The sequence below is a fragment of the Heteronotia binoei genome, chromosome 11 (assembly GCF_032191835.1).
Source record: "Heteronotia binoei isolate CCM8104 ecotype False Entrance Well chromosome 11, APGP_CSIRO_Hbin_v1, whole genome shotgun sequence".
In the NCBI taxonomy this organism is placed as follows: Eukaryota; Metazoa; Chordata; class Lepidosauria; order Squamata; family Gekkonidae; genus Heteronotia; species Heteronotia binoei.
The window spans coordinates 13,808,867-13,929,073 of NC_083233.1; the positions used below are offsets into that span (position 1 = coordinate 13,808,867).

Consider the following 120,207-nt stretch of genomic DNA (forward strand, 5'->3'; position numbering starts at 1 on the left):
GGCTGAGGGGGAGTGACTGGCGCGGGAGGGACGGACAGCCTGATTCCTGACTGACTGACTGACTGACTAACGGCGGGGCGGGCGGGCGGGCGAGCGGAGCGCCATGGTGGCCGCCGGGTCACCTGACGCCGCCGCTCCGCCGCCATTTTGTCTCGGAGTGGGAACGTGAGGAGGGCGGAGAGGAGAGGAGAGGAGAAGGCAGGCAGGCGGGCGGCCCCCGCAGAAAGCGACGCCGGGGGAGGGCAGGAAGGAGGCCGGGAAGCCGGCCGGCAGGCAGCCGAGGGAGGCGGCGGGTGTCGCGCCCGCCCTCCGGGGGGCGTCCCCTCCGCTTGGCCTCGCCTGAACCCCGCGTCGGCTGTCCCCGCGGGGCAGGGGCCGGGCCGACTGGGCCGGGCCTCGGTGGGGCGGCGACCGGCGCTCCTCCTCCTCCTGCTGCTGCTGCTGAGGCGGGTTGTGCTCCTTCGGGCGTCGGGGAATTCCTCCTCCTCTCGTCTCTCCCTCGCTCGGGGCCAAAAGGGCGACGCCACCATGATGTCGGGCCAGTCCATCACCGACCGCATCACGGCGGCGCAGCACAGTGTCACCGGCTCGGCCATCGCCAAAGCCGTCTGCAAGGCCACGACCCACGAAGTCATGGGCCCCAAGAAGAAGCACCTCGACTGTGAGTAGCCCCCGACGGGCGAGGCTGGACAGCACCGGGGGGGGGGGCGTTTTTAGCCTGGCCGGGGGTGGCTCAGGGGCAATGTGCCCTCCAGGCTGCAGAGCCTTGTGAGCAAAAATTCCACTCTGCGAGCTCCTGGCGTTCAAGGGGGGAGCTCCTGCATCAGTTAGTGTGCTCTCTGGGCTCATCCTTCCTGAGCTAAGACAAAAGCCTGTGAGCTGGAGGCTAAAAATCTGTGAGCTAGCTCACGCTCACTCAGCTTAGAGGGAACTGTGCTAGGGGCCAATGTTCCCTCTAAGCTGCAGAGTCTTGTGAGCAAAAATTCTACTTTGTGAGCTCCTGGCATTCAAAGGGTGAGCTCCTGCATCAGTTAGTGTGCTCTCTGGGCTCATCCTTCCTGAGCTAAGACAAAAACCTGTGAGCTGGAGGCTAAAAATCTGTGAGCTTGCTCACGCTCACTCAGCTTAGAGGGAACTGTCCTAGGGGCCAATGTTCCCTCTAAACTGCAGAGTCTTGTGAGCAAAAATTCTACTTTGTGAGCTCCTGGCATTCAAGGGGTGGGCTCCTGCATCAGTTAGTGTGCTCTCTGGGCTCATCCTTCCTGAGCTAAGACAAAAGCCTGTGAGCTGGAGGCTGAAAATCTGTGAGGTCGCTCACGCTCACTCAGCTTAGAGGGAACTGCGCTAGGGGCCAATGTTCCCTCTAAGCTGCAGAGTCTTGTGAGCAAAAATTCCACTTTGCGAGCTCCTGGCATTAACGTTATGAGCTGCTGCATCAGCTAGTGTGCTCTGGGCTCATTCTTCCTGAGCTAAGACAAAAAGCCTGTGAGCTGGAGGCTAAAAATCTATGAGCTTAGCTTAGAGGGAACTGTGCTAGGGGCCAATGTTCCCTCTAAACTGCCGAGTCTTGTGAGCAAAAATTCCACTTTGCGAGCTCCTGGCATTCAAGGGGGGAGCTCCTGCATCAGTTAGTGTGCGCTCTGGGCTCATCCTTCCTGAGCTAACAAAAAACCTGTGAGCTGGAGGCTAAAAATCTGTGAGCTTGCTCACGCTCACTCAGCTTAGAGGGAACTGTGCTAGGGGCCAATGTTCCCTCTAAGCTGCAGTCTTGTGAGCAAAAATTCCACTTTGTGAGCTCCTGGGGTTCAAGTGGTGAGCTCCTGCATCAATTAGTGTGCTCTGGGCTCATCCTTCCTGAGCTAAGACAAAAACCTGTGAGCTGGAGGCTAAAAATCTGTCAGCTCACTCAGCTTAGAGGGAACTGTGCTAGGGGCCAATGTTCCCTCTAAGCTGCAGAGTCTTGTGAGCAAAAATTCTACTTTGCGAGCTCCTGGCATTCAAAGGGTGAGCTCCTGCATCAGTTAGTGTGCTCTGGGCTCATCCTTCCTGAGCTAAGACAAAAACCTGTTAGCTGGAGGCTGAAAATCTGTGAGCTAGCTCACGCTCACTCAGCTTAGAGGGAACTGTGCTAGGGGCCAATGTTCCCTCTAAGCTGCAGAGTCCTGTGAGCAAAAATTCCACCTTGTGAGCTTCTGACATTCAAGGGGTGAGCTCCTGCATCAATTAGTGTGCTCTGGGCTCATCCTTCCTGAGCTAACAAAAAACCTGTGAGCTGGAAGCTAAAAATCTGTGAGCTTGCTCACGCTCACTCAGTTTAGAGGGAACTGTGCTAGGGGCCGGTGTTCCCTCTAAGCTGCAGAGTCTTGTGAGCAAAAATTCTACTTTGTGAGCTCCTGGCATTCAAGTGGTGAGCTCCTGCATCAATTAGTGTGCTCTGGGCTCATCCTTCCTGAGCTAACCAAAAACCTGTGAGCTGGAGGCTAAAAATCTGTGAGCTTGCTCACGCTCACTCAGCTTAGAGGGAACTGTGCTAGGGGCCGGTGTTCCCTCTAAGCTGTAGAGTCTTGTGAGCTTCTGGCATTCAAGTGGTGAGCTCCTGCATCAATTAGTGTGCTCTGGGCTCATCCTTCTTGAGCTAAGACAAAAACCTGTGAACTGGAGGCTAAAATTCTGTGAGCTAGCTCATGCTCACTCAGCTTAGAGGGAACAGTTTAAGGGGGTGGGTTTCCCCGCTCCTGACCTACCTGATTTGGGTGGGGAGGAAAAGGGTTAAGCCATAGGCTCTCATAGCGGGGAGGAGGAATAGCGATCCTGGGTTATTTCACGGGGTGGGGGCCCTAGGCATTCCTAGCTAAACCTGGCAGGTACAGCTGGGAGACTGGGGGAGTGTTGCTTTTTTAAAGTTGGGGGTAAGAGGTAGGGTAGTTTCAGATTTGGGGACAGAGAGGCAGGCGTGCATGCTAGCAAGCTGGGTAGTTTAATGGGGGGATAGTACAATGGTAAGACGGTTAGGGGCAGTGTTCCCTCTAAGCTGAGTTAGCGTGAGCTAGCTCACAGATTTTTAGCCTCCAGCTTACACATTTGTGTCTTTGCTCAGAAAGAATGACCCCCAGAGAGCACACTACTTTATGCAGAGCTCTCAAATATAATACCAGTAGCTCACAAAGTAGAATTTTTGCTCACAAGACTCCCCAGTTTAGAGGGATCATGGGTTAGGGGTTAAAAATGCAACTGACAGACTAGGCTGTGTGGATTCTCAGGGGTTAAAAGGCAAGGATGGACTTGTGCGTGTGTGGGGGGTGGGTGTTGAAACACCCGGGGTAACTGGGGTTCATTGTTTCTTGGCAAGCTAGCCGAGATTGAGTCATTGGTGCACCGGCAGGCTGGATAGTTTTTATTTGGGGGCTGAAAACGTGCACATTGGCTAGCTGGCAGGGTCATTTCAGTTTGAGGTTAAGCATTTACCAGCAAACCAGGTAAGGATAGATTCGGTCCCGGCTGAAACAGATGCTTGCAACGAAGGAAGTGGGGAGACCTTCTGTTCTGCTATTGCAGGTCAATCACACCTATGGGCACATCAGCCCTTCTCCATGGTGTCCCTGGAGCGGATGCAGGCTTGTCATCTTTGCTGCTTTCTTTCATTTTTTTATATTAGTAGATAGCTCATTGTGGCTTTGCTTCTTCCCTGTATAAGAAATGTTTCCAGCAGGAGTGGGATTCTGATGGCATTGCAACAGTTGTCAGAAATTGTATGTATGTGTGTGTGTTTTTTTTGCGGGGGGGAGACTGACAGCTGCCAGTCTTACCTGACTTGCTACCCATCTTTAATCCTGTTCTGAGACATGGGACCCAATTTATATTCTTTGCTCATATTCCCACCTTTTGCCTGTTCCCTCCAGGATAGCCAGAGGCAGGGCTCCTGTAGTTTTGTTGCAGAAGATGGTGTTTCAGGGAGTGGAGGTTGTCATGGTGGGCAGATGCACCTGCTGAAACCTCTGCTGCAAAACTGAGGCAACACTGGAGCCGTGACTTTTCTTTGTATCTGGCAATTAAAAAAAACAACATCAAGGTATGATCTGCATGTAGGTGAAACTGAAGCCCAATATTCTGGAGGGGAATAAAGGAAAGATGCAAGGGAGCTTAATTCCACCCCCACCCCCTGTCATGTAAGAGCTGTCCATGGAATGGGATTTGTCCCTGCTGTGTTTAGCCCTGGGAGCTGCCTTATTCATTACTAAAAACACAGTATGTAAAGGAGTCTCATGGTGGTTCTTCTTTTGCTGCTAAACCAATGAGTAAAACATCAACAACCTTTTCCTCCCACTTTTTCACGGCAAAAAAATTACACTGTCTCTTCCCAAATGACTGAATTTAAAAAGTGTGTCTGGTCTTAAAAGGTCAGCGACTGAGCACTCAGTCAAATGACTCTCATCCTAATGGAATTTGCCTCCAAATAAAGAGCATTCTTGACCTGATGCCTCTGAGGTCTGAAGCCTTTCTGTTAACACGTTGACCAGATAAGATACTGTGGGTCCTGTTGCTTCTGGTTTAGCAGCTAAAATAATCTCTGACACTCAGCCTTGTTTCATACATATGGGTAAAAACTGCTATCTTGGAAGAAGAAAGTTTTCATGCCAAACCTGGTATAGAACACGAGCCAGGAATCTTCCAGTTAAAATTTCTCCTTAGCTATAAGTGCCCAAGGTGGCTTTTGGCAAGCCGCTCAGTAATACGAGGCTAATACCAGCCTGACTTTAGGATTGTTGCAGGGTTTATGATGCTAATGTATGTGAAGCACTTAGCATTTCTGTAGCGCTTCAGGGTGTCTTGAATGCAACTACTGCTGTTTCATTAGTACATCTTCTTTTTTATTTCATTAGACAAGATGCATTGCAATAGGCCGACTCCTCTGGAGACTGCTGGTTGCCTCTTGCCATAGAGGAACCATGCTAATGTGAAATGGAGTTGCCCTTGTGTGTATTGTAAAACATTTCTTGGACCTTCTGCTCTCTCCCAGTATACTTCTATTACTGTCAAGGCAGACTCCTCTCAACTAGGATCTCGCCCCTGTGACTTTCTGGGGATACTCCTTCCTACAACCGGAATGAAGCAGCCTTGTGCCATTTATATGGATTTTTTTTTTATTATGTGGTGAAATAATTCTGTGTGGATTGCCTCCTTTGCTTTATCTGCTTTGACTCTTGAAAGCTTATACTTCCCCAAAACTTGTTGGTCACGAAGGTGCTCCTGGGCTCAAACATAGCTGTTCTGCTGTATGCTAATGTGGCTACCCTCTGAAACGTCTTCACTTATGCATTCCTGGAACCTGTTTCTGTAAACAGATAAAAGTCAATTGATGGCTGTAGTCAGAGAACTTCAGAAGCCTGGCCTCCTCTGGTATATTCTAGCACTCTTCCCTGTGTTTTCAGCTTTCATTTAAAAACAAACAGATGAAAACATGAAAGCAGGCTTGGCGGTATTCAAGCCAGCTGCTCATTGAGCGCTAATACCAGCTTCCAATGTTCTGGCCGCTGAATGTAAGGGCACTGTGTTGAATATCAAGCACTTGAGCAGTCATTAATTTTACCAACATTTCATTTTATTAACATGCTAATTTTAATAACCTATTTAACCAAATGTGTTATTTAGGATTTTCAGGATTTTGTGTTGACTTAAGATGCTCCCCACAATGTAACCCCCCCCCCCCAACTTCAGTAATTTCTGGCTACCTGCCTGTAGTTTGTAGTTCCATCCCATAACCTAGTCCGTATGCGTTTTGCCTCTTCTCCAAGGAACTCATGGTTCTTCCTTCCCCCTTTTATCATCACCCTGTGTGTGAGTTTAGGAGAGTGGCCCAAGGTCATTGAGAAAGTTTCATGGCGAACTGACGCCTTAGACCTAAGCTTCCCGGATTCTAATACAGTAGTCTGACCACCACACTACACTTTTTACATTAGGTTTGAAGACAAAGGTTCAAAAGCTAGGTCTTTTAAAGATGAGCAGGTTATGAAGCTTGAAGAACCGTGCAACTGCTACGGTTGTCAGTGGTCTAACCAGTGTTGGTGTGAGGTTGCTCTTTGAATCCTTTGTGTACTGCTTTGTGTTATGTGGACGACCCACCTCTCTGGAGCTCTTGAAAGTGCTCATTTATTCTCATTTAGATCAAAAGTTAGCTGGTCTGCTTGCTTTTGAAGAATGGTGTTCAGGATAGCTTGAAGCATGAAAAGGCATGAACATTGACTGGAACATCAAAATGGCTTGTTTCCAGAAGAATATCTGTGTTTAGTCTGACAGCTAGAGCATTAGAGATCTTGGTGACACCTGATGGGCTAACAAGTATATTGTTTCTTGAGTTTTGGGGAGCTCTGTGTCTCATTTTCAGTGATCATAGCCTCGAAATATTTTCCGTCTGTGATGTGATCAGAAGCTATTCTCCCTGCTCCCAGTCCTGGCTTCTGCTGCTACCTGTGATAGACTAAAGTTCAGATGTGAGCTTAAGATCAGGAAGCTAAAATGTACCAGGAAACAGGAAAGCAATGGCACTACAGGATTACTCAGTAGTTTTGGAAGTATCAGTTATCAAAACCAAATTAGTCTACTATATGCTCACTTGCTAACATTTGGTCTGTGACGTAATCTCATGACACTGCAAGAAGCAAACCGGATTCCTTTCTACAGTTACAAGTGGGCATCTTTGTGTCCCGGGGCAATTTGTAACAGACTTGTTATGTTTCAGGGAAGAAGTCTCAAAGGTACTCCAGCATGAAACTATCACACTTTGGGTCCATGGAGACTGGTAATAGGTTCATTCTTAGTTAGGTTTATATACTGTGCACAATTCAGTTTCCTTTGCCAGTTTTTGCTAGTTGGCAGCGATTTGCACCCATTCTGATAGAAATGTTTATACTCTTTCAGTTGGGTGTTCATATGTGTTCTTTATATGCCTATCTTTTGATAATTTGATCTTCTGGCCTTTTTTTATAACCCCCCCTCTCTTTGTACCCATTTGTGTGTGTGTATGTGTGTGTGTATATTTATATATATATATAAACTTCAGTTAACACTTCATAATATAATGATATTAGCTTTCAATCACAAAAACTTGTGCTACAGTAAATACGTTAGATCGTTATTCTGCAACAGATTAATATGGATACCCCCTACAACTATAGTGAAGCTCAGTAGGAGCTGTTAGGCGTTAGTAATAATTTCTTACATATTGTGCAAGGGTTTCAGGGTAGAAGAAAATACAATGCATTTAATGTTCTCTGTTTTCTTTGTTTATTTATTTCCTCATATTTATTTCCACATATTTATATCCTGCCCTCCCCGCAAGCGAGCTCAGGGCGGCTAACAAGCCGAAATGTTGTTTAAAAGCACAACAAGTTGTAAACATTCAAGCATTAAGCATTAAACATTAAAACACAATGGTGCTATAAATCTAATGGAACAGTAAAATATGGAGAAGCATTAAATAAACTCCATTTATTTGAGGACGACTGTGTAAGGACTGCCGATGCTCGTGTCTGAAGTTGATTGATATCAATTGGAAATCTTTTGCAAAGAGGTTACTGAACAGTTCTGTGCTTTCCCCCTTTAGAACCTGTATAGTTGTTTTCAGACTTTTTGGTATGGTGCTAACACGGTTTAAAAAAAAAAAGCCTTACAGCTGATACATGCCTTGTGGATAAAAGTTCTATATCTATACAAAGATTTCCCCTGTGTTTGCTTCTAGCCCAGAGCAGGGACTAAGATATATCATCTTTTTCACTTCTTGAATCATCTGAAGCAGGAGTATGCTAATTACGTATCCTTGTGGTAAAAAGAAAAGTCTTGGACTAGCAAAGGCTATTCTGATTTGAATGCGGAAGAGAGGGCTTGATCAGAAAACCCAGCTATGAGAAGTATTTCACAATTCGCGAAGTGCTTTGGTTGAAGCTTCCTAGAAGCTCATCATGAAATCTGTGCCTACTGTTTGTAATAAATGGTACCTGGATACAGCAAAGGTTTTTTGGGTGTTAGTCTTGTTAACCAGTGGTCCCCAACCTTTTTGGCACCAGGGACCGGTTTTGTGGAAGACAATTTTTCCACGGACCAGTGGGGGTGCTGGGGTTTTTACTGCTCCAGGCTGCCTCTCCCACCCACGCCCCATCCCTGCCCCCCCATGGAGGTCTTTAAATTATGGGTAGGTGAAGGGCACTGCTGCGCTGATCCTTCTGCCCACCCAGGACCTGGGCGGATTAAAGGGGTGGTGCTTTGGAGCAATGCCGCACTGCCTCTTTTGCCCACCCATATCCTGGGTGGGTGGAAGGAGTGGTGGGACTGCTCTGCCTCGCTCCAAGGGGAGGCAGCCTCAGAGCGAGGACACACTGCCTCTTTCATTCACCCAGGTCCTGCGGCTGGGTCCTCACTCCGTGGCCTGGTTGCTGGGTCCTCACTGGTCCGCGGCCTGGGGGTTGGGGACTCCTATTGTTAAGGATTACTCTGTATATGTCTGTACACAGAAAGAATCAGTTGGTCGACGGCCTCCTAGGTTGAGAACTAAATCTGTTGTCAATCTTGAATGCTTTGAAGAATGACCTTTTCCCCTGTGTATCCACAGAGAAGCTTTTCAGTGTCAATTGCTGCTATTTTTTCAGCATGTATCTTAAATGTAGAACATTGGGTGTAGGCTGGCCTTTTCCCAACCTTTATCTTTTGAGAACAAAACTGCAGGCATCATAGTGCTGTATATAAATTCATGCTGCATTTTGAATACTGTGTACTGTTCTGGTTGCTCCACCCCAAAGAGGAGATTATAGTACAGTTAGGAAAGGGAAGCCAAAAAAAGATTAAGGAATTGGAGTATCCACCCTACCAGGAAAGGCTAGAGTTAAGAGTTTTAGTTTAAGAAAAAAACCGCCCTAAGGGAGATTGCAATACAGAATTATGCATGGATAGTTGAAAAGGTGGATAGTCTTACCCATTCTCCCACAATACCAGAACCTAGGGCATCAAGTATAATAAATTAGTAGTAGATTCAGAATAAATACAGTATGTCACAGAAGTCAGTACACCCCCTCACATTTTGTAAATATTTACGTATATCTTTTCATGTGTCAACACTGAAGAAATAACACTTGGCTACAATGTAAAGTAGTGAGTCTGCAGCTTGTATAACAGTGCAAATGTGCTATCCCCTCAAAATTACTCAACACATAGTCATTAATGTCTAAACTGCTGGCAACAAAAGTGAGTACACCCCTTTTCCCTCCCTGGTGTCATGTGACTTGTTAGCGGTACAAGGTATCAGGTGTGAAGGGGGAGCAGGTTATCGCTTTCACTCCCTCCTACTGGTCACTGGAAGTTCCACATGGCACCTCATGGCAATGAACTCTCTGAGGATCTGGAAAAATGAATTGTTGCTCTACATAAAGATGGCCTAGGCTATAAGAAGACTGCCAAGACCCTGAAACTGAGCTGCAGCACGGTGGCCAAGACCATACAGCGGTTTAACAGGACAGGTTCCACTCAGAACAGGCCTCGCCATGGTCGACCAAAGAAGTTGAGTGCCCGTGCTCAGCGTCATATCCAGAGGTTGGCTTTGGGAAATAGATGTATGAGTGCTGCCAGCATTGCTACAGAGGCTGAAGGGGTGAGGGGTCGGCCTGTCAGTGCTCAGACCATATGCCGCACGCTGCAGGGTCTGCAGGGCTGTCGTCCCAAAAGGAAGCCTCTTCTAAAGATGATGCACAAGAAAGCCTGCAAATGGTTTGCTGCAGCCAAGCAGACTAAGGACATGGATTTCTGGAACCATGTCCTGTGGTCCGATGAGACCAAGATAAACTTATTTGGTTAAGATAGTGTCAAGTTTGTGTGGCGGCAAGCAGGTGAGGAGTATAAAGACAAGTGTGTCTTGTCTACAATCAAACATGGTGGTGGAAATGTCATGGTGTGGGGCTGCATGAGTGCTGCCGGCACTGGGAAGCTACAGTTCATTGAGGGAACCATGAATGCCAACATGTACTGTGACATACTGAAGCAGAGCATGATCCCCTCCCTTTGGAGACTGGGCCGCAGGGCAGTATTCCAACATGATAACGACCCCAAACACACCTCCAAAACGACCACTGCCTTGTTAAAGAAGCTGAGGGTAAAGGTGATGGACTGGCCAAGCATGTCTCCAGACCTAAACCCTATTGAGCATCTGTGGGGCATCCTGAAACGGAAGGTGGAGGTGTGCAAGGTCTCTAACATCCACCAGCTATGTGACGTCGTCATGGAGGAGTGGAAGAGGACTCCAGTGGCAACCTGTGAAGCTCTGGTGAACTCTGTGCCCAGGAGGGTTAAGGCAGTGCTGGAAAATAATGGTGGCCATACAAAATATTGACGCTTTGGGCCCCATTTGGACATTATCACTTAAAGGTGTACTCACTTTTGTTGCCAGCAGTTTAGACATTAATGGCTGTGTGTTGCGTAATTTTGAGGGGACAGCACATTTACACTGTTATACAAGCTGTAGACTCAGTACTTTACATTGTAGCCAAGTGTCATTTCTTCAGTGTTGTCACATGAGAAGATATACTTAAATATTTACAAAATGTGAGGGGGTGTACTCACTTCTGTGACATACTGTAAAAGAATGGACTTCTTCACCCAATGTGGACTTAATTGAAGGAATTTGCTGCTACAGTATGTAGTGATGGCTGTTGTCTTAGGTGGCTTTAATGGGATTAGACAATTTATGGGAGGATAAGTCTATCAGTGGCTATTAGCCATCCATGATGGCTAAAGTATCCTGCATGTTTTCATGGCCCATTCAGCCTTGTGATTCTCCACGAAGCAGAAGGCAATTAAAGGGGAGTGACAATGAGCGTCTGTGAATTGGGCCAAGATTTTTTGAGAAGTGAGGCTAACCACAAGTCCGTTTGACTCTTGTACTACGTGACAGATGTCTGAATAAGGGTGGAGTTGGTACTAGATCTACTTATAAAGGCTGTCGTGTGACTTTGGTACAAACTAGCATTCTTGATGCCTCCAATTTTAACAACTGTTGGCTAGTTCATTTTTGGGCAAGGTGATTTGACTCTGTTTCAGCTTCTTGACTGCAGCATTTCTTGGATGAAGACCCTTCTTTAGTACGGTTTCAGACTTGTTTTTTGCCATTGAAACAGAGTACTGTTCACCAACTGTGGCCCTTCCTAAAAAGTATACCCTAGCCACACTTACCCGTGCCTTAGTTATCTCTAGAATGGACAGTTGAAATATGCTATGTATGGAACTGCCTTTGAAAAATTCTTGTGAACCTCAATCTTATGAACCTCAGTTGGATCAAAATAAGGCTAGTTGCTAGGAAAATCTTATGCCAGACTTAATGAAACTGGGAGCAGAAAGAGGGGAAGAAAAACAAGCAAATTGAATTAGTGACTTCCAGTTTGTTTATGAGCCCAATTCCAAGTGCTCTTTTCGAGCTTTGAAGGACCAAGAGGGCTTGGGATTGGGGTACTTAATGACCATCTTTTCCTGCATGAACCTATATACTTGGGTCAGTTGGAGAGACCATTGCTTTGCATTTCACATCAGAGGTTCAAAATATAGGCTCTTCTGACAGGCCTTCCTTCTCCTGGCTTATGTGCTTTATCCTTTCCCAGTTGAACTTAGAATGCAGGTAAAGCCATTTCTTTTTTTGTGCAACGTTTGGGCTGAATTGATGGAGTAGGGATTACCTTTTCACCTGTGTTTTTCTTGTCTTGGCTGTATCTGGTGCTTGCAGATGAAAACGAATATCCATTTTAAAAATGTGGCTGTCGCCTTTTATATCTTGTCATTCTTAGGTTTGCTTGTTTGCCAGTTAGTTGCATAAAAGTGTTCTGTAAGCAGCCATGAAGGTGTACAATGCATAAATGCCTAGGGGCAACATGGCACTACTGGGCAATAGCGCAGAAGAGCTGTTCCTTCTTGCCCTGCAGGGACACTTTCAGTGGCAGATGATGGTCCATAGTAGAGGAAAAAGGATGTGGACTCTGGTGTCATACAACACAGCTCTTCTTTTATGCTCTGGAGTTATAATTTTATTCAAGGTTTATGTATTTGAACAGATCAGCTTCTCTTTTATAAATAATATCAAGATCTTAGAATAACACAGTGTTTTAATTCTTCTTTAACACACAGCGTTGCTTAATTTACCGTGTTTCCTTGAACTAACTGATGGAAGGGGTGTTCTGGTTTGGAATCTTTCAAAATGCCTGAAATAGCCACTCCGCCTTGTCCATCAAAAGCTGGGCTTCAACAAACATCTAGGTGTGTTAATGATCAACTTGGCAGCATGAAAAACTTCACCACTTAACAAACTGGGAGATTTAATTCACGCCGGTGCTCTCTAGGTATTCACGTAATCTTGCTCAGCTCAAAATCTTGGCAGTGCTGATTCTTTCACAGATGTAGTAGAATCTTGAGGTTCCTGCTTTTGCATGAGCCATTGTAATGCCGGGGACGGAGTATTAAACCTGAATCAGAAGAGCTCTTCAGACCTTCAGCAAGCCAGTGTGCTAGAGCAGAAGAGAATCACCTGAAGCATTCTGTCCTGAGCTCTTCAGGAAAAAACATGTGATGCAAATGTGTTAAAATGGGTTTTCCACCTATCTCCAAATATTGGGTACTTCAGTTGAGGTGGAAGTGTTACTGGCTTAAATGCAGAAGTACATCTTTTGAGGCCCAAAGATAGATAGCAAATTATAAGGAAGACTGTTGTATCAGATTGGTGAGCTGCATCAGGTCAGAATCCCACTTCACCCAGTGGCAAACTAGTTGTCCTAGAGCAGCGGTCCCCAACCTTTTTGGCAGCAGGGACCGGTTTTGTGGAAGACAATTTTTTCACTGGGGGGGGGGGATGGTTTCGGGATGATACAATTATTTCTATTAGTTTGGTGTAGTGGTTAAGTGTGCAGGCTCTTATCTAGGAGAACGGGATTTGATTTCCTCACTCCTCCACTTGCAGCTGCTGGAATGGCCTTGAGTCAGCCATAGCTCTTGTAGGAGTTGTCTTTGAAAGGGCAGCTTCTGGGAGAGCTCTCTCAGCCCCACCTACCTCGCAGGGGGTCTGTTGTGGGAGAGGAAGGTAAAGGAGATTGTGAGCTACTTTGAGACTCTGAAATTTGGAGTGGAGGGCAGGCTATAAATCCAATGTCTTCTTTTTATTATTATTATTACTACTGCATTGTAATATATAATGAAATAATTATAGAACTCATGGCCCAGTTGCTAACAGGCCACGGCCCGGTACCGGTCCACGGCTCTTGGGGGTTGGACCTACAAACAGGGCATAGAGACCAAAACTCTGATGCTGCTTTTGAGCACTGGTAGCACAAGATCTTGATAAAGGATTTGAAAAGCCCTGTGTTTGTGGAATACCTTTTGGGACTATGTTAGGTCATTGTTTTGTGGGCATCAGCACTGCTAGGCCTATTTAAAAATCTTCTCAATATGTGTACTTTAATGTCTGTTTCCAGAATCCTAGAATAATGAAGGACAAGAGACAGCTTCAAAATACTCAATGTATCTTGAAGTATCCCATATCTTTCAGATTATTAATTGAAATGGTGTAAAACTCATTTAGAGATAGCTGTGTGAATTACAGGAGCCCCGTGGCGCGGAGTGATAAGCTACAGTACTGCAGTCCAAGCTCTTCTGACTACCTGAGTTCGATCCCGGCGGAAGCTGGACTCAGGTAGCTGGCTCGAGGTTGACTCAGCCTTCCATCCTTCCGGGGTGGGTAAAATGAGTACCCAGCTTGCTGGGGGGAAAGTGTAGATGACTGGGGAAGGCAATGGCAAACCACCCCGTAAAAAGTCTGCCAAGAAAACATCCTGTTGTGACGTCGCCCATGAGTCGGTAATGACCCAGTGCAGGACTACTTTTACCTTTACTTTATGTGAATTATACTGTTAGCGCATTTGTTTTCATATTCGCTGATGCTAACTCTGTACACAATATGGGAGGAATTCTAAGGGCCTGTTTTATAGTTATCATTTGAGAAGGATAAAGGTCAGGGACCCCCAGCGTCGTGCCCATCGGCACCCTAGTGCCTGCTAACGCCATTCCTGGTGCCTGCCAGGCGCTTTTAGAAAATAGATGGGGCCAACAGAGCTTCTGATTGGCCACTGAAAACATGGCCATTACTGCCAAATAAGTGTTTCTTATCTCAATACGTATACTTCTCTGTATGCATGAAAATGTTTTAAACAATATGTTCATCCTGTTAAACAGAATTTCAGCCTGAAATGCTGAAGAGCTACAATCGTTGTTAAGCATAACCTCACTCCCTGACATTTTGCGGTTGTCTTCTGCAACAGCCATGGCAATGCTCTAGCATTTTGGCTTACCATAGAGTTTTGACCAAAATACTAGAGTATTGCTGTGTGACGTGCCTGGTGCGATGACATCACTTCTGCATGACAGTATTGCATGCAGCAATGTCACCCTGCTGTCCCCACTCCTAGAAAGTCCTCTCCCACCTCCTGCCTGCTGGGTAGGTAGACCTGGCAACCGTATTATTTTGGGTGCTCTCCAGATTTTATTGGAATGAAAAATAAAGGTGCTGTTGTCACTTGCGTGTTAAAGGATTTGGCAGCCAGTGCTTTACTTACTTCGTTGTGCGGAAGAAAGTTGCTATATACTGAAGTATCGGTATTCATAGTACATATGAAGATTCATATGCTTATCTCAAGTCCTTAATGTCATTAGAGTGGTGGTTTTAAGCCTCTTGGCTTTTATGAATTTTATATTTAGATAATGAGAATCTAAAGGGAAAATGTCATACTTCAAAAGGGGAAAGGCAAGGAAGAATGTGGACCACAAATGCAAGAGTGAAAGTAGAGCCTGAGCTTATTTTTGAACTTCGCTTGAGTTTTGTTCCAGCAAAAAGGCAATACTTTCTAAACTAGGGGTGACCAAACTTGCTTAATGTAAGATCCACATAGAATAAATGTCAGATGTCTGAGACCTGCAGGACATGAACATCAGATGTTTGAGAGCTGCAAGAAATTAAGACAGATGGGGAAGGAGAGGTGGAAAGCAAATGCATTCTCCAAATGCATTTCAAATGCATTCTCCAAATCAGGCAGTGGGGGCTTCAAGAGCCACATAATGTGTGAAAGGGCCATGTGTGGCTCCTGAGCTAGTTTGGCCACCCCTGTCTCCTTTGGAGGATGAACTCTGTGGCATTGTACTCTGCTGAAGTCCTTTCCCACCCTACACTGTGGCCTCCCCAGGGTTCGCCCCCAAAGTCTCCAGGAATTTCCCAACCCAGAGCTGGCAACCCTGTCAGTTGGTATTCTGCATCCGAGCCCTAGAGGCCCTCGTCCATAAGCATAATCTGGTGGTTCCGTTTTCTAAGCTGGCACACACAGTGTACAATAAATAGACCTCGCAGAGTGAACTGAGGCAGAGGTCTCTTGGAGATGCCCGCCTTGTGCAGAGAGGAATGTCTGCCAAAGCAGAACTGGGGCAGAAGCCTTTCTCCTCCTGCTTTTGGCCAGGAGAGAAACTTGTTTCACTTTTGCTTTCTGCCACCCTCGCAGAAACCTTCGAAGCTTCCCTGTCATTTTGTGCAGGATCCGATAGCATAGACATGGCATGTCTCCTTTGTGCTTATGATGAAGCAGATGTTTGCTGAAATTCTTGTTAGTCTCCAAAGTGCAACTGGACTCCTGTTGACTTCCTTTGGGGGGCGGGGGAGACTAACACAGCTACCCTTCTAGAAGAAGCATGGTGGCAGGTGGTCTTCTCTGCATAGAATGAGGGGCTTCAGCTATATATAAAGAATGTCGCATGTAATCAAATTATTTGAAATTGTAATAAAAGAAGCTTCTGTTTATATGCCCTGTCTGAACAGCCTGTAAGCCACCAAGCTGAAAAATGCCTTCTGCTGTGTTCTTACCTGACCTGCCAGATGCTTCAATAACTTTCTGCTTGTGTGGTTTCACTCTGGCCCCAAAACAAAGGGATTCTTTTTAACCCTTGTGGACTCTGTGATGGGTTGGTTGGTGGTGCGCAAGTTATACAAGTCCATTGCATGCTGTTATAGTGTGGAGCAGTGAGGTGAGGAGCCAGATGGGGGGTTGTCCTATGTTAACCTTGTTTAAATATTTGCAGAGGTGGAACTTAGACCCTGGAAATAGCCTGAAGATAATTCAGTTTCCTGAATGGGATTGGCTCGTAGTCGGTCCAGGTTAGAAACAAAGTGTTCATGTCCAGCTGTTTGGAAAGTCTTGGAGTTCAGTCCAGCCAGTTTGGGTTAGAACCAGTTGTGTCTCCTGCTCACAATGACGTTTCTTTGTCACTGGGGGGCTTGCCCTATCTTTGGGTCCAGTCCCTGTTTTTTAGGTAAATGCAGAGGTCCATCAGTTGGAACTCTCTGTCTGGGGCAATGATGCTCTGTATTCAGGTGCTTGGGAGGGGCACAATGGAAGGGCTTCTAGCCCCACTGGTGGATCTCTAGATGGCACTTGGGGTTATTTTTTGCCACAGAGTGTTGGACTGGATGGGCCATTGGCCTGATCCAGCATGGCTTCTCTTATGTTCTTAAGGCGATCCTGTGGAGTTTCCAAGGCAAGATAACATTCAGAAGTGGTTTGATATTTCCTGTCTTTGTGTCATGACCCTGGTATTCCTTGGAGATCTCCCATCCACATATTAGCCAGGAAACTTCTGAGATCTGATGAATATTCATGACTATAGTTGATTCTTATACCCACGGAGGATTCATTCTTAGTTCTTATTAGGAGCTTATTTGACCAGTGTGTTTAATTGGTTAGTTCTTTATAACAGCACATATATTGGTTAGTTCTTTGTAACAAAATTTGTACAGTACTTTTATTTGGATCAACCAATGGTTATAGCGCACTGCGTAGGTATTTGAGTCACACAAAACTTTTTCTTAGACTGGATTTTCAAGAATCATTTTGAATGGATGGAAATGGACGTTTTTCTTCATGGAGACAGTGTGAAAATGGCAAACGTTTCCCCATGTGTTGACACTGCCCTCTTATTGTGTACCCGTATTGGCAGCCAAGTCTTCACATGCTTAGGTGAACTGGGAGACTACCCAACACAGCTGATGTGAAACAGCTACGCTGTAGCTCAGGGGTGGCCAAACTGTGGCTCAGGAGCCACGTGCGGCTCTTTCACACATACTGTGTGGCTCTCGAAGCCCCGACTGGCCCATTGGCCGGCTTGGGGAAGGCATTTGTCTCTTTAAATCACTTCTCCAAGCCAAGCCAGCTGGCGGCTTGGAGATTGCATTTAAAGTTTCTTTCTTTCCACCTCCCTCTCCTCATCTATTTCCTCCTTCCTTCCTTCCTTCCTTCCTTCCTTCCTTCCTTCCTTCCTTCCTTCCTTCCTTCCTTCCTTCCTTCCTTCCTTCCTTCCTTCCTTCCTTCCTTCCTTCCTTCCTTCCTTCCTTCCTTCCTTCCTTGTGGCTCTTACGTTAAGCAAGTTTGACCACCCCTGCTGTAGCTTGTAGGCATAGTTCCAACATTTTTTACCTAGGGTGTAGGGTACAACAGGCTTGTGGCTTCTCTGTGGAGGCTGTTATGTTTGTCACAATAACATATAATTGCTGGGGTTTGCGTATTTGAGTCACCATGAGGCTCCAGATATGTAAATGGGCTTTAGTGGAGAAAATAGAGTTCATTGAAGCCTAAGGTTGCATAGATACATGTTGGACGCCGCTGAAGTGCTCTTTTTGGAAATATGAAAAACAGTCAGAAGTGAAAGGTTTTTCTAAGCACTGATTGGAGCAGTCTGGTCCCCTGTAAGACAGGGTGATGTAGGATAATAATAAACAGCATTCCTTATATTAGCAAAGCTGGAGACTAATTATAGAAAGCACACCAAGTGCAAAGGAAATAGAAGCCAAATTGGGTGAAGTTACTTAGTGTTTTTTGATTGTTAGATGTTAGGTCCCCATTGTTCTATCTCTGTTGGAGTTGGAAGGTCTGCATGCAGTTCTTTGATTATATTTTAGATTTTTGTCAAGATTTTTTTTCTTGCTCTAGCAGATGATTCTGTCCATTGTCCCCTTGCTGCTTTCTTAGGTGTAGGAGTCCCTTCCAGAGGTGTATGGAGTGCCTGTTTCAGATTTCTTCCTTAAAACCCACCTTTTCTCTCTCTTAACCTCTTGACTCTTTTCCTGCACTGAAATATAGCTGAAGCCTGTGTAACTGTAGTAGCTAAAATTCATTCCGTATTTTCAGTATCTCTCCCTTTCCTTCAGTTGGTCTCCTCTCATGTTGAAATTTAGATTGGATGTTTCTTAGGGCAGTAGGGTTGCTATGTCCCTCCTGGCAACTGGTGAGGGATAGGGGGACTTACCAGTAGAAAGAATGCCCAGTCCACATTGCTGCTGTTGCACAAGAAGTGACATCATCATGCCAGTGACTTCTGGGTGATGTTCTGGCATTTAGGCAAAAACTCTATGGTAAAACTATTGCCCCTGGGGGTCTGGCAGGAGTATGTGCTTTTTGTCTTGTCAGTAGACATGGGCGTGGACTGATCCATAAATCGCAATTCATGCACAAATCAGGCCAGTTTGTGGTTCGTTCTGAACCAGTTTGGCTCTTGGTGATTCGTTTGTTTTGTTTTTGCATTTTGTTTTCTCAGACAGCCTTGTGCTGGTTCAATCAATTCCTAGGCAACTCTGGGGGTGGACTTCTGGGAGCCCTAGAAACACCCATAGCAGTTGTCCATAGCTTGATTGGCAGCTCCAGGAGCCAATTATGGAGCTCCCATCCTGCAGCATGAAGAGAGAAGAGTTGTTGTGAGAGCTGAAGCTGAGCTTTCCTGGGGGCACCTGCTTTGGGGGTTGTAACTCGGACATTGCAATATCTAATCTTTGCCAGATTTGGAGGGCGGCTGGAGGGGAGCCTGCTGAAGACTCCTGGTAAGTTTTATACCTTCCGGACCAACGGACCATGAATTGGTTCAGGCAGTCATATGAATCACAAAATGAACCACCATTTCCCTGGTTTGTGCCCATCCCTCCTTGTCACTTTGATGTGTGCCGTTCATATTAACTATGCTGTAATAATGATAGGAATTCTTTTTGGTATTTTCAAAGTATGACTCATTTCACCAACACTTAGTTACTGCATCCGCTGCTGGACATTATGGAAGAGGCTGTGCTACCTGTGCACCATCCCTTAAACCATTGCCTCCCATTTCCTGATTGTGTTGCCAAAAGTGTGTTCCTCTTTAAAAAAAAAAAAACAAGCAAGAGTGTGTTTATTTTATTACACTTTATCCCACCATTTTTCCATCATGGAACTCAAGTATTCAGTGTCCTGGAGCTGATAAAATTCATTTTCATAGCTGGTTCAGGAACATACGAACAGAAGAGAAGCCATGTTGGATCAGGCCAATGGCCCATCCAGTCCAACACTCTGTGTCACACAGTGGCCAAAAAAATTTTATACACACACACACACTGTGGCTAATAGCCACTGATGGACCTCTGCTCCATATTTTTATCTAACCCCCTCTTGAAGCTGGCTATGCTTGTAGCCGCCACCAACTCTTGTGGTGCAAACATCTTCTGATGTTCACATCTAACCAAGAGTCTGGTTCAGGTATATTACTTGGTACTTTTATGTGTGTGAGTGTTCTTGAGCCCACTTTTGCATGTTATCACTGGGGGAAACATAATGTGTGATCCATTGTGCTCTTCAGCATGCAATCCTGAAAGTTATTTGTAGGTGGAGCTACCATATCAGCCGCCCAAATGCTTGTGTGTACCAGTGCAAGTTCTCAATGAAGATTGCAAGGTACAAAGCATCTCCTCTGGAGATTTCTTGAATTGCTTTGCCCAATAATAGAACTCTTTGCTTTTCTTGTCAGAGGAATGAAATGGAAAAACACACCTTAGATCTCATTTGTTTGTTTCTACCTAGCAATCACATTCACAGATCAAGGAGGCCAAAGGCTTATTCTTTAGAAAGCATGGGCTGATTTATCTTATCTTTTAGCTAGTGGAAGAATTTGCTTAACTGCTTTGGATTAGACCTGAGTTGAACTGTAGTCCAAAGTGTCAGTTCTTACAATCATGAGCCTCCTCAAGTCTTTGAGACAGTCAATTGATATCGTGTGAGAAACACCTAGGAGAATACAAGAAGGTGATCAAGTTACTCCAATAAAGGTAAAGGTAGTCCCCCTGTGCAAGCACTGAGTCATTACCGACCCATGGTGTGACATCACATCGTGACATATTCTTGGCAGCTTTTTTTACAGGGTGGTTTGCCATTGCCTTCTACGGTCATCTACACTTTACCCCCAGCAAGCTGGGTACTTATTTTACTCATTTTGATCCCCACCAAAGACTTCTTTGTGATGAATCTTTTTCTGCCATAGACAAAGAACTTGGTTGAGAAATAAATCAAGAAAATCCCGGTTTGTAATAGGATGTGATTGTAGTATGATGGTATCTCTGAAAATCGATTAATATGATTTATTTCCTGATTGTTATCTTTTGGAGGAAACAAAGGAATGCGGTCATAAATCGAAAAAGTGTTTCCAGATTGCTTTACTGTTGTTTCATGGCATCATACTCTAGCTTGGTTAAACAAATCAGAATTTTTCAAATAATAATAATAAAATTTTATTTATATCCCGCCCTCCCCGCCTAGGCAGGCTCAGGGCGGCTAACAACATCCATATAATAGTTATACAGCACAATAGTTATACAAAGCTTTAAAATCAACATTATCTTAAAACCATACTAATTCACATTTAACATAGATTAACAATAACAGTGATGTTCCTGGCGCTATTCTGTCAGTTTGTGTGATGGCGAAGATCACTGAGGCAAGATCACTTTGGCGGATCCATTAATCAGCGATCCTTGATCAGCAGTCTGCAAAGGCCAACCTAAAAAGGATGGTCTTGCAGGCCCTGTGGAATTGGTCAAGGCTCCGCAGGGCCCGCACCTCTTCCGGGAGCTGATTCCATAGGCATAAATGATGGTTGTGTGTGTGTGAGAGAGAGAGGTTTCAGGGGAGGACTGGGTCTTGAGAAAGAAAGTGCCTTCTTCAAAAACCTCCCCCCCCCCCGCCCCCAAGGTGGGACCTCAGTAGACTAAATGATTGCCTAGCAGAGGACTGTATTGGATTTGTCACAGTGTGGTCTGCATCTGTATTATCCAATCTGGAAAGCTGGGGGATTGGAAAAAGCTGCTACTTTATGCTTTCTTTGTTTTCCTGATGTGATGTTAAGAGGGAGTTGAATGTCTAATTGGTTAGTGTCCAAGTCATCCATGGGATACTAATGCACAGTTATATGTGAGGGATGCTGTACATTCCTCTGTGGAACAGACACTTGCCCTAGAGTGAAGAGTAAATAGAAGCTGGTATAAGTTTAAGAGGTTTCAGGGCAAAGAGTTTTCAGGAAATTCTTCTGTTTTTGGCCTTGGCAATGGAATATAACAGTCAATCACCACTGTTCAGAATTCACTGTCCCTGGTAAATTGATTATCTTTTGCCCTGCCAGGCTATGGTCCTCCAAGATAGTTTGTTACTGGGGTAGTGGTGCCTTGGGCTGCAGTGGGGACTTTGATCTTTTGTTCAAAATCTGAAAAGACAAGACTGTTGCTGTTGTAAAAGGTTTTAACCCAGCTGCCCACTGGGAGGTTACTAGTCTTTCATAACTTCTAGGCTTAGGCAGGAGTTATTTTTGAAGGGCATCTTTCAGGTTAATCTATAACTAGGCAGTTAGTACCACATATTTGGAAATCAAGAACTCTAGGTAATTCATGTGAACTGCAACACAGATACAGTTTGGGTAAAGAGGGCTTTAATGCAAGTTAGTTGGTTAAGGATTGGCTTGGAAAATGGGTGCCTTGTATTGATCGAACTTGTAGGAGCAGTCTTAGTTGGGATCGTGAAGTCTGTCTGGTTTAGATTAGTATTTTAAAAAGAGCAAAATAGTGTTGAAAAGTAATGCACCAGATGGTTTTTATAAAGAGTCTGTGTTCTTTAACTGGGTTAGACAGCATGAAGGATTTTCTGTTCCTGTAGTCGGTAGTCCCCTGTCTTCCCTAGGCAACTGTTCAGTAGAGTTTGCCAGTGGGCAACAATGCCCTTCTTTTATCAACTGATGAAGAGGGTGGTTCAGCTTTTTCATCGTCTGCCGTTTGTGAGATGAATTTCTGTATTCTCTCCCTCTTCTGCTTGGTATAAAAATGGGGGGGGGGGATGAAAACAAGCTCATAGTTCATGGTTTGGGTTTGGCATTATCCTATGACGTTATGGGGAGAACTTGAAACCTACATCCTTTCCCTTAAAAGCAATGGAATAGTAAATTCCTTAACATTCAGACTGAAACAAGGTGAGATGGGAGGGAGGTGCCGTGGAGATGTGTCACACATACTTTGTTACTTAGACATTGCTGGGAGTGGAGGAGAGGATGATATAGAGCTGTTTTGAGAAGCATCCTTGCATCTATCATAATATGTAGTTCCGGTCTCTGAAGTCTGCAGTTTTGGTGATATCTTTCCTGCCATGCAATGGCTTTGTCCTAGAGGCACGACCTACCAAATATCCTCTCACATTTTAGCTGTCATCACTTGAGTACTACATTTCTCATGCTTTCTGTGGTAGATTCTCTGCTTTGCATGGCTCCGTGTTAGATTCTCTGCTTTGCATGGCTCAGTGTTAGATTCTCTGCTTTGCATGCCGAAGGTCCAAGGTCCCGTGCGTTTCCAGTTAAAACACCAGGCAATTGGTGATATGAAAGACTTCAGCCTGAGACATGGGAGAGCTACTGCTAGTCTGATTAGATAAAATGGTCTTGCTGGACTGATGGTCTGATGGTCTGATTCAGTATGAGGCAGCTGCATGTGTTCATATGCGCTCACTGGGTATTTCCGATGCAGGGTTACCTGTAAATAATTCTAGCTTATCTCCAAGTGTGGCACTTGCATTTCTCTGCCCACTATGGGAAGCTCTGTCTACTCTTGTTGGCTTTTCTAGCTTCATTCTTCCCCAAACCTGTCCTGAACAGAATTCTCTGCTCTGGCCAATTGGGCTGCAACTTTGTGTTACCATTTAGCTGAGTTTTATTGGTTTTGCTCTATTAGCTGTCAAGTTGCAGCTGAAAGACACTTCTAGCTCTCCCTCACCCTGGATATTTGACCCTGCTTCTACATTCTGCCTTCTGTACAAGGACTGATACCATTTCCCTTCTTTGGCTGTGATGAAACCTTGAATAATTCCAGGGTAAATGGCTTAATTGCAGAAGAGACGATTCCCCCCTTCCTAGCTCAAATTGCCTTTATACAAATTGATAAAAGGTTCAGTGCTGCTTGACATCCTATCATGGAGGCTTTAGATAATTTCACTTCTTTTTACAAGTCCTTTTAGCATGCACAAATGTTTCTTTCTGGAGTCCCCTGCCTTTATGTGGTATACTGTGGTGGCCAGGAGCCTGGGTCATGAATTGGGAAGTCCCTGGTTTGAGTCTTGTTTCTGCTGCAAATCCATTAAGTGGCCTCAAGCAAACATCTTGCCTTTGAACAGTTAAGACTTGAGTCCAGTGGCACCTTAGGGGGCCACAAGCGTTTCAGGGTATAACCTTTTAAGAATCAAAAGCTCCCTTTGTCAGATCTAATTGTCCTTCTGCATACCGACATGGCTGTCCTCTGATACTTTTGCTTAGCCTTAGATTTCCATGTGTGATATGGGATAAGGATGCTGACCTACCTGACAAGATCATAGCAATATAATGTGCGAGAAGCAGTGCTTTTTTTTTTTTTTTTAAACAGGCTTGGTGTCAGGGGTGTGTGGCCTAATATGCAAATGAGTTCCTGCTGGGCTTCTTCTACAGAAAAGCTCTGTGTAAAGCAATGGTGATGTCAGGGGGTGAGGCCTAATGCACAAATGAGACTGGGCTTTTTCTACAAAGAAAGCCCTGGCGAGAAGTGTTCTAGAGTTTATATTACTGTACAGTTACTCTGTATTATTCAGCTTTTGCAAGTCCTAAAGTTCTTCAGAAAGCCATGGGAAGCAGCAAACATATTTCTTACATGGCTGCTTTTTATAATATCCTGCGAATGGTGCTAGCATATCATATCTTTCAGTTTAGTTTGGGGTGGGCGGGATGACACATGTTTCTCTTGATATATACTAGAATACAGTCCCTGTTATAGACTTACATAGGAATTTCATGCCTAATAGCATTTTCTACCCGTGTGATACAGAGGATATGATTCAGTAGTACAGGAACTTGAGTAGACATTCTAAGCAGGTTGACAAGTGAGTAGATGCCATTTTCCAAAATGGCTGCCCTCGACTTCCCTTAGCATCCGTCTTATGAATTTCATCCACAAAATGTATATTCACTGATATCACTTGATCAGTAACAAAGCTAATTGTGATAACCTCAAAGGTGTGTCAGTAATCCTTTTGAAGTTACCCAGCAAGATACCAAAATAAATGGGAATCATGGGTATCTTGGTCTGATCGCCTAGCGTCTTCACAAATAGTTTTTAACTTTGCCTCACACTTAATGAAGTTTCAAAAATATATGTCTAAAACAACTGTCTGATAAGAAATTGTGCAATAGATACTACCTTTTATTTTCTAGGGTGAAACTCTAGTAAGTGCACTTCCTGTTGGATCATCATTGAGTAATCCTTTTTGTGCCTAAGGAGTCACTGAGGTAAAGGTGAAAAGGTTCAGAAGGAATTGTCAGAGAAAGTTTTAGCCTTGAGGCAGTCTCCTTCCTGAGCAGTTCTACAGTCACAGAATGACAAAGACTGAGGCCTACACCTATATTCCAGCCCTTTTGTTGTTCAGTCGCACAGTCAAGTCCGACTCTTTGCGATCCCATGGACAAAGTCACGCCAGGCCCTCCTGTCTTCCACCATCCTCCGAAGTCTGCCCAAATTCATGTTTGTTACATCAGTAACACTGTCCAGCCATCTCATCTTTTGCCGTCCCCTTCTTCTTTTGCCTTCTGTCTTTCCCAGCATCAGGGTCTTCTCCAGGGAGTGCTCCCTTCTCATTGGGTGGCCAAAGTATTTGAGCTTCAGCTTCAGCATCTGACCTTTCAGTGAACAGTCTGGATTGATTTCCCTTAGGACTGACTGATTGGATCTTCTTCCAGCCTAGGGCACTGGATTCTTTAGCGGAAATCTGTTATGAGAAGCTCTACTCTTCAGGGGCTGTGTCTTCACAGTTTGTGCTGCCTCATTCAAGAATGCAGGTTGTATAATTCCCCCCCACATCAAGAAGGCATTGCATTGATGAGACCCTTTGCCATCAACTCAGTTGCAAAGGAACTTGAGGGGTTAGGGCAGAGATTCTTGATAGCAGCAATAAAATTGAAAAGTGAACTGCTAGAGTGCGTGGGTGACTTGGAATATGAACTTTATGTTTTTGGAGCTGATTTTGTTGATCACAAGTCCTCTGGAAATATATCCTCCCCCCCTCCAGTCATCTAAATGGAAGAAATAAAACCCAGCCTTAACAATTACTGTTGTATATTTATGACATAAATTAGGGGTGGCCAAAGTTGCTTAACGTAAGAGCCACATGGAATAAACATCAGATGTTTGAGAGCCGCAAGACACGAACATCAGATGTTTGAGTGCATGAAGGAAAATAGACGGGGGAGGGAGAGGTGGAAAGAAAGCAACTTTAAATTCCTTCTCCAGGCTGGCTGATAGGGAATTGGGGGCTTCAAGAGCCAACCAGGCATTTGGTTGAGGCAGCAGGCATCTATCCCATTGTCTGACTCTATGCTGTGTTACCAGCTCTGCTGAAGTACTGATTTTATACTATCTGATGTTCATTTTATTATGACGTGCCCAACCAAGTCACCAAATTGTGTTTACTTTGATTGGTTGTAATTGCTGTTTTACTGTGTTAAAATGTTATCTGCCCTGAGCCTATCTGGGAAAGGGCGGAATATAAATTATCTAAATAAAATAAATTAAAATAAATGTGTAAAGGAGCCTCATGTGGCTCCTGAGCCACAGTGTCACCATTCTAATGCAGTGGGAGATAATGCAGTGTCAAATGAAAAGATCAAGTTGGTGACTTCTTGAATCCTTTACGGATGCAGCTGTAGATCAAGGCAAAATTGTTATGGTACCTTTGTGCACTCCATTGAGGCAGTGAAGAGTGCTGCTGACACAGTTTAGTGACCTCTTACAGACTTTGTCTTTGGTTTGGGTGAGAAGTTGTGATGCGCAGGAATTAGGAGGTTTGTGGAAAAATTAAATTATTCCATGTATGTTATTGGAGGCTGGAGAAATGCTCTCTGTGGATCTAATGGGGCCACATTGACAGAGTACCCCTTAGGTACCTTTCTTACCAGATAGTTTTTTAGAATTACATATATGAGATTTCATAGCCTGTACCACAAAGTTGAAAGCCATCTGATTGAATAATACAATTGAAATACCTGTATTTCATGTGTATTTTGATACCTTGTTAACGTCAAAGGTTCAACTTTAGTACAGCTTTGGAGATTTACCATTCGCTTTAACATAAATTTCATAACTGGAGGTGCCGTGGTTCCAAGACATAGATGTCTGCACTGGAGGATAAGTGGTGGCCATTTTGGAAAATGTAACCCACAGACTTAACGACAACCTGCTCATGATGTCTGCCTAAGTTTTTCTTGTTCCCAACTGAACCTTCTACTTCATACAGGTGAAAATCATTGTCAGGCATGGAATTGTCTAATAATCCCTTTACTAATCCCCATTGATAACTGTCAGTCAATAGTGGAATTTTTTTTTTGCTATGGCTATATGACCTATTTTTAACCCAAAATTCAAAGCTTTGAAAAAAGGATGCCAGAGAAGTAAAGGACTGAAGAACTACAAATCAGAGAAGAGGGATTATGGCTATCTGAGAAAGTATTTCTCATTAGGTGTCTCAGGGTACTTCTGACAGAATATGGTTTGAGTGCAAAGGTGCATTTGTGCACATGGAAGATATCTCTTATTTATGGATGGGCTGCTTTCTGCCTTGCCCTGGAGCGTTGTGTGAGCAGAATGAAATTAAGTCTAAGGATGTTATTTGGCTTGTGCAAGTGGTAGTGCAGCTTCCTGTAGGATGAGCACCGCTGCAGAGCCTGCCTATAGTACTATGTGAATTAGTAGCATCTGCGCACTGAGATTGTCCTAGGAGTCATTTTTCTTTGGCTTACAGCTACTTGCATTCAGTCCATTTCAAAGTAAAATTGATGAAGGCAGACAAAAGTTTGGATCCTGTGAATGTGTTCCATGCGGGCTGGACATCTTTCACTGCAAAACATGCTTCCTTTGCCTCTGGCAGTTCCAATCGTGCAAGAGCAGTCTTTCTCAGTAATTTCTTAAGGGAGTGGACGTGCTAGCAGCAGAGGAAGTGTCGCTAAGGCAGTCCATCACGTGTGGAACGCAGTCAGTGGATCTGAGCCAAAGGAGATCTACCTGCATATGAGACGTGGTGCATCGTAATGGCTAAGATCCCGAGGAGTGAGGTACTGAGCAGTAAGCCAAGCAGTACCTCCCTATGCCCTGTTTAAATCATGCCTCTGATAAATGCTGTGAGCATATTAGGCCAGACACTAGTGGCAGAAGAACTACCCATAACTTGAATGATAAGTGGGTGGCCACTTATGAGCAGCATCTGTGAACACTGCCAAAATAAAAGCACTTGGAGAGCCAGTGTGGTTTAGTTCAGGGTTTCACATTAGGGATTCAGAGACCCAGTTTCACTGGTGTTCATTGGATGACTTTCAGCTAGTAGCTGTCTGGTAGCATAACCGGGGGGTCATTTTGTAGAAAAATAGATGGTGGAGCTCATCCAGGGATTGTTATGCAGCTGCACCTACTATTCAGTGGAGAAGGTAGGTAGGTGGGGAAGAAGAGGGGGAACCCTCAGAAAGGCTTAGGAGCTGTGCTCCTGTGAGCTCCTGCTGAATTCGAGGCCTGAGCATAACCCACGTCATGGGGCTGTTGTGAAGCTAAGACATGTGGTGGGGGAGAGAGACAATGTATGTCAGTCTCATCTCTTGGAAGAAGGGTGGGATAAACTTCTAATAGATGCCTAATGAGAGGTTTCAGAAGCACATTTCCTATTCGTCTGTAATGCCTACAAAGCACTTACTGAATTATATACTCAGTCTGTTATTTTTTTTTTACTCTTTCTGCATTTGTCTTCACTGAGCCCTCTCACTGCTTACTTTTTTAGATCTAATTCAGTGCACAAACGAGATGAACGTGAATATTCCGCAGCTGGCAGACACCCTTTTCGAGAGGACGGCGAACAGTAGCTGGGTTGTAGTGTTCAAAGCTCTAATTACAACGCACCACCTCATGATGTACGGAAATGAGGTAAGGCTGCTGTCATTTGTCACAGAAGAGCGTGCCCAGTGGCCAGAAGAGAGTCTTAGCAAGGTGGTGGTAGTACTGATTGTATGATAGAACAAGGAAAAAGCACCACTACGACTTGCATATCCAGCCCATATTCTATTAGAAAGTAAGTAGTCAGAAGTTGAGTATATATGTGTTTTCTTTCAAAGCCCTAAGTTAGTGAGTTATGTGGCTTATTTACAGAACACACAATTAATGTGTAACCCTTACGGCCGCAAGATGTGGTGATGGTCACTTAGATGGGTTTTGTAGGGAAATAAATGCATTTATGGAAGATTTGGATTTACTGACAGATGAAGAAGATGAAGATGAAGATATTGGATTTATATCCCGCCCTCCACTCCGAAGAGTCTCAGAGTGGCTCACAATCTCCTTTCCCTTCCTCCCCCACAACAGACACCCTGTGAGGTGGGTGGGGCTGGAGAGGGTTCTCACAGCAGCTGCCCTTTCAAGGACAACCTCTGCCAGAGCTATAGCTGACCCAAGGCCATTCCAGCAGGTGCAAGTGGAGGAGTGGGGAATCAAACCCGGTTCTCCCAGATAAGAGTCCGCACACTTAACCACTACACCAAACTGGCTCTCCTTAAGATGCTAACCATGATGACTAAATGGAACCTGCAGGTTCAGAAGCTGTAAGCCAGCTCCTCAGTTAGTGGGCACCATCAACAGGGGGCTTTCTGGAAAAATCTCTTTGCCACTGTAAGAAATCGGGTCCTTGACTAGAAGGCCCTCTCGTCTCATCCAGCAGTTTTGTTTTTATTTTATGGTGAGCAGGGGATGAATTCCTGACTTTACTGCGGGTAGAATCCCAAAGGCTGGGTGAATAGTCCCCTAGGCCTATCACTTTGCAGCAGATACGATTATTGGAGGTAGCATTGGTGGGTAAAGTATGTATGGATCTGTCATTGGTGCTGTAAACTTAACAATAGTATCTTTTTTTGTGTCTGTATCCCATATAGGCTTAGATTTGGTTTTGCGACCGAGAATAGTTCTGTGTGTGCATTTTTTCCAATGCTATTGTGGGATGGCAACCACACAATCTGAATTCTTTACAATCAGTTCCGTTGCTTATAGCACCCAAGAGTTTGTATGGCATGGTGGTTGCAGATGTTGTAACATACTGGGATATGTCGCAGCTCTTGTCCTTTCCTGTAGCAATTACAGAATCTGTAGCTTTTACTGTATCTCATTTGCTTTCTTTAGTAGTGGGTATAATTTGATTAGTTGTCAGATGTCACCATTAAAATAGATTAGAAATCAGCTTCTCTGTATGATTAAATCTATGGAAAGAAAATAATTGGAATCTTAACTCTTTCACCAACAGCGCTTTATCCAGTACTTAGCATCTCGAAATACACTGTTTAATCTAAACAACTATTTGGATAAAAGTGCCATGCAGGGTAAGGATTTTTCTTCTTCTTCTTCTTTAGAGAGGCAATTTGCAATATGTGGTCTCAGGCTATGCCAATCATCTGCATTACGGTCTTTTTGATTTAATCTATATGTATTATATTTATGAGATAGCTTAATTTGATATGCCTCATATATTGTTATTGTAATGGTTTTTAATGTTGCAAGCCTCCCTGAGCCCGCTTTGCGGGATAGGGCGGGGTATAAATCGTAAATTAAATTAAAAATAAATATGTATTATAATTGTATAGACTGAAGAAATGCTGTGAATTTAGCCATATTAAATTGATCTGCTAAGCCGCTCCCTATTGTATTTTAGCCTTGCTCCTTAATTTGCCTATCTTGTAGTTTTATGCATATGACTTTAAATATTTGTTCGACAGAATTCACTCCAAAGAAAGAATGGCAAAGATGGTGGCCTTTAGGCTTCCTTCAGGAATGTGAAAGAGTCCTGTTGCTATAGCGATTAAAACATGTTGGCTTCCAGCTAAATAGAACCTTTATGCCATGTAGAAGCATGCCAACCTACAAGCAAATAGGGATTGTCATTGGATATGTAATTGTTTGGCTCTCTTTGTGCTCATGTAAGGATGCTAAGCAGCATCACTTACCTAAAAGCTGGATTTGCTGTCCTGTGCATGCTTACTTTGGTGGTAAAGCCTGTTTAACACATGGGATGTCCTTCCAAGGAATCATATATAAATAGTCCACAGTAATAAATATGTATATGTTATGATTGTGTCACTTATAACCTCAAAAGTCAGACTTTTATACCCATCATTCTTTCTCCTTCTTTGAAAAGCAGCATTAAACTCTGTTGCTGCATTCTGGTATTGCAATAGACTTTGGTTTTTACAGCAAATTCTGGTTAGTCTTTTGGGTTGGGTGCAAGTGACAAGTCTTGGCTTGTGTGCAACCCCTGGTTTGTGTGCTTCTTGCCTCTTTTATACTTCCAACAAAGAAGACATCTACCTTGTACTGTCTTTGCTACAGCCAAGAGGCTGAAACAGGCAGCACGACTCAACAGGCTGTGGTCTGTGAGTTCAGACAATGTCCACATTGCAACAAACCACAGTCAGTACAAATCATGAGCAGCAATCTAGTTGTATACTTCAATTTGAAATCCCAGTTTGAAACTAGTCAAGAAACCCTGGTTTTATTGGACTATCTGTATTAGGACTTCAGAACACGGCTGGTGCTTCATCAAAACTGTTTGCAACGTTTTGCTTTTTCCAGAAACCCCTTATATGCAACACCTGTAATGGCACCTCTCTGTAGTGTTCTGAGATGAGGCGTGTGTTATAATGCCTCATTGCCTTTCTTAGGGTTTCCTACTTATTTTCATTGCCACCAAAAGTTCTCACCTTAGATTTCTTAGTTGGCCCCAAAGAACAGGAAAGCTAGTCATATATGCTAGATCGATAGAATGGGCGGCGCGTGGAGGTGGCTCTGAAGTAAAAGGGGACTCTTTAGTTTAAATAAAACTGCTATTTTCGCTTATTGAGTTTATTTAGAAGTATAATGGCTTAAAGGTTTCATTACGGTTCATAAGCATAATGGTTTTAGATAGGTATAGCTCTTCTTTTGTTATAGTTCCTTAAATAGGCCTAGCCCCAAAGCTTCATTGGCCTCACTTGCTGCTTAGGCTGTTGACTTCCGCAGAGAACACAGATTTCTCTCATAATCCGCAGCACCTCAGTCTGTTAGTCCCGTGAACTCTCCATTCTCACACCCCAACCCTCTCTATAGACTAGTCAATTCCACCCCTTCAGGTATAGCTACCAGCCAATCATTTAACACACTTTAATCACCCATCTAATTTCCTTCTTACACGACAGGCCTGCATTCTAAAGTACGGCAACATATATATAAAAGCCCACGTTAAAACACAGAAATAGAATACGTAAAATATTCACATAGCAAAACGTCACACCGTTGTTTATTGCCATGTCTGAATCTAGCCAGTGGGTCAGCTCCATCTGGATATGGTGCTAAAAATGGTTGAGGAGACTTGATACGTTGACTGACTTGACAAACTTGTTATTGACTAGCAAACTGGAAACCATAGTTTGGATTAATTATGGCCTGGCTAATATCTGAATTGACAAACCATAGTTATAGAACAAAGTTTTTGAGTCCAGGGGCACTTTTATGATCAGCAAAGTTTAATTCTAGGCAGGGCTTTTTTTTTTGGTAGAAAAAGCCCAGCAGAACTCATTTGCATGTTAGGCCACACCCCCTAAGAACATAAGAGAAGCCATGTTAGATCAGGCCAATGGCCCATCCAGTCCAACATTCTGTGTCACACAGCGGCCAAATACACACACACACACACACGCACTGTGGCTAATAGCCACTGATGGACCTCTGCTCCATATTTTTATCTAACCCCCTCTTCAAGGTGGCTATGCTTGTGGCCGCCACCACCTCCTGTGGCAGTGAATTCCACACGTTAATCACCCTTTGGGTGAAGAAGTACTTCCTTTTATCCGTTTATTGCCATGTCTGAATCTAGCCAGTGGGTCAGCTCCATCTGGATATTGTGCTAAAAATTGTGCTCTAGTCAGCCGGAACTGCGTTCCTGCTCAAAAAAAAAAAGCCCTGATTCTAGGTATACGTTTTCATAGGCATGCACACAAAAACCTATATCCAGAATTAAACTTTGTTGATCTTAAAGGTTCCACTGGACTCATACTTTGTTCTGTTGCTGCAGACCAACAAGGCTACCCATCCGAATCTAAACCACAGTCAGAGTCCGTTCTCTGCCTACCGATCAAACTGCACCGGGGGGATGACAGTGAACATAAAAAGCTCAGTGATAAGAGGACTGAAAATGGAGTAGATAAGTCAGCTATGAACCATGGTTTGGATTCCGTGCTTGGATTAGAGCAAGCCGTGGCTCGTTGCGATGTCTGACCTGAACCAATCTGTTCACTTCCATGAAGAGACCACTTGTGGGGGAGGGTGGGGTAGAAATAAATAAGAGCAACACTGAAATCCTGAGCAGAGTTACTCCAGGCTAAGCCCAATGATCTCAGTGGTTCGACTAAGGTAACTGTATACTTAATGCACTTCCAATGCATTAATGCACTTTCATCACTGAAATCCTGGACTAAAGTAACTCTATACTTAATTCCACCTTACAGCTTGTAGATTTTAATGTGTTAGCTTATTAACAGGATCTCATTTTTTTTTTAAGTCAGGTTTTTAAACACAAATACTATAGTTGAAGTAAATAAACAATGTAAAATGTTGTGTATAAACAGTGGCTGCAATCACACACACTAAATGCACTTCCAGGGCACTTTCCAACCAGATTTTACTGCGTGAGCTGGCAAAATCCAGCTGGCAAGTGCATTAATAGTGGATGGCAAGTGCATTAATAGTGGATGGCAAGTGCCTTATTTAGTGTGTGTGATGGAAGCCAATGTGTGCGTGAGAGAGAGAGAAATAATGAAAATTTATCCTCCTGGCTCATGATAAGCATTAGTTGTTAAGTGATCAGTTTATTGGTGATCTTGCTAAATATATTGGCTTAAAAACAAGGTGACAGTAAATCATATCAAGTTGGGTTTAATTACAAGTTGGGTTGCAGTTTGTTTTAACTAACTGGTTTTATTGATTTTATATGTCTTTGTTGCTGTTGTGCATTGCCTAGAGCCTGGCGTCGGGCAGGATGAGGCGATTCATAAGTTCAATTAATAAATAAGCTGTAATACTTTTGCAGGTTCTATGTATGTTAATCTAAGATAGAATCCCCATTCAAAGAAATCTCACCTGGCTGCCAATTCCTGGAAGCTTCAGATTTGTATAACTATAATTTAGGTGAAAATCTAGCACTCTGGAAGTAATAATGAAGTTTGTGATTCGCACTGAATAAAATGTGACAGTTAGAAAAATATCCGGACTCTAATCGGAATAATGTTCTCTTTCCAGGCTATGATATGTCTACCTTCATCAGACGATACAGCAGATACTTGAATGAAAAAGCACTTTCTTACAGACTTGTAGCAGTTGACTTCACCAAAATGAAAAGAGGGTGAGGATTTCCTTTATGGTGCTTTGTTGCTGTTCTGTTCTTTCAAGGGGGGGGGCTGCATAGAAGGCAGAAGGTTAAATTATTTTGTTATATCCCTCTCCAGGATCCTCTAAGCCAGGGGTGTCAAACATGCAGTTTGGGGGCCAAATTGGGCCCCTGAAGGGCTCCTATCAGGCCCCCGAGCAACTGGCTGTCATCTGCTTCCTTCTCCCTCTCTCTTGCTTCCTTCTGCATAACAGCTTGCTTTGCCAGGCTTGCTCAGTTGCACAGGAGCTACAGAGCAAAGCCTCTGTTTTCTCTACTGGCTGAGGCTCCTCCCTTGGGGAGGAAGGGGGGGAGGAATAGCTTGTTTTGCCAGGCTTTCTCAGTTGCACAGCAGAGCGACTGAGCCAAGCCTCTCTTCCTTCTATTGGCTGAGGCTCCCCCCCCCCAGTCCCCTGGGGAAGGAAGGAAAGAGCCAAAGCTTCCTTTGCCCAGTCCCCTGTATCCCATGAGAAAAATACAAAGAAAGCATCTTTAAGATCAATGAGTACTAACGTTTTAAGCACATTTTAAGTTTTTTAAAAATATATATTTTTGTTCGTCTGTGTTCTTTATAAAATTTATATCTCTGCTACCTAAATAAGTTCACACATGGCCTGGCCCGCCATGGTTCAGCCCAACACCACATGGCCCGGCCCAACAAGGTCTCATTTATGTCAGATCTGGCCGTCATAACAAAATGAGTTCGACACCCCTGCTCTAAGCCTTTAGGCCAGTTTTCCCTCTCCTCTCTACCATTCTGTCTACCCCCCCCCCCATTAAAACTGACCCCTTGCAGCATTCCATGCCTCCAGGAACACGTTCAGTCTTCACAAAGTCATTTTTTATTTGCTTTTCTTTGTCTGTTGGTTAATTTATGATGTCTCCTCCCTTCCCCTGCATACCCAGGTTGTCCCTCAAGTCCATAGAAGTAATCCTGGCCTTGTCTCTGGGAAACTGGCCTGAGCCACCCCGTTGACTAATAATATTTTGCGATCATGGCTTGGTTCTCGTGGAAATGTCTGACTGAACAGATTGCCGAACCAGAGTTTTGATCTTAAGAAAATTTGCACCCGACAATATAAATCCTAACAAGGAACTTTAAAAGTTTGCAAGGTTGAACAGAATTCTGTTCAGAGGGAAATAGTGCTTGTGTGTGTGTGGTTTTGTGAACTTGGTGTTATGTGATGTAGCTCGTATCATTGCTCCTATTGTAGCAGACTGCAAATAATCTTGATAGAATCTTGGAGGGAATTCAAATATTTGTCAAAGCAAATATATGGGATTTTATGTGCAGCTTGGGAAAAAAAATGCTAGTCTTGATGCAGCTAAATTCCCCAGCATGTTCATTCAAAAGGAAGTTCCAGTGACTGCCCTGAGGCTTTCTGCGTAGCCTTTGCTGCTTTTGCTTGTGGGTGTTTGTGGCAGTGTGATCTCTTGGATTGGTGCCCTCCATATGTATTCTTCCAATTATTCTTCCAATTGAATTCTTTGAAGGATTGATGGTGTAATGAGAACAATGAATACCGAAAAACTTCTGAAAACCCTTCCAATTATTCAGAATCAACTTGATGCACTTCTGGATTTTGATGTAAGTGCCTGGAGGTCTTTTATTGCTCTAGTCCACCCGCCATGGGTCAGGGCTCTAGAAAAGAAATCGCCTTTTTATGGCTTCTCAAAGCCATTCCTGTGCTCTGCGAGTTATGAGAAAGCCAAGGTTAGGGGCTAAAGGGAGGGTTTCAGACACTGCAAGGCCATATGATTCAAATATAGTTGGGAGAGGGAGTGTCCTTTTAGAGCTTATTATTAGGGTAACCCCTACGTCTTACTTCTCCCTCATCAAACCAAAAGTATAGGAGAACGTTAACGTTAATGCACTGTGACATACTCCCCTCAGTTGTCCTCGAAGGAAAGTACAAAAAAAATTACTTATGAAGAAAGGATCTGCCCATGTTGCAGGGAAGGTATAGAATCATTAGAACACGTTTTTGCCTGCAAGGGGTATGCCGCCCTCTGTGTATCCCTTTCTTTCTCTACAAACATTACCCCCACCTGCCGACAAAGATCGTGCTCTCAAGAAGCCTCCTTTCAGATAGGCATCCTGGTGTCACTCGCCAGCAGTGTTCCCTTTAATCTGAGTTAGTGTGAGCTAGCTCACAGTTTTTTAGCCCCTGGCTCACACATTTTTGTCTTAGCTCAGGAAAAATAGCCTCAGAGCAAACTAATTTATGTGGCAGCCAGGACCGGATCTACATGTTTTTTTGAGGGGGGGGGGCAAAATTAAAAAATGGTGCCCCCTTATGGGCCATTCTGTCTTATGGTCCCATGGAATACAAGGGACTCCATACCCAATTTGGCGCGCCCCCCCCCCTCTGTTGGCGCCCGGGGCAAGGACCCCCTCTGCCCACCACCCAGATCCAGTAGCTCACAAAGTAGAATTTTTGCTCGCAAGACTCCATAGCTTAGAAAGAGTATAGCTCGCCAGGTAGCTAGATTTGGATGGCTTGCTGCAGGGATTAGAAAAAAGTTTTACAGCTCAGATAGTGGAAGTTTAAGGTTTTATTTGCTTAATATGTATTATAAAATGTAATTTACTGTATCCTGATTGATTTTACTGTCATATTGTTCTATGTGGCATTGTGTCTAATTTCTGTTCTTTGACTGTGAATAAAACTGAACTTTGGTATAATCCAGTATTATTTGTTAAAAAGGGGAGGAGAATGTGTTGTAATTTTGTTCCCTGTTGCTTTTTAAAAAAGTTTTTAAAAAAATATTTCTGCTTTCCACACAGGCAAACCCAAATGAACTAACAAATGGTGTAATAAATGCTGCCTTCATGCTCCTCTTTAAGGATTCCATTAGGCTGTTCGCTGCCTATAATGAGGGGATTATTAACCTGTTAGGTATGTGGAACCCTAAATAAAAATTCTTTAAACATTTGCAAGTGGAGACTCATGTAAATATGCAGATGTTTTTGTTTTTTGCATCCATTCTCCCTTCACTCCCTCACACACTCCCCCATTCAGGTATTCATAATGCTCACATACACCACTGCTCTCTCTATTCCCCCACCCCCAGCAATTAAACCAGTGTCTAGGGAGGACTCATTTCACTTGAAGCCAAAGCTGTTTCCGGCAAAAGCTGCAGAGGTTTCAAAAATGGCAGACCAGATCGGTCAACGATTCCAATGAAGCTATTTGGCTCTCTGTATGAAGTGGTACCCTGACCTTAAGGGCCTTTATGCTGAAATCAGGGAGCAGTGCTCAGAATATTTATATTGCAAGTGTTGTCTGATGTGCATGTTTACCTGGCCGTTGAGCTTGATCCATGAAAACCCCCACAGCTTGTGCCCATGTGGCTACTCATTCAGATCCAGAGGCAGATTGCTGTTAATGAAGGACAGTGGAGGCTTATAGCAGTCCACCCCTCAATCTGCACTGGCTCTTAGAGTGGTTGTGCAGGATCGAACTCCAAATTATGTGTGCAGAGGGCTGATCACTGAATTGGCTCTCTTAGCCCCGTCTGTAATCACGGGATAGCGATGGCTTTGAATAAGGCACCATGTTGTCATTTGCATAGAAAAGGTTAATATGAGGTAGTAATTTAGCATTTTTTAAAGTTTGGAAAACAGTGGCATCTTGCCCAAATGCATTTGGGTGCTGAAAATAATTCTAATGGCCCAATTAGGTTTTTAAAACAAAATTCGGGCTGAAAAGCATCCATCGTTACTTAATTATCTTACACAGCAGGAAAATGTATTGGGTGTGTCATGAAGTGATAAAAAAGTATCTGTTAAGTAGTTTGTCTTTCTAAGAGTCCTGTTTTGAATATTATCTTACGCACACTTTTTTCCTTTGAATTTCATGCTTCAGAAAAGTATTTTGATATGAAGAAGAACCAGTGCAAAGAAGGTCTGGATATTTACAAAAAATTCTTAGCCAGAATGACCAAATTGTCAGAATTCCTCAAAGTGGCAGAGGTAAATAAATCCAGCGGCATCAGTAGAATTTCATTTAGCTCTCTGTACTGGTACAGTAATAAATGCATATAATTACAATTCTTACTTCATAATTTCCTGTAAATAGCATAATATACGATGGTTGTTGACTATCATTATTATAGGCATATTTAAAAATGAGTGTGATGAAAGCCTAGTTCTATTCACTTTTCTTAACAAATATAGGTGACAACATAGTTCCCTGACCAAGACTTTTAAGCATTTAAAATATTTTATGAAAATAATTTATCAAAATAGTACCCAAGTCCTCTTCTTAGGGCTGCTTCTAGTACATGAAAGAGATTAAGAGGTTAAGACAGACCTTGCAAGATCTGCATGTGAAATTCTGCATACGGTGTCATTACAAATGGCATTTAGAATTGTACCAGTTCAGAAAGCTCTCCATGTCCTCCCTGGTACTTTAGCTTCTATGTAGACATTCAGATCCACAGTTCTTTCTTTTCATTGTCACTGCATGTAGTAATGTACATTTTTTTCCCTTTTTTGTGAACCCAGCAAGTTGGAATTGATCAGGGTGACATTCCAGATCTTACTCAGGTCAGTGTACATTTCATATTAATTTAACCCAAGTCCTTTGTGATTTTTAACAGTTAGTGTTCCATTATATACATCACAAGATTTCATTTTCTTCCATATATGTTATATATGGAAATACGTGTCATTTTTCTCCTGTGAATTGTGTTGTTCGCATAGTAGTGCTTCTATTCAGTAACCCTTTCAGTTATTTTTGTCTGGTCTGGTTCAAGACAATATTCTTACTAAACATTTGGGGAGTGTTATTTGAAAAAAGAAGGGGAAAATGGAACCTTCTCCAGAAATCATAGGAGAGCTTGCTATGATGTGCTGAAATAGCTGTTGATTTGCTGAAATAGGCAGTATTTCCCCCAATTTGATTGGGCACAATACAAAGATGTATAGCACCACTTCAACATGTCCAAGCAGGGCTTTGGACTTTTACCCTCAGACGTCCACCCACCCACCCCTTAAGAATTTCAGAGTTATTTGCCTCATGATAAGGACAGGGGTGGGTGGGCTGCTTTTCAGAAAGCCATAAATCCCACCTGGTGCATCTAAAATAGCTCTTTGGATCCTGGATTAAGTGTGAATCATTGGTTTATGAAAACTATTTTGTTTGTTATGTGTTTCTTGTGCTGATACTCAAGGCTCATAATGGAAAAATTAAAGGCTTGGTATAGAAGTGAGTCAGCCATAAGATGAAAGAGCCTGATGGATCTTCAGGTTTTCTATTGCACCTGGGAAACCAATTATGAGAGTTCTAGGTTCACAGCAAACCATAATTTCTGTCCAAATCCAAGATTCCAAGTGAAAGGAACTGTGGTTTGTATCCTAGCTTACAAATAGAAGCCAACTGTGGATGGGAACTCAGAAATCTCTGATTAGCAAGCCTGTTGACACACAAGAGGAGAAGACAGAAGATGTTAACCCCAGCTCCTTCACCAAATGGCAGACAGTGGTTTGCTGTTGCCTAAGGAGTCGGGCACACAGGTTGTTTGCCCTCACTTGGGTGCTCTTGGGAAGAGGACTTCCCCCCTTGCTTCCTCATAGCGTAATGATGGTTTTGTGCACTTCCCAGGTTTTCTCCAGAATTTTTTCCCTCTAAAACCAGTTTTACTTCGATCCTTTTGCAAAAATTGCAGCAGAAGTGGAACGGGGGGGGGGGGGGGGGGGGCTGCTGTGTAGATGGGAAAGTGTGGAACTTTCCCTGTCCTGTCCACACTAGCACCACTTTCCCTTCTCCACCTCCCTTCATCCCTCCAGCTGCCATTTCCCCAGAGAGTTTTTTTTAAAAAAAAATGTACTGGCAAGATCACTATAGCATTATAACGAGCTATTAAAGCAGTGAAATAATTCCACAGTTTTAAAAAAAACCAAAACAACTTGCTCATTTCAATTCAGAGTTAAAAAGGGATAGATGTTTCTCACTTTCCCCTTTATAGTTCAGCAACAAAAAGTGCTGCAGACATTTTTTTACATGAAAAGTGGGAGTTAGTATATTGCCGCAATAGATCTCTCGACGTTATAGTGCTCTAGCTTACACCTGTTTGTTTCTTAAAGCCATCCAGAGCGGTGGGGAAAAGGTTGGCTGTGGGAGGGCCACGGCAGGGGAAAATGTGGATTAACCCACAGCAGTTTGCTGCTGTGCTGAATCATCAGCCGCGGCAACAGCAGACAAACCACAGGAAATCACCTCTGCGTGGAAACCCCCGAAGTCACAGCAGCTATAATAATAATAATAATAATAATAATTTTATTCTTATACCCCGCCCTCCCCCACCAAAGGCGGGCTCAGGGCGGCTCACAGACATGGAATCCCATGATTCAGTAAAACAATACAAACAATCTCAGTACAATCAATGACAAATAAATTATATAAAATAGATAAAATATATCAAATAGGTGCTAAAATACTGAAGTCGTAATATCCACAAGATGGCTAGGTGGCCGCATGTCAAGTTAATCAGGTTCTGTTTCAAAGGCAAGATGGAAAAGAAATGTTTTGCAAGCCCTGCGGAATTGATTCAGGTCCCGCAGGGCTCGTATCATCTCTGGAAGGTGGTTCCACCAACGCGGGGCCATTATAGAGAAGGCTTGCTCCCTAGTAGCCTTCAACCTAGCTTCTCTTGGCCCAGGGACTGTTAGAAGGTTCTGAGAGCTAGATCTCAGTGCTCTCTGGGGAACATATGCGGAGAGGCGGGGAGATGTAAAGGCCGATACATCTAAGAATGCCCTGTAGACAGAATGGAGGATCTTTTTACACGCCAGCTCATAACAGTTTGATAGTCTGCATTTTCCAAATGATAAGACATCCTACCAGATGCTGATGATTTCTGTTGCCCTGTCCACATGCCGGTGCTATGCCAGCTGCTACTGCTTTCCCTGCTGCCTCTTGTATGCCTCGCTTTCTTGCGTCCAGGCCATGCTGCATGCACGTCACCCTCTCGGATGGATCGTCTCGCTGTTGCTCCCAGCCTCTGCAGCTGTGTAGCTCCTTTAGTTCTTTGCCCGAAGCCATCCCTTCCGACCAGTCTAGATACCCGCTACCATCTGCAGCTTGGGCGACACAGGTGGCCGTGTCACCGATCCGGGCTTCTTGCCTGTGCTATGGACTGGGATGTGGTGCCTGAGATCCTGTGACTGCATGGCATGACTGATTTGCTTTGAATTTCTTTTTGCCTGGACGCTTTTTGTCTTAAGTGACTAAACATGGCGATTGCAAGAGTCACCACGAGTCCAGGGAATATGCTCTGTAAGGTTTCTGCATTTGTTTCATACACGGGGAATAATTGAGTTACTGTGGGATTGCTCATTCACGTCGAGTTCAATTGGAAAAAGATCGAGATAGGAAGGAAGAAAACCTCCTGTTTATTGGGAGAGTAATGAATCAGATAAATCAACCTGTTAACGTTCCGGCGGCTTCGCTGTCTAACGGAATCCAGTTAGGTGCTGGGTTGTTTTGTAGACTTCTTTCCTACCCAACAGCGGCATGGCGCCCCTTGTGAAACAAAGCTCAAATTGTGCGCACAACAAGAATCTGTATTATTAGAGAATGTCCACGGGAACAGGTTTTTCAAGGAAGAGCTTTTATAAGATAAGCAAACATCTTAATAGCTCACCAAAAAACACATCCTCCTTTGAGTTCCTGATGTAAAAATGCCTTTCCTGTTATCTTTGTTGTCGCTTAATTTTTTTTTCATGAGTGTTTTCCCTCTTCCCTGGGAGGCATAACTGGGGTCCGAGACAAATTCCCTTCTGCAGGGTACATTAGAAGCTAGGGTGCATCCCTCACCTGTTTCCTGGCTGTTGGTTTTGCTGACTGTATCGTATGCCTTGCAAAGCTCTCGTCCTTTCCTTTTTCATAACTAGTACAGCTCCCGGATTGCTACTCTCTACACAGAAAGATGTTTCCTGTAAGGTCTCAGCTGATAACAACACTTTGTTCCTTAATTCTTTTTGCTGTTCCCCCCCCCCAAGCTCAGCTAATTCTTTTTATTGTTGTTGTTCTTTAACTTAATGAGCTTTGGGTTAGTTCTTCGAAGGGATCAGCGCAGGGAGTGTATCAATAGACAATCTTTTTGTGATCGGATCAGCTTTCTCATTTGAGCATTTCATTTAACTTCATCACTTTGTTTGGGGAGGGGAGGGGAGGAGGTCAGGGCTGAAAAGCCAGCTTCATTCTGCTTGGGCCTGAACTAGACGGGAAGGCAGGAGGCCTTTTTACCATTCCTGGTCTTTCGGAATGTAAAATATCAGTAGTAGGGGAAGGGGAGGGGCGACTGCAGTGGGGCAGCAGAGGCCAGAGGTGAAGGTGTTTAGCCCTTTCCCTCCCCTCTCATGCTGCTTTCCTAATTTAAATTATTTCCCCTCCCCACCGGATGTGTAAGGTGAGTGTTTTATTTCATCTGTTCTGGGTGTCTATTTAAACTGACATAACAGACAATCATAAGGCATTTTTGGCTAAATTTAAGTTTTTGATGCCATTAGCAAATTTATCGTAAGCTACCCCGTGGCAAAGAGTGGTAAAGCTGCAGTACTGCAGTCGGAGCCCTCTGCTTATGACCTGAGTTAGATCTCAGCGGAAGCTGGTTCAAATAGCCGGCTCCAGGTTGACTCAGCCTTCCATCCTTCCGAGGTCGGTAAAATGAGTCCCCAGCTTGCTGGGGGAAAGTGTAGATGACTGGGGAAGGCAATGGCAAACCACCTCGTAAAAAAGTCTGCTGTGAAAACGTTGTGAGGCAACGTCACCCCAGAGGCAAAAACGACTGGTGCTTGCACAGGGGACTACCTTTACAATTTTTTTTAACCTTGGGACCTCCAGAGGAAAGGCTGGATTTAAAGGAATAAACCTTGGCCCCAGGCGGGAGAAACTTTTAGGTACCTGTATGATACAGGTACCCCACAGAAGAAATAACAGCTTCTTGAATGGAGGGGATGTAAAAGCTGTACAGAGGAAAGGATTAACCCCCCACCCACACAGACCCAGTACTGCAATCCCAGTCTGATCACCTCGCCCGCGCAGTTTATAACTATTCTAGAAGCCAGAGGATGTCTTGTCAAGTATCAGTTGACCCTTTTTAGAAGAAGACTATTTCAGCCACTCTGATGTATGTCCAGTAGAAAAACATGCAGGTGTGTTTTGTCAAAAAAAACCCCTCTGATTTCCTTTCTCCCTGCTTCCCTTATTGCTTTATTTTATTTATTTGTAAGGTTTTTAATCCCTCACTTCTGCTGTAAATACGAAATAGCAAAGCTAAAGCAAGAAAAAATTGAAATGAGTAGTAGCAGTGAAACCACAACTGAGATTAGCATACCAGTAAAGCTGCGGTACTAAACATGCTAGCAGAAAGTCCCATTGAACTTAGTGGGATTTACTTCTGAATCTACGTAATTAGGATTGCACAGAAAAGAAGCAATGAAAATAAAGATGACAGCACACTTACAGTAATAAAAAAGGTGAAGTCCATTGTCAGGGAATCAGGTCACTTCTTCCTGCATCTGTGAATACCCTCTGGAGTAAAACAGTCTGGTGTAGTGGATGAGGGTTTTGGGCTAGGGTCCAGGGAACCCAGCTGCTACCCTCTGCCTTTCCATAAAGCTTGCCATGTAACCTTGGGCCAGTTATTCTCTCTTAGCCTGAACTACTTCCCAGGGTTGTTGTGAGGATCAAATGGTAGGAGGAAAGTGATGGTGCTCTTCTCAAGCTCCTTGAAAGAAGGGCAGGCTAAAAATGTGTTAAATGGAATAAATAACTCTGGAGGAGAGAGAGAGGTTTCCCTGGTATCTAGGGCCCACAGCTGAAAAGACTCAGCTCTGAGTGTCAGCTGTTTGCTTCTTACTTAGTAGGAGTAAACCTGTGCTTTGTGTTACCTCTGAATCTCTAATAAAGCTTGCAGGCTGTAGCTTTTTCTTCTCAATTTAGGGAAGTTTAGTTTCAGATCTCTTGCTTGAAGTTTTGTAGGCTTTAGGAGAACAGACCAGTCAGAGGTGTCGGATATCTGTGAGAATATCCACATTTGCCACGCGTTTGGTGAAAGGTCAGCCGTCCCATATAGCTGTATGTGGGAGAGAGCGAGCAGGTGTCCACTAAGAAGTGAGAGGGTGTAGAAATTGCCCGGAGGCTGAAAATTTAGCACCTTTTCTTTCTCGTCATTCTTCGTTTACAAATAGAAGGGTATGTTTCATTGAAGAGTAGAGCCCCAAACCCCAGTGTCGCCAACTGGAAGGTTTAATGCGGGGTTGCGTGGCCAGTAACAATGGCTTTCGGAAGTTTAGCCTGCAGACAAGAATTGTTGTGTTTGAGACACATGTGCCACAGAATGCTTCTGAGTTCTAGTGGATCACACGCTCCCCATCCAGCGCTGGCTGGGTCTCTTGGGCCCATGTGAACTGAGAGTGCGTCTTATAACCAGCGGCAGCCACATCTGAAATACTTCCTGAATCCATGCAGGAAGTGGTAGAAGAAGCAGTTGCTAGACTGTGATGGGGAAGTCACGTGGGTTTCTGGTGTGCTGATTGCAGATCTTTTCTCTTCCCCCCACCGTCATCTTGTCGTGATACTTTTGGCAATCATATAATATATATATATATATAAAAACTATATAAAAATGTAGTTGAAGTTTTCCTGTTGTGACCCTGCATTTGACGAGAACTTTAACTTTAGGCTCCCAGTAGTCTGCTTGAAGCGTTGGAGCAGCATCTGGCTTCCCTGGAGGGAAAGAAGACAAAGGAGGTTTCAGCCGCCAGCAGGTAAAGCACAAGCTGGTCGCAATGTGGCCGTTGATTCTTGTCGAACGAAGAACATCTGTGTAATCAGGCTGTTCTCCGTGACGTGGCAAGATTTCCTTGTTCTCGGGAACAACGGGGACATAACTCTAATTCCGCCCCATCTCTACGTGGCAGGCAGAAAACAGAACCGCCACATAGGGGACGCATGGCTTCAGGTATGAGGCACAGTGATGATTTCTTGACTCAAGAGATATCTAGTCTCGACGCACCTGTTGCCACCTGTCACTAGGGAAGGGGGAAGGAGACAGGAAGGAGCCGGGAATGTGGCGGAAGAGGGAATGTCCTACCTCTTCTTTCCCTTCCTTGGAAAATAACTTCCAGGTTCCGACTTGTACATCTTGTTGGTATCACCTACCCTCTAAGTGGGATGACTGTGCACATGTCTAGAGGAGGCAGGAGGGGGGCAGGAGCAGTGTGCTCTGTTGTCCTCCTCCTCCAATCTCTGCTCAAGCCTGACTCTGGGTAACTAGACAAGCTGGATCAAGCATTTGTATTGCAGAGCAGAGCTCTAAACCTAACCACAGTGTTGCGGCAGACAAAAAGATATCATAGTTAAAAGGGGAGGGATGGTGGCTCAGTGGTAGAGCATTTGCTTGGTAAGCCGAAGGTCCCAGGTTCAATCCCCGGCATCTCCAACTAAAAAGGGTCCAGGCAAATAGGCATGAAAAACCTCAGCTTGAGACCCTGGAGAGCTATGAATGGGGCTGTGGCTCAGTGGTAGAGCATCTGCTTGGTAAGCCGAAGGTCCCAGGTTCAATCCCCGGCATCTCCAACTAAAATGGGTCCAGGCAAGTAGGCGTGAAAAACCTCAGCTTGAGACCCTGGAGAGCCATGAATGGGGCTGTGGCTCAGTGGCAGAGCATCTACTTGGTAAGCCGAAGGTCCCAGGTTCAATCCCTGGCATCTCCAACTAAAAAGGGTCCAGGCAAGTAGGCGTGAAAGACCTCAGCTTGAGACCCTGGAGAGCCATGAATGGGGCTGTGGCTCAGTGGTAGAGCATCTTCTTGGTAAGCCGAAGGTCCCAGGTTCAATCCCTGGCATCTCCAACTAAAAAGGGCCCAGGCAAGTAGGTGTGAAAAACCTCAGCTTGAGACCCTGGAGAGCCACTGCCAGTCTGAGCAGACAGTACTGACTTTGATGGACCTTTGAGGGTCTGATTCAGTAGAAGGCAGCTTCATATGTTCATATAGTTGTCCAAAAAAATACCTCCCCCCGTGGTTTATAAGTTCAAACAGCTACTAAGTGCTGCCAGCATAGCAGACCGTGACCAAGATGGCCCAAGAAGACCCTGCTGAGCTATGAAGCTCTTTGAGTTCTCTGAGGCCAGTCCTTGTCTCTTTGTCTGATCCACTGGGAGGGGTGTAAGGGCAGAGGCAGAAGCATGGAGGAAAATAAGGATGCAAATGATTAATAACCCCTATATCCTGGCTCTCGCGAACTTCAGGGGGACTGCTTAAGACAGCAGCCTTAATGCTTGTTCACCGTATGGATTTGGAAAAACAAGTGCGGTTAAAATGAAAAGGAGTCTTGTAGCGGCGTAAGCTCTCTTTTTTGGAACCCGTTTCAGTTGAGGCAGGCACGGTGGGTTCTTTAGGGTTCCACGAGGCTTTGTTTTTGTCCTTGCTGCAATAGACTGTAATATGGCTTCCCTTCTAGTGTTTGTGTGATTGAGGGACAGCCAAACTGTGTCTCGGGAACCACATGTGGCTCTTTCACACATATCGTTTGACTCTTGAAGCTCTCGCCACCCCATCGGCCGATAAATTACTTCTCGAAGCCAAGCCAGCTGGCAGCTTGGAAAAAATCATTTAAAGTTGCTTTCTTCCCCTCCCCCCCATCTATTTGCCGTCTTTCCTTGCAGCTCTCAAACATCTGATGTTCAAGTCTTACGGCTCTCGAACATCTGATGTTTATTCTATGTGACTCTTACCTTAAGCTCTGTCGTCCTCCTGCTCCAATCTCTGCTCAAGCCCAACTCTGGGTAACTAGACAAGCTGGATCAAGCATTTGTATTGCAGAGCAGAGCTCTAAACCTAACCACAGTGTTGCGGCAGACAAAAAGTTATCATAGTTAAAAGGGGAGGGACGGTGGCTCAGTGGTAGAGCATCTGCTTGGTAAGCCGAAGGTCCCAGGTTCAGTCCCTTAAGCCTTAGACGAATATCTTAGCGACCTTTAAGGCATTGTTATAGTCAAAAGGTGATCAGTGAATGGATGGTTTCTTGGCTGTGGCCGTTCTGATTGAGCGTCTTTTGTTTTAGAGCAAGCACACTGTCCAGTGCCGTTTCCACACTTGCCAATACGGGAATGTCCTTCAGCCGAATGGACGAGCGAGAAAAACAGCAGGCGTTGGAGGAAGAGCAAGCTAGACTGCAAGCGCTAAAGGTGCCGCCCTTGGGTTTCTCTGACTCGAACAAGCCTTTTGGATGAGCTCGTTTAGGGGCCTTTAGAAAAACGAACTTGGTGTTAACATTCGTACTGAGGCGAAAAACAAAAAACCTGGGACAAGATTGGAGTCTTTGCCTGAAACTCAGAGGGCTTCTGCCAACGGAGCAACTTGGGGTGGGAATTCTGTAATCAGGGTGCCTCTGAGCCCACCTGCCTGATAGCAGGCAGCAGAGGAGTGGACATCACACCAGGGCATCCCTGAACTGTTGGTGAGGTTTGTATGAGAACGGGTGGCTCTTGGATTCTTGCGAAGCTCAGATCGAACTTTTAGTCAGTTCACGATTGAATTGGTATCCAAACGACTGCTCTGTTTTTGGGATGTCTTTGTATCTGAAGGCTGTGGTCCTGCTGTTGTCAGGCCCCACTGATTCTTGTGGGAAAGAACCAAGCACAGTCTTCCCTATTGAAGTCAGCGGGACTTGAAAGTACCGTATTTTTCGGTCCATAAGACGCACCGGACCATAAGACGCACCCCCTCCATTTTGTTTTGCTGCCTCGTTTTGCTGCCTCTGCCTCCGCCGGCTCGTCTTTCCGCCCCCTGAAGAGGCGGAGGCCGGGCAAGGGCGCTGAGGTGACGCTAGAAGCCATGGAGCCAGCGCTTCGTCCATCTCCTGGCTTCTCCTTTCTTCCCCCTCGCTGCCAAGGAGGAAGAGCCTTTGCGGCATGGCCTCCGAAGAGGCTCGTTTTGCTGCCTCTGCCTCCGCCGGCTCGTCTTCCCGGCCCCCGAAGACGCGGAGGCCGGGCGAGGGCGCTGAGGTGGCTCTAGAAGCCACGGAGCCGGCGCTTCGTCCGTCTCCTGGCTTCTCCTTTCTTCCCCCTCGCCGCCGAGAGGGAAGAGCCTCCGAAGAGGCTTCTCCTCCCTGCCTCGCCACCTTTGCGATGGTAGAGGAGGACGAGGGGGCGGCGGTGGACTAGCCGGCAGCGCAACCAGCAGCGAGAGCCAGCGAGGCGAGAGCGAGACCAGCGGGGCCCGGCTGTTGCCTGCCAAGGTGAACTCTTTTTTTCCTTATTCGCTCCATAAGACGCACACACTTCCCCCCACACACACACTTTTTTTTGGGGGGGGGGGAAGTACGTCTTATGGAGCGAAAAATACGGTACTTAAGTTTCAGCTGGGCGGTGATCTTAAAACAAAAAAAACTGGGAAAAGAGCCAGTTTGGTGTAGTGGTTAAGTGTGTGGTCTCTTATCTGGGAGAACCGGGTTTGATTCCCCGCTCCTCCACTTGCACCTGCTGGCATGGCCTTGGGTCAGCCATAGCTCTTGCAGGAGTTGTCCCTGAAAGGGCAGCTGCTGTGAGAGCCCTTTCAGCCCCACCCACCTCACAGAGTGTCTGTTGTGGGGGGAGAAGATAAAGGAGATTGTCAGCCGCTCTTAGTCTCTGATTCAGAGAGAAGGGCGGGGTATAAACCTGCAGTCTTCTTCTTAAAGCTCTGTCATGAACTGTGAAGCCCCACTGATTTCCATGGGGAAAGACTGAACAGCAGGATTTGTTGGGTCACTCTGTAACTGTCAATCCATGCTTCACTATGGAATGGGGAAGTGGGCTAATTATACAAGCTAGTTAAGTTGCCGTTTCAGCGTATTTGCGTTCTGCTCACTGTAAACTCTGGAATAGGTCAAGAAAGACAGCTGCTTCCTTTCATTCTTCATCTATGCTTACCGCTGCAATTTTCCAGAGTTTTCGCCTAGAGATTCGCTAGAATTGCACAGCATATTTAAAATTTGTAATGGAAGACTTGGCTTTTTCTTAATGAATCCTGTGATAGCATGCTGTCATGCGATTTTGTGCGGTCCTGACTGTTCCCAGCTATTATGGGCCAGTTTGGACATGAATTATGGCTGCCATTCAAGATTTGGGAGTAATCCCTGCCTCTTATATCACGTTTGCACAGGTCAAGCCTTTTGTTTGCTACAAAGAGCTATTAAAGCCAGTTGAACATTTCTGTTCCTCTTACATCCAGGATTCTCAAGCCAGTTATAAAAGAGTTAAAAAATTACAACCATCAAATAATTCAATGGACGAACGCTCAATTAAAAACCAATTTGGGAAGCCAGGACTTATGTAGAATCAGCAGAAGTAAAATCGGTTTTGGCTCTTCCTAATAGTCTGGATTAATGCAAACATTACTGCATGCCAGACAAATGAGGGCAGGAAAAAATAACAGCAATGAGGCGCCACCTGTCACGACTCGGGGGTATTACCAATTGCTGCCACCACTCTGGGTTAAGGGTTTCCCCTTGAGAAGGCCCAGAGTTCCCTCTCAAGCCCTTCAGGCCTCCTGTAGCTTAGGTCAAATAATAGGTATGAGGAGCAGGCAGAGTGAACAACAACAACAAAAAGGTTTATTTCAATGCAATATAAATTAACAAGGTACATTCACCAGGAAAAGGGTGAAGGGAAAATAAACAAATGCCCTAACGTGTCTATCTTACAGTCTCTACTGAAATACCAACACTTACCCCCTTGGGTAAGGGTCTTTCCCCTGCTTCAAGCTCTCCAGGCTACAGCCTGCCTCCAGCTCAGCCTTCCAGGAAAAGACACCCCCCCACACACTTCCTGGGCTTGGCCCTTTTATCTTCTCCTCCCAGGCCCCACCACTCTCTGGGCCAGTTTCCCTCCAAAACCTGGCCATCCAATCAGAGGGACAGAGGGGATCCTGGGAAATGTAGGTTTTTCCCAGTAACTCCTAGGCAGGCTTCCCTGGGGCTTGCAGGCCTCTCATGACACCACCAGAGAATGTCCTTTCTCTTTATCCAGAGGCAGATGGTCTGGCTGTTGAAAATGGCCTCTGGTGTTATTTGGGAGAAGGTAGTCCTTTAAATCAAAATAGCAGTCCTGGGGCACCTTGAAGACTATCAATATTTAATCTGGCCTGAGCATTCATGCTCCCCCCTGGTCCTTGAAATCACCTGCATCGTTTATTCTTTCGTCACATTTTAACCTGTAAATGCTGCGGGAGATGACATAAGTGGTTCATTAAGAAGCAAGGGATGCTGAGCATGTGGCATCCTAGAGAAAATTTCAGATACGGAAGACCTCGTACAATGCATGTTCTAATTCTCTCGCCCTGTGTTACCTTGCCTGCCCCCCCCCCTTTTTTTGGTAGGAGCAAAGACTGAGAGAAATTTCCGTGGTCTCAAATTCAACCTCTACGTCTGCCTCTCCGAGTACTGTATCAGGGAAGAGTGTGAATACCAATGCTGCTGTTGACCTCTTTGCAACACCTGCCCCAACCACCAATAGGTGAGGGTGTGTGTGTGTGTTTCGGTATCAAAGCGCGTACAAAAAGCTCACAAACACTGGCCTATTTCTTCGCTGGCACTGAAGCAATCTCCCAAGTTAAATGTTACCAACACTGATTGACGTTTCTCTTTTTAAGGACAAAAGTTCAACCACAGATTATTTTTTTAAAGTAAAAAAGAGAAGTATTGTAGTTGTGTGAAGAAACTGGGGGGGCATTTTCTGTGAGTAGGCACTGGATAATTAGAGTGGTCACTTACAGAAAAGAGAAAATATTCACTGGCCCTCACCCTCATCATCATCACCATGACCTCCTCCTTTCTTCTCCCTCCCTCCTTCCTCCTCCTCCTCCCTCCTTCCTCCTCCTCCTGTTGCAATTAAATTGGACAGAAATTATCTCAGTGCCTCACCTTACCTAAGATTATTGCAATCAAATTGGACAGAAGTGCCCAAGGTGTGAGAGGTCCTCAGACTTGAAGCTGCATTGGGAGCGGGATCTCTCAAGGTTAGGTTTTGGAGGCTGAACATGGATCCATCCAGTCCCCCAGACCCAAATTAAGGTACATGCAGAAGGCCCCAGGTTTCATCCCTGGCACCTGCGGTCAAAAGGACCAGGTTACAAGGTGATGTGAAAGACTTCCTACCTGAGATCTTGAAGAGTCACCACCAGCCAGGGTAGACAATACTGACTTCGATAGACCAGTAGTCTGACTCAGCATCAGGCAAGTATAAGGTGCTCATGTGACGTTGCATCTTTTCCTCCCTGGGGTCAGTCCTGCTGTTTCTGCACTCCTGAGCCTCAACCTCCAGAAGAGGGCCTTGGGTGGGAACTGTTTTGTTGAACAAAAGTGCCAATCGCAGCTGATGTGTAACTTTTTACAGTTTACGGATATGTAGAAATTTTCAGTCGGCACAAGCCCCAACTGTGTTGGATCAGTGCCCATGTAAAAGGAGTTAACAGGGTGCTTGCATGTCACTGGGGTTGGGGTTCCTTGTTAGTGTACAGATATTTGCTCTGTTACTGCAGTACGCAAAATGTATCCTGCTGCAGAAATTGCTCTCCAATGTCTGGCTCTGTACTCAAGCGTGAGCCACTGTTTGAGCTTTGGCTCCGTTGGATAGTTTTATTTTAAAGCAGAATAACCGTCCTTGTGTTGCTTAATTGTGACTGTACTTCTTCTTCAACTTTCAGCATGCCCAACCTTTCTACTGATCTCTTTGACCTTCAACCTGCATTTGTCCCAACGGTACAGAGTACCCCAGCCATTGCGACTTCAGCAAGCAGTGCCTGGGGAGGTAAGTTGCCTGTTATGGCAACAAAAAGTTGCTTCAGCCCTTGAAATTCTAGGAGTTTGTGATATTCGCCCTGCTGGATTAAGTCCTACATAATGGATCACCCAACAAATCCTCTTCTGCAATGAAGTCTAGACCAGAGGGGGCCAAACCGTGGCTTGGGAGCCACATGTGGCTCTCTCACACGTATTGTGTGGCTCTTGAAGTCCCCACAGCCCCACCAGCTGGCTTGGAGAAAGCATTTCTATCTTTAAATCATGGCTTGGATAATGCATTTAAAGTTGCTTTCTTTCTACCTCCTTCCTTCCCCCCATTTATCTTCCCTCCCTCCCTTCCCATCTTTCAGCTCTCAAACATCTGATGTTCATGTCTTACAGCTCTCAAACATCTGACGTTTTTTCTATGTGGCTCTTACGATAAGCGAGTTTGGCCACCCCTGGTCTAGACTATTCCTTTTACTTTCACACTGAGCTATGGCACAGAAACACAAATTATACCGCAGCAGTTATAGCTGTGCTTCTAAAGGAATTTGTCTCGAAGAAATCTGCCAGGTTAGCTTTGCTTTCTTCCTACTGGCCTGTTTGTGTGGCATTGAAATGTCTTTATAATAGTTATGGTATTTACATACTGCTTTTCAGTCATGATTCTCAAAGGGACATTCTTGTGGCTGGTTTGTTTAACAGAAGCAAATTTAGGTGCCCATTTAAGGATATAAACATCTTAGAAATTTTGAGCTTGTTGGAAAGAACTCTGATGCTTTAATTCAGGGGGAAAAAACACACACAACACAAACATTGGAGAAAATTGAAAATTTAGGGGAGGGACGGTGGCTCAGTGGTAGAGCATCTGCTTGGTAAGCAGAAGGTCCCAGGTTCGATCCCTAGTATCTCCAACTAAAAAGGGTCCAGGCAAATAGGTGTGAAGAACTTCAGCTTGAGACCCTGGAGAGCTGCTGCCAGTCTGAGTAGACAATACTGACTTTGATGGACCGAGGGTCTGATTCAGTATAAGGCAGCTTCATATGTGCATATGAAATACCCCACGATCCCCAGCATAGTTTAAGTGGTTAAAAGAAATCCCTTCCTCCCTTTTTTAGCCAGTGGAAAAGCTGGCTAGGTCCAAACCTGTACATTATTCGGACAGCAATATTTTCATACAGGCCACAGTATGACTAGCGGCATATTTGTCTAGCAAGTAAACAATAAGATTAAGAAGAGTTCTTGAAGAATTCACTGTTTTTAAGCACATTAGAGCATGTTGCCAAAATAGCTTGAAAATATGTTGTATATATCTACGTAGGAATTATCTTTAATGCTGGAGATTATCTTAAATGAAATGTTTCATGATATTTATCTTAAAAAGCATTTTCCTCAGAAAAAAATCCAGTGCTCCCCCATATTTCCCAGTTTTCCCATGGGTGGTGGTGGGGAGAGAGAGAACTGATTTTCCAGTTTATCTCAAGGGCTTCACATCTCTTCTCATGACTGAGGAGGCTTGGAAAAGCCTTTGCGGATTGCTCTGAACTGCCAGATAATTATAAACTTATTTTCCATAATAAATGAAACTCATGCAATCATGAGGCTGAGGGCAATGGCCCAAATCCAGCCTGCGGTGGGGTGTAACTTTTCCCGTTTGTGTCGTTCATCTTGGTGTATTTAACTGTCATCTGAACTGCTCAGAAGAAGAAATCGGGGTTCCTGGAAATTGCATTTGTTAGGCAATCCTTCCTCTGCCCATAAAAATCATTCTTGAATGGTTTTGGTTTGATTAGTGCAGGGATCGTTTTGTAGAAAAATAGGTGGTGGAGCTCATCCAGGGATTGTTATGCAGCTGCACATATTATTCAATGGACAAGGAGGTGGAATTCTCAGAAGGAGGAGGAGGAACTCTCAGAAAGGTGCAGGAGCTGTGCTCCTGTGAGCTCCCACTGAATCTGAGGCCTGGATTAATGTATCATTATTGAAGTGCTTAAGTAATAGAGCTGTGTTGTAATTTAGACATACACATGCCACCCAGAAGTCCAGCCGTTTGTTTGGCCTTAAGGATAACGCTCAGTTTTGTCTGAACCTGAGCTGGCCCTGTACTTGCATGCCATTGTTACAAGGCGGGCTTCATGTTCTTGTGTGTGTGTGTGTGTAAAATTTTTTTTTTTAAAAAAAGCTCTCCTAATTGGGTTGTTTTAGTGGATCTTTGGACAGGATCTCATTCTGTTCCTCATTTCAATGGGCGGCAGAACTTGGACTTTCCACCCGCCCTCCTAAAAAAAAAAGACTTAATTACTGTATGGCATATGTGGTTTAGCCAGGAGATCTGAAGCTTGTCTGGCAGCCTTAAGTTCTAACACTTTTGTGAACATATGAATCTGCCTTATACTGAATCAGACCGTTGGTCCCTCAAAGTCAGTATTGTCTACTCAGACTGGTAGCAGCTCTCCAGGGTCTCAAGCTGAGGTTTTTCACGCCTACGTTGCCTGGACCCTTTTTAGTTGGAGATGCCGGGGATTGAACCTGGGACCTTCTGCTTACCAAGCAGATGCTCTACCACCGAGCCACCCTCCCCAACATGGTGAGCTACACTTATTTCAGGGGAATTGAGAGAGCTCTGAGAGCTGTGACTGACCCAAAGTCACCCAGCTGGCTTCATGCGGAGGAGTACGGAATCGAACCCAGTTCTCCAGATTAGAGTCCGCTGCTCTTAACCACCACACCATGCTGGCTCTACTGTAGACATATGCACAAATGCCCAGGTGAACCTCTCGGTTTGCTCATCCTTACATGTGCTCTGAGGTGCGTGGGAGGAAGCGTGGGCTCAATTTCTGCCAGCACTGCATTGAAAGGAGGAAGCGGTATCTAAATACGCATGGCAGATGGAAAACCTTGTGTGAAGAAGCCCTCATAGTCAATGCGGGGAGGGGGGCATGGCTAGATGACAGAGCATCTACTTGGCATGCAGAAGGTCCCAGCTTCAATCCCCGGCACCTCCAGTTAAAAGGGTCAGGCAGTAGGTTACATGAAAGACCTCCATGGTGAGCCACTGCCCTTATTAAGTAGACCATACTAACCTTGACGGACCGGTGGTCTGATTCAGTGTAAAGCAGCTATGTACTATTTATATGTAACCGGACCAGGTGGAAGACCTAGAAGTTTGTCCTCGTATAAGGATTCAGTGTCTTAGCATTCCTGTCTCTTTCTCCTATCACAAGTAATGGCAGCTTTTCTGGAGGTGGGGAAACAGCAAATGGGGAAATGTGCGATTTGGCCTTAGTGGGGCCCAACCAGGGCAGAAACTCGCATGCACAGAAGCGTTGCAGAATCCTTGAAGTAAACTCGCATGCACAGAAGCGTTGCGGAATCCTTGAAGTAAACTCGCATGCACAGAAGCGTTGCGGAATCCTTGAAGTTCTGCTTCTATGAACTCCCAAGCCGTGCTTGCTCAGTGTCTCTCCTTTTTGACTACTACTTGTGTTCTGGTTTTTCTTCTTTCCCTTTCCCTTGTCGCTTAACGCTGTGTCTGAAAGGACCTTTCTCATCCACAAATGGTTGTGTCGGGTCTCCGCCCCACCTGGACCTCTTTGACATGAAGCCAGTTGAAGAAGCTGTAAAAAGTACCGCCCCTTTTGTGACATCCACGTTAAACTCCAAACAAACGGTGGAACTGTTTAGTGGTAAAAACATCCTCATTTATTTCAGAATAGTTGCTTATAATGATGATAATAATGATATGCCTGAATTTCAGCTCAGAAGTATATTGTAGTTTCTGATTAGACGCATCACATGGCTGCTCAATTTGAATTTAGAATGAAAGTAGTAAATTTGCAGAAGTGCATGTATAGCATTTGAATTGAGCCTGGGGCTTCTTAGAAATGAGGTTTCTCAGTCTTTTTAACCCATTAGATGCTTTGTGCCTCTTCTAGTGAGGTTCAGAGAAAATGATTTTCATGATCCTTAAAGAGCCTTGTGCCTTCTGCCTTTCGTGGTATTCTATAAATATTCATAGCAGCTGTTGTCTTAAAACAGTTTAAATTTATTGTTTAATGCTAACACTTCTACCTCTGATCGTTTCAATGAACCTTTTTGCAGGATACCCTCTTCATTCGGCATCCCAAAAAACTGCCTCTTCAGCAATCAGTGTGGACTTTGATGCTGTGTTCGGTGGAAAGTCAGCAGCGCATGAGTTTAGAACCGCAACGGGTAAAGCTACTTTAAAAGAACACTCCAGTGGCATGTGCTGTCTGTTTCTAGTATTTAGTTCCATGGGACCACCACTTACTCCTTTTGGAAGAGTTTTTTTTTTAAAACCTGCATGGTGTTCAATCTATAAGAATATCCCGGCTGGACCAATCTAAAAGCCCACCAAGTCCATCATTCTATGTCGGGGAGGTAGGGTTGCTATATCCTGGTTGAAAAGTCTTGAAGATTTGGGAGTGGACCCTGGGGAAGACAGGTACCTTAGTGGGGTTCAATGCCATAGAGTCCCCCCTCCCTAGCATCCATTTTCTCCAGGGGAGCTGATCTCTGTAGTCTGGAGATGAGGTGTGATTCTGGGGGATCCCTGAGTCCCACCTGGAGACTGGCAGCCCTACCAGGAGGGGCTAACTAGATACCTCTGTAAATTCAGCTGTGGGGGCTGAAGACCCTCCCCCGCCAGCTCAGGAGATACATCTCTGACTCAAAGGTATCATTTAGTTGTCTGGTGAATTACAGAATTACAAGCATTTTTCAATTTTTAAAATTATGGTTTTTTTAAAAAAATTTCATTTATGTCCCACGCTCCTCCCTAATGAGTACCCAGTGTGATTTACATTCGTCTCCTCTTTTTCATTTTATCCTCACAACAACAATCCTGTGGGGTAGGTTAGGCTGAGAGAGTGAGACTGGCTGACCCAAGATCACCCAGTGTGTTTCTGTGGCAGAGCGGGGATTTGAACCTGGGTCTTTGAGATCGTAGAATGACACCCTAGCTACTGTACCACACTGGTGTTTCCTCCGACTTTAAAAAAAGGGAAAATGTTTTCCTAGCTCTTCTAATGTTTGGAAATAGACTTTCGGAGGTTTAAGAAGCATAACCTGAAGATTCAGAAACAAAAATGAGACATTTATGAAATGCCTTAAAAATTGTGCGACCTGCAAGCCCCGTGCCTGATCTGGGCTCTGACCTCTTTCTACGTAAAAATTCTGTCTTCATCTGATTGCGATAAAAGTTCATTTGTTCCATTTTGCGCAACACGCCTATTGAAAGGTAGATTAATATTTTTTTGTACAACAAATAATTGTTCTTGAGACTGAATTGGTCTCTGTTCCTGTAATCTATTATATTATGAACAGCCATTTTTAATTTAATGAGTGATATTGGAGTGTAGCCATCTGCCAAGACTCAGAAGTCACAGCATATTTTAAGCAAGTTTGCATGTGCCTTTTGGTATATTTATTTACATTATATTTATATCCCGCCCATTCTATACAGACTCAAGGCGGCTAACAGCATAAAATAGACAATAAACAAAAACAATATTAAAACAATAAAACAATCAGATGAATGGCGATGATGTTACTTCAGGCGGATCATGTAATATTTTCTTTCTCACGCACACAGATCCTAGGCAGTTAGTACTAAAGCACGACAGATCCAGATGTGGTGGCAGCCATTAGATGTTATATGCCATCCGAAACAGTTCAGTCTTGCAGGCCTTGCGGAACTGCGATAAATCCCGCAGGGCCCTGATGGCTTCTGGGAGGGTGTTCCAAAGTATTGGGGCCGCAACCGAGAAGGCTGTTGCTCTGATGGTATTAAGCCTAGCCTCTTTTAGCCCAGGGGCAGCCAAAAGATTTTGAGAGCTTGATCGCAGTGCTCTCTGGGGAATTTAGCAGCTGCCTTTCAGCTCTGTGGTGTGGTTCTCAGTGCTCCACCAAGTGGTAGATGTTACCCTTCCCCTTGTGCACATGAGAGCAGCAAAATCTGACATACACAAGGACAGGAAACCAGCTGGTGAAGGGGTTGAAGTAAGGGGGGAAGCCGATTGAATTTCCCCGAGACCTCTCCCCACTCAGCTGTTGTGCCCAACAGAATTGCTCCTCTTCTGGCTGTTCCACTGATAGTGGCTCTTGGCTTCCATAACCTGTACTGTGGGTTTGCTAGAGGGCCCTACGGGAGTGGATCCATAATGCCATATGGTGAGCAGCAGGAATGGGGATGAGTGAGAAATAGTTTGGGCTGACCTGTCTCCTTTCTGACTTGCTGTTCAGTTACTCTCACTCCTCCTCTCTTCCTTTATACTCCATACACAGAGCGTAGATTTAATTTGGCTTCTGGGTTTAAATGGCTTTATGTGCTGCACTGTGTTAGCATTTTTAAACTTAGCTATATCAATTACAAAAATTCACCGGTATATAATGAAAAAGCTTTCAAAATGCACAGATTAGGTGGACTTTTAAAATAAATACTTTTTCCTTGGGGTGGGGGCATTTTGCACTTGGAGTTATTAACTTAACGCACATTATGATTGTCCTTTTCTTTTCTTTTTTTCCAATATGGCCTTCCGAACCTTGGCTTTTTTGTCGGGTAAGTTTCTAAAATTTCAAATTTGTAGTTTAACTGCAGGGTCGGTGATTCCTTCTGGCCGCTGAAATTGTGGTTAAAATATTTTGGGGAAATGAAATATACAGTTTGCTTGGAGTTGATCTAATATTTACTAAAGTTTATGTAGCCAAGCTTTACCCCTTTAAGAAAAGTTGAAACGAAGGGAAGGAGTGCAAGTTTGGAAAGCTCAGATTTTTATTTCATATTGAACATATAAACATATGAAGCTGCCTTATACTGAATCAGACCCTTGTTCCATCAAAGTCAGTATTGTCTACTCAGACTGGCAGCGGCTCTCCAGGGTCTGAAGCTGAGGGTTTTCACACCTTTTTGCCAGGACCCTTTTTTGGAGATACCAGGGATTGAACCTGGGACCTTCTGCTTCCCAAGCAGATGCTCTACCACTGAGCCATGGACCCTCCCATATTAAATGGTTTGCTCACAGCAATGCTAATTATCTTAAGAACCCTATTTTCCTTCATTCACCTGCTGAAGTAACAGATGCATGTGATTGTTTGGTGCAGTTACCATAAAACAGCCCCTACTGGGGCACAGCGCAAGAGATGGAAGTCCAGGGCTTCAGGCACCTGAAGGATGATGGGACTGTTGTGGTGACTTGACAAGAGGCTGGTATGGGCTATGACTTCAAGAAAGTGGGCTATGATTTCAAGAAAGTTGCAGAGACTTTTCTGCTAGGATTACAAATAGAAAAATTTCCCAAAGAAGATAGGACTTTAATTTGGTATTTGCTCTCAGCTGCTAGGACACTGTATGCGCAGTTGTGGAAGCAAGAAAAAATACCAGAGAAATGGGATTGGATTGTGAAAGTTTTATCGTGGAGTGAGATGGACAAGTTAACAAGAACTTTAAGAGACTATGATTTGAATGTGTTTAAAAATGAGTGGAAGAAATTTAAAGGATATATAGAGCAAGAGTGGAACATAAAAAGACATTGGACAATATTTTAGTATGAACATGAGAAGAGAATGACATTGAATTTTGATTGGTTAGGGGTACCTTTATAATCGAACTTAAGTATATAACCTTGGCAGAAGTCTAGTAATGGAGGGAGGGGGGATTGAAAATATCATATGGGTTAGAGATAGAAAGGATATAATTAAATATTGTAACCATATGTTATCAATAAATTGTTAAAACACGACAAGAGGCTGGTCAGTCAGCTGGATACATGTCACTAGGTCTACAGGAGAGCTTTATTCTCTGCATCCTTTTCAAGGCATTTGTGTCCACAGCACAATCCAGGGAGCTTCTCTCGCCTTGTACACCCTGAGCTTATTATTTGAATTTCCTGCTCTGGTTCACACTTACAGAGTGTCACCTCCAGGACAAAAGTTGCCTGCAGAAGGCAAGCAACAGTCTCTTTTGCCTGCTCTCACTTCATGGGGTTGACACAGGGTAAATCCTGTGCTTTGAGTTGATAGTAACACTGTAGACATTCAAATGAGGTGTCATCTTCATTTGAAATAACTATTCCTCAGAGTAGCCTACATGGTGTTTCTTTCTTCTTTCCCTGGTCCAGAATCACTCAGAACAGGAATTTGAACCCGGGCTCCCCAGTTCTGTGTCTGAAACTAATCACTGTGCTGCCTTGGGGTTTAAATAACTAAGAAGCCTGAAGGGCAGAATAACAATCCTGGATATTACTCATGAGAACATAAGAAAAGCCATGTTGGATCAGGCCAGTGGCCCATCCAGTCTGACACTCTGAGTCACACAGTGGTCAAAAAACCCAGGTGCCATCAGGAGGTCCATCAGTAAGGCCAGGACATTAGAAGACCTCCAACTGTGGCCCCTCCCTGGCACCAAGAATACAGAGCATCACTGCCCCAGACAGAGAGCTCCATCAATAAGCGGTGGCTAATAGTCACTGATGGACCTCTGCTTCACATGTTTGTCCAATTCCATCTTGAAGCTGTCTATACTTGCAGCTGCCACCACCTCCTGTGGCATTCCAATCAATTGTCTACATTGTTAATTCTGATAAGGACTTTTTTGTAACAGTTTATGGCTCTGGGAGGAGGGTTTTATATTTGCAGAAGGAACTGTTTTCTTTGTCCGGTTGTACATCTCCAAGGAATAGCAGGGTCCAGACAGTAAAACACTTAGGAGAAGCTGAGTTTTTTGCAAAAGGTTTTGTGTGCATTGATGACATAAATATTTGTAGGCAAAGAAAGCTTGTAGCTACTAGAAGCAAAAATATTACATTTCAGCAACTCATTAGAATTTTGCTTGAGATGTTTGTTTGAGGAATTGTATTAGGTTTGTATCTTGACTAAATCTTCAGCTCCTTTGAAATGGTGCACACACCTACTTAAACAACAACACTGTGTGGTATCTTAAATGCTATAATGGATTGTGGTGTAAGCTTTTGTGAGCGAAAGCCCACTTCATCAGTTGGCAAATACACACATTTACAAACGAACAGAACTGTGGGGTGGGTTTGACTGCAAAATGAGGTCAAGCGATTCAAGAAGGAGATATTTTGCATGGTTCTGCAAAGCCCTTATTGTGTGTTCAAACCATTTGCTGAGCATTGTAATGTGGACGCAAATGTTACAGTTGTAGCAACTGGTGTTTGCACACAGATCTCCCTTGCTCCACTGGGATGTGTACATTATTCAGAATAGGGAATTTCTGGGTGATGGAATTTTTCTGCTGCTTTTATAATTCAAAATCTTAGCTGCCAACCAGTAACGCTGTTTTCTGTTCTTTTTTCCTTTGTACCCAGTCTTTAATTTTGCAGATGATGTATTACAACCGTCTGTACCAGCACAGATTCAAAGAGGAGCTTTAGTTGGTCAACAAAGTGGAAGGATTTTGGCCAATGACCTTGATTCTTCACTCGCTAATCTAGTAGGAAGTAAGTTGTTAACAATGTTTTCATTTTAAAAAAAAATTATATAAAGCATTCTCATTTCTTAATTACCTAAATCCTCTTTGCTTGTGGCTATTAGCCGCAGCTTATCATTGGAACTGTCTGGGGAAGTGATGCTCTGTATTCTGGATGCTTGCGGGGGAGGGCACAGTGGGACGTCTTCTAGTGTCCTGGCGCCACTGGTGGACCTCCTGATGGCACTTGGGGGTTTTTTGCCGCTGTGTGACGCAGAGGGTTGGACTAGATGGGTCATTGGCCTGATCCAACATGGCTTCTCTTATGTTCTTATGTGATTCGAGTGTTGGACTGGATGGGCCATTGGCCTGATCCATCATGGCTTCTCTTATGTTCTTATGATTTTTGTTACAGATCTTGGCTTTGGAGGAACACCATCCAAAAAGTAAGATTTTTTTTTTTTTTAGAAAAAGTTCTAGATTTATTTGTTCACAATTTCCTCAGCTCCTATTTCCTCAGCTGTAGTGAAAAAAGAATATTGTAATGTTTCATAGTTTCAGGCAGGTAGCTGTGCTGGTCTGCAGTAGTAGAACTGGATTCAAGTCCAATAGCGCCTTAGAGACCAAAAAGATTTTTGGGGTATAAGTTTTCAAGAAGGAAAGCTCTCTATCTGACAAAAGGAGCTTTGACTCTTGAAACCATATACCTAAAAAATCTTTTTGGATTCTAAGGCGCTACTGGACTGTCATGTTTCATGTTAGTACTGGAAGATATGGGCCAGGATTCTAGTGAAGGCTTAAGCCCCCCCCCCCCCCCGCCCTCGGGATGTGCCTACCTCCTACCAGACGCTTCCTTCCTTTCAGAAGTGGGTTGCCTTCTGGTCTGGAGGAGGGCTACTATTTGAGAAACTCCAACTCAAAACCTTGAACACGCAGACGTGGCCGCACTGTCCTTCAGACTTTGCCCATGCTTTAAGGAGCCCTGTTTCTATAAAGCTGTAAAATGTGCTTTGTCTTTGTTAATTACCTTTGCTATCCACACCCCCACCCCCGCAGCTGAACTCAAACGGATGATAACCAGAAAACAAGCTGCTTGTTCTTTTAATCTGTTAAAAACTTCTTCACTATTTTGCATGCTAATTTACTGCCCACCCTCTATAGTAGGAGTGGCCAAACTTGCTTAATGTAAGAGCCTCATAAAATAAACATGAGAGCTGCAAGACACTAACAGATATTATGCACACGTCTTTATTAAAACTCTTAATACTTTGCACAGAAAGATAAAATAAGTATGTATGCACTTTACAACACAACCATGCTTAGGAGACTTTTTAAAAAAACACAGAAGCTGCGAGTAACAGTCCCCATAAGACCAGCATAGGGAGTTATTTTTTGGCACCGGTGGGAGAAGGAAACACACATGTACCATATAAATCACTGACCACTATTGCATCATTATGCATCTCTCTTTGCCTTGACACCAAGATTAGTAAATATGAGAGCGATGAAGCTAAAGGGGGAATCCTGTGCCCCCCTCTTTAATTCTTTCCAGTGGCTCCTTTGGCTCTTGTGCTCTCTCTCTTTCCCCACTGTAGGTCCCTGGGCGACCTCTGTGGTGGAGAAGAGCTTGCAAACCTGCCTAATTTCCCCTCCTTCCCCATTTCACACATGACAGAAATAGTTGCCTACCTATGGGTCAGCACTCAGAGGCTGACTGAGGTCCCAGTGCTAAGCATACTTACTTGACAGTAAGCCTGCATTCAGTTCCTCCTCAGCCCCTGGGAGCTGCACAGTATTTGTGAAAGAGCCTCGTGTGGCTCCTGTGCCGTAGTTTAGCCACCCCTGCTCTATATGTACAACTGTTAATGCCACTCCTTTCCATTTTCCGATGAAGCGTGCTTGCACATGAAAACTTCTACCTTGAATAAAACTGTGTTGGTCTTCCGAGTGCCACTGGAGTCTAACTTTGTTCTTTTGCTTCAGACCAACACGGCTACCCACCTTGATGCGTTTTGTCTGTCAGCTTTTACCTTTCCGATTGCAGCGTAGGGTTGCATTCTACTGTTAAAAATTCTACACGAGGAGTACTTTCCCGGGAACATTTTCATTTTTGGATAGCCTTTTCTAAGAGACATTTGACTGCAGTTCGTTGAGTTCCTGTCCTTGCCACCATGACTGTGCTCTTGCTCCCTTTCTTGCTCCCTATCAATTCCCATAGATCTCACAGGTATTTGTGTACGTCAGCATGAATGGGATTAGGGCCAGTTGTCTTTTCCATTACAGCTGACTTTTGCAAAACCATGCGATTGACTTCTTGGCTAACAGAACGGTTCTTCTGAGAGCAATTAAAACTTACCCAGATCTTGAACTACCAAAAATAGGACTCCTTTGGTTGCAGAAAAAAAACATGAGCAAGTCAGAAATAGCATTATATGGTTTTGAATATCAACAATGGAAGGTTTGGGAAATATTCCCCACACTGTCACTCTCTCTTGATTCAAAGAAAAATCCATGTATTGAAGTTTAAAGGATTAAAAAGTTACAAGTATTTGTTGTTGTTCAGTCACACAGTCGAGTCTGACTCTTTGCGACCCCATGGACAAAGTCACGCCAGGCCCTCCTGTCTTCCACCACCCTCCAAAATCTGCTCAAATTCGTGTTTGTTACATCAGTAACTCTGTCCAGCCATCTCTTGCCATCCCCTTCTTTTTTTGCCTTCTGTCTTTCCCAGCATCAGGATCTTCTCCAGTGAGTGCTCCCTTCTCATTTGGTGGCCAAAGTATTTGAGCTTCAGCTTCAGCATCTGACCTTCCAGGGAACAGTCAGGGTTGATTTCCCTTAGGACTGAGTGATTTCATCTTCTTGCAGTCCAAGGGACTCTCAAGATTCTTCTCCAGCACCACAGCACAGCTCAAAAGCATCTATTTTTCTGCGCTCAGCCTTCTTTATAGTCCAGCTCTCACAGCCATACATTACTACTGGGAATACCATCGCTTTGAGTATATGGACTTTTGTTGGCAGGGTGATGTCTCTACTTTTATTATACTGCCCAGGTTCGCCATAGCTGTCCTCCCAAGGAGCAAACGTCTTTTAATTTCATGACCACAGTCACCATCTGCTGTGATCTTGGATCCCAGAAATGTGAAATCTGTCACTACTTCCACGTCTTCCCCTTCTATGGGGCCGGATGCCATGATCTTAGTTTTTTTTAGTTGAGTTTCAAGCCTACTTTTGTGCTCCTCTTTCACTCTCAACAAGAGGTTCTTTAGATCCTCCTCATTTTCTTCCATTAGAGTGGTGTCATCTGCATATCTGAGGTTGTTGATGTTTTATCAGCGATCTTAATTGCAACTTGTGCTTCATCCAGGCCAGCATTCCTCATGATGTACTCTGCATATAAATTAAATAAGCAGGGTGACAATATACATCCTTGTCGAACTCCCTTTCCTATTCTAAACCAATCGGTTGTTCCATATCCTATTCTGACAGTTGCTTCTTGACCCTTATATAGGTTTCTCAGGAGACATGTGAGGTGGTCTGGTACTCCCATCTCTTTAAGGACTTGCCACAATTTATTGTGATTCACACAATCAAAGTGTAGTCAATGAAACAGAAATAGATGTTTTTCTGATACTCCTGTGCTTTCTCCATAATTCAGCGAATGTTGGCAATTTGATCTCTAGTCCCTCTACCTCTTTGAAAACCAGCTTGAACTTCTGGTAGTTCCTGATCAACATACTGCTTAAGCCTAGCTTGTAGGATCTTTAACATGACCTTGCTGGCATGTGAAATGAGTGCAATGGTACGATAGTTTGAACATTCCTTGGCATTACCCTTCTTTGGGATTGGAATATAAACTGATCTTTTCCAATCCTGTGGCCACTGTTGCGTTTTCCAGATTTGTTGACATAATGTGTGCATTAACAGCATCATTTTTTAGGACTTTGAATAGCTCAACTGGGATACCATCATCTCCGCTTGCTTTGTTGTTAGTAATGCTTTCTAAAGCCCATTTGACTTCATACTCCAGAATGTCTGGCTCAAGGTCTGCAGTTTCACTGTCATGGTTGTCAAAGACATTGAGATCCTTCTTGTATAATTCTTCTGTATATTCTTGCCACCTCTTCCTGATCTATTCTGCTTCTGTTAGGTCCCTACCGTTTTTGTCCTTTATCATAACCATCTTTGCACAAAACGTTTCCTTGATTTCTCCAGTTTTCTTGAAGAGATCTCTTGTCCTTCCCATTCTGTTATTTTCCTCTATTGCTTTGCATTGTTCCTTCAGGAAGGCTTCCTTATCTCTCCTTGCTGTTCTCTGAAAATCTGCATTCATTTGGGTGAATTTTTCCTTTTCACCTTTGCCTTTCGCTTTCCTTCTTTCCTCAGCTATTTGTAAAGCCTCATCAGACAGCTACTTTGCTTTCTTGCATTTCTTTTTCTTTGGGATGGTGCTGATTGCTGCCTTCTGTACAGTGTCACGAACCTCCATCCATAGTTCTTCTGGCACTCTGTCTATCAACTCTAGTTCCTTAAACATATGGACATATGAAGCTGCTTATACTGAATCAGACCCTGGGTCCATCAAAGTCAATCTTGTCTACTCAGACTGGCAGCGGCTCTCCATGGTCTCAAGCTGAGGTTTTTCACACCTACTTGCCTGGACCCTTTTTAGCTGGAGATGCTGGGGATCGAACCTGGGACCTTCTGCTTACCAAGCAGATGCTCTACCACTGAGCCACCGTCCCTCCCCAAACCTATTCTTTACCTCCACTGTATTATTCATTTTTGCAACGAGTAGCTCATGATCTGAGCTGGAGTCAGCTCCAGGTCTTGTTTTTGCTGATTGTAAAGAGCTTCTCCATCTTTGACTGCAGAGTATATAATCAATCTGATTTCTGTGTTGCCCATCAGGTGATGTCCATGTGTAGAGTCGCCTTTTAGGTTGTTGGAAGAGGCTGTTCGCTATGACCAGTTTGTTCTCTTGACAAAACTCTATTAGCCTCTGCCCGGCTTCATTTTGTTCTCCAAGGCCAAACTTGTCAGTTGTTCCGGTCGCCTTTTGACTTCCACTTTGGCATTCCAGTCCCCTATGGAGGGACAGTGGCTCAGTGGTAGAGCATCTGCTTGGTAAGCAGAAGGTCCCAGGTTCAATCCCTGGCATCTCCAAAAAAGGGTCCAGGCAAATAGGTATGAAAATCCTCAGCTTGAGACCCTGAAGAGCCGCTGCCAGTCTGAGAAGACAATACTGACTTTGATGGACCAAAGGTCTGATTCAGTATAAGGCAGCTTCATATGTTCATGATGAGGAGGACATCTTTTTTGGGTGTTAATTCTAGAAGGTGTTGTAGATCTTCATAGAACTGGTCTACTCTAGCCTCTTCTGCATCAGTGGTTGGGGCATAGACTTAGATTACTGTGATATTGAATGGTTTGCCTTGGATCTGGACCGAGATCATTCTGTCATTTTTGAGATTGTATCCCATTACTGCCTTCCTCACTCTCTTGTTAACTATAAAGGCCTCACCATTTCTTCTACGGGACTCTTGCCCACAATAATAGATGTAGTGATCCTCTGAGTTAAATTCACCCATTCCCATCCATTTTAATTCGCTGATCCGAAGATGTCGATGTTCAGTCTTGCCATCTCTTCTTTAACTACATCCAGCTTACCTTGATTCATAGATCTTACGTTCCACGTTCCAACGCAGTATTGTTCTTTGCAGCATCAGACTGTTCTTTCACCATCAGACACATCCACAGCTGAGCGTCCTTTCGGCTTTGGCCCAGCCGCTTCACTCTTTCTGTGGTTACTTGAACTTGCCCTCCGCTCTTCCCCAGTAGCATATTGGGCACCTTCAAACCTGAGGGGCTCATCTTCTGGCGCCATATTTTTTAGCCTTTTGTTACTGTCCATGGGGTTTTCTTGGCAAGGATACTGGAGTGATTTGCCAGTCCCTTCTCCAGTGGATCACATTTTGTCTGGGTTCTCAGCTGTGGCCTGTCCATCTTGGGTGGCCCTGCATGGCATAGCCCATAGTCTCACTGAACCGCGCAAGCCCTCTCGCCACGTCAAGGCAGCAATCCATGAGAGGGATGTACAAGTATATCATGTTGCAATTAATCAGTGAAGGACTTCTCCAAGTGGAAGGTGTTAAGATATTTCATTGAATAGGAAATGCAGTCTTCATGTTAAAAATAAACCGTGTCTGAGGTGGCATAAATCTTTTCTAAAACTTGATGCAGCATATTCTGAGTTCTGCTCTGCATACAGAAATGGTCCAGGCGTTACACCAGACTATGGAGCTGCTGTAGCATTGTGACTAAAAGAATGAGTTGTGATCTGAGAGGCTGCCATCTGTGCTTCTCTTCTGCCGTGAACTTGCTAAATGTTCTTCAATCTGATGCTCTGAGCCTCCCAACTTGCGATATGGAGATAATATTTCTGACCAATCTTACTAGGCTGGTTCTAGAACTACTGAGACAATGTAAATCAAGCACTTAGAGCACCAAATACGATATAAATGCTATGTGTTTTCTTCATGTGTTTTTTCTTTCCTGTCCCCTATTGTGGTCAGAATTAATTAGCGGTTTCTGGTTTAGCATAAACCACAGTTGGCTGTTAGAATCATAGATTTATAGGTGGCAGAGATATAAACTTTATAAAGGACACAAACACAATTAAAGATTAAAAAATAAAACATGATTAATACATTTGCACCTGTTGGTCTTAATGGTGATTTCTTTGTATCTCTCCCAGGGAACTGGGCAAAGGAAGCTCTGGCTCTTTCCTTCCTTTTCCAGGGGACCAGGAGGGGGAGGAGCCTCAGCCAATAAAAGAAAGAGAGGCTTGGCTCAGTAGCTCTGCTGTGCGATTGAGAGAGCCTGGCAAAGCAAGCTCTGCCTCCCTCCCTTCCTTCCCAAGGGAGGAGCCTCAGCCAATGGAGAAAATAGAGAATTTGCTTTGTAGCACCTGTGCAATTGAGCAAGCCTGGCAAACCAAGCTGTGATACAGAAAGAAACAAGAGGGAAGCAGATGACAGCCAGTTGCTCAGGGGCCTGATAGGAGCCCTCCGGGGGCCTGATTCAGCCCCAGGGCTGAATGTTTGACACCCCTGGTCTAAACCTTCCAGTTACTGGGTCATGTTGCCACGAAAGCCAGCTGAACAGCCCTCTGGTTCTAGCAAACTTTAAACATGCCCGCAAAAGATTTTTTTTTTTTTTTGAGCCAGGCCAGAATGGGGCATCTTCCTTGCCTAGTTGAATGTCTTCCTGAACCGCTTGGGAATTTCTGCCTGCAGAGGGCTTTCTGGGGCAGTCACAGTGCCAGCCTAAAAGCTACATAAGCAAGCAGTTCTGTTACTTCGCATGCTTATTCAATCCTGTTAACGTTGCTAAAGTGTCCATGAAACAATGGGGGAAGAACTGAGGGCGATGTTAGTATGAAGAAGTTGGCGTGAAGCTCAGCAGCAGCTTGGCTTTGAGGCTGCTTCTGCCCTCGCGGCCACTCAGTTGTGCCATTTATCTTTAGATCCGACATGCAGTGGAATCAGCCTACAGAAAAGAAACTTACTGGCGGAACCAACTGGCAAGCGAAAACAAGCACCTCAACCACGTGGAACCCGGTCCCTACCCCTCCTGCTCCACAGATGGTAACACTGAGCTCACGTGTTTGTTTGGTTTTTTTCCTTGGGCTCTGTAATCTTTCGCACCTGCTTGTAAATATTCCCTATGGCCTAAGGACGCTGCTGCCTGAGCGAATCTTTTTCTTCCCACAGGCTGGTATTCTAAATCGCAGCAGAATTCCGTTTTAAAATCCCCTCCTGTGGGGAGAACAAGGTTCACTCAGGCACCAGCATTTATGTGTCATGGGGAACTGGAGTTTGTTTTAGATTAGGAATCCTGAATCCTGCCCTATATGAGAAGGGAAGTGCATGCATGAACAAGGCAAGAAGCTGTGTATTAGCACATCTCTGCTTACCTTTGTACTTATCTGGATGAAAATTTATGAGAGATTAGACACTGTCAGGCTTTTAACTAATTTCTGCTGTTCTGTTAATTATGCCAGGCCAAAATGGGTTGGGGTACCTTATCCTAGATGATGATATTGGATTTGTACCCCGCCCTATGTTCTGAATCTCAGAGTCTCAGGAGCGGCTCACAATCTCCTTTTTCTTTCTCCCCCACAACAGATACCCTGTGAGGTGGGTGGGGCTGAGAGCTCTCCCAGAAGCTGCCCTTTCAAGGACAACTTCTGCCAGAGCTATGGCTGACCCAAGGCCATTCCAGCAGGTGCAAGTGGAGGAGCGGGGAGTCAAACCCGGTTCTCCCAGATAAGAGTCCGCACACTTAACCACTACACCAAACTGGCTCTTTCCTATGCGGCTGGCATCTTTTGGATGCAAGATGTGCTTTGCACAGTTTCTTGGGGGTCAGCAGAATTTGTAGCCACCTTACATGTAACCTTCTTCTTTTTGAAATAAAACCCATCCAAGGTACCTGCTCCAGTAACCTACCCAGTGAATACACCTCAAGTGCCTGTGTATGGAATGGTAAGATCATCTCTGCTTATAATCTGTGTATCACTCGACTGTAGCTGTGTTCTTAAGTGTAGGGATTTAATGTTTGAACGTTATTCAATAACCTGTTGTTTTTAGTTTCACACTTAGTTAGCAGTGGCTAAACAGGCCTGAAAGCTTATTGTTTGATGCATTCTGCATGTTGACCACAGCCTTGCCCATTGTTGTCTTGCCATGTGGTGTGTGTGTGGAGCGGAGCCAGAGGGTTAACTGGTGGCCAGCAAGTCTAATTTGGCCCTGAAGGAATTTTGTCCTTGCCGATTTTTTAATTGAGTTTTACTCGCTGGGCTTGGCTGGTTAGACCATATTTTGTAAGCATTGAAAGCTTACAATGATTACAGAACCAAAGTGCTGATTTTAAGTGCTGAAGTTCTGAATGGCTTTACTTTGCTCCCATGCAAGCCTGCATGCCTCGAGATGGGCCTCAGAGGTCTTTGTCCTCTAAGGTTAAGCAGGTGACGAGGTTTTCTGCTGTGGTGGCACCCCTTTCATGGAACAACTGCCACAGAGAGAGAGATCTTACTGACCCCCACGTGGTTCCCTTTTAAAGCGCCAGGTCAAGCAGTGTTTCAATCTTTTAATGGCTGCATTTTGTTGCTATTATTGTTTTTCTATTTGAAAATAATTGTTTTTCTATTTGAAGTCTTTTCTGGCGTGGGGTGGTGATCGTGTTACTGTTTTCTACCTTGTTTCAAAGGAAAACTTTTAGGGAAAAGGCACAGAGTAGAAATGTTTTAAATTAATGAAATGATAAATAAGGTGTGGGGGAGATGCTTTCGAGCTGTGGTCTGGTCTGCACTGAGAGATGATACCCAAAGGGAGATGTAAGGCCTAGGCTGTGCCAGAATTTGCTCCAGAATTTGGCCCGTAGTTCTTGGTCCTCCTAATAGAGCCCGACTGCCTCTTGAGGGATGGGAGCTTGTGTGGCAAAATGCTCTCCTGGTCCCTGGACGAAAACTTCAACGGCTCCCAGAACTGCCTATTGTTGCAGCAGGGATTCTGTGCTCAACGTTGCTGTTGGTTTCACTTGAGCAAGTCTTACTCGCTTTAGAAGTTCATTGCAGGAGGCTGTTAAGACCTCTGATGTGCATGTGGCACCTTTTTAAGCATGGCTGTAGTGTTCAGACTGGTGCTAAGTAGCTCTCTTGTATTCCTCTAACACGTAGGTACCTACTCAGATTGGAGCTACTCCTATTATGGCACCCCAACCCATGATTTATACCCAGACAGGTCTAAGGCCAACCAACCCCTTTGCACCTATCTCTGGAACACAAGTAAGTATTTCCATAAAGTGAGCTTCAAATGTTTTATTATGATTCCCACATCTCGGTATCTTAGCACGTTACTGAATGTTCTTAACGTTTCAGGTGTCTGAAAGATTATCCCATTCTTGTTAATAGTTCCTGAGACCCTCTATTAATGTTTTTCTGTTTGCATGGGGCGTGGAGAGGAATAAAAACACCAGTCCCTATTAAGGCTAATGCAGGTCCCAGTTCTGAGGGCCTTGCAGTCTAAATCTCTACAATAGAAGAGACCACTAAGTGGGCAGGGAAAATGGAAAAGGAAGAGCGGTAGAATTAGAAGGGGAGGTGTGTGTGTGGAGTGGGACGGGCAGAGGTACAAATTAGTGGAAGGAAATTATACATGCTTAGACTTTGTTATGATTGGGAGTAAGAAGCCACCCTGAAATTTTTAGGAGACATTGAAGAGGGGAGCGTAGGGTGCTCTGTGCAGAATTCTAGACAAGGGTGAATGCTTGGAGAAAGGAGGCTTGGAGGTAGAAAGAGGGCTGGAGGGGGAGGGAATAGAGAGTAAAGCTGGGTGCCATCGGGTTTATAATTTCTTTTTAATGTAACTGGTTTTACTGATTTAAATGTATGTATTTTATTCTTGTGTTGTATATCGCCTAGAGCAGGGGTGGAGAACTTTTTTTTCTGCCTAGGGCCATATGGATATTTATAACATCATTCGCAGGCCATGAAAAATTATCAACTTAAAAAACAGTGCTCTGCAGAGGGAGAATGATTCAGGCCAGCAAAATTAATGCAAATAATTGTTTTTCGATTTGAAGTCATGTGGGGAGAGCCTAATCCGGCACACACACACAGGGCCCACTGCCCTAGGCAAATGCATAGGTCCAGGGCTTTTTTGTAGAAAAAATGCAACAGGAACTCGGTAGCATATTAGACCACATCCCCTAATATTAGCATATTAGGCCACACCATCTGGGATAATCAAGTGCAAACTGAACTGTGACAGCAATTTTTCCAGGCCCTGCAGTAATTCTGACCAGCCAGCCAGGCCCCAGGGAGGCTGCCACACAGTACATCTGGGCCCTGTGATCCCTGCCTGGCCCCGGGGAGGCTGCTGCACAGTGTGGCTGGGCCCTATGATCCTCGCTGGCCAGCCAGGCCCCAGGGATGCTGCCACATGGCCCGGTTCGGTCCAGCAATCCCTGAGGGCCACACCAAGTGACCTCGAGGGCCGTATACGGCCCTCGGGATGGAGGTTCCCCACCCCTGGCCTAGAGCCTGGCACTGGCTGGGATGGGGCGATTCAGTAATAATAATAATAATATAGGTGGTAGAGAAATTGTGTGTTTTGGTAAAGGTCATAATGGATCAATATGATACTGTTTTAGCATTTGATATTGCTTTTCCATTGTAATTAATTGTAAGAGTCGTTGTGGTGTAGCGGTTAGTGTTGGACTAGGATCTGGGAGACCCAGGTCCCAACCCCCACTCTACCATGGACGCTTGCTGGGTGACCTCAGGCCAGTCACACACTCTCAGCCTAACCTCCCTTGTAGGATCGTGGTGAGGATAAAATGGAGGGGAGGCGAACAGCGTTAGGCACTTTGGGGCCTCATTAGGGAGAAAGGTGAGGTATAAATGAAGAAAATAAATAAATAGCCGGAGCCTTGAGGAACTCCCAACAAAGACAAGGGGGGCGGCTGAGCTTTTCTCTAAGGCAGGGCTTCCCAACCCCCGGGCTGCACCAGTCCATGGCCTGTTAGCAACTGGGCCTTGGAGTGAGGCGGAGGTGCCGCACTGCCCCTTTCGCCCACCTGGATGAAAGAGGCAGCACAGTCTTGTTCTGAAGCACCACCTCTTTCATCCACCTGGGTCCTGGGTGGACAGAAGGAGCAGCGTGGCAGTGATGTTCTCCTACCCCTCATTTAAAGACCCCCATGAAAGTGAAGGGAAGGAGAACGGGCGTGTGTGTGGGTGTGTAACCCACAGAGTTACATGAAAAAAATTGTCTTCCACGTAACTGGTCCCTGGTGCCAAAAACGGTTGAGGCCACTGCTCTAAGGGATGTTGAACAAATCGTTTGATGGGCATGACGAGAACCAGCTGAGATCATTTCCATGGAAACCTCAGGCACAGAGGGGGAATTGAGATCATGGTCAGCTACTTAAAAGGCAGTGGAGGGACCGAGGAAGGCAAAGAGAGACATCTTTTGGATTTGACAGTGAAGAGATGGCTTCATTTTGGCCAATGTGGTTTTGGTGGCTTGTAGAAGCCAGGATGCAGAGGGTCCAGAGGGGAGTTGGAAGGAAAAGGTGTGTGTTTGGAAGGTTCCACAAGGAGAAGGCTAGGCTAATAGAGGAAGTAGGGGCACAGCGAATTGGAAGAGGGATAGCATCAGGGTGGTAAGTGGCAGGACTAGCACAAGATCTCGCATCAGTGACCGTGAGTGTAGGAAGCACAGCCTGAGCTGCAGAGCAGCTGTTCAGAGCCAGCAAATGCATGCTGTTACGAACTGCTTGGATATAGACAAGGCATGGAAGATGAATTTTTAAAACATCCTTATAAACAGGACTTCTTTTGTAGCAAGAACTCCTTTGCATACTAGGCCACACCCCTCTTATATAGCCAATCCTCCTGGAGCTTACAGTAGGCCCAGTACAAAGAGCCCTGTAAGCTCTTGGAGGATTGGCTACATCAGGGGTGTGTGGCCTAATATGCAAAGGAGCTCCTGCTATAAACAAAGCCCTGCTTATAAGAGCAGCGGTTATGGGTTCCTTCAGCTGTGAAGGCTCCAGAGTATACCTGGTTTGTTTCCTGATGCCGGTCATTCTATTTTTCCTTCAGTGGACATTTCTGATTTTGTCTTACAGTTGAGAACAACAATAAAAAAAATTCTGAACAGTAAATCGACTTATTTGCATCTAAGATGTACTTCACTGGAATCAACTCAGTGGGGAATGTTTTACTGTGATCAGTGTTCAGGTGTTAAGACTGGGTTGCTTGTGACTCACAATGTACCGAGAAGTTAGCGTGCCACACCCACACCTCCATTTTAATATGATTCGCACCCATCAGGCAGGATGCTCTTTGAGCAAGCAGAGACGTTCTTTGTTGCATTTCTTTGTTGGCTTGACTTAACGCCTGGCTTCCTTACGTTACAGATACAGTTTATGTAGATCCGCCAAAGCAGCAAGACACTTTGTCAACCAAATATTGGTAGAAAGAAGACGGAACTTTTAAGCTGCAGTCTTCGCCAGGGCACATACCTGCTTCCCCGTACAATATAAATTACTTGGAATTGCTGTGCTGTAGAGGTTCTTCTTATAACAGTCACTATGGTATGAAATCATGTTTGGTTTTGAGCTGTGCAAGACTGTGTTCAGTGGGAAACTGAAGCATTATGAAACTGAAGGTCAGCAACGTGTAAAACAAACAAAAAAACCCTTGACTTTCCCTTATTGAAGAGAGAAGCTTACTTATGATTCCCTTGCAGCCTTTTTTTTTTTTTATTCGGCAAGTAGATAATTCATAGTAAGCTTAAAGGAGGGTGTAATGCTTTCTATTTATTGGGTTGTTTTTTTTCTCCCTGAACTCTTTATCACCGATGTAATCCTGACACCACTGAATGAAGTTGAGCAATAAACCTTTCAGGTACTTCCCAGTAGGACCTGATCCAATAACTATCCTTGCGTTACAATAAATGCCAGTAGCGTATGAGATCCAAACTGCTTCCCGCCCCCCCCCCCCCCCCGGCGTTAGGCGAGCTTCTTCTCGTTCACAGGTTTTGTACTGTGAGTTTTCAACGCTGTGAATCGACTTAACTTAGATGTAGGCCGCGTATAAGCAGGAAATGTAGTCCCCTGAGGCGGCCGCAGAGTCTTCTCGTGCCAAGCGACAGAACTGCTCTTTGGCAGAGCGTGGAGTCCGACTGTGGTCCGAGGACAGTCGAACATTTCAGAGTAGCGAATGTTGCTCCAGCGCAGGCGGCATTTAGCTGCATTTCCTCACACCGAACACCCCGCCCCCCCCCCCCCCGACCACCACCACCAATGTACAGATAGCAGGATCGTTCCTGACTCTAGTAAGAGATGCCTTCACGTCCCAGAAAAAGCCCACCCGCAGTCAGCCGTGGCAAGTTTGCCCTTTATTTAAGATGTATGATATCAGCGTTTTCTTTCTTAATCGTTTCTCAGTTACAGTGCTGCACTTTAAGAACTGGAAAAAAAACCACCATATTCCTGAAATCTTCCACCCTTTGTGCATAGCGTGAGGCCTTTGCTATGGAACAAAAGAAAAAAAAGAGAAAGCCTTGTCACTACATAAAAGGAATCGAATAAGGGTGTGCGTGCTCATGTAAATATTTATAAACTTTTAAACTGCAAAATGGCTGCAGAATCTCCCCCCTTCCCCCTTTTTTTTAACACGTACACAATGCAAATATTATATTGCTTAAGAAATTTAGCTCGGGTTTTTTTCTGTGTTTTTCTTTAAAGCTCAAATTATTCTCCTTGAAGACGCACACGATCTTATTGCAATGTAAGAGAGCACACAGCTAGGTGTTGCTGATGCAGCTGGACGGTCCGTGATTCTCAACAGTCCCAAATTTAATACAAGGATTATGTTCCTTAAATTACAGTGTAATTTGACACATGCAGTTCAGGACACACTTAGGAGGGGAGCCTGAAAGAAAAAGGGGAAAGTATTGAGCTTGTCATGGAAGGACGGTTCCAAGTCATAGAACGACCCCTGCTTCTCCTTTCAGACCTCTGTAGTGATTTATTTTCTGATCTGAAAACCCAGTGCAGCACCCGTGATGGCAAGAAGGTTCTATATCGATGCCCACCTGGCTGTCTTCCTGAAGCTGGACCCTTTTGTCATTAAAAACATCCTTTATTATTATTTTTTTTTGAAACGCAACACTTGTGTTTGATTTTCCAAACTTTTGCCAAGGGGCAGCCTGTGCACCTGGGAAAGGGTTTTACAGAAGCAAAAAGTACGTTTTGTAAATTGAGCTGTGTCAAATGCAAGAAAACGATTCTTCTCTTAAGTGTCTTTTTGTGTTTGTTGATCTTGTGCCAAGAATGTAAAAAAAAAAAAAAAGCTTGCTTCAAATAGGATATACTTGTTTTGTCAGACTAAACATGACTTTTTTAAAAAAAGAATCATTTTTACATACGTGCTTGGAATTTGTAACCACTAACTTTGTATGGATTAAATGTTGCAAGTGGGGAAAAATCATGTTTTAGACCAAAATCTTGGACATGTACTGGCAAAGACATAAACTGGATGCATGTATAGTAATTAAATGTGGAAAAGTGAATTTTAAAGGGCTTATGGCTTTAATATATTCTTCAGGTTTGTCCCAAACCGATATTTATTGTAGCCCTAACAAGCTGGAGCAGCTGATTTACAGGCCTTGATGTAGTAGATATTCTAGTGCAGGGGTGGCCAACAATAGCTCTCCAGATGTTTTTTGCCTACAACTCCCATCAGCCCCAGCCATGCTGGCTGGGGCTGATGGGAGTTGTAGGCAAAAACATCTGGAGAGCTACCGTTGGCCACCCGTGTTCTAGTGAATTAATTAATTCAACTAATTAGGATTGTATAATCTCACTTCCAGCAAATGTTCAGTCTTTGATCCAGTTTAGACCAGTACATGTGTTAAATAACATGCGTTTTTATTATAACCAGCTAGAGATGTTTGTTCTTGGAAATTGTGACCATGTAATGTGTGGGTCTGTCAAATAAGCAGCAGAGTTTTGGGTTTTTTTTAACCCCCAGAGATTAGTCGCTAGTCGTAGTGTTCAGTTACACTTAATTTATTTGGTTTGCTGGTTGCTGGGCTGCTGCAGGGGATTGCATAGAAAAGCCGCCTTAGAAAGAGGGGAGCTTCAACTCTCCAGATGAAATTTCTTTTCTTTCTATACTTTATACAATCAATTACGTAATCCTGTAAGATCAGACCCAACGCATATTAATCGAACGCTTCCGATCTCAGAAATGCATACCCACCCACCCTCTTTTGGTGTATTTTAATATGTAAATATCCAGATGCTTCATTATAATTTCTTGGCGACCTGTACTAACCATGCACAAATTTCTGGAGAATTTATAAATTTGCCTCTCTTTCAGATCTTCATGGTGTATTATGCATTAAAGAGCGATCTCTTTCTGTAACATAGATGTAACACTTGCTCCATGATCTCCTAATGAAAAGTGCCAGAGGTACAGGGTTGTTCCTTAAAATAGTTGTAAAAAGTGTCCAGTAGACCCTACAAATGACTTGATTATTCTTATAATCCATTTATAATAGTGAAATTATTGAACAGTTCCGATACTCCATTCTGACCTTTTTAGGTTGCAATTTGGAGCTTGCCTGTTCAGTTAATCTCCTAACTAAGGAGTTAGATTCTTTCTAGGCAATATTTGGTTTATTCAGTCTATTAAGAATATTTGGTCCAATAATATAGGTCAGTAGGTGCACCAGCTGTAAATATTGCCATTGAAACTCCGGAGCGAATACGTATCTAGTCTGTTATTCTCTACATGATATTTAACAACCTTGCTCCTTCCTCAGATAACAGAGAGTGGGGAAGGCCCCAAGTTTTCCAGCCAGCTGTTAGTCGCAGAATCCATCTTGATAACATCTGTCTAGGTTGGTCCAATGGGGAATAGGATCTGAGTGGTGAGGTCAGAGGATACAGGATCAAGGCTGAGCAACATCTAACGGGCTGGTGGCTCCCCCCCCCGATCAGAATGGGCCAGGAATGGTGTCAGCTGAGCATACAGGGCAGGCCCCTTAACGTCATGTTGCATCTGAGAATAGGAGCCAGCTTGTCTCCATAGAGATGGACATAGCACACTGTCCCTGGATGCAGGAACACTGTGACAATTCTTACAGTCGTCTAGCAGGTAGATAGTCACTGTTGACTTCATCGGAAACGCATTTGGAGCAGCTGTGGTTGGGATTGCTTGTGTATTGCTCTTGCCCGAAATAACTGAGTACGGTCACGACTGCGTGGCTGGACTCCAAACAACTTCCAGTTGGCTAAAGGTTGTTTACAGTGATGTTAGTGGACGTTATTGAACTGTTGGAAGATGTTAGATATATATATATGTTTCTAAGATAAAAAGCCGATAAGATGTGTGTTATCCATGCTCGACAGCTCCTCCCTTCCTATTACCTGGGCGCTGAGGTATTGACAGATTATGTCCCGAAGTAGATATAAAGAAAAAATGCAGTCCAGTGTATATCCTGCCATCTGAAAGAAACCAGTTTTGAGTAACTTCCTTCTTGTGTACATATTGGAAGGGATAATGTTTGAGCACCGTTCCTCGTTCGTTAAGAGAGGGGTTTTGTAAATGAATCTTGGACTTCAGATTTGTGCCTGCGGTCCTAAAACTTTTGCCAGTGAAACTGTGTGGTTTGTGTTTGCACAGATGCTTTTAGGGCCACGTAAAGGCCCCAGCAGGAATTTTTTTAAGGTGATCCTTCTCAAAAGTTACTTTGGCTGCTAAAATTTAAAAAAACAATAAAAATAAATCAAGAGTGATGTAGAAATAACCTGATTTTAGGCCCGTTGTTTGCAGTAGGCTCAAATCTTAAAACAGCATTTTCCTATTGAGGCTGCGCTGCAGATCGAATCCTTTTTCTTTTCTCCAATCGAGTCGCAGTTGACTCACTGTGACCCCAGAGGGCATTCAGGGCAAGAGACTTCGGAAGTGGCTTGCCGTTGCCTGCCCCTGCATAGCAACCCTGGACTTCCTTGGTGGTCTCCCATCCGAATAACGAATCAGAGCTGACCCTGCTTAAGCTTATGAGATCTGACGAGATATGGCTAGCCTAGGCTGTCTAGGTCAGGGCCAGATCAAATCCCAGGTTATGCTGTTTTCCTAATTTCCCATCGTTGTATTGGCCAAGCAGAGCTCTAATTCCCATTGATCAAGAGAGAGGACTTTCTTTGCAAAGAAAGGGAGGAATGTGAACATACGCATGCACATAAACAAGGAATTCTGCGTCAATATTGTGTTCTGCGTTCCTCTTAGAAACTCTTAGATTGGCCGAATCCCAACATTCCGTGGCGATTCAGGATTTTTAAAAAACCAGCAGGATATTAAAATGCCCGTAAGCTGGTCTTGAGTGCTTCAAGAAGTAGAGATAATTGGATTTTAGCTTGTACTATGTCTTGCTTTCTGGGAGGGATGACAGTTTTATTATGTGCACCCATGAATTCAAGGAAGACGACCTGGGAGTTTCTCAATGCTGGGAAGCAAGGGCTGAACTGCCCTTATTGAGAGAATGCTTCCTAAGGAGGGCAGCCTCCCTACCTGTTTAGATACGTGCCTCTCCTGTTGGCTTGTAAGGCAGAGTGGATGAGTGGGATTCCAGTCTTAGCAGGGAAAGAAGCAAATGTGGATGAGTGTGGCTTGAACCCTCCTGCCGTTATCTTTCGGTTACTAAACGTCTTCTACCCCCACAGACATGCAAATCTGACACTAAAAAATGTGTCAGGTTCAGGGGTTGTTTTGTAGAAAAATAGGTGGCGGAGCTCATTAGCATAACTCATTAACATATGCTGCCCCCCCCCCCCAGCCAAAAGCAATGCAATGCAAGAAAGGAGAGCCCTGGGTGAGCGAGGCCTGCTTGGGCTGGCTAAAGACCCAGCCAGCCCAAGCAGGCCTCACTCACCTGGGACTCTCCTGAGCTGTCCACCTCCAATCAAAAGGCCAGCAAGTCACCCGCTGCCCAAAATCACATAAGTGGAGAAAGGGTGGTGTGGGCTTCTCCAAGGGTTAATGAGGGCTACTGGGGATTTGGCAAAGCCCCTGGTGGCTGGCTGACTGGCTGCCTGCTCTCCTAATCCAGGGATTGTTAGGCAGCTGCACCTGCTATTCAGTGGACAAGGTAGGTGGGGAGGAAGAGGGGGAACCCTCAGAAGGGTTCAGGAGCTGTGCTCCTGTGAGCTCCTGCTGAATCTGAGGCCTGGTCAGGTTGGAAACAAGAACTATAGAGCTGTGGCTTCCAGAGAGATCAAGTGTGGGAGGATTCAGCTCCCTCTCACTTGCATGCCTTTTTCTGACAAAGTTGGACTCCCAACCCCCACTTCTCAGTATATGTGACACGTGAAGATGCAGACATGGCTGTCGCCGCTTCATCTTGTTTGACCCAAAGAGAGGAAACAGGATGAGTTGGCATTAATGGATTGATCTCATTTGGAAACGACTCTTCGAAAGCGTTTGTTCCCTTTTCTACTTACTCATTTCTACTTTCAAAGAGGGGAACAGGGTTTGTTTTTTTTTGCACGTGGTAAAAACATACAGAGGTGGTGCTTTTGTGTTTTGTTTGTAAAGCAAGCATACCTTTAAAAAATATTTCAGAATTAAATACAGGGTGAACCTGGGTTAGTTTGGGGTTCTTTGACATATGGTAGGGAAAGGTGGGTTACAAATTTAGAGTAGAATGCGCTGTGGATCAGTGCTATATTTGTACATAAAAGGGAAAATGTTTTGTTTTGGAGCAGCTTGCATTTTGAAGACATCTCAGTGCACTGTGTATCTGTCCTTTTTATTTCCATTTTAAAGATTATATTTTTGAGTAATGGACACTGTACATGTTGCTACAGTTATTGGGAATTACTTAGAAATAGAAATGTTACTCTGAATATGTCATTTGACTTATGTCATGTACAGCTTCAGTATGTGTTGTGTAGCTCATTTTTCCCTCATTGCAATCTCATGTGCATTTATTTTAAAAGATTATAATACCTAGCACAGTCTCTCTTCTCCCCCCACCCCTCACTTTGAATTGAATTTTCTTTCTAGCGAGCAGTTAAACCATTTTCTTTTACGAAACCATTTGCTGGAATCTGAGTACCGAAAGGAACCAAGGTGCTAAACTTTTCTGTTGACTTGGGTTGGTTCGTTTCAAGAGGTCGTTTTATCGTACATTGTCCCCTAAACATAATAAGTTTGTGCCTTTTTCTAGGGTCTTTATTTGGAAGGAGCTTACAGTTTGTAGGGTGACTTTTTAAAATTCTTACGTACCTCTTCTCAGAGCTGGGCAGTATTGAAAAAAGGCTTGTGTTTGAAATTTAGATGTCAAACACAATTTAAAATTGCATTGTGTATCTGAATTAATTCTATAGAAAAATGTATTATTTTGTATTGGACTGGTTCTCTTCCCTGCCTTGATGTATTTGGTATTTTTTTGTATTTTGTGTGCAAGTTTAACACCATCTTGATGATGGGAGACAAGCTACCCCAATACGTTTGAGACTAAACAGGGCCTTCGAGCCGAAATCCTGGCCCCCTGCGCTCACTAAACCCACGATACAGGGTCTGGTGAGCCAGTTCCCTTTTGCAAGAAACGCTTGCTGTTCAGCAACTTGAAGGTGCTGCGGGACCAGCGCATGCTGCCCTACAGAACAAGTCACTGCCACGGTTGGCATTCCCTGGCGTCACAGAGCTGATGAGAGAGAAGGGAGGGCAAACATATGCCAAGCAGTTGCTCTACCACTGTAATACAAAGGTCAGTTGAATGCAAAACACTGATTTAGCCAAGGCATGCGCGCACCCACATTAGATAGAGAGCTTTCCCCTTGAACCAGTTATCATTCAATCTACATAGCTTGTTGGGAGGGGGGGAATCCTAGTATCGATGTGAGATTTAATCTGAAAGCATCCTTCCGCTCCACTGAAGTATTTACTAATATTGCCCCCCCTCCCCCCCGGATTCCAAAAGGGGCAGGGTTTCTGGTTGTAGCACCTTAAAACGCACGCATTGCTTGGAAGCTGCTCTGGGAGGATCAGCCGTGAGACTTGGATCGTTTTATGAGTTCCATTCTCATGTCACAAAGCCTCTGCTCTATCTTGGGCTGCTGCATCTAAGCTGTTAGCTGTCTCTTGGCTGGGTTAAAAGGGGCAGGCGAAATTAAAAAAAACCAAACCCCTAAATAATGTTGCATGCTGCTGGAGTCCCCCATGCCAATGTATACAAGAGCAAAAAGTCTTCTGATGTAGACTTTTAGTATTAGCTGCCAAAAATAGAGCTGTTACAGTGCTTCTGCAGGGAAAAGCCACATTTTAGAAGGATGCCCAGTAGCCAATAATGTCTGTGTTCAGCCAACAAGACACAATTTTTTATGCTCAACTGACCCACAAAGAAGCTGTTTTCACATGTCGCTGTGATTGGGCACCAAAAAAACCCCGAGATCTTGGAAACCGTTGCTTCAAGCAATTTATCTTCAGTTGGTTAGGATGGATTCAAAAAGTTACACGTAGTTGGCTATTTTTAAATAAATGAGGCACTCTTAAAATCCTTTCTCCAACTATGAAAAAAGGACAACTGTGTTTACTTGTCCCAGTGTTAACAAGAGACATTGAATGAATGTAATTTAGTATTTTGTTTTGGAAATACATTACGGATTTCTGTAGATATTTTTGTATTTGGTTATGTGAAATGCTTCTCGGTTGTTTTTATTTCATATTTGAAATCGTTGAATGGCTTAATGGAGTATTCTGTATTTTTATTTGAACTACTCAGAAATACATGTTTTGCCCAGCTCTTCTTGTTCTCTCTTAGGATAATGTTTATGTACTGTCCCTTCAAACAAGTTGCAGAATTGAACATAATTCCATCAACCATCAAAAAGGATGTTTTAAATTGCTGTGTCCTGCTTCTGCCACACACACACACCCCAGTAAAACATCTACTTTTGCTGAAGCCCAAGATCTTCCATGTCAACATTCAATGGTTCTGGCACTTCATAGCTGACAGTACATGAAAAAGGGCAGAGGCTGAGACTATTGCTTAGAGTCCTCCATTTTGTTAACGAAACAAGTTTTGGAAAATAAACTTTGGCACAAAGTGTCTCAGATGTGTGTTTAATACCGGTTTGAAATTGGCAATGTGTTAAATTTTGGCAACTGCACTGGAATACAGGGCAACAGTTGACATTCAAGAACTACCATACCCCCACCCCCGCATGCAGTAGGCCCCATGGGATCCAGGCTGTGGTGAGTTGAAGGATCTGAATGGAACAGCCTTTTTGAAAAGGGCAATAATTTGAAAGCCCTGAATCGATATTCAATAGGAATTTTCTTAGCTGTTCTAGTAACTAGTTACTTTTCTCCCTAAATGCTGCCATTCCACGTTACCTGTAAGTTTTCAATTTGACAGAGCCTTATCTCGTACCAAAACCTACCTTTCCCAGTGTAGCTGGGTAAGAATGTAAGACGAGTTCTGCTGGATCAGACCAGTGGTCCATCTAGTGCAGCATTCTCTCTCACACAGCGGCCAACCGATTCCTCTGGATGCCAACAGCAGGGCATAAAGGCTGAGGCCTTCCCCTGACATTGCCTCCTGGCTTTGGGAGTCAGAGGTTTACTACCTCTGAATGTGGAGGTTCCCCTTAGTCACCATGGTTTGTAGCCATTGATAAAGTCTATCTAATTCCCTTTTAATAGTGAGACAACACACTGTGCAGGAAGGCTGGCCAATGGGACATTTCTCAGGCTGCAGCCACACAGAGGTTTTTCTCTGCCAAACCATTTCCTTTTCCTACAGGGCTCTAGAGCAGGGGTAGCAAACGCGGCCTGGGGGCCAAATCAGGCCCCGGAGGGGCTCCTATCAGGCCCCCAAGTAGGGTTGCCGAGTCTCAACTATTTTCCAGCGGGGGAATTTGGGGGGCGTTCCGGGAGGGGGCGGGGCTACCCTCAACACAATGATGTCATGTAGAATGATGTCATCACGCTGAGAATGCAGCGCTGCACACTCACAGTTTCCCCAAACATTTAAAGGAACCTTCCCTTTAAATGGTTGGGGGGGAAACAAGCCTTGGTGCTGCAGACCTTCCAAGCCCCGATGAAGGCTTGGAAAGGCAGAAGCAAGCAGTTCCTGCCTCTCTGAGAGAGCGGAGCGTCAGGCTCGGCTACCCTTCCAAACCCTGATCGAGGCTTGGAAAGGCAGAAGATAACGGCTCCCATTCTCTCTGAGAGCGGGCCTGGGCTCAGCTGCCCTTCCAAGCTCCGATCAAGGCTTGGAAAGGCAGGAGCAAGTGGCTCTGCTCCCTCCCTCTGAGAGCGCAGGTGCCTGACGTTGTTGCTCTTCCAAGCCCCGATCGAGGCGTGGAAAGGCAGGAGCAAGCGGCTCCCGCACTCTCTGAGAGAGCAGGTGCCCGGCACTGCTGCCCTTCCAAGCCCTGATCAAGGTGTGGAAAGGCAGGAGCAAGCAGCTCCCGCTCTCTCCCAGAGAGCCCACGCTGAGTCCACTTGCTTCGCAAGCTGCAAAATTTGCGGCTCGGGGTAGGTGCAGCCTGTGCCCATGGGGCCACTGGAGGTGTGGCTTCCCCCCGCTGGGCAGCTGGCTTGGGGCGGGGAGAAGCCCTCCAAACTGGGGAAAACCCCGCTCAGAACAGGAGGTTTACAGCCCTACCCCCAAGCAACTAACTGTCATCTGCTTCCTTCTCCCTCTCTCTTGCTTCCTTCTGCATAACAGCTTGTTTTACACAAGGCTTGCTCAATCACACAGGAGCTATAGAGCAAAGCCTCTATTTTCTCCATTGGATGAGGCTCCTCCCTTGGGGAGGAAGCGGAGGAGGCAGAGCTTTCTTTGCCAGGCTCTCTCAATCACACAGCAGAGCTACTGAGCCAAGCCTCTCTTCCTTCTATTGGCTGAGGCTCCTCTCCCTCCTAGTCTCTCTGGGGAAGGAAGGAAAGAGCCAGAGCACCTTTAAGATCGAGTGCTAATGTTTTAAGCATGTTTTATTGTTAAGGGTTATTTTTTTTTAAAAAACAACAACTTTGTGTTTGTGTCTTTTATAAAGTTTATATGTATATATTTAAAAGGTAAAGGTAGTCCCCTGTGCAAGCACCAGTCATCTCTGACTCTGGGGTGATGTCGCATTACAACGTTTTTTACGGGGTGGCTTGCCATTGCCTTCCCCAGTCACCTACACTTCCCCCCCCCCAGCAAGCTGGGTACTCATTTTACCGACCTTGGAAGGATGGAAGGCCGAGTCAACCTTAAGCCAGCTACCTGAACCGCAGTACTGCAGCTTTACCACTCTGTGCCACAGGGATCCTAAAGTTTATATATCTATTATCTAATCTTAAATAGGAACACACATGGCCCAGTCCGACAAGATCTCATTTATGTCAGAACTGGCCCTCGTAACAAATGAGTTCGACACCCCTGCTCTAAAGACAATTTTTTTTTTTTTGAGAGCTGGGGATTCAAAGGAACTAGAAGATTGTGGCAGTAGATGATTATGGCTCCACCTCCCACATGAGAAAAATTCAGGGGAAATGGCAGCTGGCAGAGGAAAATGCATAGAACTTGGATGCTGTGACCACAAGGAAATAGCCCCCTTTGTGTGGATGCAGCTTGTTTTGATGATAATCGACTCGCACCCTCTGACAAAGAGGGCCATCAAGTGCATTATAAAACGATATTATTGAAACAACTGGTAAAAATCTACATTTTAAAGCACTGAGGGAAATTAACCAGCATCCAAGTACTACAGAATGCAATAAAAAATAAAGTTAGCCTGCTGGAGGCGGAGACTCAGAACGGATAACATTTTTGAGTTCCAACACTACAATTGTGGGTGACTTGTATAAGGAATTGCTGGAGTGAATAGACTATTGGTGTGAGCAGTGGAATGCTGGAGTCTGCAGCCGCTGCTCTTCTGTGCCCAGCAAAATCCCAACGTGCAAAACAGGAGGCGTGAATCCATGGCTCTTTTATTCCACAGCTTGTTTGAGCAGCTGTCTTAGTAAACTGGCCATGTTCAGAACCAGCTTGTTCATTTGAACAACTGCAAGATGATGTTCCCGATGTGACATTTCCCCCCACAGTCCTTCCTGCGCCCCCCCTCCCCCCGATACTTGCATCTTGGAGGTGAGTGCCCCTGGCATTCTGGCACCCCAAAGCTTCGTTTCACTCTGTGGTTAGGCCCTGAAGATGATGATGATGATGAATTTATATCCCGCCCTATACTCTGAATCTTGGAGCGGTCACAATCTCCTTTACCTCCCCCCTAACAGACACCCTGTGAGGTAGGTGGGGCTGAGAGAGCTCTTGCAGCAGCTTCCCTTTCAAGGACAACTGCGAGAGGTATGGCTGACCCAAGGCCATTCCAGCAGGTTCAAGTGGAGGAGTGGGGAATCAAACCTGGCTCTCCTAGATAAGAGTCCACGCGCTTAACCACTGCACCAAACTGGCTCTCACAGAAGCAACTTTCTGTGAGAATCCTCCTCAAACTACTTACAGGAATAGTCCATACAAAGATTTACATGTGGGATTAACAGAATACAATAAAACAGCAGCATCTCCCTGAGCATTAAATTCCAGGGTGTCGAGACTTCCTGAGCATCTGCCTTGCGAACAGAGAGAGCATCACCCACATGACAAGGCAGCAGGAGACAATGGCAAAAATTTCGCAGTTACAGAAAAGTGTGGGAAAGCAAAACTTTTCTTGCCTGGTGCTTAAACATTGCGGGTGTGATGCGAGGCAAGCATCCGTGGCCCATTGTAGAGTTTCAAAGGCCTGGCCTCCGTGTTTGCCAATCTGCCTTCTGTTGTTTGGGGTTTCGACAGAGCTGAGGTTCCAAAGTGGCTGGCCAGGAGGTTTGTACAGGATAAAGCTGTCCCAGATTGTATGGGGCTTTATAGCACTTGGAATTGTGCCTAGTAGCAATGCAAGCCTCCAAAAGCAAGCGTTTCCCTTTCCTGATTTCTTATATGTCCTTGCTGTATAGGTATACCAAGCCACTCTTAGTTTTGCTGTTTGCAGTGTACTGGCTTTATTTTGCTATATGCAGGAACTCTTCAACTATTTTGACAGTCACAGGAATTAAAATTCATTATGAATTCTCTCTCACACACGCACACAAGCCGGGGGGGGGGGGGGGGGAGGTTAGGGCAACAAGGATCATAGCAGGCCAGCTGATGGATTTGGTTCCAGCTTTCCTGGCCCAACCACCGCAATCTCTCTAGCTCTTTCAGTCCCCCACCCTGCTGCTTTCTTAACAGTATCTTGTTTACTGTGCTGCTGTTTTTCAGCGCATCAATTTTAAAAGGTGGGTTTGTTTTTTGAGAGCCACATTACGGTGTTCTGTATTATTTCCCCCCCCTCAAAAATACCGGTTTCAGTAGAATAGTTCGATTTGAGTCCAGTGGCACCTTAGAGACCAACAAGCATTTCAGGGTAGAAGCTTTCAAGAGCCAAAGTTCCCTTCGTCTTGAAAGTCTTGTTGGTCTTTTAAGGTGTTTCTGGACGGTTCTACAGATCAAGACAGCTACCCTCAGAAACGGGTTTCAGCGCTTTTCTCAAGTACAGAGCCGCTTACTGGTGAGTGAACTCCACCAAAACCAGAGGGGCATGTTTCTGAGCAGCCATGCCCAGACTAGTAGAATGTAATGTAATTTGGCATGGCAGATTGGAATGTATTTCTCTGGGGACAGGAGATCCACTACACAGCCGATTGCCCCACCTCCTACGCTTGAGAGGAAATGGATGGAGCATGATAGCGGAGTCTCTGTTAATTACTCTTAGCATCCCACAATTAAGAAGGGGTACGCCTGCCCATCAGTCTCTGATTTATATTCATTCCCTTCACTATTGTTCCCCCTTGGAATTAAACCCAAACAAACGGTGACCATATAAACCAAGTTTATTATTCCAGTTTGGTCCCTGCATCCGTTATACCAGGGAGGCCAAACTTGTTTAACATAAGAGCCACATAGAATAAACATCAGATGTTTGAGAGCCGCAAGACATGAACATCGGATGTTTGAGAGCCACAAGGCAGGCAGGGAGGGAGGGAAGAAAGCAAATAGATGAAGGAGGGAGAGGTGGAAAGAAAGCAACTTTAAATGCATTCTCCAAGCCACTGCCTTGGCTTGGCAATGTGATTTAAAGAGAGAAATGCCTTCTCCACGCCGTCCGATGGGGTGGGGGGCTTCAAGAGCCACACAATATGTGTGAAAGAGCTGCAGTTTGGCCGCCCCTTGCGTTACACGCTTTTATTATGTTGCATGCTCATTTGCTGCTCACCCTCTAGCTGTATGTCTGAACTGGCAACTTCCATTCCAATGTATCTGAAGTGTGCTTGCGCTGGGAAGATTATAACCAGAATTAAACTCTGTTGGTCTTAAAGGCGCCCCCTGGACTCCAGCTTCATTGTACTAGTACTACTGGTGGTGGACAGGGCCGTCAAGTCACAGCTGACTTATGGAAAACCATCCGGGGAGGAGGGGTTCAAGGCAAGAGACATTCAGAGACGCTTTGCTATTGCCTCCCTCTATGCAGTGACCCTGGTATTATTCCATGGAGGTCTCCCATCCAAATACTGGCCCCGGGTGACCCTGCTTAGCTCCCAAGATCTGAGAAGATCAGGCTAGCCTGGGCTATCCAACTCAGGCCACCACCATCACCGATAACAATCTTTGTCTCCTCCTCCCTCCCGTTAGGGTTGCCAAATCCAGGTTGGGAAACTCCGGGATGGAGCCTGGGGAGGACAGGGACCAGTGTTCCCTCTAGGCTGAGTCAGTGTGAGCCAGCTCGCAGTTTTTTTAGCCTCCAGTTGACATTTTTGTCTTAGCTCAGGGAAAATGGCCTCAGAGCGAGCTAATTTATGCAGCAGCTCACAATTTTAATGCCAGTAGCTCACAAGGTAGAATTTTTGCTCACAAGACTCTACACATGCGTGTCAAACATGCAGTTCAGGGGTGGAATCAGGCCCCCAGAGGACTCCTATCGGGCCCCCGAGCAACCGGCTGTCATCTGCTTCCCTCTCCCTTGCTTCCTTCTGCCTAACAGCTTGCTTTGCAAGGCTTGCTCAATTGCACAGCTACAGAGCAAAACCTCTATTTTCTCCATTGGCTGAGGCTCCTCCCTTGGAGAGGAAGGGGGGGGGAAAGGCAGGGCTTGTTTTTCCAGGCTCTCTCAATTGCACAGCAGAGCTACTGAGCCAAGCCTCTCTCCCTTCTATTGTCTGAGGCTACTCCCTCCCCTGTCCCCTGGGGAAGGAAGGAAAGAGCCACAGCGCTGTTTACCCAGTTCCCTGGATCCCGTGGGAGAAATACAAAGAAAGCACCTTTAAGACCAACAAGTGCTAACATTTTAAGCATATTTCAAAGTTGTTTTAAATATATATATATATATATATATATATATATATTTGTGTTCGTCTGTGTCCTTATAAAGTTTTTATCTCTGCTACCTAATCTTAAATAGGTACACACATGGCCTGGCTCGACTTGGTCCAGCCCAACCAGGTCTCATTTATGTCAGATCCAGCCCGCATAACAACTGAGTTCGACTCCCCTGCAGACATTCAAATAATAATAATAATAATAATAATAATAATAATAATAATAATACCTTTTATTTATATCCCGCCCTCCCCGCCGAGGCAGGCTCAGGGCGGCTCACAACATATAAATACAATGTACAATAAAACCATAATTCACAATAATTACAATTATATAAAACCATCATTAAATCATTAGATTTAGAAGTTAGAAGACCTGGACAGATTATAGCATGAAAGTGGCAATGACTCTGGAATTCTTTGGGACAAAGAATACAAAGTTCTATGCCCATAAGCCTTCTACCATCTTTTCCTCCTTGTGCTTTTACCATAACAGTGATTCATGGATACACCAAAATCAGTTCTCAGGAGTTTCCTCTTCAGATGTATTCAGAGATACACAATGCCCAGTTGCTGGTCAAGGCTAATAAAGAGTAAATCGCAGGGAATCAGCAGGCCTTCTCTAAGCAGAATGCTATTAGAAGACAGAAAAGGGTCAGCAAACCATAGGCTGCAGTCATCTGACCAGGCAGCAGAGCTTCTGAATGGCCTCAAGGACAAAATGTATTCCACAGTATACTCTTTCCTAAAAGTCAAGACACAACAAGCTTTGCACAGTTCTGAGGTGTCATCTTCATTTAAAACATTTTAAATAACTATTCCTCCACAAGGCTCAGCACAGCCCACATGGTGTTTCTTTCCTCTTTCCCTGGTCCAGAATCACCCATTAGTCTTCGTGGCAAAACAGGAATTTGAACCCAGGTCTCCTCTACAACGTAGAGGGAACATTGGCAGGGACCACTGGCAGGGGTGCAATGCCATAGAGCCCACCTTCCAAAGCAGTGTTCCCTCTAAGCTGAGTTAGTGTGAGCAGACTCACAATTTTTTAGCCTCCAGCTCACACATTTTTGTCTCGGCTCAGGAAAAACGGCCCCAGAGCAAACTAATTTGTGCAGGAGCTCACCACTTGAATGCTAGTAGCTCACAAAGTAGAATTTTTGCTCACAAGACTCCACAGCTCAGAGGGAACACTGCTCCAAAGCCTCCATTTTCTCCAGGGGAACTGAATCTCTGTCGTCTGGAGATGAACTGTAATTCCAGCGGGGATCTCCAGGTGCCACCTGGAAGCTGGCATCCCTATCACCAACCCGCTTTCCCTACAGCCCCAACTGACTGATTGACTCCGTCTCCTAGCACCGCTTTCCCAGCCCCTCCTCCTCGCGGGTCAATCCCAGCTCCTCTCAGCCAATGGCAGAACGCCGCTGATTCGGCCCGCCCCGGCCTCGGCGCGGCGATGACGTCAAGGGACGGCGCCCGCCCTTCCCGCGCCTGCGTCGTCGCCACCACCGCCGCCGTGAGTCTCGCGCGCCGCCTCTTTCCCTCCCCTCCCCAAGATGGCGGCGGCCACCAGCGGCGAGGCGGTTTGTGGCGACGGCCCGGCGGGCGCCAAGAGGGTTCACCTGGGGATCCCCGAAGCCATCTTCGTCGTGAGTGAGGGGCCAGGGGCGGCGGCAGGGGGCTGGAGGGAGGGCGAGGCGTCCTGGCCTTTCGAGGGGAGGGGAAGCTGGTGACGGGGCGGGGGGTTGAGGAGAGAGCTGCGGGCTTGCCTCTGGCCTTCCTCTCTGGGCTGCGGCCTCCGGAGCCTGCCTGCCTTGGAGGGGCGCGCGCGAGAACTCACGTGGTCTGTGATGGTCCGGCCAAGGAGGTCTGGGTTCGAATCAACCTTCAGCCGTCGGGCGACCTTGGGCCGCTCACTCAGGCTCTCAGCCTGACCTGCTTTACGGGGGTGTTGTGAGGGACGGAATGGGCCGGGTGGTTGTTGGCCTTGTCGGGTCGCAGGAAAGGCTGTGATCACACACACACTAAATAATGCACTTTCAGTGCACTTTCCAACTGGATTTTACTGTGTGAGCTGGCAAAATCTAGTTGGAAAGTGGATTGGTAAACGCATTAGTTAGGGTGTGATCACAGCCTAGGATGGACATCGGGCTCTGTCTGTCAGTCTGTTGCTTTAGCTAGTACCGTATTGTTTTCTTGAACTGGCATCAAGAACCTAAAGGTATACAATAAGGATCAAAAATTAAAAGCAGGATTTAAAATAAAATCACAACCGAAAATACATGTATTTATTAAAGAAAGTTAAAAGCATTTAGGGCCCCATCATTAGCCTCCTTACTTAGTAAAATCATACAACAGCAGTGGGAAACCACTCGACCTGACATGTTTCAACCTGAAATAGTCTTCTTCAGAGGTCCAACAAATACATACACATGCAGGCTCATATTACAAAATACAATAAATCAGTGCTGGACCAAAAAGAAAGTTTAGTACAGTGAACTCTGTTACCAGCAGTCATCGACATTTATTACAATTAAGAGATCAGCCAGCAAGTTAACAGCACAGTTTATGTACAGATGTAATATTAATATAGAGATAATAAAATTTTCAGCCTTATTGTGCTGTAGTTAATTATATGTAAAAGTTATTTTAAAGTTTGAAATATCTGATTTCTTATGGACAGAACTTGGCCACTGTAAAGTATCTCCCTTCCCGTAGCACTAAAGGCAGGGAATTAAAATGGGCTAGAGGGAAAGCTCTGCATTATTTGGGGAATTCTAAAATGTAAAGATAGTTCTCCAGCACAGATTTTGGGCTGTGATTGCCTGCTGCTGGGTAGAGATGTGTCCAAGCTCTATCAGTCTGAAGAGCTGTATCCCAGATCTGTTGTTCAAATATTTATTTATTTATTTATTTATTTATTCTATGACTTATATCCCGCCCTTCCCATAAAACGGCTCAGGGCAGCTCACAGCAAACAATAAAACAGAGTTTAAAATATTATTACATATATAAACATTTAAAAAATCAGAACATTTAAAAACCTAAGCCTTAAAATCTTAACATCACATCTATACAGTATGATTCACAGAAGTCTAATAAGCTACATTTATTTCCCAGTCAGGCGTAAGCTAGCCGGAAGAGGGTTGTCTTACAGGCCCTGCGGAACTGAGCAAGGTCCCGCAGGGCCCTCACCTCTTCCGGCAGCTGGTTCCACCATGTAGGGGCCATTGTGGAAAAGACCCTGTCTCTAGTTGTCTTAAGACGGACTTCCTTAGGCCCGGGGATGGTGAGAAGGTTTTGAGTCCCAGACCTCAGTACTCTCTGGGGAACATGTGGGGAGAGACGGTCCTTCAGGTAGGCAGGTCCCAGGCCATATAGGGCTTTAAAGGTAATGACCAGCACCTTGTACCGGACTCGGTATATTATTGGGAGCCAGTGCAGAGCCCGAAGGCCCGGCCGAATGTGCCGGGAAACATTTCATCGCTACTCGTAACATGGCTCTTCATGATGGATTTTCAAAAGGGATTTTGTCAAGGTACCCCATCAAAGACTCCTGAGCGAACGCAGCAGTCATGGGATAAAAGGATGGATCCTCTTATAGGTTAAATCAGGGGTCCTCAAACTACGGCCCGCGGGCCAGATGTGGCCCGCTGAGGACGTTTATGCGGCCCGCCGGGTTATGGCAAAATCAGACCGGAAGTGACGTTCGACCTAAACTCGCGTTAGCAACGCACACTTCCGGCACTGGGCTGAGGCGGCGGAGACAGAGTGTGAGGCAATACCGAGGTGAGGTGAGTTCCCAGGCCGGGGTGTGTGGTGTGGGGAAGGGAGAGAGATGCAGAAGACGGAGAACTGACGGCCCGCAGCCTTGTACAGTAACGGCAGTCCGGCCCTCCAACAGGCTGAGGGACAGTGAACTGGCCCCCTATTTAAAAAGTTTGAGGACCCCTGGGTTAAATGATAGGAAGCAGAAAGTAGGAATACATGAAAAGCTCTTCTAATGGAGGGGCGTAAAGCAGTGGGGTCTTACAATTTGATCTGAAACCAGAGGTGAGCACTGTAGGGGCCAAGTTTGCAGATGACACAAAATTATTCGGCATGTTGAAAACCAAGACCGACTGTGTAGAGCTCCAGGAGGATCTCCACAGATTGGGTGAGTGGGCAATGGCATGGCAAACGAAGTTCAGTGTAAGTAAGTATAAGGTGGTGCAAGTTAGAACAAAAAATTCTAATGTTATGAATATGCTAAGAGGGCCTGAACTTGCTTGGACTGAGAAAGAGATCTTGGAGGCATGGTGAATAACTCGGTGAAAAAGTCAACACATTGTACTGTAGCAATGAAAAAAGGCAAATCGTGCTGCAGATTATTAGGCAACTGAAAATAAAACGGCTTATATTATTGCGCCCGTGTATAGATCTATGGTGCAATCTCATTTGGAATAATGAAATTGTAAACAGTTCTGGCTGCTACCTAAAAAAAAAAAAAACATTGCAGAGCTGGAAGGGGTACAAAAAGTAGTCAACCGAGGTGATTAAAGGGTTGTAGCGCCTTCCCTATGAGGAAAGGCTGAGTAGCTTGGGACTCTCCAGTTTAGAAAAGAGATGACTAAAGGGAGGGCAGGTGTAAGAGAAGCTTTTATATGTATGTATAGAAACTTTTTATCCCTCTCCCAATATACTAAAACTTTGATACATACAGTGAATATGATGGGGAGTGGAGACAAGATGGGGGGGAGGAAATATTTCTTTACTCAACAAGTGAATAGAATGTGGAATTTGCTGCCAGATTACATACTGATGGCCACAGACATAGATGGCTTTAAAAGGAGATCAGACAAATTTATGGAGGATAGGTTTATCAGTGACTATTAGCCATTGTGACTGATGATAACCTCAGCATTCAGCAGCAGTGAACCTCTGAATACTAGTACCAAACGACAAGGGACGGTGACTCAGTGGTAGAGCATCTGCTTGGGAAGCAGAAGGTCCCAGGTTCAATCCCTGGCATCTCCAAAAAAGGGTCCAGGCAAGTAGGTGTGAAGAACCTCAGCTTGAGACCCTGGAGAGCCGCTGCCAGTTTGAGAAGACAATACTGACTTTGATGGACCAAAGGTCTGATTCAGTATAAGGCAGCTTCATATGTGCATATGTGCCCCCATCTTGGGAGGCCCAATAACAGCCGGGCCGCGGCATTCTGCACCAGCTGCAATTTCTGGGTCCGGCACAGGGGCAGCCCCATGTAGAGGGCATTGCAGTAGTCCAACCTTGAGGTGACCGTAGCGTGGATCACTGTTGCTAGGTCGTCGCGGTCCAGGAAAGGAGCCAACTGCCTTGCCCGTCTAAGATGAAAAAACGCGGACTTGGCAGTGGTTGCTATCTGAGCCTCCATCTTTAGGGAAGGCTCCAATAGCAACCCCAGGCTCTTGACCCTATCCGCCACCATCAGCGGCGCACCATCAAAAGCTGGCAAAGGAATTCCCCCCCCCCCCCCGGTCCCCGACGACCCAAACAAAGGACCTCTGTCTTCGCAGGATTCAATCTCAGTCCACTCAGTCTGAGCCACTCAGCCACGGCCTGTAGTGCCCGATCCAGAGTTTCTGGGGCGCAGACCGGTCGGCCGTCCATGAGTAGATAGAGCTGGGTGTCATCAGTATACTGGTGACACCCCAGCCCATACCTTCGGGCAATCTGGGCAAGGGGTCGCATATAGATGTTGAATAACATCGGGGAGAGAACCGCTCCCTGGGGCACTCCACAATTAAGTGTGCGCCTCCGGGATAGTTCCCCCCCCAATCGAGACCCTTTGTCCCCGACCTACAAGGAAAGAGGAAAGCCACTGCAAGGCCAGCCCCTGAATCCCTGCGTCGGCGAGGCGGCAGGTCAGTAACCGATGGTCGACCGTATCGAACGCCGCCAATAGGTCCAACAGCATCAGCACTGCCGAGCCACCCCGATCCAGATGCCGTTGAAGATCATCTACCAGGGCAACCAACACCGTCTCCGTCCCATGGCCCGGGCGAAAGCCGGACTGAAGTGGGTCAAGGATGGAAGCGTCATCCAGGAAAGTCTGTAACTGCCTCGCCACTGCCCTCTCAATAAGTTTGCCCAGAAAGGGCAAATTCGAGACCGGCCTATAGTGTGCCAATTGGGCCGGGTCTAAAGATGGTTTTTTTAGGAGGGGTCGGACCACAGCCTCTTTAAGCGGCGCTGGAAAAAGCCCTTCCGTCAGGGATCTGTTTATGATATCCCGTACAGGATATCTGAGATCCCTCTGGCAGGATTTAACAAGCCAGGAAGGGCATGGGTCCAATTTACAAGTTGTTGGGCGGGCAGATGAGAGGATCCTGTCAACTTCCTCCAGGCTGAGGGGGCTGAAACCGTTCAGAATATAATCCGAAGACATGCTCGGGGCCTCGGTTGCGCTAACTTTAGTTCCTGAGATGGCATATTACTAAGGGGGAGAAGCCAAGCACAGTTCTGTTTTATTCTCAACTGCGTCCATGTAGCCTGAGAGGTAGCTGTCCAAAAGAATTAAGGGGGTTAATCCAGACGGCTTAAAGTTTTGCTTGAGCCAAAAACTTATAACCCCACTACCATAAGAGGGATGATAGCCACAGATGTAGGTAGTTTTTGAAAGAATTAGGTACATTTCTGAGGGAGGGGATGGGGCAAAAAACGGGGGGGGGGGCTTTACGGCTTTCTAGAAGTATTTAGCAGTTGCCAGGCAAGGTAACTTTTGGTCCAATTCAGGATGTCTTTTCTTACATTTCAGTAGGGGCCAATCATGTGCTTCCAGGAAACCCACAAGCAAGTCATTAATTCAACAGCCTATTCTTTTTAAAAATAAAACTACTCTGAGGTCGGTTTAGGCTAAGAGAAGATGCCAAGTCAGCCACCAAATTTAATGGCTGGGCCTGTGAGTTGGTCATCTTGGTTTGTATCTAGTACTTGCAAAGACTGCGTGGCGGAGTGTATGCTTAGCTTGTAGAGGAGGTCCTGCATTTTGTGCCAAGCATCTTCACATAAGGATCTCAGATCGCATGGCTGGGATAGACTATCTGATGAGACCCTGCTGCCAGCTAGAGGAGATGGGGCTAAAAATAGTGGCTTATCAATGTCAAACAGCTCCCCATATTCTGTGCAGTGTCAGCTCAGTCCCCTCCTTTTGTTATTGTATAACAGAGAAGATTTAAGTATGTTCTCAGCCTCTTGAATACTGTATTTGCCCAAAAGGAAGATGGCTTCTCTTCAAAAATGTTAAATGCAGAAAACAAGTAACCCTGAAGATGACTTTTGCTCTCTTCCCTGTCTCAGTACCGTCATCAGTTCTGAGTGGGGTTTGATTTCAAGCATTATGTGCTGAAAACTTGTTAGTCTATTCTGGCAGGACTCCTAATGGTAATCTCTCATTGTTAATTACTAAGTAACATATTAGCTATCAAGTATTGCATGCCAAATACAGACACAAGGTGTTTTGTTTTGTTTTTTGGTGAATATTCAGCATCAGTGTTTGCAGAGGAAAAATCTGGAGTGTGAGCTATTTTCTGATGTAGTTGAGTGATTAATGCCAGTGATTAGAAAAGTAATTCATATAACGAGTCTTTTGTTCTTTGACTTAAGAAGGTGATTGACAGAGAGCAAGTTCTGAGGGGGATTGTTTGGGGAAAGATTTCATTTGTCTTAGTAGGAAGAAGATTGGAAAAATCCCTGGCAAGACCTTATGAAAATAGACTGGGGGAGCCATGCAGACCGTCTTTTTAAAAACAGAATTTAAATGGAAGCTCTGTAGAACTTTCAACTGGTGTTGGTGTTTGGCTGCACGTGTTCCCTGAGTGTACATTTTATTATTTATTTACAAAATGTATACCTTGCCTTTGTGCCCTTATAAGGGCCAGTTGAAGAGCCTCATGGCGCAGAGTGGTAAAGCTGCAGTACTGCAGTCTGAGCTCTCTGCTCACGACCTGAGTTCGATTCCAGCGGAAGCTGGTTCAGGTAGCCAGCTCCAGGTAGACTCAGCCTTCCATCCTTCTGAGGTCGGTAAAATGAGTCCCCAGCTTGCTGTGGGGGGAAGTGTAGATGACTGGGGAAGGCAGTGGCAAACCACCCCGTAAAAAGTCTGCTGTGAAAACGTTGTGAAACCAATGTCATCCCAGAGTCAAAAACGACTGGTGCTTGCACAGGGGACTGCCTTTACCTTTAAAGGCCGATAAGGCAGCTAATGGTTTTTTTAAAAAATAATAATAATAATAAAATTACATCTTAAAAGCCATCAAAACCAACAAAAACACAGCATTAAAACAAAACCTGAGGTGAAATACACATACAAAAACACAAGAACAATTAAAGCATTGCACAGGAGGAAGGGATCCCTGAGATAATGTTGAACAACAACAAAAAGTCTTCATCTGCCGGTGGGATTTGGCAGCAGAAGGGGACAGGTGGATCTTCGTGGGGAAAGAATTCTGGAGTTTTGGTGCTATGACTGAGAAGTCCCTTTCCCGAACTGCCCCCTCCCTAATCTCAAAGGCAGGAGCGCTTGAAGCAGTGCCTTGAAAGATGACTACAGCGGTCAAGTATGTTTATAAGGGGCTATGTGGTCCTTCAGATATGTTGGTCCCAAACCCATCTATTAAGGTTTTTCAGGTCAACACCAGCACCTTGGCTTGTACTCTGAAACAGATTTGGGAGCCAGTGCAGATGGGCCATGACTGGAGTGACAGTCCCTATGACCCACTCCAGTCAACACCTTGGCTGCAGCATGTTGCATCAGTTGAAATTTCCAACGGCAGCACTTGTAAAGCATATTGCAGCAATCTTATCTAGATGTAGCCAGGGCATGCGCTGTGGTGACTCAGGAAGGTCCACAGTCGAAGCTGGTAAAAGGCACTCATAGGCACAGCTGCCACCTGATGATCTGACTCAGCTGATTAGCCAGCTGTAGGCCTAGGTCCAAGAGCATCTCCAGGCTATGGACCTCTTCCTTCAAGGGGAGCACAACTGCATGCAGATACCTGGATCAGACCTTCCATGCAGCAGTACAACATTTGATCTTGTTGGGATTAATCTTTCATCAACTCTAAAACTGCCTCCATGCGCTGGTTCACTGTTTCTACAGTCTCCTTGGAATGGGCCTGACACTCAAGATAGAGCTGAGTGCCATCTGCGTAACTGGTGAGAACTAAGCCCATTTCTCTGGGTGACCTTACACAGTGGTTTCCTGTAGATGTTAAAGGGCACTGGGGACAAGATGAAGCCTGCAGGCCCCCACGGATCAAAAGCCAAATGGCTGAGCACCAGTCCTCCAGCACCACTGTCTGAAACCTGCCCTCCAGGTAGGACTGCAACCACCACAAAAGATGATGATAATGATATTGAATTTGTATTCTGCCTTTCACTCTGAATCTCAGAGCTGCTCACAAACTCCTTTACCCTCCTCCCCCACAACAAAAACCCTGTGAGGTAGGTGGGGCTGAGAGAGCTCTGACAGAAGCTGCCCTTTCAAGGACAACTCCTACGAGAGCTATGACTGGCCCAAGGCCATTCCAGCAGCTGCAAGTGGAGGAGTGGGGAATCAAACCCGGTTCTCCCAGATAAGAGTCTGCACATTTCGCCACTACATCAACAGGGCCTTCCAACCAATACGCCTCCTAAGCTGTGAAGTCTTGTGAGCAAACGTTCTGCTTTGTGAGCTGCTGACATTAAAGCTGTGATCTACTGCACAGATTAGTTTGCTCTGGGGCCATTTTTCCTGAGCTAAGATGTGTGAGCCAGAGGCTAAACAACTGTGAGCTAGCTCTCACTAACTCAGCTTAGAGGGAACGCTGCTTCCAACTCGGAAAGATGGTCCAGAAGGATACTCCTGCTGCCCTTCTCCAGGCTCATGTCATCCACCAGAGGAAGCAAGACTGTTTCAATCCCATAAAGGTTAAGGTAGTCCCGTGTGCAAGCATGGAGTCATTACTAACCCATGGGGTGACATCACATTATGACATTTTCTTTGCACACTTTTTACTGGGTGGTTTGCCAGTCATCTACACTTTACCCCCAGCAAGCTGGGTACTATTTTACCAACCTCAGAAGGATGGAAGGCTGAGTCCACCTCGAGCTGGCAACCTGAACCAAACTTCCGCCAGGATCGAACTCAGGTCGGGAGCGGAGCTTGGACTGCAATACTGCAGCTTACCACTCTGCGCCACGGGGCTCATCTTTCAATCCCATAACCAGGCCTAAAACAAGATCAGAGAGGATCCAGACACTCTGCTCCATCCAGTGAAGTTTGAAGTCACCTGCTCAGCTAGTCGATAGTTATTGAGACCTCCTTGTTAGCCTTTTTTAGAAGTGGAGGCACCACAGCCTATTTCAAGGGTTTGGTGATGCCTTAAGTACCTAATGGACCCAGCCAGCCAGTGTCATGAGCCCTGACGAGGGGGAGCTGGAAGGGTTAACAGACCTGAGGAGACCTGAGGAGTTGCCAAGCAGCTCCTCAGCCGAACAACCAGCAGCTGGCCCATCAATCTCCCTCCCCACATTCCAGGTACCAGTGCGGTTGTTGACAATCAATCTCCAAGCTCTCCCCCTCCCATCTCAAGAGTTCGAAGCAGGCTCTGGAAAGAACTTTCAGAGTGAAGACATGAGGCACATCGATGCTTCAGATCTCTCAGCCCTGAGTACTGACAGAGTCGCTGCCACCCAGGGAGCAGGCTGATTGAGGCTCCCATATAACTCCCACCCAGGACCTGATAACCTCATGGAAGCAACAAGTCGATTCCCTGGCTTGCATCCACGCTCCTTCCCGATTCCAGATCCTGACCTGCTTGAATTCCTTGGCACCCTGACCCCTTTGGCTTTTGGACACTGACTTCTGATTCCGGTTTGCGATTTTGCTTTTGGTGACTTGGCCCCTGCTTGGCTTCCTGGACTTTGACCTTGGACTGGCTTTGGACTCCTGCCCGCCTGCGGCCTGAGAACGTGACAGCCAGCCCTGCCACCTGCAGATTTAAGGGCAAGGATCGTGCAAGCAGGCGGTCGGCCTCCAGCATCCAAGGCTCCTGTCCGCATTTAGAGTCCAAGTTGGAACGGATGCAAGAGGTTTTGTGTATATGAGGTGGTTAATCAACTTCAAATAGCCAAGGGGTGTATCAAGCAAGTATGTTGTGTAATTGAGCTACTGGTTCTATGCTGCTCTAAATGACTGCCTTTTCCTTAGTGTTTCAGGTCTGAAGAGCACCTGACTAAAGCAAAAGGCTCATATGTGGACCATGGTTTTGACTTCAGGGTGTTTTTTTTTGGGGGGGGGGGTAGTAGTAGATTTGGATGATGTTTGATGTCGGTCTCTGTACCATGCAAGGAAGAGAGATTCCCCTTCCCCACAGTTTCTTATGACTGAGTATCTCCCGAGTTATTTTAAAGGTGTTTGCATTCCGAATCGTTCAACAGATTCTAGTGCTTGTAATGTAGACGTATAAGGAATGTAGGAGCCAGTAAAAAAAAAAAAAATTAGGAACTACTGTCATTTTTTGCCCATGAGTTTTGTATTTTGAAGACTTCTTTTTTTGGTTGTTGCTACCACACAACCTAATCCCAACCACTTCACAGTCACTTGCTTTTGATTAAAGTTATGACAAAAGTGTTGTGGTACATAAGTAAATAAGGGTTGCCATCGCTGCAACAAAAAGCTTAACCTCTAACCCAGGGGTGTCAGTCGTGCAGCCTGAGGGCTGGATCAGACCCCTGGAGGGCTCCTATCAGAACTTCAAGCAACTCATTGACATCTGCTTCCTCCTGTTGCTTTTTTCTGCTTTACGGCTTGCTTTGCCGGGCTTGCCCAATTGCACGGGAGATACAGAGCAAAGCTTCTATTTTCTCCATTGGCTGGCCAGCACACGAAGCAGCTTCATGTACAAAAGCTTGCAATGCCCAGCCATTTCATGTTTTCCCCTGGGTCTTAGGCTCCAGCATTGATCACGAGATTTCTGTCATGAATGTCAATAAATCAGGAGTAGGTTTGCGACTTACAGATACACACCTGAGCAACACCTGGACATCCTCCTCAGGATTACTACTACACAGACATTGTCTCCAGATTTTGACGCAGTAATTCAGAGCGAGAGGTGTCAGTTTTTCAGGAACTGTTAAACAAACCAAATATTGCAAGAGTGTTGATATTTTAAGCATGTCCATATTTAGGGAAGAAACAAAGAGGTCTAGACAGGGTTTTTAGTTTATCCTTGGTTTTAACACTAATTTTACATCTTCGGTGTCAGTGTCTTAAAGTCTGTATTCATATTTTATGTATATTTTAGGAGGTATCATATTTTAGTGTATAATAATTGTATATTTATATCACCTTTTATTGGTTATGAATTGGGCTTTTATGAATTGTTTGCTGGTCTATGACCGTTACAAATAAATAAATAATAATAAGCATGTCTTAAGGTTGTTGTTTTTTAACTTCAATTGTGTTTGTCTGCGTCCTTTATAAAGTTTACATATCTACTACCTGGCAGTACATTTTATGACACACATGGCCTGGCCCAACAAAGTCTCATTTATGTCAGACCCGGTCCTCATGAGTTTGACACCCTTGCTCTAACCCAGGGGTGTCAAACATGCGGCCCGGGGGGGCTGAATTAGGCCCCCGAAGGGCTCTTATCAGGCTCCCAAGCAACTCCCTGTTATTAGGGTTTGTAGAATCTTTCGGGCTCAAGTGCCGTGTTCTACTGGAGAACGTTTTTCTTCCAGACATTTCGTTCTCAGCTGCGGAGAACATCCGCATGTTCTCCGCAGCTGAGAACGAAATGTCTGGAAGAAAAACGTTCTCCAGTAGAACATGGCACTTGAGCCCGAAAGATTCTACAAACCCTAATGATGTTACCAGCCGTGAAAACCTGAAATCTTTGATAACTCCCTGTTGTCTGCTTCTTTCTTCCACTCTTGCTTCCTTCTGCATCGCGACTTACTTTGCCAGGCTTGCTCAATTGTGCAGGAGCTATAGAGCAAAGCTTCTCCTTTAGGGAGGAAGTGGGGGAAGGAGAGCTAGCTTTGCCAGGCTCTGTCAGTTGCACAGCAGAGCTACTGAGCCAAGCGTCTCTTCCTTCTGTTGGCTGAGGCTCAACAAGCCAGTGAGGTGGATTAGGCTGAGGGTATGTATTTGTCTGTGTTCTTTATAAAGTTTATATCTCCCCTACCTGATATTACACCTGGCCCTGCCCGACAAGGTGAAGATCTGGCCCTCATAACAAATGAGTTTGACACCCCTGCTCTAACCCGTACCTGTTTTCTCCCCCTATATCTCATAACTCTGTTATTGCTTTAAGAAGCTCGATTTTAATTGAATCTTGGAACCAGTATAGTAAGCAACTGGTTAAGAAATGAATTCCTCCACCACCACTAAAGGACATAAAGTTGAGCTTACATATAAACAAAATAATAATGGGAGCGTCATGCACATTTATTTTTCTCTCATCATTCTGATGCAAAATGATAAATGAGCTGTGAAATGCTGAGAGAAGCTACAAAAAATTATTTATGAAAATACTAGACGTCAGAATGAAATTTCTATGGGACTTGGAGACCCGGCGTCTGGGATTTATCAAGCTTTGCAATAGAACATTAAAACTTTCAGCTCGGCTGTCTTCTATTTAACAGGGAAAATGTTTAATATAGGTGTTCCAATAATGTACTGGCCTCCTTTAACAATATTTATTGTTAAAAGAACTGTACCTTTATAGAGCTGTATTAGTCTGTCTGTAGCAGTAGGAAAGAGCCAGAGTCCAATAGCACTTTCCAGACTAACAAAATTTGTGTCAGGGTTGGCGATTTCATGAGTCACTGCTCAGTTCTTCAGGTAGTCAAAGCGATGGTATTCCCAGTAGTACTGTATGGCTGTGAGAGCTGGACCATAAGAAAGGCCGTGCAGAAGAATAGATGCTTTTGAGCTGTGTTACTGGAGAAGACTCTTGAGACTCCCTTGGACTGCAAGAAGATCAAATCAGTCAGTCCTAAGGGAAATCAACCCAGACTGTTCCCTGGAAGGCCAGATGCTGAAGCTCAAATACTTTGGCCACCAAATGAGAAGGGAGCACTCCTGGGAGAAGACCCTGATGCTGGGAAAGACAAGGCAAAAGAAGAAGGGGACAGCAAAAGATGAGATGGCTGGACAGTGTTACTGATGTAACTAACACAAATTTGAGCAGACGTTGGAGGACGGTGGAAGACAGGAGGGCCTGGCGTGACTTTGTCCATGGGGTCGCAAAGAGTCGGACTCGAATGTGCGACTGAACAACAACAAACACCTGAAAGGCTGTAGATATTTTGATAACTTGCTGTTTTGGTTTGCTCCTAGTGCAGGCCACACTAATGAAAAAGAGAAGGTGCAGAAAAGATAAGCCTTTAATAGTTTCCTTGCCTAATCCTGGAGTAAGGCATTTCAGCTGCCACCTTGCTGAGTATTAAAGCTTGGCCATGTCCCAGTTTCCATCTTTTATTTATTGACTTTCCCTTAGTGGCATAAAAATCATGCTTATTACAGAAAATTGAGCAAAAATATGATGGGTAATCTAGTGGAATGATAGAATAGCTGTTGTATTCCCATTCCATCTTTTGTGCTTTTGTAACTGTAGATCATCTAGCCTGGTGTAGCCAGTTTGGTGTGGTGGTTAAGTGCACAGACTCTTATCTGGAAGAACCCGGGTTTGATTCCCCACTCCTCCACTTGCAGCTGCTGGAATGGCCTCGGGTCAGCCATAGCTCTCGTAGGAGTTGTCCTTGAAAGGGCAGCTTCTGTGAGAGCTCTCTCAGCCCCACCCACCTCAGGATGTCTGTTGCAGTGGAGGAAGATAAAGGAGATTGTGAGCCGCTCTGAGACTCTGATTTGCAAGAGATGTTCGGAGGTGGTTTGCTGTCGCCTGCCTCCACATCTCAGTCCTAATGTCAAGCCCCGAGATTCCCAATAATGAAGTCCTTTGTTTTATTTTAACTAGACTGGTTTGTTCAGGAATTCAAAGGTGCTCCACGGAACAGGGACCGTGGAGATACTGAGATACTAAAGGTTACATGCTGGCTGGGGCTGATGGGAGGTGTAGGCAAAAAACATCTGGAGAACTACCCTTGGCCACCCCTGATATAGGGTATCATAAACCGTTACAAAAGATGTGTAATTTGAATCTAAGGTTCATAGGTTAAGGCAGTGACTATCTTTTTTTTTTACTACAAAAGTGTTCTCAGACTATACTGTGAAGAGATAAGCAAGCCTGTGAATTTAGGGAGACCCAGCAGGCCTTTTTTTCAGAACCTTCTTCTGCCTACGTGTTCTCTAGGTTGTAAATAATGGAGAAGGGCCAGAGCGTTGGCCTCACTTTTGGTCATCCAGGACTAAGCAAAGGACAGGGCTTGACAACTGGTACTCTTCGGATGTCTCCCATCCAAATACAAGCCAGGGCTCACCTTGCTCAGTTTCCAAAATATAGTAAGAGCAGGTTAGCCTGGGCTGCCATGGTGTGTTTTGTGCTTTCACTTGAAACAATGGCTATCCGGGGAGCTGCTTGACTTGCCCAAGGTCTGTTTTTGTTTTCAAAGTTGTTTTAAGGTCTCTCAAAAGGGATGAAGGCACGAAAGCAGCCGTTTCCTCACTGTGCTGTGGAAACTGTAGGAGGGAAGCCACTGCAGGAGGGAAGAAGCCAAACAGAGCAGGGGGTGGGCTGACTGCTGCTGCCCCCCCCGAACCAGGGCTCTGGGGCTACTAATACTGAACGTTGTCCATGTGTCTCTTTGAAGGAAGATGTCGATTCTTTCATGAAACAGCCGGGAAATGAGACTGCAGACGTAGTGCTCAAGAAACTGGACGAGCAGTATCAGAAATATAAATTTATGGAGCTTAACCTTGCCCAGAAGAAAAGAAGGTAAGCTTTGTATCCTTTGTGTAGGCTACTCTATTGCTTTAGAACAGGAGTGGACAAACTTGCTTAATATAAGAGCCTCATGGAATAAATGCCAGATGTTTGAGAGCCATAAGACCTGAATGGCAGATGTTTGAGAGCCGCAAGACAAGAAGGAAGGAAGATGGATGGATGGGGAGGAGGGGGAGAGAGGTGGAAAGAAAACAACTTTAACTTTAAATGCATTGTCCAAGCCAGCCAGTGGGGCAGTGGGAACTTCAAAAGCCACACAATATGTATGAAAGAGCCACATGTGGCTCCTGAGCCTCAATTTGGCCACCCCAGCTCAGAATTTTCCCAGTTATCTTGGGAGCTAATTAGCGCCAACACTTTGAGCTATAAATGCTGCACTCTTTTCTTAAGAATGTGTTACCATAGAGTGGTCTGTGTGAACTTCATTTCTGTTTGCAGTAACAGAAGCTCATTCAGACTTGATGTAGCCACGAGGTTCTTAATGTTTAATCTGCAGCCACCCACTAAATATGCAGTAGGAAGAAAAATAGGTTTGAACCATAAGGGCCAACAAGATCTCCAAGGGCCAACAAGATCTCCATTCATCAGATATTTTGTTGGTCCTTAAAATGCCACTGGACTCGAATCTAACCCTTCAGTTAAAGACAGCTGCCCACAGGAGCCCCGTGGCGCAGAGGGGTAAAACTGCAATACTGCAGTCCAAGCTCTCTGTTCATGACCTGAGTTCGACCCCAGTGGAAGCTGGGTTCAGGTAGCTGGCTCAAGGTTGACTCAGCCTTCCATCCTTCTGAGGTCGATAAAATGGGTACCCAGCTTGCTGGGGGGGAGAAGTGTAGATGACTGGGGAAGGCAATGGCAAACCACCCCGTAAAAAGTCTGCCTTGAAAACGTGATGCGACGTCACCCCAGAGTCGGAAACGACTGGTGCTTGCGCAGGGGACTGCCTTTACCCATAGGAAAGTAAGCATGCAGTATTTTCACTCAGTGCCTCCCAAGCCATATCTTTTAAAAAAAGGACATAAAAACAACACACCCTACAAGGCAGCTTTCTCAGCCATAAATTCAGTGATAATCCTGTGCTTGAAGGCCATCAGCCAATTCAACATGGTTCGCTTTATTTCCTATTTAGCATGTGTACCACTTTTAAAAAAAGAATCTGGGGGAGAAATCTGAAATGTTGTCCTTAGGGTAGGGTGAGCAGTATAAAACAGTTCTCTGCCAGTTGTTGCAAGCTGAGAGAAGGGTCTGCATAATGCCCTGGCACTCCCAAGGGTGACTCCTTCTCATTAGACACCATGCCCAGTGTGGTCAATCTAAAGTAGCTTTCGAGAGTCACTGCACACTTCTTCAGATACTTTAAAAATATCAGGACATAAAAAACAGCCCTCCAAACAAGGCAGCTTTGTAAGTATATTCTCAGTATATGCATACCATAGAGATCTCAGGTGCAAGTTCAATGTTAGCCTTTCAGAAGGTTTTTGACAAGGTACCAAAGACTGCTTGTGGGTACCTGAATCTGTGTTAAGTTATATCTGTGAGATAATCAGAAAACAAGCCCGACGCACCATCAGTAAGTCTTATTGACAGTAAATTAGTAAGCATACCATAGAGATCTCAGGTGCAAGTTCAATGTTAGCCTTTCAGAAGGTTTTTGACAAGGTACCAAAGACTGCTTGTGGGTACCTGTATCTGTGTTAAGTTATATCTGTGAGATAATCAGAAAACAAGCCCGACGCAGCATCAGTAAGTCTTATTGACAGTAAATTAGTAAGTTTTTTTAAATAGCCGCAGTATTTGTGTGTGTCCACAAAAAGAGGGCATGCTGAAAAGAGTGGGTCTAGTTTTCCATGCACTCATTTTCCTTTCTACCTCTCAGGGGCACAGATTGAGTTTGTAAGGGAGGGACGGTGGCTCGGTGGTAGAGCATCTGCTTGGTAAGCAGAAGGTCCCAGGTTCAATCCCCGGCATCTCCAACTAAAAAAGGTCCAGGCAGGTAGGCGTGAAAAACCTCAGCTTGAGACCCTGGAGAGCTGCTGCCAGTCTGAGTAGACAATACTGACTTTGATGGACCGCGGGTCTGATTCAGTAGGAGGCAGCTTCATATGTTCATATGTAACTTACAGAGAGTTGTTCATCTATGATAGACGTTCCAGTGGCCAAAAGTGAGTCCAAAGTGAAGTAGATTACGCTTCATCCTGGAAATAATGTGTATATATTGGAATAAAGGTGTTTCCCCTTAAGAATAGACTTGATCATATTTAGCTGTTGTAGAAATATTTTACATCTGTATTTAATTCACAGGTTAAAAAACCAAATTCCTGAAATTAAGCAGACATTAGAAATCTTAAAGCACATGCAGAAGAAAAAGGTAAATGACGGCTTTATTGTGTGTTTGTGAACGTAGAAAGCGGTAATATCTACCTTGTCACAGAATGGATCAAATTCAAGAGTTCTTTCACGCTTCATCTAACTTGATGAGTAAAAACAATAATCTGAACAAAGAGCATTTTGAAAGAAAGAGAGAAAATAACTCCCTTTGGATACCAGTTAAAATCTCTTCTGGCCCTCCCTGCGGACAATCTCTCATCTGTACTACAGAGAGACTCATTTTTTAACCCTTGGCTTGAATTTGTAGATTCTAAACTTCAGACTTTGGGATTGGATAACGCTTTTTTGTTGACTTTTGTCTTATTCCAAATCTCGATCTCTGATGAAAAAAAGACTGTTTCAGTGGGACTTAAACAGCACTCCTTTCTGTGCTCGTCGCGTGTGCTCTCTTGCCTTCTTTGGTTTTACATACTTCCAAGTCCTGTTGTCCCTATATAGATTTTCTGACTATCCCAGCCTACAGAAGAGCCTTCTTTTTAGCCATGTTTAAGGTGCTCCCTACTGCTGTTCTTAGTGGGCACTACATGAGAAAGCCCTATTCTGAGAGATTATGTGATTGTGGATCCGGCTCTGTTGCAACTGTGGAACATGTGTTTTTTGTATGCCAAGGGTATAACTACTTAAGAAAACAGTTTACCGACTCATTAATTTTCGATATTAATCTGCCTGTGCCAAATAAGCTCCAGCTTTGGTTGGCGGCTTTGATCTAACCATCACAGTTTCAGTTGTAGAATTTCTTCTGGGAGTGTTTAGATTTAAGAGACGAAGAGGATTTGAAGAAAATGGGAAATGACGTTTTGTGTTGTGCACTTTGCTGATTCTAATTGTTTATTTTGTAAAACCTATATTATTGATGAATTGTATTTCATTGCCATTTGCTTATGACCAAATGGTCTGTGAGCAATAAATATATATATAAACAACTCCCTTTTAAAATCTCACGGTATGTCAATAGATATGTTTAGTGGGTGCTCCTGTTTTGCATCTGACGATGCATCATTAAAAGTGGCAACAAGTAAACTGTTCAGTATTGGGACTGCAATCTTTCTTGACTGTAGAAGGCCATGTTAATAGCAGTGTCTTTGGCATACCAGTGCTGTAGCCTTATGTACTTGTCATCTGTTCTTTCCAAAGGAGTCCACAAACCCAATGGAAACCAGATTTTTATTGGCAGATAACCTCTACTGTAAAGCGTCAGTTCCTCCTACAGATAAAGTGTGCCTCTGGTTGGGGGTAAGTAAGTAATTTAAAAAAGGCTAAGAATTACAGAATTCAGCACTTCAGTTCAGACCATGATGCTGGGATTACTCTAGCCGCAAGCCCAACATTCCATTTGTTCTATTTCATGCTGGGTTTTAACTTGGCTTATTAAACACACACAGAATTCATGAAGCCTTTTCCCTCTCGTGTTCTGTTTTCAATCGGGGGAATCCTTAAGCACTCTAGAATTTACAGTGCAATATCTTTCTGCCAAAAGTTTGTGAGGGTGCATCAATATGTGTGTGGCTTCTTGTTCAACCGTCTGTCGATATGGTGCCTTCTCCATGTATATATATTCTTGCATAGTATTGCAGTAAAGCCAAAGCTTAGAATCAGTGATGGCATTTTCTTCTCTTGCTTCCTGTAAGGTACGTGCTCTGATTGTTTGTATTCAAGCATTTCCTCCCCCCCCCCCTTATTTTTTCCCCTTAGAGTTTTCATAGGGAAGCTGTATGTCTTCTAGAGCTATTCTGAGGCTTGATACCAGGCAGAGCTTTTTTTGTAGCAGGAACTCCTTTGCATATTAGGCCACACACCCCTGATGTAGCCAATCCTCTTGGAGCTTACAGTAGGCCCTGTACTAATAGCCCTGTAAGCTCTTGGAGGATTGGTTACATCAGGGATGTGTGGCCTAATATGCAAAGGAGATCCCGCTACAAAAAAAAGCCCTGATACCTGGGATCCCCAACATGGTACCCTGGGTCACCACTGTGCCTGCTGATACCTTTCCTGGTGCCCACCAAGTGTTTTTAGAAAGTGGGTGGGGCTGTGGCCCAGGAAGGCTTCTGATTGGCCACTGAAATCTAATTGGCTTGGCAGATTAAACCAACAGCCACCACAGTGTTTAGTCACTCCTCTTTTCCACTGTATTTTTAGATTATCCCTCTTCTCCCCTATGTTTGGGCTTCCTCTCTGTGTGTGGCTCCACCTCCTGTGGCAGCCATTTTCTGGTTAGCTCCACTTCCTGCGGCAGGAATGTAAGAATTCCAGAGGCCTAAGGCATAGAGTGTTGCTTGGCATAGGGTCAGCAGTACAGTTTGGCTTGCCTAGGGGACAGGACTTCATAGTGAGTGGAATTTGTGGTTGGTCATAAACTGGGAAGGAAAATTTGAGGCAGACATAGCAGTAGCTTTAAACTGAGCACAGCTTGAGAAAAGCAACCATTTATTTAAGACTTTTCAGTTAGCCAGTCGTTCTAGATGGGTAGCCCATGTTAGTCTGGCTGTAGGAATAGAAGAAAGCAAAAGTCCAGTAGCACCTTAAGGACTAACAACATTTGTGGCTGGGGATGATCCTTTGTGAATCACTGCTTATTTCTTCAGATACAGCTAGAATATGAGTCCACTTGTCCTTATGTTTTGGAGAGTGGAGTGTTTTCAGATGCCAAACGACAGTAGCAGGTGAATGACAATAGTAGATGTGATTGAATTAGGTGTGATATGCAGAGGGGTATTAGGAATGGAGAAATCAGTATTGGGAATGAGATAGGAAACCTAGGTCTTGATTCAGTTCAGGAAGATGCATTGTCTTGAGCATTATTGTCAACTGCAATTCAGCAGTCTCTCTCTGTAATCTCCTTTTAAAATCCCTTTATAATAATTGCTACTCTTAGGTCAGCAAGAATATTTGTCTTTTGGGGATAAGGCAGCACATCTGAGTGCTAACTAGGGATGTGCAATCCACCCCCTACCCCACTGGTATTTTTTGATTTGGATCTATTGGACCAAAATTTTTTTCTGGATTTCTGAAAAATCCCAGATCCCAATACCAGTCTAGTATTCAGATCCGGGTTGTTGTTTTTTTTAGAAATCTTGAATTTTGGGGGATCCAGTAGACCCAAGAAGAAAAAAAATGGAGGGAAAAAATTGCACACCCAAAAATCCTCATTTTTTGGGTTCCAGATCCTTGTTGTCATAAAACAGATTCTTCCACATTTCACCTATTACATAGAAACGCCACAGTTTTTCACATCATTGCTCCATGGTTGGAGCTGATTGAGCTTTCCAGTTTTTGACGCTAACTAATCTGGCTGCCGCAAACATACTTGGCATTAAATCTTTTTCTTCATGCTAGAGGTAAACTCGAGTTTAGGGCCAGCCATGAAACTTGACTACCTCGCTGTTCAACTCAGACTCCAGATCGCATATGAAAACTTGGTTTTCAGGTACAACACAAAAATAAATCATTACCGTGCATGATGCCCTTCTGGGCTGGGCAGTGGCTCAGGGGTACAGCAGCTGCTTTACGTGTTGAAGGTCCCAGATTCAGTCCCCTGGAATCTCCAGTTAAAAGGATCAGTTAGTAGTTGATGTTCAAGACCTCAACCCAAGAGCCTAGAGAATCGCTGCTAATTAGAGTAGAGAATACTAACTGCTGTATAAGGTAGTTTCATATGCTCGGAAAAGACGGTATCAAGAAGTAACAGCTGGACTCAGGCTCTAAAATAATAAGTGACAAATTGCATGCTTAGATGAAAGGTTGTCAGGGAGTTATTGGAACCCCTTGCTCTGGTCCAGACATAAGCTGCTAGAGATGAGGAAAGAGCAGAGGTGAACTGCAGATGTAGTTGGCCGGAAACACAGCTGTGCTTGCAGCAGAATACTCAAGAGGCAGTGGCCAAAGCACAGCAGTTTCTGGTCGGGAAGCTTTTCTTCCATGCAGTGAAACAGCCCATCAAGACTCTGTGCTGGGTCAAGGACGGCTAATAGCTTAGTCAAGGACAGAATCCTTGGAAGTAATGACGTATACAGATTCGAATAGTTACTTTATAGGAAGACTTCAAAAGGATAACATACAGATGCAATTTGAGTCACGGGTTCAAAGGCTGCTATCTAGTATCTCTTTTATTGCTAAGGAATGCAAGCTAATAAAAACATCTCCCTTTCTCACACTTTCTCGGAGAGTAGATGCGACCTGTCTGTGTGAATCTGGGGGAGAGGCGCATTACACCGTTGCTACAGGGCTAACCTAAACATCCTCGGGCCAGATGGCTTTATTATGCACCCTTTAGTTGTAATGGTGGGGGGCGCAGGCCAGAGTGGTGTTCTGCTGTGTCTGTTGGGCCTACATGGCACATGTAAATATGCATGCTTGACAGGTCAACCCTACTCATATGCGATCTGGAGTCTGAGTTGAACAGCGAGGTGGTCAAGTTTCACGGCTGACCCTACGCTACAGGGTCATGAAAACCCAGGGGACTGTGCAAGGCATTTCTCCAAACCGGGTGAGTGGGCAACAAAATGGCAAAAGGTTAAAGGAAGTGCAAAGCGATGCACTTCAGAGCAGAAAATCCCATAGATGACACATGCTTTGAGGCAAAGATAAGCCTGTTAGTCACGCAAAAAACGTTATCTGAACTAACATTCACGGAGGACTGTGGTCAGAATACACTCATACCCAAAGTGCTTGAAGGTCAGCCGTGATTGTATTTTATGCGCTGTGCAGTCTGTGTAATGAGGAGTCTCTGAACAGTTGCCGTTTTTAAGGGGGTGGGCCTAAGAGGAGATCAATGCTATGAGAATAATGGCACGGGGTCTTGGTGGTTCATTGCTAGACTATCTGCTTGGTACCTAGAAGCAATGCTCCCTCTAAACTGTGGACTCTTGTGAGCAAAAATTCCACTTCGTGAGCTACTGGCATTAAAGTTGTGAGCGACTGCATCAGTTAGTTTGCCCCGGGACCGATTTTCCCAAACTAAGACAAAAATACGTTAGCCGAAGGCTAAAAACTGAGCTAGCTCACACTAACTCAGCTTAGACGGAACACTGCCTAGAAGGTCCCAGGTTCGGTCCCAGCATCTCCGGTGAGAGGGGTTGGGTAGCAGGTGGTGCGAAAGGCCTGAGACTCTGGAAAACTGCTGCCAGAATGAAGAGACAATACTGATCTTTGTGGACCAGAAAGTCTTATTGTATAGGGCAGCTTTCACATGTTCAAAAGAGGTAGCGATGGAGATCGATACGTAGCCCTGGCATTCCTGTTTGTATCCCTTAATCTTCTGTGACTCCTTAAAATTCCTCACCCTTAATGAGCCAGTTTGGTGTAGTGGTTAAGTGGGCGATCTCTTATCTGGGAGAATTGGGTTTGTTTCCCCACTCCTCCACTTGCACCTGCTGGAATGGCCTTGGGTCAGCCATAGCCCTGGCAGAGGTTGTCCTTGAAAGGGCAGCTTCTGTGAGAGTCCTCTCAGCCCCATCCACCTCACAGGGTGTCTGTTGTGGGGGAGGAAGGGAAAGGAGATTGTGAGCCTCTCTGAGACTCTTCGGAGTGGAGGGCGGGATATAAATCCAATATCTTCTTCATCTTTTTAAATATTGTTGCTCTCAGGCCAACGTAATGCTGGAGTACGATATCGATGAAGCCCAGGCGCTGCTAGAAAAAAATCTCTCCACAGCCTCAAGGAACCTGGAGTCTCTAGAAGAAGATCTGGATTTCCTTAGAGATCAGTTCACTACTACAGAAGTCAGTATCCTTTTTCTTTTAAGGGCTGGTCCAGGGTATTGTGTGTGTGTGTGTGTGTGTCTTTGTGTGCTGGACTGTCTCTGAATTTCAGGAACTTGCAGTTAAGGAAGAAAGAATCCAAAACCTGGCATGATTCGGCTTGCATGTTTTGGCTTACTTTTCTTGGGAAAACTTTGTATTAATTTAAAAAAAAAAAAATCTCCCAAGACTTTTGCATTTCAAACATGCCAGGGTGTTTTTTAGTACTTCTGTATATACCTCTTTATTTAGACTGGTTTACTCCTTTACCTGTATTGGTGAGAGCTATCTTGTGCTTTTTGAAGCAGTTGGCTGTTTTCTTTAGAAAGGAAATGAGGTTTGGCTAATCCTCCACTACATCTCAGTAAATATGCTGTCTATATTATGCCACCGAGCCCCGAGGTTTGCTGTCATCTGTTTCAGATCAGAAATCTGGGGAAGGAGAGAGTGGCTTTTTTTGCAGTTTAAATCATTTTAGACAACAAAGTGGTTCTATGCAGGCTTGTGTGAAGTACTATGTTAAATGGTCCCGTAATCTTATTTACAGGTAGTCTGGTTTATTAAAAACTAGTTTACCCAAATAAACATGACTTTTTTTCAGTCCACAGAAGCATGTCTGGCATACGGTAACTCAAAAAGTGCTACTGTGAGTGGACTTCCAGTGTTTCCATGGTCGCTTCCTTTATAAATTTTGAGCTCTCGTTATTGCCCAGATTTTTAAAGCTCCCCTCAAAATTGTGTTGCCCCTGTGGTTTTAAAAGAAATTTGAGGGCAGCTTCCCGTAACTACCAAAACGAAGGTCGTTGACACTCTTTTATGTGATTTTTCTCTTTTTTGGTGTGCCTTCCCAATAGATTAAAATGCTTCTTCCACCTGTTCAGTATAACATCCAACTAATCTGGAAGTTCTTCTTACTATTACAGGTAATACTGTGGCATGATTTTACTTCGCAGTTGTCTAGTAGAAACCAGTACTTGGCTACCAAGCCCAGCTGCAGTTTGTGGACCCTAAAACTCAATTCTTGGCAGTTTTTCTTATATTGTTGGTCAGTTTTCAGAGGGCCTGTCTTTGGATTTCAAACATACGGTTCAGAAGCTGGCTGGTAAATTAACTCGTGTCCAGGGATTGCCCTTGTGTTGTTGACGTATCTCGCAGACAAAATGGTGGCCAAAATATTGGTGGCTTCTTTCATCTCACTGCGCAGTGCTTTTCTTTAACAGGCTCCTCCCAGATATGGCTAGAGTTTATAATTGGGACGTAAAGAGACGGAACAAGGATGACCCGTCCAAAAACAAAGCATAGTTTTGCCCAATTTTAAACATGGTTCTGATTTTCAAAAAACACACAAAAAATTATTTTTTTATTTTAAACAAACCTTTGAGTTCAGCCTTCGACGGACTGAGTTTAGTTTTAAATCTCATCAGTCAGCAACATTAAAAAAAACAGCAACCAACAACCTTTAAATAATAGCGAGCAAGCACCCTTTTAATTTATTGGCACGCCCAGTTTGGTTCCATGCATGCTTCCTAATATCACAGCTGGCTTAGCAAAACAGCCCCAGAGGGCTTGGCATTGCAGTCCTGGGACAATCTAACGTGAAGTGCATTGATGACATTGGAGTCCAGGCCATTCTAGCTGACCACACCTTTCCTCTTGCAAAGGGGATTGCGTTAGTTTCATCGCCATAGGGGCTCGATGAAGGAAGCCGGCAAGGGTTGGCATGGGGCAGGACGGTGGGCGGATACGCGGCTTGTGAGGAAGCCAGCATTTGAGACCAGGAGATACAGTACAACCCCCATGTTCATTACAGTGGTGTTTCTTTCATTCACACGTTCCCGTTCTGAGCAGTTACTGGCTCAGCTTAAGTCTAGATTCTTCGTGATCCACCTGCAATGAAAGGGTTGAGCAGCTAAATAGCACAGTCTGGTTGTGGTCTGATTCCATTTCGTTTCCATGCAAATACCTCCCCCCCCCCGGTTCCACCCTTCCAAGTGTATCGACTCGGGTGACATTACAGAAGCTCACAGCCTGTCGCACCCGGTCACCTCATCCCGCAGTCCCTTGTGTCGAGTTCAGGTGTCTTGATGCTTGCAAAGACACCGTTGGTGAAACCGGCCCCAGACGAGGAAGGCCTTGATTTGAGCTCCGCTTCAGCCGTTAATGGGTCGAGTGTTATTCCCGCGTCGCTTGTTACGAAGCCTGGCAGAAAGCGTTGCCTTGACATCTTCGCTCGTTCCTTTCCGAGCCAGCACGAACCCGACGACGGCGGAATGGAGTGTTTACACCACAGAGTGACTGGCATGGCAGGTTTCAATTCAGAATAAAAGCTAGCGTTATCTGTGTTCTGGTTCCGTGTAATAAAAAAAAAATACTTGTAAAATTTTTGTACTTTTATTTCATTATATTAAAACACGGCAGAAACCCCTTGTGCCTATTTTTTTAAAAAAAAAGCTGGGGGAAAAGACAGCAATGCTTCTGGAATGTTCCTGAGATAGGTTTGGGGGGAGCGGGGGGGGGGGGGAGATGGCTGCCAGCCAGGAAAGATGCTTTAATGAGAAGGAGGCAGTGAAGCAAAGGTGTAAAATGAGCTGCACACAAAAATCCTTCCATCATATTTCTTTAGCCATCTTATGTCATAAACCGGAGGTGGCCAAACTATGGCTCGGGAGCCACACGTGGCTGTTTCAGAAATATTGTGTGGCTCTTAAAGCCCTCACCACTCCATCAGCCAGCTTAGAAAAGGCATTTTAAGTTACTTTCTTCCCACCTCCCTCCCCCCCCCCCCTATTTATTTGCCTTCCTGCCTGCCTGGCGACTTTCAAATATCTGATGTTCAGGTCCTGTGACTCTCAGACATCTGACATTTATTCTACGTGGCTCTTACATTAAGTAAAGTTTGGCCACCCCTGTCATAAACCGCTTTTCAACTTTGTGGAAGGTTTTATCATTTGTCCCTGGCACTCAAATAACTTGGGAGCAAGTATCAACAATGTGCCATTAATTTTACCCATTACAAAGGACATTTGTTAATTTGCGCGCGTGTGTGTGTGGTGTGCTGTCAAGCTGCTTCTGATTTCCAGTGACCCTCTGAACTAACGACCTTCAGAACATCCGATCATAGAAGGATAGCGCTGGAAGGAACCCCAAAGGTCATCTAGTCCAACCCCCTGCACAATGCAGGAAATTCACAGCTACCCCCCCCCACACACTCCCCAAGTCACATAGGAGGCAAAAAAAACACCCCTCCAAGATTCCTGGGCTTACTTAGCTGGAAGCAAAATGCCTTCGTGACCCCAGAGTGGTGATCAGCATTGCTCTGGGCATATGAGAAAGAGCAGAGCCCTGGTTTTTAACCTTTCCTGCCTTCCCTCTCACCACCTGCCTGACAGCCTTGCAAACTGAGGACCGTGGCTTCTTTTACTGAAAATGATTTCCCACTCGCCTTACGCCACTCTCTGCGGGGCTTCCGTCGGATTTCGCCCCGGGGCTGCAATTAGCTTCGCCTTTTTCGTGCGGCAAACAGAAACTGGGTTTTAGAGGTTTCTGTTTGCCGCGTGAAAAAGGCGAAGCTCGTGTGAAATCCGACGGAAGCCCCGCAGAGAAGAGGAGGGTGAGAGCGGCATCAGACTAGTGGGGAGTGGGTCGGAGTCGATTCATCCTGTTGGATTCTCTTTTCCTGCCGCCTCCAACTTTCCCCAGCCTTATTGTCTTCTCCGTTGCCTCTCGTCTTCATATTGGCTGCTACCGTTCTCACAGGAACGTCACTCCCTTGTGACGAGTGGAGCTTAGGAAAAGGCATGCAAGGCAGGAGCCTTCATCTCGGGAATCCCTAACGAAGCCTTGTAAGACCTATGAGTTTCAACAGCATCGCTTATTTTCACACTCGAGTACTTACTGTAGAAACTGACTAACGCTGTATGTAGAGTTCGCTCTCCCAAGTCGTGGAATGGTATTGCCTCACTCTTGACAGACAGGCCAAATGGTTTAACTGGACAAAACAGAGCCCTGTAGTCCCACAGGTTATTGCTTGGATGAGTACCCAGTTTGCTGGGGGGAAAGTGTAGATGACTGGGGAAGGCAATGGCAAACCACCCCGTAAAAAGTCTGCCGTGAAACCAACGTCACCCCAGCGTCTGAAACAACTGGTGCTTGCACAGGGGACTACCTTTACCTTTACCTCCCAGATCAGTGGTCCCCAACCTTTTGGGCACCAGGGATGAGTTTTGTGGAAGACGATTTTTCCAAGGACCAGGGGTGGGGCAATGGTTTTGGGATGATACGATTGTGCACTTTATTAGTTTGGCATGGTGGTTAAGTGTGCAGACTCTTATCTGGTAGAACCGGGTTTGATTCCCCACTCCTCCGCTTGCAACTGCTGGCATGGCCTTGGGTCAGCCATAGCTCTTGCAGAGTTGTCCTTGAAAGAGCAGCTGCTGCGAGAGCTCTCTCAGCCCCACCCACCTCACCGGGTGTCAGTTGTGGGAGAGGAAGGGAAAGGAGATTGTGAGCCGCTCTGAGACTGAAATTTGGAGCGGAGGACAGGATATAAATCCAATGTCTTCTTATTTTATTGTTACTACATTGTAATATATAATGAAATAATTATACAACTCATGGCCCGATTGCTAACAGGCCACGGCCCGGGGTTTGGGGACCCCTGTCCCAGGTACTAGTCTGCCACTCGTAGCTGTGACACAACCCTGGCTCTCAACCATCCTGCTAGGGGGAAGTTAAATGCTTTCACCTCTCAAACTTGCTTGAGTGGACGAGTGCTGTAAAGACAGGGCAGTAGTTTGACCCCAGAACCAGAATTTGGTAGGCAAACGAAGGCCTTCTTATTCTTTCCGATGACTTCCTTTTTAACTCCCTGATTTCTGCCAGGCTAACTACTCCCTGAGCAAAGGCCAGTCGTTGCTCTGGGATGTTTCCATCCTCCCCTCCCTTGAGGCCTCAGGCAGCAGCTGTCGTCCTTCCCTTGTGACAACATCCTGTGAGGGAAGTCATCCAGTTCAACCGCTGGAATTGGGGATTCGAACTTGGGTCTTCCTCAGCCTAGCTGCTGTATCCAGTCGGTATGGAATAATCGATTCCTTGCGGATTTGCCCAGAGTACACCTGTTTTGAAATATGCACTGGACAAGCATACTCGCTCATCTCTTAGCTTAAAAATGCCAGCGGATTCTGTTATTAACAGTGTCCATGTTTATTATTGATCTACTCTGTACTGGGTTTTTCTGTCATGGTTGTTCTAGAACGCAAGACAGTTATCAAACGTCGGACGGGGAAAGGGGCAAAAACAAGGAGAGGAAATGAAATCACAGAGGGTTTTTTTTTTTCTTTACAAGTTTTGAATTTCACACGATCACATTAACCGTTTTGCTAGATACAAGCATAGTTTTCATCCACACACAGCTAAATACAGCAGGCTTGTCACATTTCAGTACAGTGCATATAACACAAAGCTAGGCGAAGTGTACACGAGAATTTAAGTCTGGAGTTTGAGAAGTGTTTATCCAGCATGCAGACTTGAGATTGTGAAGTTTTAACCGGAAGGGTTTTGTTTTTTGAGTCTGTCTGTCTTGACCCGAGAGTGAAAAAGCCTTTTTATAACTGTCAGCCTCCAGTTTTTCTTGCAGTAATCAAAACACTAAAACCAGTTAAGAAAAAAGTTATTTCTCATCTTAGAAAGTCAAGCTTCTTATTTTTTTTTTTTTACAGAAGACCCTCACCCCAATATCTTATTTGTATAAGCTGCTCAAAAATGTAAGGCATTAGAAAACAGATTACACTATGGTTCCTGATCAAAATTAATAGAAATTTACTTTAAAGTAGTTAATTATTTCCTATACATTGTACTTTCTTTTTGGAATTCTAATACATGATAACAGTATAAATGAAAGACTTGGGCTGTAATCCTAGAAACGAGTCCGTCAGAGTAGGCCTTATTGAATAAAATGGGACTTACTTCCAAGTAAACCTGTTTAGGATTGCTCCCTTTCCAAACGGGATCTGGCTTATCCATTGGTAAGTTTTTTTTATTCGGGTCGGAGTATCGTTTAAACAATACCTCTTACAGCAGAAAGAGCAAACGCAGGAAATGGATAAATGAAATAGGCTAATGACACACAGGACGATACACACTGAGGAAGAACTATGCGGGAGCGTTTTGGCCCTCCTGTTTTCAGGTATGGTTTGGTGACTGGGGAAGGCAATGGCAAACCACCCCGTAAAAAATCTGCCGTAAAAACGTTGTGAAAGGAATGTCACCCCAGAGTCGGAAATGACTGGTGCTTGCGCAGGGGGTTACCTCCCCCCCTTCTTTGTGTGTGACTTTGGCAGCAAATGGATGACGTTGTCATTTGATGAGTCAGACCACTGGTCCGTCTAGCTTCTCGTGGCCTACTCAGTCTGGCTGTGGCTCTCCTGGAAAGGAAGAGCTTTCCCCAGCGCCTGAGATTGGCAGTCCTTTAAAGGGAAATGCTTGAACTCAGGGCCATCTTCATGATCGCCTCTCACTCAACATGCAATAAATCCTCTATATAGGAGTACCAGATGCTAACCAAGCTTTCCGTGTCTAGGAGTAACTTCTTAAAAACAGAACAAAAATATAAATCGGAATCTGGAAAAAAAAAATCGCACGTGCACAACTAAATCACGGGACATTACGATTTTCACTGAGGCTTACAGTTGGGTAATGTTTAAGCCGATTTTGCCATCCTCTTCCAAGAGCCCCGTGGCACAGGGTTAAAGCTGCAGTACTGCAGTCCTAAGCTCTGCTCACAACCTGAGTTCGATCCCTGGCGGAAGCTGGGTTTTCGGGTAGCTGGCTCGAGGTTGACTCAGCCTTCCATCCTTCTGAGGTCGGTAAAATGAGTACCCAGCTTGCTGGGGGGAAAGTGTAGATGACCGGGGAAGACCCCATAAAAAAGTCTGCCGTGAAAATATTGTGAAAGCAACGTCACCCCAGAGTCGGAAACGACTGATGCTTGCACAGGGGACCTTTCTTTCCTTTCCACATCTCTGATGATAAGGCAAAATGTTTGCAGTTGTGGGAGCAAAAAAAAAAAAATCTTTTAAATGAAAATTGGGGAGGGGGGA

At 44.8% G+C, this 120,207-nt stretch overlaps 2 protein-coding genes across 5 annotated transcripts; both read left to right on the forward strand.

The window, feature by feature from the left end:
• Nucleotides 1-425: 425 nt before the first annotated feature.
• Nucleotides 426-76,249, forward strand: LOC132578872 (phosphatidylinositol-binding clathrin assembly protein-like). Of its 4 annotated transcripts, none has more exons than XM_060248960.1 (20): nt 426-661; nt 28,212-28,354; nt 29,718-29,793; nt 33,740-33,842; nt 35,361-35,454; nt 36,655-36,766; nt 37,736-37,842; nt 38,377-38,418; nt 44,561-44,646; nt 46,945-47,068; nt 50,241-50,377; nt 51,567-51,670; nt 55,185-55,331; nt 55,747-55,857; nt 60,993-61,124; nt 61,509-61,539; nt 68,622-68,742; nt 69,586-69,642; nt 70,836-70,943; nt 74,084-76,249. In XM_060248960.1, exons 1-20 carry the CDS (start codon nt 529-531, stop codon nt 74,096-74,098), a joined length of 1,983 nt encoding a protein of 660 aa, XP_060104943.1. In that variant the 5' UTR covers nt 426-528; the 3' UTR covers nt 74,099-76,249. The 4 variants fall into 4 exon arrangements, with proteins under 4 accessions (XP_060104943.1, XP_060104944.1, XP_060104945.1 ...); XM_060248961.1 differs by having other exon boundaries at nt 61,008-61,124; XM_060248962.1 differs by lacking the exon at nt 55,185-55,331.
• Nucleotides 76,250-90,559: 14,310 nt separating this feature from the next.
• VBP1 (VHL binding protein 1) lies at nt 90,560-115,534 on the forward strand. Its single transcript, XM_060249684.1, has 6 exons — nt 90,560-90,724; nt 104,853-104,977; nt 107,288-107,354; nt 108,509-108,607; nt 112,958-113,096; nt 114,342-115,534. The coding sequence occupies exons 1-6, from the start codon at nt 90,632-90,634 to the stop codon at nt 114,410-114,412; spliced, it is 594 nt and encodes a 197-aa protein (XP_060105667.1). The 5' UTR covers nt 90,560-90,631; the 3' UTR covers nt 114,413-115,534.
• Nucleotides 115,535-120,207: the final 4,673 nt, after the last annotated feature.

Excerpts from the sequence above, each read along its gene's own strand:
- LOC132578872 (XM_060248960.1), top strand. The coding sequence starts at position 529 with ATGATGTCGGGCCAGTCCATCACCGACCGCATCACGGCGGCGCAGCAC. Across the intron at positions 29,794-33,739 it reads GGATAAAAGTGCCATGCAGG|GCTATGATATGTCTACCTTC; the intron begins GTAAGGATTTTT and ends TTCTCTTTCCAG. Across the intron at positions 61,540-68,621 it reads GGAGGAACACCATCCAAAAA|ATCCGACATGCAGTGGAATC; the intron begins GTAAGATTTTTT and ends ATTTATCTTTAG.
- VBP1 (XM_060249684.1), top strand. The coding sequence starts at position 90,632 with ATGGCGGCGGCCACCAGCGGCGAGGCGGTTTGTGGCGACGGCCCGGCG. Across the intron at positions 90,725-104,852 it reads TCCCCGAAGCCATCTTCGTC|GAAGATGTCGATTCTTTCAT; the intron begins GTGAGTGAGGGG and ends GTCTCTTTGAAG. Across the intron at positions 104,978-107,287 it reads CTTGCCCAGAAGAAAAGAAG|GTTAAAAAACCAAATTCCTG; the intron begins GTAAGCTTTGTA and ends TTTAATTCACAG.